This window comes from Crotalus tigris, unplaced genomic scaffold (assembly GCF_016545835.1).
Source record: "Crotalus tigris isolate CLP2741 ecotype Arizona unplaced genomic scaffold, ASM1654583v1 scf7180000024445.887990, whole genome shotgun sequence".
Classification (NCBI taxonomy): domain Eukaryota; kingdom Metazoa; phylum Chordata; class Lepidosauria; order Squamata; family Viperidae; genus Crotalus; species Crotalus tigris.
Genome location: NW_024100614.1, coordinates 484808 through 628986, shown reverse-complemented (window position 1 = coordinate 628986; position 144179 = coordinate 484808). Strand labels below are relative to the sequence as shown.

The window sequence follows — 144179 nt, the reverse complement described above, 5'->3', positions numbered from 1 at the left end:
GCATAGACTATGTTTTGGGAAAGGACAATTAGGGTAAGGGCAATTAGAAACATAATTGTTCTTCTTGTGCAGGAAGAATTGTTTTTAATTTGTGGAGCTCTGGAAACTGATTGCAGAGGACAGGTTCTAAATTCAGTGATTAGCAAGGGTTTTTTTTTCCCTCAAAGAGAAGTACTGATTGTTGGCATTCTCTGCACTCAGTTGGCTAACAGGTTGAACAATGTTTGGCTGAAGTTGTCCTTTGCAAGCTCCAGAGTTGCAAGAATATGGACATTATGCTCGGCCAATTTTTTTTAAGCTTCAGATGGTGGGGGGAAGAAGGAAGGAAATGCCACTTTTATTTATTTGATTGCATGTTTATTAGAAATTCTATCCCAACTTTGACTCAATAGCTCAAGGCTGTGTACATCCCTCCCATTTTCTCCAAACTGGATTAGCATCACTGTATGTAGAAGATGATTTAAAGCTATCATTTCTGCCAATTAAGTCTTAAGGTTTTGCCCTCAGATACATAGTCCATGTACAGTATTAACTTTTTAAAAAAGAAAAACAAGAAGGAGGCTGGTAAGCTTTTATCTTTTTTAAATTCCCTTGCAAAGAGGGGAAATTTTGTGACAGATGGAGTTCAGAAGAGAAACTGTAAACCTCCCTTCCTCTTCTCAACACAACACACATAACATACAAACAGTAATTCCAATCCAGATTGAGAACTGTTTACTAACCTAAAAGTTAAAAATGGAATCAGCTGAACATTGTCTAAAAGAATATATCATAAAGATTAATATTAAATATTTATGAACAGTTTTGAACAGTTAAACATTTTCACAGTATGTATATAACTTCTGCCTTTTAACTGTACATCTGATTTGCATGTGTTTTATTGTTGTTTTATATTTCAGTTTTTAAAGAAGGTAACTGTAAAAAAGATGTAAAGAAACAAAATTCTATGACAATTTAGTGACCTGTCATGTTATTTATACATTTAAAAATGTTATTTTGCATACAGAAAATTAGTTCTATGTGCTTAGATGATTTATGTATCTTACTCTATCAGTGACAACCCTCTGTTGGAAGGAGTATCTGTCCAAATACTATTTAAACTGAACCAATTTCATCCAAGTTTATCAGTGGATCCAAGGTTAGCTGGACAAGAGACATACATTTCTATTTAAATTATATGATTTTTTTTCTAAATGATATAGTAGCAATAGCACTTAGACTTATATACTGCTTCATAGTGCTTTACAGCCCTCTCTAAGTGGTTTACAGAGTTAGCAAATTGCCCCCAACAAACTGGCTCCTAATATTACAACCTCAGAAGGATAGAAGGCTAAGTCAACCTTGAACCAGTCAGGATTGAACTGCTGGCAGTCAGCAGAATTAGCCTGCAATACTGCATTCTACTCCACCACCACTGCACCATTATTACAAATAATCTTGATGCTTTTCATATATATTTGGCAGTGAATAAATGCCCACATGATTTCTAATAGTTTTTGAAGAAATTATATGTTTTGAGGATCCTAGTCTAGTTTCTAGCTCACTACTAAATTCTCTTCCTGACAAATAAGATAAACCTATTTTTATTTGTACCAAGCACTCAGAAATAATTTTTAAAAATCATTCTTTCTGCCAATAACAGTAAAAACTTCATCTTATTGTGTATGCAAAGGAAAGTAAAAGACATAGATTAAATGATACAATTTTGGAATAATCCTTGAATACCCAAGTGAAGTTTGGAAGTATTGTGATTCCTTGCTAAGTCAGATGGCCAAGATCCCTAGTCCTCACTTTGGTGTTCCTTTTTTATTATATAGCTAGAACATTTCTATTTCAAACATTTCAAAATACTCTCATGGGGTGACTACCATGTGACATGATATGTATTTTATGTATGTGTATTCTCTGTGACTACAAATGTTGAGCATTTGAAGAGAGCTGCTGGCTCATTTGCATGACATGCTTGGCTTTGGTTAACATAATATAGTTTATAGAATTGACCCATTTTCTGGGATTTATTCAACATATGCAATCATAAAGTTGCTATCCTGGATCAATTAGTCCAACACACTGGGCTAAAAGTTGTCTGGCTAGTTTATGGTTCAACTGAACCCAACTTCTTTTCAGAATTTCCTACAAACATCTGGCCACCATGTGACACAATATTGGGCTACATGGATGTTAGCTTGATCCAGCTGGATTCTTCTAACCACTCCATCTGTGAGAACTGGAGTGCCAATATTTTTGTAGGGCAGGGGGATGAGTTATGCTTCAGGAGGAGGGGGAACTGATGCTTTCCTTTCTCTTTGTATGTTTTCACTGCTTGGCAATCATAATACTCCTGGAAAAAATGTCTCTTTTTAACCATTCTGGCTGTAGGTTTACATGACCATTTAAAAGAGTAATGGGTAACAGGATAAATATTTTTCAAAATCACATTAGGTTTGCCACTATTTTAAGAATTTTGCTCCATTTTCTATAGTAAGTAATTGGTTATTTTTCACAATCTCTTAAGCATTAGTATAACATAAATCCATCATGGATAGAGAAATCTTATAGACATAGATTCATAGGAAGGGAACATTAAGGTCCACTAGTGTAATCCCTAACAATAGCCATTAGAGCATCTGTGACTAATGGACATCCAATCTCTCAATGAAGATCTCTAGTGAAGGAGAACTCACCATGCCATTTGTCAGCTTGCCCTTGCAGACAGCTTGTACAGTCAGGATGTTCCTCCTGTTGTCTAGCCTGAACCTCGCTCCTTATAGATTTAATCCTTGGCATTGACCCTGCACTCTGGGGCAATAGAAACTAAGTCCACTCTGACTTTTGTGTGACAACCTATTACATATCATAGACTGCTATCATATCGCCCCTCAACTGCCTTTTTGTAAATTAAACATACTCAGATCCTTTAACCTTAAACATGAACAGATCTTCATAGAGCCTGGTTTTTCAATTCTTCTCCATTTTGTTAGCCCTCTGAATTTGTTCCAGTTGGTCACTGTCCCTTTTGAACTGTAGTGCTCAGAACTGGACACAATATTTCAAATGAGGTTGGGCCATGCAGACCAGAGCAGATCAGTTCCTAAGATCTGTACCCTATATACTCACAAATGCCCTCTATGACAACATTTGCCTTTTTTAGCAATTGCATATTAAGCAACTATGGCTGCAATTGGGATTAGACAATTGGGCCATTTAGGGGAAGTACTATATAGTATATATATTTTGAAAACAGAATTTTATCTTCTTTTAAAGCAAGCTTTTAGTCTTGAGATCGATGATGCCAAGTCACAAATTTAAAACCAAATTAAAAAGCAAAATGACCTTTCCCCTTCCACTACCTTAGGTGAAACAAAAGACTACTCTTTGTGAGGGAGTGCATACATTGTTTTTCAAGTATTCCAAGTCAGTCTCTGCCATGACCATTAACACTAATGGACAATCACCTTACCTACTAGGAGATAGCTTCTTATGATCTATAAATTTCTGGCCCAGACAACTAGTGGGTATGAATGAAATGTTGCCTAGAAAATAATTTCATTACTAAGCACTGCAGTAACATTTTTGAATACACATGTTTTCTTTATAATTAGTAAAAACAATTACCATTACTGTTTTCATGGTTTGAAAATCTGCCCTATGGGAATTTGCTGTTAAGCTTTTAAATAAACTAGGTGGAGAAAACAATACTAATATTGAGTGTTCTTTGTTTATCAAATCCTTGGGGCACAAAGAGATTTTGTCTCATAAGATTTTATACTTCTGCAGTGATTACTATTTCAAGTATTCTATAAGCAGCAGCTGTACCAACATTTTGGCATAGTGGGTTGTTTTTTTTTTAAGAACTCCTTTGGCCACATGTTTTGCTATTCCCTACTGATAAGATTTGGTCTTACACTAATGTATTATTTTCAAATGGTATCAAACACAGGTGGTTCTCATAATAACCAGAAGATTTATGGGCTCTTACTTGCCCTACGAGGAATAACGGGTAGCCACTAAACAAGAATACCATATTTTTGTTTTCTAAAATGAATTTCTAGGAACTGTCAAGCAGCAAGTGATGTCAAGCAAGTTGTGTGGGCTTCATAGAGGAAGTATTGAGACCTGACCGTTTGTGCTGGGCAGAGCCAAGCTTCTAATTCAAAACACACTTCAGTATTGTGATCTTATTTCCAAAAGCAAATTTGAATCCAGATGAACAGCTGAGAAAATGCAGAGGATGGAAGAAAAAAGGCCGATTTAAAGGAATAGTTGCCAGAATCAGTCTAGGATGGGTTTTTTCAGGTCATGTGCCTTTGTAGACAAGAGAAGAATTGCAAATGTGGTTTCTCTTTGCTGTTATATAACTTTACAATTATTTAGATTTTAGTTTTATTGTGTTCTAAGGATGTGTATTAGATTCCACTGAATCACAAATCAGGACATGGTATAAGATAATCTGAAATAGATTTTTATTTATCCTGGGTGGAATCTAAAAATCTAAATCTGCTTCATTTCTATTTTAGGCTTCCGTAAAGTATTGTTCTATTTCAGTTTCTCTGGAGGAGTGATGTGTGATAAAGAGTAGTGGTGTGGCAGCTGTGCCTCAACACATTTTTTTAAAAGGTAAATTTATTTACTTCTTAGATTTTTATCCTGCCTTTAAATTGCTATGTGGCAAAGAGGAACATTGTGTTTTGAACTTGTCTCCATATCCGAAAGATCACTCATCAGACCAGCAAGGACAGATCTTATGAGATAAAATAATTCCTCCATTTGCTCTACCTTCTTGTCCATTCCCTTTTTTTTAGAGGGAAATATCTGTGAGTTAACCTTGGTTTTATATTGCAAGGTAGAATCTTTTTTTTTTCACTAATGCTCAGACAGAATTAATCAAAGGTGGGGTTTACCAAAGGTTCAATGAAGATGGCAATGATGAAGTGTTCTTTGATCACTTCTGCTGATGCTGCCTGGTAATATACAAAATACTTATCATTTGGGAGAATTACCCACCTTCAAACTCAAGTTTTGAATCAAAAAAATGTTAATGGAAGATGCTCCAGTTCTATTATAGTTGAAACTTTTCTACAGTAATTTCTAGACTGTGTACTATATTTCAAGAACTGCACCAGATGGTGGCAGATTTGCTTTGCATTTGTAATACAGACCAGTTATATGAAATCCTTACTAGACAATTGTCTAAGGCTCTGTCAATGGAGTGGCTATGTGAAATATTCCACAAATCCCTGGAGTCAAGCAAGAAGAAAAGAGGGCTGTATCCTAAATTCAGTTTTGAAATAAAAATATAGGGTAAATTATTAAAAGACAAATTATTATCTATTATCTTCTGATTATGCTATTATATTGAATATAGAAATAAAGATTAAGCCTTCTTAATTACTAATTACAAAAAAAAATCTCCTTTCAATGTTCTGAACTATGTAGGTAGCAAATCAAATGCTTAGCTGCAGAGGAGGAAATTTTCTCAGCACTGTAGCAGACAGAGAAAGGGTTAAATTACATCTCCATCTTTTGTGATGTTGATCATTAATATCATTACCAACTAATACTATATCATCTTTTAATAAATCATTTTAATTATGAAATACTGTCATATGGCTGATGAGTTCTAATTTTCTAAGATGTGTAACAGTGAAATTGCTTATTGTGATACAATATCTTGATAATTCTTAATAACCTTTTTCATTTCAACAATTTTCCCCTTCCAAAGCCCTAATTATATTTGGCTTTTCAACTGTTTTTGCTCTCTTACCCCACACATTAAACAGATAAGACCTCCATCCTGAAATTAATCCAGGCAATTGAACATCTGGATTCAGATTTGCTGAACTCAAAACTCTGGAAGCAAAACAATGAAAAGGTAAAACAAAGAGGAATAGAGCAAAGAGCACAGAACTGGAGATAATGCAAAATGTAGCTCTATTAATAATAATTGAAGAATTGTGCTGTCAAGTATATGATGGCTGTACATGTCACCTGAACTATACCAACTCATATAGAAGGCTTTTCTTTAACTAATAAATTAAATAGAAATAAGTTTAGCCTGACCTCACTGCAACCCATGGCACAGGCTCAGAATTTGATTTTTCTAGAGCTAGCATTAATTGCAAATGCTAATAAGCTCAACAACATGTAATTCTTCTCCACTGAATCAGTATGTTTGTGGTTAATCTTTGTAGGAAACATTTTGGCATCTAGTCTATATAGACTTGCCAAAAAATAGACAAAACATAAGATCATTGCTCTTTTACATGTTCCAACTGTAAACGTGACCAATGAAATCTGCCATTCAAAAGGAAGACAGCTGTACCAGAGCAAACAAGTGCACACCAATTATGTCTTAAAGCTCAGAACAAGTGCTTTCTTCTCTAATGTTAACTCTCTCCCGATCACAGTAATATGATTGTATACTAAAAGTGGTGATGGAATGGAGAGCCCTTGATAACTGTGACAATAGTTTTTTTCAACAGCATTGCTGCCATAAATTCATATCTTTAGATGAGAGTCAAAAGGCACCTTGCACCCACAGAAGTATCCCTGTATAGGGAATTACCCCAACTCCTTTGATCACACTGGGTGCAAAAGGATTTACCAAATATAAATTTTAGAGGAATTTCTGAAGTCTTTTAATGGTTACCAAATATGGCTATTAAAGAACAAAGTCCATTTAGACACCAGGAATTATCAGGTGCATTAACAGAGACATTTACCATATCTGGAAAGCTTTTAAAGTAAACCTGCACCTTTTTTCATGTATGGTGGACATGTAGAGAAGCACAGGTGTATTGGCGTATGGTCTGGGAATGGGCAATAGAAATGACTAGGCAAAACATTCTATACAAACCTGAGGTATTACTATTAGGAATACTAGAGAAAAATGTAAATAAAGAGGACACATATTTAATTATTCACGTGGCTACTGTGGCAAGGATACTATTTGCTCAAAAGTGGAAAGCAATGGAAGTACCAAGTAAGGAAGTACTAATAAAGAAAATTATGTATTGCGCAGAACTAGATAGGATGATTAAAAGATTAAAAAATCAGGAAGAACCAAAATTTTATCGAATATGGAATAAATTTTATAGCTGGAGGGAAGAAAAATGGAGGTCACAAATAAAGAGATAAGTTAAGATAGAGACCAGAAATGTATAGTTTGCATATAGATATTATATATGTAATTAATGTACAACATGGACTGAGATGTCAGTCAAAGACGATTTACCATATTCAATGTTTTTAATCCTTTTCTTCTTTGTACTCAATAAAAACTTTGTATTAAAAAAAAGCTAAATATCAGCTGGGTGTTTGCTTGGCTAAACAAAATTCTTAGGCGTAAAAGCTAAAGGTTTTCCCTCTTCTATGCATAGGGTTGATCTTGCACTATCTGGGGAAGAAACAGAGGCCATTGTGAGTTGCACTGTATAACAATTGAATAAAGGAATTAATGGGGGAAAAAACTAAACCTGCAATAGGATGTTTCCTAATCATGAGAAGGAATAGGAAAGGTGGCCTGGTTGCCCTTACTTCTGTTCACTTGGATTCAATATATCCTGCAAAATAAATCCTCAGTTGAGAAAGGTGATTGTACAAAATGTGTTCTCTGAACTGCTAATTTCTCATAGCTGGAAATTGAGGATTGGTTCTTGTTGAGTAAGCAGAGGCTGCAAAAGAATATATGATTGCCAGGTTCCAAGAAGAAAGCTCACTGAAAGGAACTTTATAGGGAATTTAAAGGAGAGATCTTTAACTCAAGAGTACTGTATGCATTTGAGCTTGAGAGCCTAAAAAAGTTATGAGAAATAAAAAGCCTTCTATTTGTATCTTGTAGATTCCATTTGAGCTGAATGGACTTGTTCTATCTGTGTCCCAATGGTTATTCATCAGATTGACCAAGCAAACTATGACAAGTTGAATGTAAGAGGTTTAGACAATGTATTTCATTTGGGATCCTTTGTAGCTAACCATTATCTCCAAAATCTTCCTGCAAAAGAAGATTGGAAGTTATCTAACATGCCTGAACTGAGAGATTCAGCAAAAAGCACATCAATGCTTTTTTCAATGTCCCCTCTCTCAAAGAGGCAGTAATCCTATTGAATCCAGCTGCACATATCCACTCCATAGCAAGGAAGTAGCAAGGAAAAGATACAATTGCAGCTTAAAAGAGAGGCAGATGGGTGCTAAATTTACACCTTCGAGTGCTTCTAAAGCTTTGCTGCTGCACCTCTAAAAGTTATACTTCCATTCAACACTGTATCTGAAATATTGTATCCTGTTTGGTCACCACACAATGCAGAAAGGATGCTGATAAATTGGAAAGAGTTCAGAGAAGAGCAACAAAGATGGTGAGATACTTGGAGGTTAATTCCTATTATGACTGGATATATTTAGTCATTAAACAAGAATAAAAAGAACTGACTATGTTTAGCTTAAAAAAGAAAGAAAGTTAAAGGGACTCTTCCAATATTTGAAGGATTGTTACAGGGAAGAGGATGTGGACATATTCTTCTTAATACCCAAAGGCAGAACAAGAAACAATGGGAGGAAGCTTTATATCCAAATTCAAAGAAGTAATAGCCTGACTATGAGAACTATTAAGTAGTCTTATTAAGTAGTCCTATGTACTCCTTCACTGGAGTTATCCAACAAAGGTCAGATTGCTTCTTTATGTATCATAATGAGAAGAAGGAATACCAATTTCACAAACATTCAAGTTTCTTTCGACCAACTTGTTCTTAGTTCCAGTATAATTTGCAGAACATTAAATCATTTGTGAAGAGATACATAGAAAGCTTTTTATTATTAGCCCTCAAACTATTTCTCTAAATTCCTTAGATTTCAAAAAGATAAAATGTTAAATTAATAGAGTACCTACAGTTTGTAAGTATATACATGAAAAAGACATGAACTTAGAAAATAGACTTATTATACTACTGCATTTGTTTGGTTAAATCAAATGAGTTAATTTTTGCTCACAGTATAAATCAATCTTGAAACCAATCAAACTTAAAAACCTTTATTTTTTCACCTTGAAAATAGGTTTTTGCACATGAGTATCCTCTTCCAGATGAAGGCTTGCACACAGTGCAAATATTATATATTCTGTTTAAACATTGTTAGACTATAATTCCTATCCGCCTTGACTTTGACTATATTGACTGAGACTAATAAAGCCAAACAGTATATAAAAGTTACAAATTTTCCTTCCCTTGAAAAGTCTAGGACTTCTTCAGCACAGAGACCAGTAGACATTTATACATCTACAAATATGACATGCTAGAGACAGCGCTATGTTGTTCCCAGCATCCTTTATTCAGAAGTACTGCATAGTACCTCCCATAATGGTGGTCAAGATAACAACTCTTATATATTACTCAAATATAATTATCTGTACTCACATTATAAAATCATCCATTATAAAATCATGAATGTTTGCAGCTGCCAAAAGTGAATTTTACCAGCCACATTCTGGGAAATCAGTGTACTGAATTAATGTATTACATACATTAAGCCCCATATCATCCTTCCATTCCTAACAGGAGAAAAGTTCTATTGTAGTAAATAAGTCTATTTGACAAGTGTGCATATGTATGAATGTATTACATTTATATCTCATATGATGTCTAGAGTTAAATGCTTTTTTAATTCCTGGGGGGGTGCATATTTCATGATACAAATGCTCAGTATGGTAGCATTCACAGTATATTTAAATAAAGCTAAAAGGCAGAAAGAAATCTGGTAAAGAGTTCAGACACATAAATAAAACATAATTTTATAATAATTCTTCACTATGGTCAGGACTGCTTATCTCTGTTTCTAAATTGTATGTTTTTCTAGACATCGCTGCTCTCTGTAACATTTTTCACTTTGAACTAGTTATACATTTTTTGCTAGAGGTTTATACCTCAAAACAAAAAGTCCTTACATTTCTGGAGGAACATGTCATCCTGCCCCTGGCTCTTATAATCCTTGGCTTTACAGCCTGTGCAATAAAACTCTTAATGAACAAGATGTCATCTTCTAATTGACTATCACTTAAAATATCCTTAAAGATAAAATTTCTGGTGACACAATTCAAGGAGGACAAAGGTCTTTCTAAAAGCAATATTTTAAGGTCTTGGAGTCTACAGCAAGATTGGCTATATATGACTGCATGACTTCATTGTATTTATTCATATATCATCAAAAATAATGGTTAACATGACTTATAAGTCTTGATCCCATTAATTCAACCATTTTCCAAATACATTGAACACATTGTCCTGTTCCTCACTAGGGCAGCTATCTACTCACAGTGAGTACATTTGTAGGACTAATATTTATCTTCTGTGACCTATCTAAATGCTAAGTTTGTATTTTTGTAAGCTGGTTTTTCACCATTAACACAGCATTATGTGTGAAGGGACCTTTAAGCTATGCCTTATACCATAATTCTTTAACATCAGGTTTAATGTTCAATTTACTTACTTGACTTATATAGCCACCAATATTATAAATCCTCAAAATTGGACAGCTCCCCAAACAGTATTATTATAGGTAAAGTAACACAACTCTACTAATTAATGCATTCGGTCCTGAGATTGAACTACAAATATCCTAGCTGGGGATATTCCCTATGCTGAATGGCGAATTCTGGGAATTGAAGTCTTCTTAATATGGCCAAGGTTGAGAAACATTGCTCTGCACTTAATCCATCATACCCACTTTAGGTCACTTGGATTTCAGTGAATATATTCCCCACTTGCCCCATTTTTATTTAAAGGTATTAAATTTCTGCAAAATTCAGATTTTTTCTACTTTGGCTTTTATTCATATAATTGTTTCTATAAGCAGTTTATTCTTCTCATATCTGGACTGAAGTTCTAGTATCATATTTCACAGTGGACTGGAATTAATAAACAATCAGCTACAGTTGGCTCTATGAAATACAAAACACTTGGAAGTCTTAATATACAAAAATATTAGAATAAACTATTCTCTTACAAGAAACCAAATAACAGTATTCAATATAGCATAATATACTAACTCTAAATTGATTCAAAATGGCATGATTTTACCAGGAAAGTTAATTAGCCACTATTTTAGGAGTCCTTTCTTTAAGGAAAAAACCTCATAAATTGCAAACATTTATATAAGAACAGATTTTAAAGGTTATTGCATGTACAGAACATTACTAGCCTCAAGTTTACTTGAGCATCTATTTATTTGCTTTATTACTATGCCACCCATTCCTGAGGCTCTGAGTAGCTAACAATCAGAAACATCATAAGAATTAACACCCCCACATCTCTACGCACACTGAAAATAAATTCAAAAGTATGGCATTCTCATATATGTGGAAGGTATGGACCAGATAGGCCAATGATGGTGAACCTTTTAGAAACCGAGTGCCCAAACTGCAACCCAAAGCCCACTTATGAATCGTCGAGTGCCAGGTATTCCAACTTTGCAAGATCTTTTTTTTCCCATGAGAAGTTGAAATTGACTGATTGATTGAACCTTTTTTTTTTTTGCACACAGCGGCGGAGGCCTAAAGCGAAAAGGTTTTATAAAACCCAGTTGAAGGCCTAGGACTGGGGCAACGGCACGCATGCCCACAGAGAGGGCTCTGAGTGCCACCTTTGGCACCCGTGCCATAGGTTTGCCACCACTGAGATAGACCGTTGAATATGGGAGAAAGTGGTCCCACAGATAAACGATGCAGAGTCATGTAGATCTTTAAAGGAACAACCGCTTCTTGAATTACTCCCAGGAATTGCCTGGCAGCCGGTGCATCTTCCAAAGTACTGGGTTTGTCCTATCATAGTAGGATACAGTGATCACTGTTTGGCATACCAGCTACAGTTTTTGAATTATTTTGAATTATTTTCAAGATTTTAGAATGACCCAAAAAGGAGGCACCTAGAGCAGGAGCATCTGTGAGCAGAGTTTCTCAACAGGTACCCAAGACATAACTGCATAAAGTTATTTCAGCTACATGTGCCACCTACTCCTCAAGCAGGAGCTGTTGGTCTAGAGCAGTGTTTCCCAAACTTGACAATTTTAAGGCATGTGGACTTCAACTCCCAGAATTCCACAGCCAGCGTTGCTGGCTGTGGAATTCTGGGAGTTGAAGTCCTCATGCCTTAAAATTGTCAAGTTTGGGAAACACTGGTCTAGAGTGACACCAAACTGCAGACCTCTCAGGGTAAGAGTGCAATTCCATTCAGAGCCAAAGTTGGTGCCATCATGGAATAAAAGCTATGAAGCAATGATATGTTTGACCACTATTGTGTGAAATATAAGATTGGTTTTCTCCAACTACTCCTGTTTGAAATTATTTTAAAATATCCTTCAGTTATTGTTCCAGAGAAAATAAAATGCTAAAGCCCAACATTGTTTTCAAAATGCAAGTACAACTAGACACTGTTAAAGGAATATATCCAGAGTTTATAAAGCAATGTATAACAGATCTTCCAATGGTATGAAATGTCCCAGTATCCTGCCAAGGGAAGCTTGTAACTAATTTCATAGCTTGGATAGATCCTCTGCAAAGACATTATTCGAAATACAGGATTACAGCCAAGATAAGATGATTGAATGATATTGAAAGTGTGAACCAATTTGAAATAAGGGAATTCCTTAGGGGTACAGACATATTTGTACCAAAACAGCATGGTTCATGTTTTTAAAAGAGCAAAGGCCATAAAAGCAAAGATTATAATCTTATTGTCATAAAAGAGTACACTTAGAAATATATCCAGTTAGCATTTTGGCTTTCTAACTGTGACATGAATTTTAAGCACAAATGATTAGAAACAAAATAGTACACTAAGAGAGACAGTAACATCTTCTTCCTCCTGTCTAGACAGGCAGCCAAGTTCAGAGATAGAATGTATGTCTAAACTACTGGGAAGTCAGCCTAACACTGACAGATAAATGGTAAGTGGGTAGTTCATAAAATATCTCTCTGAAATGTATATTTATTTTTCGTATCTACTGCACGTTGCTTTTCTGTTTTTTACAGGGTACCAATTCTTTGTCTTTTCTCCTTTTCTCTTCTTTTCAATTGTACTAAAATTCCATTTGACCATTTTTGACCATTATTTATGAATAATTTGAATTAAGAAGTGGGCTAGCTTCTCATACCCCCTTCTCCAAGATCATGCTAGGCAAATGTGATGTGTGAAATATCAAGAGTACCATCTCTTTTTCCCACCAACTGAACATTAGGAGGACTGCTTTCTTAGAGCAGAAATACTAAACAATTTTAACAGGATATTGAGAGAGAGGAGAATGCTGTATACTCATTGGCTTATTTTCCACTTAAGATTACAGCATCCTATTGCCAAAAGCAGCAGCCTTGAAATGGTTTAGGGCAAGCAGTCTTGTTGGGACAGAAGGGAAAGCAGTGGGTGATCTGGCACAGAATTGATGAAATGTGGGAAAATCAATGTCATCCTTTACCAGTAATCATGTTTTAAGATGGTTGCTAAGATGGGAGATGATGTACCCCAATATTCTGATTAATGCTTGTGCCAAACTTCTCTTTTGAAAATGGACTACTCTCAGACAAAGAAAAACAATCATACTGGAAGTAGATAGAAACAACATTTCCTAGAATGACTAATCTAGTTGAAATAATTCAACAGCAGTATTGTGAAAGAAAACAAAATGCTGGTTTTTTGTCAACTAACACATTATTCTTCTTTCTGTTGATGATTTGCCCATACAATCTGAGTGTTTATCCAGAAGGTAAACAGCTTAATGTAAAGCTGTGCTAAAACTTGACTTTGATATTGCATCTTATTGAAAGCCAATTTTTTCCCCTCCAAATTATAGAATAAAATAAAAGAACAATAAAAGCCTAATCACCCAGAACTATCCAGGTGACTATTATTTAATTATTCTTCTTTTGGTAACTGAGGTAAAAGATGTTACTTTCAAGGCATATCTTCCAAAAGTCCTCTTATTTATCTCTTCTCTTGTATGTCTTTGTGTTTTGGATGTTTTGCAAAAGTTGTTTTCACTCTATCCTGTTCTTTCAACAAATTTATTTCTTTTCTTATTTCTTTGAACAATCTCAGCCACTTTAGGATGAGATATTGAATATAATAATGTAATAACACCAAGCATATTTAGTTATGAGAAACAATAAGAGCAAGTTATAGCATTAATTTTTCCTTTCTCTTATATAGACAGAATGCCCAGCATATTCCTGAAGCAATAGGAATTTGATTCCCCCTTGTATCACCCTGTTTTGTGATCAGTAAGATTTAAAATACAGCTAGCAAAGACACTGTCACAATTTTCCTTTGGAAACCTGCCAGTATGTTTGGTTTGCTGCTTTTTCTTTCAGTGCAAACCATTCCAAATTGAAACATACACAAAACCTGCTTCCCAGTCTGTGTGCAACTTCATTGTTGATCTTATTTCTTCATACTGTTTGATTACACCGTGATGTTTTCATGAAATAAGGTGATGGGTTGTATTGATGACTGAAATGCAAGATAATTGTATTTATCTAGCATTTTTGCCATCAATTATCCTTCACATCTTCCTGTGCTAAATCCAATCTTGACAATCAACAAGACAAGACTTTGCATTTTCCATTCCAGCAGCCAAGTCTCAAGGACAAACCATATCGCCAAACACTCCAGACTACCAGTACTGGCAGGCCTCAAGAAATTTAACATCTACACAGAGCAAAAGGGAATTCATTTCTCCTTTGAGCCCTTGAATTCCAGCCAGTACAGTTTGTCAAATGTTATTATTTAAAAATAGTCTGTGGGAAAGCCCTGAGCACAAGAAATATATTTTAATTGTAATATTTGTTGTTTAGACCTGGGAGGAACACAGATAATACAGAAAATTATCTAAGAAAATCTGTTGCACATTTCAAAATTTAATAACAATAGAAATCTACAAATTATTAGCCAAATATGTAACATTATCCTTGTTTTCTCTTAGCAAATGTCTGTGTTTTTTACATGTAATTGTCAAATTGAAATTCAGTTATAATACTACTGACTTGTTTTCTTTCCTATTTACAGATATCTCTCTTTCATCAAAACAATAAATTGTGAATTAGTTAGACTAAAGTGTTGATTTTACATATTATTCATACATCAGACTTTTTTAATGCATCAGGACGGTTTTTTGCTTGCTTATCTTTATTTTAAAGAGGATAAATGATATTTTTTTCCAAATCAGAGAGACAGGTGCTGATATATTCTGAGGAAGGAATGACAAACAATTCCTACTGAAGGAAAAATAAGAAACTTCTAAAAAGTCTATTGTGAATAAACAGAGGTTTCTAAAATGCTGAAAAGAAAATGGGTCATGTATTAAAAATGGAAGAGAACAAATTCATATTTTATTTATATCTTCTCTCAACAGGGAAGGAAAACTGTAGCTGCCCATCATTTTGTCATTAGTAGAAGGAAGGAAGAGCAGTTTAGGATTAACAAAGAGAGAATTGAGGAACATTTATCTAATTTAAATGAATTCATACCTGCAGGGTCAGATGACTTATATGGTTATTATATGGTATATTATAGGAACTAATTGAGATGATGGAAGAACTGCTAATTATAATTAATAGCTTTAAAGATTGGGGAGAAATGCTATAGTATATCTTGATATCAGCAAGGAATATGACAAAGATTCCTATAATAGTCTAATTAATAAATGGTAAAATATGGGCAAGATGATACAACTACTAGGTAGATTTCTAATTGGCTGAATAACGACATCCAGAGAGTACTGATACATAATTGATTCCACATCAGATTAGAGAATAGCATCAACTACAGTATCACAGGGATTTGTACTGATCCCTGTTAACATTTTCATTAATCTGGTTGAAAGAGTTGAGAAAATGATGCTCAAATCTGCATATGACACAAAACCAAAAAAACCTGAACAGTTGCCCGTAATTGAAATCAACAGGAAAAACAAAGCCCCGCAACAGAGAGGAAAAACTGAAATCATAAATATAGACTGGGGACACTAGTATTGTAAAATACATATGAAAATATTTGAGTGCTCTAGTAGAGCATGTTGAACATGAGCCAACTGTATGATGCAGCTGCTGAAAGGTCAAATAATATTTCAGGATGTATTAACAAAAGAATAGAGTTCAGATCAAGGGAAATACTTGTTCTCTACGTCATCTTAGTCAAATCCCATCTGGGATACTGTGTGAAGCTTAAATACCACAGTCTAAAAAGAACACTGAGAAAATGGAACAAGCTTAGAGATGACCTACCAAGATGGTGAGGAAACTAGAAACCAATTAATGTGAAGACTCATTAAAGGAACTGAGTATTAGTCTATAGAAGAGAAATGCAGAAGAGGGCTGATAACAGACTTTAGATATATAAATATCTACCATACACAGAGAGAAAGAAACAGTCTAGGATAACTTACTGTAGCCAACTTGCTATGGTCAACTTGCCATAGGACAACTTGCCACAGCCAACTTGCCAAGGGGACAACTCATCGTGGGACACTGTATTAATCATTTCATTCAGTTACTTTTATGATTGGTGACCATGTTTTCATCAAAATTATTGTAACCCTTGTATTTCTGGATTGATTTTAGTATTATTGGCCAAGGTTCTGTTATAATTAAACTTTTGTATTTGAATTGTCCTGCAGTGAGTTATCCCATGGCAAGTTGGTCACAGCAAGTTGGCTGTGGCAATTTACTCACTGCAAGTTGTCCCTTTCCAAAAGATACAGATGTGTTTTCTCTTACCTCAGTGGGCAGAATTAGTGTGTATAACCATGGAAAAGATTAATTCCTTAATGATAAGAACTGTCAACCAATAGAATAAGCTGCTTTATGAAATGGTATGTTCCCCTTCACTAGAGGTCTGCAAACAAAGACCACAAGTACCATATTTTTCAGCAGAATCTGCCCTGAGCAGAACGTTTGGATTAGCTGACTTCTGAAATCCCTTTCAACACTTTGACTCTATGATAACCATATGTATATGCACATGTGCATACTCACAAATGTCCATACCCATATAAGAGCCAGATAACCAAAATAATTGTGTGGCTCAAAGCTGTTTTTGTTTAATTTCTTAATGAGGTTTATCTAGACAGAATTGACCCTGCACTTTACCAGTTAAAAAAAAAGTGTAGTTCTGTTCTTAAAAACTGAAAGTAAAGAAGAGCGCCAGGTCCAGTTTGATGGTCTGTTGCATGCTATCAGGGATGGCACTAAAAGCCTTATTTCAAGTCTTTAATCAATTTGCAAGATTGTCAAGTGTATACTGTATACAGGAAGTTCTTTTCATGTCCAATATGCACATAGTTCATTATTCATGTAATAATTTTGGGGTGTACCTCTAACGTGGGTATTATGGGATCTCTATTTAAAATTTATCTGTCCAAATAACATCCTGAAGAACTTCAAGCAGATATAAAAGTTCAGATGGCCTCCCATAAATTCTTTGTTTTTGATCAAAGACTCTAAATAACCAGGAAAAATGATAGTTAAAGCCCTCTTTTCCTACTACAAGTATTCTGTATAGAAACCTCTAATATAATAAAAGATTGAAGTAATACCAATCTTTGTAACAGTTTTAATTAAATGATATAATTTCTACTTTCTGGAACCAATGACTGTTGACTTATATAACTGAATCTGAAAGTTGTTTGACTTTCTTTCAAAGTTATAAGAAATCTTTTGATAAGTTGGAGCTACATTTATCAGATGATCAGTATTGCAGAAACAATGAATTACTCAATTTATTTTTTATACTGTCCCTTTTATATCATCACATTTTTTACTTTGCAAACCTTACATTTGTCCTCACCACCAACTTCAAAAAGAGCAGGTAGGATGGACAAGTAAATTAAGTGAAAGGCTTTAATTTACTGCACAAAATAAAGAATGGCTGCAGCACCATCTATGCTACTGTTGAATCAGAAATTAATCCATTCAACTTTGCAAAACATCAAACTGGTACAGAATTCTTGTGAGAGGTGGCCTCCATTAATTTAGAGTTTAAATTACTGTTGAAAAATATATCAAGCTCCATTTACTATAGATAAAATATATCTGGTCATGAAACAATACAAATATTATTTTTTCTGCCTTGGTTCCAAGACAAAGTAATTCTGTTTGGAATGATATCCTGAAAATGAGATAGATATAAATAAGATGAAGTATAAATAAACAAATAATGAACATCTGCTGGTTAAATCATTTTGCAGCTGTGGTGATTGAAGCCCACAAGAAATGACTCAGTCCACGATACCCTCTTATCCTCTTAGCCACTCTTTTTCTCTGAAATATTGATATTAAGCTTCTTGAAAATATAGTGACCAATTATGCCAAAGGCTGAATTTGTTTCTTCTTGGCATAAACTTTTCCAGAAAATACCCAGTACGGAATTTGTATTGTGTGCACAAATACAATTGTCCACTTTGCTTTTTTTTTTTTCTACCAACACAAAATTCCTTGAATTTTGCCTAAGGATCAAAAAAGCTATTTTTCCATGGCCATTTTTTAATCAATTTTTTTGAGCTGTTACAACAAAATTACGCAACATCAAATAATTTATGGTCATCTGTAAAATCTCTCCTTTTGACGTTTGTTTCAATCTCAATAAATGCTACATTCAAACAGACTTTTCTCTTGCCTATTTTTTTACTACATTCAGGCAGACTTTTCTCTTGTTTACTTTTCTCTGACCCTGAACTGCCAATAAATGGTTAGGAACTTTAATGAAGCCAGATTTTCTGTTTGTGTATAGCAAGATTCCTAATACAGCATGGGGCCAGTAACAAAATGCTTTAATCAGAAAATTCCTAGAAATAGATACATAATTTGTAGCCTATTCAATTCCAAGGATTTGGTACTGGCAGTAGAGTTACTTTGTGAAGATAAAGGAAGAACTTCTCACAAAGATTTCCAGTAATAGTAAAACTACCTTTTCGTTGTGTTACCTACCCAACTCTACCTGCCATGATAACCTACCCAATTCCTTCTAATCTCTAATGACATCACTGCTTTAATGATCAATCTTCCTGAAAACCTTGAAGACTATCAACCAACAGGAAAAAAACATGTTTGCTCATCCCTGATTTCTCCATCATGTTACCAGATTCCTGCATGGTGTTATAAAAGTATCATATTCACTATATGTAATGATATTCGAGAGTAACCTTGAGGGGTGTGGAAAAGGATACGCCTAAGTAAAAGAAAAGAGAAGGGGAGCCCCCATGGGCTTAATGGTCAGAGGCAGAAATTTAGGAAGGACTCTTTTTAATTGATTAGGTGATTAAAAGTGGCTGTGGAAGTTTTGTACCTTCTGACTTTCAAGATTCTGTTAATGTGATCTTAAATAAAGTAGAATTAGCTCATCTAGTCCTGTTTCCTAGTGCACCTGGAAGAGTTGACACTAACTTACAGTATAAAAACCTGCAAACCTGTCAGGCATGAAAGACCAGGACCATACATGAAGGTTTAATTAAACTGATTAATTGCTAAAAGCCTATATACAAGAATCTTTTCATCTAACAGACAGCACCTGCTTAGAGTTAAATAAGTATCAAAAGGATTGGACTCAGTTCTCTTGTGGCAATGTAGGGATTCTGGGCTGATCACCCTTTTCACTCCACCCCTAGGTTCTGCCATCTCTTCTCTTACAAGATTACAGGTAGCCCTTGGACGCTTTAATACCCATTTCTTTCAGTAGCTCATATTGTCCCCCCATTAAGAGAACCCCCATTTCCCCACCCATTAGACAACCACCCAATTATTATTAATTATCACTCAATTATCAAATATCATGAATTTGGAGAAGCAATTTGCTCTAGTGCTTAAGGTACCAGGCTAGAAAGTGGGAAACCATGAGTTGTAGTCCCACCTTAACCATAAAGGTAGCTGGGTGATCTTAGGCCAGTCACTCTATCTCAGCCAACTCACCTTACAGAGTTGTTGTTGTGGAGTAAACAGAAGGAGGAAGGTGTATTGGATATGTTTACTGCCTTGAGCTATTTGCAAAAAAAATTAACAAAGGCAAGGTACAAATAAATAAATTAGCTCAATAGGCCATGTAGGCTAAGTAGGATTAATTCAACCACATGAAACATCTGAAAGTTTAGACAAGGTGATCATGATTTCAGTTAACTTAATAAGCAGCTAAGTACTCTCTCTCTTGTTCTCTCCCTCCCTCCCTCCCTCCCCTTTTCTGTTTTAAAGCAGGAAAACTTTTGCTAATTTAAAAGGCCTAGTAGAAAAGAGTAAAGTATTGTTTCTAAAAATTAAGCAATTTGTAAGACTTTGTAAAATCTTTTTCCATTAATGAAGGTGATAGGACTCGGTCTAAGACCACCTTGAGACAATCAATTCCCACTCCTTGATCTCTCAAAACCCCTTTGAAGTGGCTTAAAATGTTGAATGTTAGAAATATTGAAAACCCAGAACAGCCATTCAGCTGACAAGTAGAAGAGTGCAAAGAATGGCACTTAATTAAGTCAGTGCCTCAATTTAAGCTGCCATTGTGGTGGTAGGTTGGTGACGCAGTGGTTAGACTGCAGTATTCTAGGCTACTTCTGCTGACTGCCGGCTGCCTGCAGTTTGATTTTTACCAGCTCAAGGTTGACTTCCATCCTTCCAAGGTCAATAAAATGAGGACCCAGACTGTTGGGGGCAATATGCTGACTCTGTAAAATGCTTAGAGAGGGCCTTAAAGCACAGTGAAGCAGTATATAAGTCTAAGTGCTATTACTATTGTTCCAAAAATTAAACATCCTACTGTTATTCCCCCAGCCACCCAGAATGAAAAGAAAACAATCTCTACCATCTTCCCAATCCTTGTAAACATTATTTTTAGATATATAGCAAGTGCATTTATTTGGTTGCTAAGCTATTAAGCCATCATTCCACTTTTGCATTGAAAAGAGCATATTTAAAAAATCTGATAGAGTATCAGTCAAGAATTTCTGCCAATAGGAAAATAAAGTATGTGATGCAAACAGAAAGACCCCTACTGCTGGGCTAGAGTTCAATCATTTTAGCTCCAAAGTACCCCTTCTGAAAGGGGATTGATTGAGTTGATTATGAACTCCCATTGATTTTATTAGAAAATTAAAAGATGACTTAGTGAAATCTTGTGTTTGAAACACTGCCCACTTGCTTAAAAATGTAACAAGCATAAAATAAGAGCATGATAAAAATCAGGAGGCTAGGCAGCATGAGACAGAATTGTCACAAGTTTTTCCTGTGCTAAATAGCTGTTTTTTGATTACTTATAACCATTATAACACAGCTATTTTGTGAAAACAGAAATAACGCTGCATCAAATTTTCAAATTTGCCATCGTTCATTTCTACTAGAAGCCAGGATATTATAATAATGTTGCTGTTTTTTAAAAAAAAAACCAAAAAAGAGAGAAAACTCTCTACATATTTACATGATCTTTTTGTTAAAGTGTTTTAAAATCTATTTTATGAGCATTGCAATTGTTTATTTCATTAGATCCCTCATCTGTAATGTACTCATTCACTATATAAATAACCTTATTAAGGCTGCAGATGTTTTTCCTCTGTCATAGCCAAAGCTCACTCATAGCTAGGCTAGAAGTTGTCTTCTGTCCTCAGTTTACTATCTAAAATTTCCTAAGTAATTGGTTATTTAGGGCTCAATCCAGCACAAAGTTCATAGAGATTTCAGAGCTGTGTTGCATTTTCTGTTTGCCCATCTTCCACCTACTCTATAAAGCTAAATGTAAAAAAAAGAATATTCCATTAATGATATTGAATGTATTTATGCCTACTTTTTGTGAATCAATTTAACATATTGCATATTTTTATTGAAGCCAGAGGGATTTCTTTATTAGAAGGAAGTTTTAACCCCTGCTTCTGAAATTAAATGTACATCTGAGATGTATAAATGGTGGAATAGGGAAATAGAGCAGGGTAGGGGTATTCGTAAGAAGCTGGAAATTACAATTAAGTAGGGTACATATTTGGACACAACTGCTTTCTCATGTATAATTAATGGAAGAAGGGGGAATTATTCATTCTCATGGCCCTCACATCTAGGTTGTACTGTGTATCCTCAGGCCAACTGATTTCCTCTGCTGCTTGCTTCCCACAGTCTCTTGCAAAGGTTTGCCCATTAGTGACACCCCAAATAAGACCATTAACCAGGTATTTCACTGTGAATGATTCTTAGATAAGCATCTAATCAGCAGGTCAAATGGAACCCCTCAACAAAAGCTGGCTTTTACTTCTCTGACACTGGGGGTTTCCCCAAGCATTTTAATCCTATAGCATTTAATTTCAAGGCATGATCCAATTCCAGGCATTACTAGGAATATTGAAGGTGTTACCACACTTCATGGGAAGGCAGAGGAAAAGGTATTAAGATTTGTAAATACTAGTTAGATAAGCCTGACTGTAGTTGTCCTGATCCTGCCATCCTTCCTTCATTCTGAATCTGAGTACCTAGAAAAGCAGCTTTGTCAAGAAATCTGAAATATAACTCACCTACTGACTCTGCAGACCAAGCCTCAAGTCAGCAGTACAGAATGTTGGTAATTTCTAATGGAGTTAAAAGCCAAGTCATAGTTGAAGCAAATGAAAAGATTTCAAAGTTTTCAATGCTTTTTATTAGTTTATAAGTTTACAATTTATAAAAAGACTTATGATATGGAGCAAAGAAACAAGAATTTGAAATGCAACTTTGTACAGATGATGAACATGTAATTGCTAAAATGTATGAAATTTTGTTGAAATTTAAAAAGAACAGGTTGAGGAATGTATGGTAAAGTGGGCTGAGAATTTTGCTTATAATATGTATATAGATGGATCAATGGGAAAGTATCTGGTCAAATGTTATGATCATAAAGATATTTTTTTATAAAATTGTCTATCATTGGTACATTACACCACAGAAATTATCAACATTGTATAAAGGCATTACAAATGTATGTTGGAAATGTGAACCACTTGAAGGAATATTCTACCATGCTTGGTGGAAAGTTAAAATAAAAAAGCTGAACTCAGGCATCTTGATTTTCTTAATACTTACTTCCAATGAAATATAGATAACACAATATTGTAGTCCTGATGGTTTTAGAACATCTCAATATTTAAGGCAATGAAATATCCTGATCCTATTTTGGGTCTTCAGTAGCAGTTCTAGCACACTTAATCGTCAAAGTTAACATCTCATTTTTTTCAGTTTCAATAAAAAAAAAATCAAGTGTGGTTTCCAGGTAGAAATTAAGTTAGGTGAAGTATTTTCTTTAATCAAAGTAGTTAATTTCTCCATTTCCACTAACTCCATTTAATTTCACCATCCATTGTTCCATTGTGGCTATACATGAGTCCTTCCATCTCTGTGTATACAGAAGCCTTACTCCTGTGCTTTTATATAAAAATAAAATTCCATGGTTTTTTTAAAAATATATGTTTATCCATCAAGACTAAAAGAAAAACTTCTGGCTTCAGTTGTGTGTTCAGTTTAAAAAATCTCTGAGTTAAAGGATAATGCAAACTTCTAATTTAATATGGTAAAGCTATGAGAAAACTAAGGGCATAATTGTACTAACATCACTTTACTATTTGTTTAGATGGTCAGGCCAATTTAAAAACAGATTAATACTACCACATTGCAAATAAATATCTGAATGAAATTATTGGCACCATAAATGAGGACTAAAATACTTAAAATAGTAGGATTTTGCTTCCAAATTTCAGGTTGATTATAGTATTATAAGACTTTGCTTCAATTGCAGAATCCATCCTTCAGTGATTCATTTGTATCAAATATCTGGAGGCTGTATCTAAGGAGGCCAAAAATGTCAATACAACAGTAGCAACAACATAATCAAAGCCTTACCTCTTACATGTGAATCATGGCAAGGCTTCAGTTATGCAACCATGGTCACCATCTTGCAAGTTTTTATCCATTTGATAGTTCAGTCCTTTGTTTAGATAGGTAATAAAGAGATCATATAGTCCAGGCCATGATTTTTCATGCCTAGTCTGCACCCATGGTTTATACAGCTTGTTCTCTAAGAGAGCTTAACAATGGTTAAGGCTTTAATTGTTACAAAAATAGCTGAAGATATTGGTCTTTTCTTCTTTTTTTAACATATAAATCTTGAATACCAAAAACCCATTAAATGTATCAAATAATGTTAGGTTCACACTTCATATTAAACACATTAAAAATTCATGGTTACGAAATAAAACTTGGTTTGACTTTGGTTTACTATGTGCATTTAGGGGGTGTATTTAATTCAAGCTGTCATTTGGATGAGTAAGGATCTGAAGGAAGGTTTTACAGCTCTCTCTCTCTCTCTCGCTCTCTCTGACATTTTCTCTCTGACATGTGACACCCTGATGTACACCATGAGAAACATACACCAATGAAGCCAGAACACCAACTCTCAAAAGCTTAATATTTTCAACTTCTGGTTTTAATTAAGCTCAACAGATGTTTCTCTCTTAAAGGACAGCTTTGAGCATCTATCTTTGCAAAATAATTCCTTTAAAAAAATCATATCAAGAAAAAAAGAGAGAAAGGGATCCCTTCATTATTACTCATGTCTTTTATTTTCCGATACTATGACCCTAGATAGCCTCTTTAACTTCATGGAGGCAAGGCAAACCACAGCCTTTGATCTCCATCCACTCACAGTTCAACTTTCCTTCCTCAACATCTGGCCTTTGTATGCACTCGCTCTTCCTGGCCCATTTCCTATGAAATACCAGTTTGTTTTGATGATGGACACTTAGCTTCAATTCTTGTATTACTGCAATGTTTGCTGGGTTTGTTCAAATAGATTCAATCTGCTACATGGACATAAAACAGGCACACAACTGAGCAGGACCAATTGTATCATAGATAGAAACTCTGAATCTTCAGCTTTTTGTAACATGACATAGGAAAAAAATTGTATGAAATGCAGATCTTAAAATATGTAAGAATTTCCTCAGGGGAGAATAAAAATGGCAGCTATACTCTTACCTGGCCAAAATCATATTTTTCCAAATCTTCATGACATACTGTTTCCCATTAAGTTTTGTTTTAACTAAATAACGAGATGTATCAGACTTTTCAAAACAAACCAATTTAGCTACAATTCCATCCCATGTTTTGACTGCAAAATGAAAAAACTACAAGAGATAGGAACATGTGAAATATCAGCCTGGCTGAAGAAGTGGGCTATTTACTATAAAGAATGTATCAATATACATTCCTTATAGTAAATAGCCCACTTAAGTCATAATATGCTTTACTTGATTTAAATATTGGTATTATTTAGATATTAGTATTATGGTTTTCAAACCATGATTTATGACTCAGCTGCTTTCTCAGACCCAGAGGTGGGGGTATCTAATAACTTTGGTTAAATGTCTATGGTTTATTATAATGAACAAACCCAGTCTAAAATTGTGCTGAAATCTATCACAATTTTCAGAAAGTTGTATGTTATATGTTGAGAATGAATGCAAGATGATGGATAGAATAAGGCACATATTCAACTATACTTTAGTTTGGGGAGTGTTAAATGTGAGTAGGCAACATCTTACTGCAAATTTTAGTTGTATGAAACTTCAATTTACTATCCAATAGAACAGAGGTGTCAAACTGCCAGCCCGCAGGCCAGTTGCATCATACATAGGCCGCGCCCACCCCAAGTCCAGCAATGCAAAAAAAGTTACAATACATCACAACACATCACGTGACACGGCGAGTTTGAAACCCGTGCCATAGAAGGAAATATAAGTGTTAGTGAGAAGTGCTAGTCATCGTGCAGATGGAATAAATTAGCATGTTATCACCATCAAGGATGAAAATATTTGGGTTTTTTTTCATCAATTATATGTTTTTCTTTACTTGACATTATGATTATGAGACACAATGTGCTGTAAAAATCAATATGCTATACAAATAGAAAATTGTTACTCTTGCATATTATAACTTACATACAGTATTATATCTTTCTTTTAATAACAGATAGCCCACAAATGCTTCCAGAGAAGGCTTTAACTAGCAATGGCCTTGATTGCTTCACTGTCTGTTATGGAGATCCATCTGGTATCATCAACTAATTTCAGTGTTTGGATATGTTGACAGTTCCAAGATGCAAAGTATGTCTACTGGCTGGGTCAACTGCCTGCCTATTAGGTGTTGAAAGTAATTTCAGCTCTCTGTTCTCCCATATTATGTGTTATCCTTAACTGGACAGAGCCATATTTTTTAAAAACAGAAGATTCATGGCATTGCATGTGATAACATATCCATGTTTTATGACTTGCCAGATAAATTAACAGAACTAAGAAAAATTAAGATCAAGGTGTTATACAATTAGTACAGTTCTCCCATGATCTTTCAAAGATTTTGTGGAACAATTTTTTTGGGGGGGGGAGCATGCTGCCCATGTTACTGGACATTTCTTGATGCACATATTCTTAAGAGAGTGGAGCAACACAATATTTTTTAATGCCAAAACCCTGAAAGTAAACTGATTGCCATTATAATAGTAGCTGAAATTGATCTCTGTATATAAAACAAATGCCATATACAGAGAATTAGTTTAGCTTGCATTATCTAGTGGAGGCAGGATTATAATCTTAAATCCTATGAATATAATACTGTTTTTGTTTCAGTAATCCAGAATTTTCTCCTTGCTGTAAAATTATTACACAAATGACAAGTTCAATCTCCCCCTATAGATCAGCTATTTTGGTGTATAAGTCATTTATAAAAATGATCTATTTTTTCCAAGCTTATAAAAATAGCGTCACTGGTTTCTTTGCAAATCTGGTTTCTTAATAAACAAATTTCAACTGCAGCTCTGCATTTCATCTTTCAAATCCACATTTGACATTTATGTCAAACTTAACAAACAACAGAAAGAGAAGCAAAGAGCAAGCCAACATCTTCGATGGATTGGTGGAGAAAGGCAACTTTATTATTGGGGGGTTTTTCATGAAAAGGAAATAATGAGAAAATAAAAGAGTGACCATTTAGTAAGTTTGGAGAATATCTGAGATCAAACTTGTATGTAGATTTGTTGGTCATAGTTTTGCTTTATAGTTAGTGTGCTGTAATTAAAAACAGGCTGATATTCAGAGCCGCAAAGTAAGTTTCTTTTATTAAACATAGCAATAGCTCTATAGACGGAAGTTCATAGTATGCTCTGGCAAATCAAGTCAGTTTTTATAATTTTTTGAGAACACTGATATGACAGGCAGAAGAAAAGTAGGTAAACAACTAAAAATCTGAATACCCATCAAGTAATTTTGTGCCTGAGTTTGGCACAAAATTGACTGGGTGATTTTGGGCCAGCTACTCTCTCTCAGCCCTAGGAAGCAAGCAGAGGAAAACCACTTCTGAAAATTCTTGTCAAGAAAATAATACTAGTATTCAAAGTACACATCTTGTTTGTCATGAACTAAGGTAAAGAAAACTTTGGTCATTTAAAACTTGGAAGTATAAATATTGAAAATTAAATTTGAATATTGATTTGTTTATAAAGGTGGAATGTAAAAGTAATTAAGATATATATATAAGCTAAAAATCTATTGATAAATGTAATAAACATGTTTTTACTTAGCTGATATAATAAGAACTGTACTAACTTAAATATGAGATAGCAGACATTAAGAGAAAAAGAGGGGAAGTATTTGATGTTGAAACAAGAGAAATTTTGGTTACTAAATTTAAAACATTTGGAAATTAATAGAAAATAAGAATTTATATTGTATTATCAATTAGATAATGTAAGATGGTGAGAAATAGAATATATTCAAATAGATAAGACGTGTATCCTGAATATTAGATTTTGTGACGAATAGTGATAAAGGGAACTTTGGTTACTTAAAACTTGAAAATTATAAATATTCAATGTTAAATTTAAATATTAATGGGAAACTAAAAATTGGGAAAAACTAATTAGGGCATTGATTGTCTATAAAGACTGAATGTTAAAATAATCTGGATATGTATAAGCTAAAAATTATTGATAAATGTAAGAATGTTATTTTTATTTAATTGATATAATAAGAATTGTATTAGTTTAAACATAAGACAGCAAATACTAAGGGGAAAAGAGAGGAAATATTTAAGGTGGTAGTTTGAGACTAGTACTAAAAGATACTTGTATGTCATTGAATTATCAATTAACTCAGCCGCCACATTGCTTTTTAAATACTTAAATGTAAAATTAGAAAATCAATAAAACATTAAAAAAGGAGTCAAAAAGCAGACTTGAAGGCACAAAAATAGAAAAGAAAACCATCTGAGCTAAATATATTAGCAATCAATAATGAAATATGTGATCTTCCATGTAAGTAATGCCTTGTTGTCCTCTATGGATATGGACAAACCTTGTGCATGGATATGTCCCAGTATTTTGATTAACTGGCTGCTTTGGTTAGATTCATCATGAAAAAAAATTATGCTAACATATGTCACAAGTTAGTTGGAATGCCACTCCCCAAAGATTTCATTTTGTTTCCTTTGGCTTACTCTTCAGAGTCTCTATTGGTTCTTTCTGGCACCTTGAAGGAGATGCTTTTTCCTATCAATGTTTTTGCCCTTTACAGAAGAGGATCTGCACTCCGCTTTTGCAATGCTGGTGGCTATTTATCTCTCCTTGCACTTTCACCATGTAAAGAGTGTTTCCCACTGCCACCACTTGGAGGAGCTAATATCTGCAGCTGCCCAGCCCTGTTAAATATTTGAAATAATCCTTTAGAGCAGATATGTCAAACTGCCAGCCCGTGGGCCAGATGCATCACACCGAAACCGCACCCACCCCATTGCCGGCAATGGGGGAAAAGTCCTGATATGTTGTGCAACGTCACATGACATTGCGAGTTTGACATGCCTGCTTTAGAGAGACAATGAAGTTTCGATGCATATTAGCATACATATTTCATATAATGTTGTAGGGCTGGCTATTGGGAAACATGAATTCTTCACTTACAAAGTATGGCTAAATGTAATAAGCGTATATAAAAAAAACCTTGAGGAAAGTAATAGAACTGATGGCCTCAATGGTGGCTACAGAATAAATGCTGTAGCATCAATTATTATCAAGTGTGAATCCAACCTTTGGCTTTCTTTGGTATGTCAAGGAAATGTACTAGCAAACATATCTATATTATTTTATTATATGTTTCCAAAAGCAAAAAGCATTTAATACAGAATGTAGAGTCAGACTGTAGAATGTAGAATCATAAAGGAGAAGAGTTCTCAAAGCCATCTGTCCAACTTCCTGCCATTCTAACTACTGTACATGCTATTTTAGCAAAATTCACAAGAGCTTCTTAATTCAGATACAAGACTCCATTTTAATCTGATAATCTGAGAACTAAAGTACCATATATGCTGGCATATAAGACGACTTCCAGAAGCCCTAAACTCGTCGCCAAAGACAGGGGTCATCTTATATGCTGAGTCGTCTTATATGCCGGAAATACTGGTAGTTTCCAGCATATAAGACAACGTTCTAGGAAGGCGACTCAGCGATAAAGACGGGGGTCGTCTTATATGCCGGGTTGCCTAATACACCGGCATATACGGTATGCCAAAAAGAAACTTCCAGGACTTTCATAATTTAATGATAATTTGAACCCATCTTTTTCTGGTTCCTGTGCAAATACAAAAAAAACATTATTTGCAATAATGGCGAATATCTGTAGCTCAAGCGTAGGATGAGAGTACTTCTCCGACTTCCTGGATTGATTTCTGAGCATTTCATTATCAGGCTAGGTGTGATCTTCAGCAGAAGTCTCATGTTTATAAGGGCAACTAGTGTGGGTATGTCAAGTGAAGGTCTGTGATGGGTCTTGTGATGGGTCAGGTGTGAGTCATCAGTGAGTCTTGTGACTGGTCTTGTGATTGATCTTGTGATGGGGAGGTTACATAAGGTTATTGGGAGGTGAATTGCTGGTGGGAGGGGGCCTTGCATGGGTTGGTTGAGAGTCGGTGCTCCTTCGCAAGCAACCACCACACTGCACACAAAAGAAGTTGTGTCCAGACCCTCTTCAGAAAGGCCAGGACACACTGCAGCACCACAAACCATGCAAAAACTAGCCCTACCATACACAAAAGGGGTGTCAGAAATGATAGTCAGAATTCTCCAACCCCTAGGAATAGCAATAGCACAAACCCATAGCCACACTCCACCAGGAATTATCCAGAACCAAAGATGCTGAAAGAAACAATGTAATCTACAAAATCAACTGTAACCATTGCAACTAATTTTACGTGGGACAAATATCACATCAGTTAAAAAACAGGATCCACGAACACCGGCTGGCAGTCAAAAGCCATGTACCCAAATCCTTAATCCCTACACACACCAACACCAAAGAGCACCAGTTTGACTGGAGCAACAAAAAAAAAAAAAATCGTCAGCCTTGGATACACTTAAGGAACAGAAGACTACTGGCATTAGAAGGCCATGACATGTCAATAGGGTGGCATGCTATAATGTGGGATGGGAAATATAAGGCTCATCAGTACTTTCAGAATCACATATTAGACGGGCACTATTAGACGTGTGGATAAAAAAATTTTTAAAAAATAATTATATAAAAATTCCTAATTGGCTATCCATATTAGAGATATTCATGCGCCCCAAATTCATAAATTTAGGAAGAGTAATTACATACAAAGATATTTTAGACAAGAATGGGGACCTGAAAACAAGGAAAAGATTATCAGAAGATAGTATAGAGTTGGAATGGTGGGCATACTTACAAATACAGTCGCAATACAGAAAAGACAAAAAAGAACCAGGGATAATATTAGAGCATACATAATTAGATAAAATTCTTCTAGGAACAGAAGATCAAATGATAAAAAAGATATATCAATATTTATTAGAACAAGATTTGTTAGAAGAACAGGTAAAAGAAACAATGTTAATCTGGAGTAAAAATTTTGGTTACAATATTGACCTAGATAATTGGCAATCATTATGGGACAGAAACAGGAGGTTAACACTAGCCACTTCCTACAAAGAAAATTTATATAAGATGTTTTATAGATGGCACCTTCCCCCTACAAGGTTAGCAAAAATAGATAAAAAAAAAAAACCTCACCAACATGCTGGAAATGTAGAAGGCTTCCAGGGACTTACTATCACATGTAGTGGGAATGTTCAAAGGTACAAAATTTTTGGAATCGGATAAAAAATTGGCTGGAAGAAATACTATTACAAAAAATTATTTAAAACCAGAAATCTTCTTATTAGGGATTATCAATGATAAATTTAGCAAAGCATCTTTTTACTTACTATTGCATATTTTAACCACAGCAAGATTACCATATGCCTAAAAATGGAAAGGAAAGGAAACCCCCACTGAGGAAGAAATAATAAATAAAATTTTATCCTGTGCCAAAATGGACAGGTTAACTCTAGAGATTAAAAATAAAACTGAAACAGTATTATGAAATTTGGAAAAAGTTGTATGATTGGTTAGAGATAAGGAGGATTGCTGAGACGATTATCGATTGACTAGTTGATATCATAAGGACTTCTTATTAGTACCTATATTAGGACACAACTGAAAGATATGTAAATACAACATTGACAATTGAAAGATGGTTTATCAAAAAATTTACAGATGTTATATGCACAGTTTGTTATACTCTGTCCTGTTATAGAATGTAGTTTAAGTTTCTGTTTTTCTTTCTGTAACATAAGGTAATACTAATAGCACTGTTGAAGCCAGGGAAGTTGAATCATGTCCATTTTTGTTTTTAAAATGTACATTTAATAAAATTTGTTTTAAAAAAAATCCTCAGCCATGCTACCACCTGCTGTACTTGTGAGTTCATTGAAGCCTGGCACTCCACAAGCAATTCCATCAACAGACATATTGATCTACAACCAGTTTATGAACCCCTCAGAATCCAAATCAACCACACAGCTAATGAGAGACAGCAACAACTATCAACCAACCCAGACAAGCCCTCCCTCCCACCAGCAGTTCACCTCCCAATGACCCTGACCTGATGTCACCTCCCCATCACAAGACCCATCACAAGACTCACTGATGACTCACACCTGACCCATCACAAGACCCATCACAGACCTTCACACCCACATTTGAAGCCCTTATAAACAGAAAAACATTGACAGCCCCTAAACTCCACGGAAGTTGTTATCTAGCCTGGTAATAAAATGTTCAGAAACCAACCCACAAGCTCAGAGAATGAACCTTCACCCTCAAAAAACATTATATTTGTGCAGGTCAAGAAAAATGTGATTGAGAGAAATCTGTCAGGAAATCTATCAAGGAATTGTCCCATTTGGGCTGTGGCAGATCTGAAAAATGCAACTGGATAAAAAACATTATTGAAAAATACAAGTGTAAGGACAAAGATGGAACATGGGTGGGCTGGATGAAGAATCCATATGAGATTTAGAAAATGTTTAATAGTAATTTTAAAAGAAGTTGGAGGTTAGGAATTAAAAAGGTATGAGCATTCCTTCCTAAAGCCTTGGGAATCAAAACCTGTGACTCTGACAGAACCATTATGGGAGACTGAAATTCTCACAACCCACACAAAAAATAAGGCTACCTCCTACACATGAGAATCCAATCAATTGGCTCTGCTTTCTGCTAATCTGCAGACTGCAATCTGTGTCATGATATAGGTTTTGTTATTATTTCCAAGGAATTTGAATGTCTGTAGAATTTAGGATTATTTTATCCAAATCAATCCTATAATGAATATCATATTTAAATTGTTAATCAGGGTGAAAAAAGCTTTATTCTACTAGGGATTGCTTGGTTCATTGGGAATATTCATTCACCAACACTCATTCTAGGTTTAAAATAAAATCCAGTTTTTGAAGTCACAATGGATGTATATTCTGTATATATGCAGATTCTTGGACTTATAATAATTTTGCAGAGCTTTAAAAGTTATAATAATTAGGGCAAGCCTTAAAGCATGGATTTACAATCTTAAAATCCATCCCTTCTTCTATAGTGCCACAAATTTGGGTAACTTTAAGTAAACTCAGTAGTTTGGGGGCTGGATAAAATGGAAGAAGACTGATGGAGAGAAATCAAACTATAGAAAAATGAGGATCATTTAACACAGTGTGGGAGGCATCATGGTACAGATCCTAGTTTTTGTCTTTAGGAATTGCCAATCTCCAGTTGTTTCTGCTCACACCATGTGATCAGGCAGGGTGGGCACAGTCCAGGTCCCATCATTTCAGCAGTGCAATATTATGAAACCTACAAAGCTGGTCCTATACTGCTATGCATATTTACTGTATATTGTGTAGAAAGCCATGTTATTCTTGTATTTACTTGCATTTCAATATCTTAGAAAGGGAACACAAGTTCAACTTCATCTCCAGTAGCTTCTTCTCCAGTAGCTTCTTCTCCAGTAGCATATTGAACTGTGGCCATTTGAAGCTTCAATAGTACTGCCCTTCTCTCATCCCATTTCTTTTTTAATAACCTCTGAAGTCATTGGCAGCTGCACATTACTTTTGGCTACACTTTCTTTGATTACCATGGACTGTCTGGCTACTGTGCTTTTTGATCTACAGCTATGTACAGAAGCCAACAATCACGCCTAAGAGACTTCTATTACCAGACAATGTTAAAATAAATGACAAAGATTTCTTGGGCCACATATAGTAGGATGACCTATAATATACACGTCTTAAGGCCAAACAGAGTTCATTTCTTTCATAAATTTAAAATAGTAAAACACATTAAACAAAAATCCTGGCATGCAAAGAGCAAACTATATGACAATCAACAATAAAGAAACCTTTGGTGGAATATACTTAGCATCTTTGCGTTTGATAATGCAGTTATACAAGATGTTGCCAAATCCATTAAAACAGTGCTTGTTAATTATGTTATTCTGTCCTGAGAACCATCACTGGAGCAATCAGCCAATCATAACAGAGGACTTGCTGGTTTTATTTCAAAGCTATTAAAAAATCAGCTTTCACTCCATGCATAGATATTATATGAAATAGATTTTCCCATCTGCTGCCTTTTGGGTGTGCTGGCTATGCTGTCTGCATATTGTCCTTCTTTGACCATAAAAATCCACCATTTCAGTAGGACACCAAATTGGAGACAGTTAGCTGGCCACATTTTTAAACACAAGTAAGCTTGGAATCTTATTATAAGAATAAAATAGATCAAGTTATACTCTTGATCATACTTCAAACTATTTTTATTCATGGGAGATGAGTATATTGTATCCATAGAACTTCAAACAAAAATTCTTAGAATTTAGAAAGTAAGTTCCAAATTGTGGCTGTACAGTTCAAAATCATATGTTTAAACTATTCTCCAAAATGGAATTGAATGATGTTAAACTAAGACTGAATGATAGTAAGTCAAGCATATCTTATGCAGTATCATTATTTTACATTTTCAGTATGATAAAATTGGGAGGCAACCCTTGAACATTTTCTGAAGTGTCTAATAAAATGATTATTGCATCAAAATGATTTTGTTATTATTCTTCAATTAGTCTCTTCACAATAGTGGAGAATATATGTATCTTGAAGTTGAATTATTGACTTTCCAGTGTTCTATGAGTTTCTTTTCTCTGACAGACATTTCATTACTAGGATAGTAATGCCTGTTCATTGATTAATAGGTACTTGATAAGGAAGGATATAATAAGGGCTGTTTGCCCCTTTCCTAGACCTTTGGAAGTTTCCTTTGGAATGGCTTGTGGATGAAGCTTATCTCAATGTATCGGTTAATAGCTAATTTGGCTAAGTGCCAAAGCTCTAGGAATTTTCTGTATTCAGATATGGCCTGGTCTAAAATGAAATGAAATAAACATTTTCTCAAATGAAATTGTGTTTGGACTTATCAGTATGTTCTGAAATTAAGCAGTTTTCATCATGTCTTCTGACCTATATCAACTGGCAATCAAAAGACATGATGAAAATCCTAAGCAATGGCAATGAAATGTGTATTAAAATTCCACAATTAATATTTTGTTATAACCATAAGAAACATAATTTAAGACTCTTACCCGTTAATTCAATTTCCAAAATTTTTACAAATAAAGGTAAATCATCGGGTAACGACGACTCATTCAGCAACTGTTTGAAGTTATGAAAGCATTGAATAACAGATCTCACAATTGTTCTTCGAAGTCTTGTCTTTGCAGCACTCCAGCAGCAAGCTGATTGCGATTCATGGATTTGGCAACGATTCACATTTATGACAGTTGCAGTATTCCACAGTAACCCAAGTGACATTTTCAATCTTCCTTTGTAATCTTCCTTGCTGGCTTGCCACAAGCAAACTCAATGGGCAAGCCAGTAGGTAAATTTGCACGTCACTCCTATAAGTCACTCCCACCACCTTTTCTCCTAAGGAGCCTGCTATGCAGTATGAGATCCCATAGCAACCCCCACCTGCACTCCATAGCACACACATGCATGCCCAACCGTGCTTGTGCAGTGCCAGAGCATCCCATCCCCAGCCTGGCTGTGGTTCACACAATGCCACAGTTCACCTTCTCCACCCACCATACTCACATTGTGCCACAATATTCCTTCTCCCCCATCCAGACTTGTGCAGTGCCACAGCACCCCATCCCCATAATCCATACTCACACAGCACCAAGGCATCCCACAAACACTGTTTATATTATTCACCACCACCCAACTCCCCAGCCTGCTTGTGAGCTACACAGGACATGCAACTTCTTGAAGCATTTTATTTGTCAGAATCCTACAGGAAGTCACAAACCATAGTTATATGAGTTTCTCGCTTAACAACCCACAATCCTTGCTTAATAACAGCAATGGAGACTGCTGGGATCAATATCACTAAGCGATGTGGTCCCGTGATCTTGCACTTTATCACCATACCACTTAGTGGTAGAAATTTCAATTGCCATAGTTAAGCAAGAATTACCTGTAATTGATATCCGCCTTAACAAATACTCTCTAGCTGCCTTTAAAAAACATATTACAAATAGATGTAGAGTAAGTCAAAATACATTTCTGTGTTGATAGCATTTGGATCAGACTGTGAAATAAAATATATTTGAATTGACTATACTTCCAGAAGAAGAAATCAAAATGTGTACCCAGTAAAAAAAAAAAAAGCTGCAAGTCAGGAAATAAATACATCATGGCTTGAAAGCTTCCAAGGAGTTAGTTCCAGATTACTCAACCATGTAAATCAAGACCATGTGGTATGGTAAATATGGTTTTGGTTTGGAATCTAACAGATCTGGCATAAAATTCTGTGATGAAATCTCCCTTTCAATTTGGGGGGAAATTTTATTTTTCGGGACCAAGAAACCCATTTCTGTTCTATCTTATTCTTAGGGGGCTTCACTATTTCACATTGTTTTTGGTATTTCTCAGCTTACTCTTGGGAATGGTAAAGGATGTAATAAAAATGTTGAATGTCTTTGTAAAACATTAGTAAAACAGATTTAGTAGAGCTTTAAGCTATTAAGAGAGGCAGTTTAGTGTAGTGGTTAAGGCATCAGGCCAGAAACCAACAGAATGTGCATTCTGATTAGGTCTTATGTATGAAGCCAGTTGGGTGACCTTGGGCCATCGTACCTTCTCTACAGTAAAGTAGAGGATCTAAAATTCTACCATATCACTGCATAAGTACAATAAATTAAAATAAAAAATTAAACTTTGTTTGGAGTTGTTTGCACTAAGATAACTTTGGATGAACATGCAAGCTGATTATCTGATGTAGTTTTTGGAATAATATACTAAAAACATCAGTTGGCTAAAATATGCAGCTTCATAATGTAAGTTAAACTGACATGAACAGGTTGTTCTTTGCATGATCATAGTGCTTTTATGTTCAAGATTTCCCAGCTGTAAGCAATGGCAAGCTATTGTTCTATTCTTTTTTAATAGAAAAAAGCCTAAAATGTTAACATTATTATATTGTGTGGAAACATGGAACCGTTGATGAAACAAGACAAATTTCATACTGTAAGAGACTCAATCATGCTTCCAAATGATATAAAGATATGCACAGTATAAATCAATGCTCTGTTAAAGAACAAATATATTTTAGTTAGTCCTGTTATTGCAAAGAGACAAAGCTGATTTCTTAAAAAAAATATTATGCTATTACACAGACTGACTCATTAACAGGCAGAGTCATATTCACTTAAAAGAAGTTGATGTGCAATAGTTGCTTAATAATCAAGTGTGGTTAGCAAATTGAGGTTTAAAAATTTGCTCTGCTCATAATAGAATATAGTATCCTCCCACACTGAAAATTATATACCGGTAGCAACTTTTCTGTCTTATCAACAGTAGTTGTAATTTGTTCTTACAAATAACACTAAAGAGGAGGAATCAGTGAGAGTCCAAAAATCTGTAACCAAGGAATCTATTAAATAGTTGTTTAGTTCAAAGAGTAGGTAGAAAAACTAACCTCTATTATAAGAACATATCAGAAACCTGAGGGTCTATATCTGGGGTTGATCACAATAGCTGAGTGTTTAAATGAACCTGTGTCATTCATTTTTTCAGACACTGTAAAGATCAATAGGAAGATCTCTGCTTCAATTGTTCATTATACAGTACTTCATTTCTTGCACTTTCATGTTTTAATATTCCTAAGCCCTGAGTGGGAAGAAGAGCTTAAATATTAGGCCTCATTAATTCCCTCATTTCTGAAAGTACTGATTGGTCCAATTTCAACCTGGACAAAATTTCTAAGCCCAGTCTAGCAATTGCTCAACCTTCATTTCACTGAAGATTTGTGAGGGGAAGAATGACTGCAATGTCCTTGGAAATCAGAGATCACCAATGGCAATTTAGGCATTTAAGTGTGCTCTAAAGAGGTTCATTTCCCCACAGGCAGTAGGCAAGTCAACAACTTAACAGCATAATTGTCCCCTAATGAATAGTGTCAGTGTTATCTAAGGGATAATATAGCTGAAGCAAGTGAAGCAGCTTTTTGGAATCAACACAAATGGGCATCCCCATAAATAAATAGCCTTCATATGCTGAAATTTCATATTCAATTTATAAACATTCAGGAACAGAAAGCAAAAAAACTGGCATAAGTTTCAAGTTTCTGGAAATCATCTTCTTGATAAGTTCTACAGAGTTCTACAGAGCTAGTATAACTCACCAAAAAGGGAAGGGCAGCCAAAGTATAAAAGCCAGAAGAGGTTCCTAAGTCAATGCCTCTTTCAATTGTTTAAAAGGTAAGTTGATATCCAAAGACCTGTTCCAGGAGTCATCTTTTCAAGTCAGGAACTAAAATGATTAGGAGATCTGCATAATTAGAAATAAGTGACCAAAAAGAAAAAGAAAACAGCTGTGTAAAGTTTAGAAGTCCTGGGACTTTCACATTAGCCTCTCCCTTCTTAGTTAGAAGCAACTAAATAGCTACATTTTTAATCAGGGGTGTCAAACTGCCGGCCTATGGGCTAGTTTCATCATACCAAAACCACGCCCACCCCATTGCCACCAATGCAAAAAGAGTTGCAATACGTCACGACACATCATGTGACATGGTGAGTTTGACACCTGTGTTTTAAATGAATGTTGTGATAGTTTGGTAGTTCCTTTTTCTGAAGTCTTTCAAAAACTGCCAATGTTTCAAAGTTCATCAACAATTTCAGCAAATACAATATAATCATTCGAAACCAAATATCCTGCTCTAGGAAATGAGGTAGGACCAGATTCAAGGGCTACATTCACAGAAGATGTTCAACCAATGGCTGCAATTGCCTTTGACTCCTGGCAATTATTGTTCAAAGCCCTTTAGTTTCCTTGGCAAGATTTTGGAAGTAGTCTCCTATTGCTTGCTTTCTAAGGGTGACTGGCCCTAGTTCATTCCACTGGGTTCATGACTAAGACAGGACACAAAACCACAGTTTCCTGATTTCTAACTTGGTGGCCCAAGCATGACACCAAACTGGTCGTGCTAATTATAGATGAAGATTTTAAAAGGCATACAAGGCATTGCCCTTCATGTGCATCTTCCTCCAATGAGTAGCATCTGAATATTTAATATTGTAGTACTTCTGAATGTATTTGCACTGAAATCATAGAAAGCCTTAATATACAGCCCAAAGACCAAATTGTCTTGCCCAGAAATGTTTATATCAGAAAAATGAGTTTGTGTTTGAGGTTCTACAGAACTCTTCATTCTCATTGCAGTCCAAAGAATATATCTATTCAGAAATAATCCCACTTAGTTCAATTTTGCTTTCTTCTAGTTGAGTATAAACAGAGATTCTGCTCTTTACTGCAACTGATTAGCTGAACTAGATCTTTGAAAAGAAATTCTATATGAAGTGAGGGTGAAGGTTCATTCTTCAAGCTTGTGGGTTGGTGTCTGAACATTTTGTTACCAGGCTAGGTAACATCTTTACTTTAGGGGATGTCAGTGTCAGTGTTCTTCTGTTTATAAGGGCTTCAGGTGTGGGTGTGTCAAGTGAGGGTCTGTGATGGGTCAGGTGCAAGTCATCGGTGAGTCTTGTGATGTGTCTTGTGATGGGGAGGTTACATTGGGTCAGGGTCATTGGGAGGTGAACTGGTGGGGAAGCTTGTGTGGGTTGGTTGAGGGTCGGTGCTGTCTCTCATTAGCTATGTGGTTGATTTGGGTTCTGAGGGGTTCGTAGGCTGGTTATAGGTCAATGTGTCTGTGATGGAATTGCTTGTGGAGTGCCAGTCAACAGCATTTGTGGAGTGTGGCAGATGGTAGCTTGGCCAATGATTTTTTTATTGCTCAAATTGAACTGGTGCTGTTTGGTGTCGGTATGGGTAGAGATTAAGGATTTGGGATCATTGAATTTGACTGCCAGTCGGTGTTTGTGGATCCTGGGTTTTAACTGACATTATGTTTGTCCCAGGTAGAATTGGTAAAGTGTAATATATAATAATGATTAATAAATAAATAGCATTTTCAATTGCCAGTTGATTTGGTGGCAGGCTGAATAAAAAGCTATTGTATGTTATTAATATATATATTAGAAGTATTTAACTTGATGGCTATATTTGAATTTGATGTTTGATTTGTTGTCATCTCTTATCACTTAAATAGGGCACATGAAAGATTATTCTTGTTGGAGAAAAAAAAAAGACATGTCCCTTTAAATATTGCCCTGAGTTTTATTGTGTGACCAACTGATCTGTTTAGGGAAAATCTTTATGTAATATCCACAAACTTTTACACAACCTTGTCAATGTTTCATCATAGTAAAGAAATCTTCTTGAAAAATGGTTGATTGCATAAAATGAAACTGAATAGCTTACTGTTTCACCATTTTTGTTTTGTTTAAATGTGCTCTTTCAGCATTAAGAGCATAGAAAAATACACTGGAAAGGCTTAATGCCATTGCTTCATTCTGAGACCTTGATGCTCAGAAACAGCCAAGGCTGAACTAGCTCACCCTTTCTTTCTCTTTTCTTTTGGCAGTAGTTTTAAGTTATGATTCAATTGCAGATGGATTTTTTACAGCAGACTTCATGAGAGCTGTTGGCTGATGATTTGATTCTTCCAAGATCTCTAAAATTACCTACAACTCCATTTGTTAAGACAGAAAACATTTTGAAAGCTGAATCATACCTTTCTTGGCTATAAGAGAAAGAAAAGGGAAAGAAAAAAAAGGAAGGCCAAGATTGGAAAGAAGAGAGTAGCATGACCTGGCAAATGAGCACTTTTCTAACAAATTAATCTTGAGACTCTTCTCTGTGGGTTTAGAAATGGCAGTCAATAATAGTCTTTAGAATATTGTTTTTAGCTATATAAATAGTTTATTGTAGTGTCTTATCACAAAATTTTCTTAGATAAATGGTTTGCCTAAGTCAAGGAAAAATAAACACATACTGGATTTCCTGGATATTACAGCCATGGAGCATATTGAGCAACAAAAGATGTCCTATCCACAAATAGGAAAGTACAATCTTTTGAAATCTATGCACACATATCTAAATGAGTTGTCGCATCAGATCATCATTTCTTTACATTGTTCGTAATCTAATGATGCAACTGAATGTGCATGTCTTTTTTGCAAAGAATTTTAAAGATCAAACAACAAAAAATTGCTTCAAATCATTGTATAATCAAAAAACTCACAGATTGGCCAGTGGAAGTACCTTAACAACTATACCTTAGCGCCTTTATTTATTGCTAATTTATCACAATAATTTATTATAGTCTTTCCAAAATCAAAGGTGCATGTGGGGAAAAAATTAAATATCCACTAAACTCAGAAAAAGTACCAGTAAAAAAAGAAATCAAATTAACAAAGTAAATCAAAGCCAACCAACAAATAATATATGTGAAAATCCAATAAAAAGTAGGCATTAAACATCTGGTGATGGATACATGTCCTATATTCTTCAGAGGAGTTTCTTCACAAAGCTTTCTTCAGTTTTGTTTGGTGTTGATCTTTAAGATAGGAACAGGAAGATATGAAGGCTTTGTATAATTGGCATAAGTGATCTATTCTTTGTAGAGGTATGTGAAAGAAGAGAGAAAGAAAAAGGGTATAAGAATTCAAAAGGAGGCCTCACCCTTTATGATCTCTGATCCCATACACCATTTTTCTGGACCCAGCCCCCAGCTGATCACATCAGTGGCACTCAACAGAAATAGTGTTTCACCTTGGTGGAAAGAGAGGTATTGCTTAAGAAAATGGGCCCCAGTGCTGAATCCTCACTTTGATCCAGTTGCATTTAATATAAGGAATGGAATAGCACTTTCATCCATATAGGAGATAATTGTATGCTTGGAATGCAATCTATAATAGCAGCCACAATGATGTCAAAATAGCCTTTAACAGATTAAAGGCTGTTTGAGAATCACAAGAGTCAGCTGAAATTGAATTTTGCCACCTTCAGATTTAATAAAAAGGCAGTTTTGGCTATTCCTCTAAAATCATTACCAGATATCTGTGTACTGTAGTCCAATACAGGAATAGTTTGACTAATTGATGTTTTCCATGCATTCACAAAATGCTGTAATGTCAAATCACATTTGAGGAGATGGGAAATTTGGCAATTATATAAAAATACATGCACTTAAAGCTTATCTGGTATTTACTGTATCCAAAAAACTACTAAAGGGGAGGTTTAAAAAAGACTCTGCAAATTTTATGCATAAACTGAAAAAAAGTTATTGATCATGTATCAGGAAACATGCAGTTCATCAGTATCATAGAAGGAAAAAGTTAGCTTCCTCCCTTAGTTTACAGCAGACATGTTAAACTCGCGACATCATGTGACGTTGCGCAACATATCGGAGCTTTTTCCCCATTGCCGGCAATGGGCGCAGTTTTGTTGTGATGCATCCGGACCGCTGGCTGGCAGTTTGACACCCCTGGTTTACAGCACTGATTCTGATAATTATATATATATATATATATATATATATATATATACACATTGCTAATCAACATAATTGCATTTGATTGATTGCAGATATAGTCTAGCAGGAGAAATACATAACTAATAATTCAATGGTTACCTATTCATAAATCCTGATTTGATTCCTGCCAGCTGACAATTGTGCTTCAAAGAGACAGAAAATCTTTGAAATTCACCATGCATTCAAGCCCCAACTTAGCCATGAAAGCCAGTTGAGTGACCTTGGGCCAGTCCCCTCTCTCATCCCAGCTCACTTCACAGGGTTGTTGCTGTGGGGAAAATAGGAAGAGGAAGGTGTGTTGGATATGTTCACCACCTTGAGTTATTTGTAAAACAAACAAACAAACAAATGAAGCAATAGCAGTTATATTTATATATTGCTTCATACTGCTTTTCAGCAATCTCTAAGCAATTTACAGAGTCAGCATATTGCCCCTAACAATCTGGGTCCTCATTTTACTGACCTAGGAAGGATGGAAGGCTGAATCAACCTTCTCGCCACTCAGGTCAAACTGCTGGCAGTGTGCAGAGTTAGCCTGCAATACTGCATTCTAACCACTGTGCAACCATGGCTCTTAATAAATAAATCAGGAATGGATAGATAGATGGATGGATGGACAAACAAAAACAAAAACAATTAAACAGTTAATTGGCCTTTTGATACAAATGCAAATAAAAAATTACTCTGATTTAGAATTAATATCTGACAATTCATGAGAAAGGTATGAAAATTCATCAACAAAATTTTATAGCTTTATAGGCATGTCATTTCCTGATTCACTGTCTTGTATTTGTTTTTCTTTTGGGTTTTTAAAGTATACAAGTATTTTGTCAATATATTGAGATTGTAGAAGAATAAAAAAAAGATAGCATAGTTTTGCCAAACAGTTTATTACTGGTACATGATTAAGATATGAAATCAATACTGTAAATCATACATTTGCTCTCATGTTAATGCTACTTTTTATTAGTTGTGGTAAAATGTTCTGATTGAAGGATACGGAGTATACATTTTTTTCTGATGCCAAATGTATCATTTACTGTAGGATCTAAGTTTGAAAAAGGCCTTTAGTAACCTCATATTTAAAGCATTTATTTTGGAAGAAATTCTACAGCTTTAAAGTATATGTTGGAGAGATAGGACTTTAAACTTAAACTTCATGGTTTATGCATAATCACTGAAATCAAAATAGCCCAACAAAAAAATTTTGGTTCATGGTTCAAAAATAGCTGTAGAACCCTGCTATTTACTGTGATTTATTATTGCTTATATAACCTGTATACCAGAGGTCAGAAATTTTCAAATGTTCTTTGAAGAAGAGGTATGGTTTGTTGAGGACATAGCAATCAGCTCTAACCAGAAGTATAGAAAACATCCTATATACTGTACTTCCTATAATCTATAGTGCTCTAATATGTCTGTTCAGGATAATGATATAATTTTAGAAAAGTCAATTGAATAGAAGAGTTTTCCCAACTTACTTTGCCAGGGTTGGAATTATTCTACCATCTCTGATGCAGTCTGCATTACTCAACATAGGAAAACTAAAGGAAATATATCTGCTAGTGCCAAGCCATGGGCTTTTAGAGACAGAAATCATCCATAGCCTGGAAAAAGCTATGCACATTCCATTCGCCTGTATCCAAATACTAGACACAACAGAAAGGCAAGCAGGTAAGAGAGTAGATGTATCACAGTGTTTTGCTTTGCTTCTATAAAAGAGAAATGCCTACACAGAGCATGCTACAGTATTAGAAAGATTGTCTTGTTCTATATGTAGACTCATCGGTTAGGATTCACTGAAAAATGCCACACGGAGGGTTGTATTTAAAACACACATTTTTGGTTAGTAATATTCTGGTTGGAGAACTTCCTTCTCCTACTCCTCACTCAAATTCTTTGAGACCATAACACAATGTAAATTTTAACCCTTTTAACCACATAGTTACCCATTGATCTATCAGTATAGTATAACTGAAATTATTAGCCTACTTTATCATATATTCTTTAACCTGTTCTTCCTGTGTTTTTAATTGCAATAAAAGTTTGTAAATTTTAGCAATTTCAAGTTCCTCATCAGTACACGACTGTATTTCAAATCCTGACTTACTTTGCTCCATACCATAAATCTTTTTATCCATAAGTCTTTTATGCTTTTTAAATCTTTCAGATAACTGTGAATACAATAACTATTGATAAACAAAAAAGCTTTTTTAAAAAAAGAGATACAATCCCAGCCTTAACTACAAAGAGACAGCTGCCCCATTTTGCACTGAAATAAAAAGAATTTTACAAAAGAATTTTAATTTTCAATGTCCATCTCTTGCAACATTAGTTATACATGAACGTGCATGAAAATTATCTGATTATTTTTGTTTTAGTTTTACATATTTATGCAATATTTAATTGGCAATAACACTCCAGAGTCCTTTGGGATTGGGGTGGACTCTAAATCTTGTTAAGTAAATAAATTTACATCTTTACTGCAAAAAAATACCCAAGTTTAACATATTTTATCTTTTGTGCAATTGTTAGAATTATATTTCATTTTATCAGCAATAACTCTGATACTTCATGGGCATACTGCAGCTGTTTTATAATGAATTTGTTCACTATTTTTTATGGTAGATTATACACAGCCTTTCCAGCAGCAACCACCAGAGGGAACCCTGAGACAATCTGATTATAAAATTTCACTCCAGGCAAAAAGCAAAGAAAATATTATGACTGCTATGGAAAGAAGAAAATATATGGAGGGTCATATCAGATTTGGAATCTACTAGTTTCAGTACTTGCCAAAAGACACCAGAGAAACCATCATGAAGGGTGTGTCTTGTTAGACCACAGCTGTTTATTCAGTTGTATTTGCTTTGGTTCTGACAATCGGAAATCTGATAGCATCTTTTGAACCTAATTTAAAATTAATTATACTTCAGAATAAAATATGTGCTACAGGTCTTTTCATCAAATGCTGCTTTGATATGTATATTGTCAATGCTGTGACAAATCGAACTGAAGCCATTTTCATTTTGTCTTGTTGCCACATATTTAGTTTAGAAGAAGGAGGGGGGTATAGTTCTCAGTTAGCCAAAACAATTCAAATATATGGGAACCAAGGTCATTGCTAATAACATTTTGGCGGGCTGGAGAGCTGGGAGGAGTGCCCATGTTTTCTAACAATTGGTGAATGTGATTTATAATAGCAAGTTGGGGTGGGAATTGCAACTTTCAACTTTGTAACCAAGGCAAGGGGAATTTAGTCTTGGGTTCACCTTTGTATGTGTTATTATTTTCTAACCAAATAAAAAATGTTCTTTGAAGAATTCCTTGCCTTGAAGTTCTTTTAATTGGTCTCATCTATCAGAACCATGACATTAACCCAAGACTCAAAACTATTTTAATACCACAGGGTCCTAAGCTCCAGTTGCCTACCCAAAGCCTTGGGAGGACAACAAAGACTCAGGGAAGATTCCATGAGGAAGAAAAAGGAAGAGCCTTTTACTAGCCTTGAAGTTACAGCTACCACATCAGCGGATGGGGTGCAAGGTTCCTTTTGAAGTATGGACTGATCACAAAAACTTAGAAGCATTGAAGACTCCCTATAAACTATCTCCCAAACGCTGGGTGCAATATTTTAATCATTTTAATTTTATCGTAAATTACATACTGGGTGGAAAAAAATTCTTAGTTGATGCCCTCTCTAGACTGCCTCAATATAAAAGCCAATGTGAATAAGTCATAGATTCTATTATGCCACCACCTCAAGTTATTTCTCAAATAACCCCTGGGAGACAACAACACGTGAAGTCCCCTAACCCAGATGACCCATTGACAAAGAAATTAAAGCAAGAACTGAAAAATGACAAATGGCTCAAGGAAAATCAAACTATTCAGTACTGCAGGCCACTTTAGCTGACTGTTCAGCAGGTCAGCGGTTCAAATCTCACCAGCTCAAGGTTGACTCAGCCTTCCATCCTTCCGGGGTAGGTAAAATGAGGACCCAGATTGTTGGGGGCAATGTAAATATATATATACATTGCTTACTGGTGTACACCGCTTAGAGAGTGCTCGCACTTAAAGCGGTATATAAGTCTCATAAATAATAATAAAATAATAAATAATATTCTAACCCATAGGGATGGGTTAGCTTGGAAAGAGGGGAAATTATATTTGCCTGAATCACTCAGACTCCAAGTGCTCCAATGCAGTCACGACGTTAAACAAGCTGGCCACTTTGGATATTTAAAGACACTACACTTAGTTTGGAGGCAATTTTGGTGGCCAGGCATAAAGAAAGATGTGAAGAGCTATGTAAAAAGCTGTGCAGTCTGTGCTACCCTGAAGAGGATTCCAGGAAAAAAACCCTGGCCTGTTACAGCCTGTCATGGATCCTTCTCAACCATGGAAAATCACTATGGACTTTATTGTTGAATTACTGAAGAGTAAGAGAAATACAGTAATATGGACTGTGATTGACCTTTTTTCAAAGCAAGCTCACTTTATAGCATGCTCAGGTCTCCCGTCTGCCCAGAAACTAGCCAAATTGTTTCTCAAGCATATTTACCGATCGCATGGTGCACCAAAACAATTAATTTCTGACAGGGGAGTTCAATTTACGGCCAGATTTTGGAGGGATTTCCTCAAGATGATTGGATCTACACAAGGACTGTATCAGCTTTTCATCCCTCTATAGATGGAGTGGCTGAAAAAGCAAATGCAATGGTGGAGCAGTATCTTAGATGCTATGTAGATTACCAACAGACTGATCTTCTCCCTTTTGCTGAAGTGGATTACAACAACACAGTACACAGCAGCACAGGATAGATGCCGTTCAAGTAGGCTACTGGAAGAGATTTTATTCTGATGTCTGAATACCTCCAGGACTCCCATACCTCTCAAACATTAGATCAGTGGGTGTCTGCTTGGACAGGTGTTTGGGACAAAACAAAGAAAGCTTTAACAAAAACCTCAGAGGTTTACAAAAGCAAGCTGATAAGAAAAGAGCACCTCAGAAGTCATTCTGTGGGGGGAAAAGGTTTATCTTTCTACAACGTATCTAAGACTTAAGTTACTTAGCAAAAAATTGGGACCAAAATACCTGGGACCATTTCCCATGGTGCAGATCTTAAACCCAGTCACTGTAGAATTAAAACTCCCTCATCTTTTAGGAAATATCCACCCAGTGTTTCACTGTGGTCTGTTAAAGCCTTTCAGAGAATCAACTCTGAGACCCCCTCCTAAGAAAGCACTTGGCCCACTTGTGGTGGCTGGAGAGACTCATTACGAAGTAAAACATATTCTTGATGCTAGATTATAAAGGGGTAAATTGCAATATTTAGTGCAGTGGAAGGGATATCTGTTATCAGAAGCCACCTGGGTGAAGAGTACTGATGTGAAAGCTGATAGACTTATATGCAAATTCTATATAAACATCCAAGTAAACTGAGAGGGGATTCTTAACTTTTATTCTTGTTTAATTTGCAAGATTTCTTCTTTCTTTTAAGGAGAGCTGAATGTCAACATTGTGACAAACCGAACTGAAGCCATTTTCATTTTGTCTTCGTTGCCACATATTTAGTTTAAAAGAAGGAGGGGGATGTAGTTCTCAATTAGCCAAAACAATTCAAATGTATGGGAACCGAGGTCATTGCTAATAACATTTTGGCAGGCTGGAGAGCTGGGAGGGGTGCCCACGTTTTCTAACAATTGGTGGATTGATTTATGACAACAAATTGGGGTGAAAATTGCAACTTGCAACTTTGTAACCAAAGGGAGGGGAATTTAGTCTTGAGTTTACCTTTGTATGTGCCGTTATTTTATAGCCAAATAAAAAATGTTCTTTGAGTAAGAATTCCTTGCCTTGAAGTTCTTTTAATTGGTCTCATCTATCGGAACTATGACATATATCTTGTCTTTCCTTCTAGAAGCTCAAGGGAGCAAACAGACTTTTCATGTCATCTACAAATCATTCTGATTTTTGCTACCCAGGTGTGATATCCCTAGCAGATAGCAAGGGATGAAACTTGCTGCAGCTTTTAACTGAGCAAAGCACTCTTTCATTGCGGAAGAGCAACATGACCATTCATATGTTCTGGGGGTCACAGTGTTATCTGAGCATATTTGGGTTGCATCTTTCATTTTAGCTAGCCATTATAAGAATTCAAAAGTGACACTGAAATTGTCTTGTTTCTCTTTGGCCATATGTTTCAATATCCAATGGTAGTTCTAATCTGCATTTTCCCATACATTCCTGTTGTTAGCTCTTATGATTTATTAAATATGATTCAAATCCTTGATGTACAGATTTCAATCAACAGAGCCAATTAGCAGGTGCAAAGAAGGACAGCCAAGCAAAGGGTTCCCTTTTTCAGATTAAATGAGCAGATTGCCAATTGCCTTGTTCCTTTTTGAAATGCAATAGTTTCCCTTGAAACAGAGTTTCAGGGACTTCAGTTAAAATGAAGACATTCTGGGTCACCAAATGAGTTGGCAACAGTTGGAATTTAAAGCAAGGTTGCATATCTAAAATTTATTTTAACTAAGCTTTCTAGCAAGATTTGACAAAGATGGGCCTTTGTTCTGGTGTAGTAGAAGGGGAGAAGATTTTAATTGCTGAATTGAGGCATTAATATATCACAGAGGTAAAGCAAGAGTTAAATTAGCTTTCCCTCTCCAAGAGGCACCCACAGAAAAGAACAGTCAGTTTTCAGAGCTTGGGCCATAAGCCACATAATTTGGAAACTCCCCAAAGATGAGAGGCTGCCATTGCATTATGCTATTTTTAAAAGATTTGGTCATTTTAATTTCTGTGATGACTAAGTGCCTAGATATAAGTGAAAAACAATGTTTCCAAGAACAATCCACATAGGCCTTTGGATTATATCCATTTATTAAGAAAGAGAAACGAACCCTCAAGATCCAAAGTTCTCTGCCAAGATGAATTAGAGAGCATTGGCATGGAAAGGAATAATTGTGTGTGTGCTTTGTGATTATCCTAGATCCTATTATAATCAGGCTATAAACTACTGTCACCAAAGAAGTGTGGTCTTGCTGCAGTATTTATTAGAGGAAAATTATAGGCCCAGCAGTTTGATTTCTTCTGGCTACTAACAAGAGTAATGAGTTCAGTTGTTTTTCCTGCTGACTCATACAGCTGTTATGAATTAAACAGTAAATACAGTTTATCAGAATCAATTAATATTATAAAAGATGATCATAAATGCAAATGAAATTGGCTAATGTTGTAAAAGTAAAAAGGCCATGATTCATTTTAAGACTTCTACAGACCATCAAGCAAGTATATTTTAAAATATATTTTAAGTGTTATGTGTTGAGATGTCTTCTGAAGATGTGGTTTAAAGTGGTACCTTAAATCTCAGTCCTCTTGTATGAAACAATAATAAATATTATGTAAACTGACTTAAAAGTATTGAATAGCAATCATCATAAATATATTTTATCAGGTGTTCTGAGTGTTTGATGCCCAGATTTTGGAACAGTTATTCAGGAGCTGACACTTGTAGTAGTCTTCTGAGTGCCTTCAATTGGTACGAAATTGGCCCACATGTAATTGTGTGCTCCCCCTAAAGGATTTAAATCAAATAGATAAGAAAATTCAATCACAGAGATCTCAAAAAAATCTAAGCTTAGTATTTAGGAGATAGATCATCAGGAGATCTCTGAGCTGATTAACAAGGCAATAGCAAACTGATTTCATGGGGTTATTTTTCCTCTGGAAAACACCTTTCCAAATACATCCTCAACAAGTTGTAAGTAGAAACATAATAGGGACAAATGTTTTCAGTTTCCTATTCTATTCAAGGAGATATGGACAATTGAAGATGATAAAGTAGATCCTTTTACATCAACTCATGTTCTATTACTTCCAAATAGATTGCTTTAAGTTCTCCAATAGTCTCTTCATTTTTGCTGATATCTGCAACATGCTGTTCTTTCATCTTGATTCTAAAACTGTATTGCATACAAACATCATTCCTTTATTCCAGTAACCTACATTTCCTAAGGCATTCTCCCTGCCATGTCTAGCATACTTCAGAAAAGGATCTCCTTTTACAAAGATAGGGATTTGTAATCCAGTCAATTGAATTAGGAATCTGAATCAGTAGTGGACTTTGTAGGATACTATCCAGGATTGTGTCCTTATGCTCATCAGCCAAAAGAGAATCGTGATGGCACTATTTTTTCCTAAAATTACCAACCAGTATGAGCCTCTGGACCACACACAATTGGTTTAAATAATGGGATGCAATCTTACTCTGAAATATAAATCATCTCCTCCTTCTTCTTGAGCAGGTCTTTTTTTTTGTCCATTTAATGTTCTCTTAATTGACTTATTTCTTATGGAACTGATGCAAATAAGTTAACTTCCCTAATAAGACATCCAAAGCTGGAATGAATCCAGGAGTCACAATGGCTCCAACTAATGTAATCAGCTCAAAGAAATGCAAGGGAAAAAATGAAGGCAGCAATGAGACTCAACATGTAGACTGACCCAAACTGCTTGTAGCCAACTTATTTACTGATGAAGAATTTAATAGGGATAGTTGCAATAGCTGTGTTAATGACTAGAATCACACTATGGGTACCTGGGTAAGGAGATGCCATTTCATGTGTATTGTTCTGAGCAATAACTAAAGTATAATTAAACTAAACTAATTCATATTCTGAATTGAGAAGTTAGTAATGTTGCTCATTTTATCACTATACTGGAAATTTTAAATTTGCCTTCATATAATTATAACAGGTTTAGCTGATGAGAGGAATACTGTATAACCATACTCTTCAGTTACCTAAAAAAATGTCCCACTGATGATAAATTCTTCATTGGTCTGGTATGTAAGGCAGAAAATAATACATTTAAGTTACAGAAAAACAGATTCTAGCTGAATGATGTGGGGGGGGAAAATGTCTAACAATAAGAAGAGCTCAACTGTGGAACCAATTAACTAGAAAGGTAGTAGGGTCCCCTTCACTGTGTTGGAGGGTAGACAGGCATCTGTTATGGATACTTTAATTTGGATTCTTGCACAGAGCATGGAGCTGAGTCTCTTCCAAATCTATGATTCTATTACTTTCAAGTCAGACAGTGTTAGTTTAACAATTACTTGTGGTATGGATACCAATTTCAGTTATTCTACTGAGTTCGCCCTTAACCATGAGACCATTATGTATTAATATTCCTGCTGAGGTAAATGGTATTCTATATTTACATCTCCAGATTAGAAATCTTAAATAAATGCTGCTGTAGTACAGAGGATGTAGTTGCTTTTTCTACGTGCTGTTCTAAAGATATGTTTGGATTACAATCCCCATAATATCAGCAAAACACCATGTTTGTGAAGTCTGGAGTAGCCAGGAATGTATGAAACTACTTTAATTTCTCTGTCTATAAGCTTTATTGACAAGACCATAAAGCTAGATGAAATTCTGGATATTGCTTTATATTTTGACTAAATGGCAATACACACATGTGCTTCTATAAATCACAATCGGGTTTTTGTACAAATCTGATCTGCATTCCAAAAGGGTACAACTTAACTCAAATACAAAATGTATTAACCAAAGTGATTAACATGACAAAAATCTAAACCTAGAAGAAAAAAGATTCAATTCCCTTCTTTGTAGTTGTTCAAAAGCAAAACAGGGTTGTCAATGGAAGGATTGGGATTCATTATATTTTGCTTTTATGCGAAGTTTGGATGCTAACGTCTTCTACTGCTTCACATTGGGGCTAATGGAATGAAAATGGTAGAATTAATGGACCTTAAAAGAGCATGTTAACTGTCAGCTTTCAGCCAAAAGTCTTCAAGGGCAAACTCTGGACAGAGATAGCAAAAGAATAGGAAAAGGACATCACTATAGTACCCATGCAGATCAGCAGAACTCAAAATTGTTCTGACACATAAAATATTCTACAATAATTTCAGATAAAAACATTCAGATTTAGCTTTAAAAATAGGTTCTTGCTTTTCAATTTGTTTTTCTGGAATGCCAGAACTCTAATCTGTTGCTGAATAATCAATATTGTCTGGTCCTTATAGAATGGAGTGTTTTGCTGCCTCAGATTATTGGGTTTTCTATAATATCATGAGAGATGGCATAGTTGGTTGATGGTTTAGCCTTCAAGGAAGGACCCATTCATTATTGGCAGAATGTAGTTGTATTAGTGTTGTGGTTGCGGCAATACTTTGGGTTAGTAGAAGCAGTAAGAGTGGCACAATAAGATACAATGCAAGAGAAATAGTCAGAAGTGGCAGGCACAAAAAAAGTAGGATTTGTGGATTTGCCGCCCTCTATTCTTAAAAAACAATAAATGGTTATAACCAGCACAGTTCATCTTGGGCCACCACCTATCTACTCATTGTTGACAGACTTAAATTTATCCTGGTCAGGCAGAATTGAAAAGTAAATTTTGTTCCAAGAGTGTGTTCTGGTTTAGTCACTCCTGAGCCCATATTAGGAATGCTGAATTTCCAGTCATGCTGGCAAGAATACCAAAACAATGTTGCTATCCTGAAGAACTCCCAATAGACAGACAGCTTTAAAAAGTGATAAAATAAAGTATATTGGACAGTTATTCATATTAATGTTAGAAAGCCCAACATGCTAGTCATCATACCCCTCTACCCCCACTGTTTCTCATAAATGGAAATGAAATTGTAATCTTACATGTTGCCTGTAGGAACTCCAGAAATGACAGAAAAACCACTGAATAGGTTAAGCACATAACAAACTACAACACATTTTGAAGCCACTTGATTCAATTAATTGTTTTAAAGCAAGTCCCCCCATTTCAATTTGCTAAGATATTTCAATAAATAAATTTCAATCAAAGTTTTGTTGAATTAAAATACTTCTTCCACTCCTCCTTTGTTCATCCTAACCACAAATCCCATGAAAAATTTAGATTTGCTGAGGTGTAACCTAAACAATCCCTTAGTAATCAATTACATAAGGTATCAGAGTTTTCATGATTTCAATTTTGTTGATGTGTTTAAAATTTTGAAAACTTTTGCCTATAAACTTAGCATTCTCTTCCAGCTGGTCTGTTTAATCTTCTCCATGTTAACTAGCCACAGCTGTTGGCTCACCAGTTATTGTTTCTGAACTTTGTGGTCCTCTTACAATGAGCTGAGCTATCCTGGAAGATGGTTAGCAAATCACCATTTATCATTTCTCATTCCAAGAGAGTGTAGCCGTTGATAAGTATCAGAGAAGTTGACTGCTTTTCAAGTAGCACATGATTTTGCTCTATGCTCTGGCGTTTTTCCATCCATGAAGTAAGGGGGCAGGAGGGGAAACCTGTATTTTAACACAAATGTGATCTGATCAACCCAAAATGTATGGAAAATGAACAATGATTAAACCTATAATTTGGCACTTCAACGCACCCAAACCGACTGGCATTGATAAGAATATAGCTTATGAAACCCTCAAAGGAAGAGAGCTGGTCTCCCTTTAATAATGTTCGGTTTTAAGTTCTTTAAGATTCATTTAACAATTGCCAGTCTTCTGAATCACATCCTTTTTTTCAGAACTCTTCACCCTGATAAAAGGCTATCAAGGGTGACTTTTGCTCTCATAGGTCTTTAATCTACTGTATATATACACGTCTGAATTACAGCATTTACCACCTCAAAATTACTGTTTTTTTACTTTGTCAGCAATTCTATATTGATGACTTTAACAGGTCAGAATCTGATTTGATTTGTCATTTGCAACCTTTTATTGAATGCAATGAAAGGGAAGATCTGGTACCCAACTGCATGAATATTTACTGTAAGTAGTGGTATTTCCAGCTCTTGTAGAAATAGGAGGGCCAGGAAATAAAAGATATGTGGATGTTTAAATACAGTATATATAGATCACATTTGCACAGTCTAATATCTGGTCATAGATGTGTAAAAGTAACTTTTTTTATTTGGAAAAACCCACAAATATATTTTATATAACTGATATGATTAAGTTTGCCATTTGATAGCTCCAGCTTTAGAAGAACTCTGTAATTAGTTTTTGGTACTCAAACCAGGGTAGAAGAAGAACTGAATCTCTAGCAGTAAACCAAGATAGATTTTTAGTAGGCTCCAACTATTGATGCCTGATTTCTGTACAGATTGGGCGAGACCTGGCTCAAAAACAGTAACTGTGAGAGGGACCTTGGAGTCCTAGCGGACGATCACTTGACTATGAACCAGCAGTGTGCAGCAGCAACCAAAAAAGCTAATACAATCCTGGGTTGTATAAATAGAGGCATAGAATCAAGATCATGCAAAGTATTAGTACCGCTTTATAAAACCCTAGTAGGACCACACCTGGAATACTGCAGACAATTTTGGTCACTCTACCACAAAAAAGATGCTGAGAGTTTGGGAAAAATTCAGAGAATAGCAGCTAAGATGATCAAAGGCCAGGAGACTAAAACATACATAGAATAGCTGCAGGACTTGGGTTTGGCTAGTCTAAAGAAAAGAAGAAATAGGGGAAACATGATAGCGGTATTTTAGTATTTGAGAGGCCACCACAAAGAAGAAGGGGTCACGTTATTCACCAAAGCACCAGAGGTCAGGACAAGAAACAATGGTTGGAAACTGATCAAGGAGAGAAGCAACCTGGAATTAAGGAGAAACTTCCTGACAGTGAGGACAGTGGAATAGCTTGCCCCCAGAAACTGTGGAGATTTTTAAAAAGAGGCTAGACAGTCACTTGTCTGAGATGGTATAAGTTCTCCTGCTTGATCAGGTAGCTGGACTAGAAAACTTCCAAGGTCCTTTCCAGCTCTATTCTATTCTATTCTATTCTATTCTATTCTATTCTATTCTATTCTATTCTATTCTATTCTATTCTGTTGTTCTGTTCTGCTCTGCTCTGCTCTATTCTGCTCTATTTTAATTAGTGATTTGATTGGTGCTGATATGCAAATGGTGCTCTGTTATTGGAAATAATTGTTTCCAAAGATTGTCTGGGCATTTAGGGAGAAAATGTTCCATCAAGGTTGACTAGTTTTATTACTTCTTTAGTTAGGCTTGTTGAAAGTATACTTTAAAACTCTGGGGAGAAAGGTCACCCCAAATAGATATTGGAGGAAAAATGTGTCTTTAATAACTGTTCAAGGTTTTAAGAAATAAGAGACAGTGCCACCCAGTCCCTCTTTTCCAAAGTAAGACCTGAAATTGAACTTGATGAGAAAGGTTGATACTTTCCATTCAAGACTGTAAAACCAATCAGTTAAAATAAAAACCCAAGAGTCATTACTTAGGGATATTTTAAAAAGATCTGTTTATTAGATTATGGATTTAAAAATGTACCTACAGAATATATTGAAAAAAAAGAAAAAGATCTAATGAAAATCCTGCTCAGATTTATCACTATCTTGGAAAGCTTTGATTTTGCTGTGTCGGCATCTATTTAAAATCATTGGATTTGTAAATCAAGAACTGTACAATTTTCTACATTTCTATGAAGATTTTTTTCAGTATAAGAGTGGTTACTCCTAGGTAATGGCTACAGAATGGCAGCTTACTCCATTTAATCATTACCAATCAATTATGCTTTGCAATGAAGAATGGGTGTTATTTTATGGCTTCTGACGTTATGTTCCACTGTAGTCAAACAACAGATGAGCTCAGTTTTGGCATCCTTTTGAAAAAGACTCTGAAAAGGAAATCACATCTGCCAGGTTTATCTACACATAGAGCATATATCATGAACATTCATTTAGCTTTGATTTTTAACCCTCTTTCTGTTACTAGTATTATATTAATTCCACATTTTTCTAATGAGCAATTCTATTTCAGAGCAGTCTGTTTTGTGCGCATGGTGTGAGCTTTTCCCACTATGTAAATGACTTGGCATTGCACAGAGTTTAGTTTTCTAGTTAAATTCTCAATATCCCATGGGATCATAATTTTAAATCAGAATCCCTGGAACTGTCCATATGTTCATATGGAAGCATCCAAAACAAATAATAACAGACATTAAATAAACAGTATCAGATAATCTTTCTTTCTTCATTACTGCTAGTAAAAAATTCATTTGGCAACTTACATTGAAGCAGATTTTGGATTCAAGTTGAATTTCATATGTAAGCATTTTGCTTACATTGTTGTCTTCCTATAAATCCAGCTCTTAACACTTGCTATGTCCTTTTCCATAACAATAAACATATCACTTACAAATCTGTGGCATTAGTCAAAGAGGAGTAAGCAGAGCTTTCCCATATGGGAATACATGTTTTAGTCAGTTGATTATAAACTCTATCATGTCAACAATGACTGAAGTTGGAGGGAATTTTCCCATTAACCCAAGAATTTCACCCATCTGGTTAAGTTCTCAGTAGGGTCTCAGAAATGCAATTTTACTTCAGGATTTCCAACACCATAGGCTAATTCAGTACTATTTAAAACCTGACACCGCATATTGTGCAATTCTTCAAATGCCTTTTGAAATAAATGGGCAGATCACTCAAGGGTCTAGCAAGTTGCACCATATGATATGGTGGGAGGGTACTGTAGGCAGATGCTATGGAGTGTGGGCAGGTCGATGATGTTCATGGGAGCATGGGGAGGGAGAGAAGCAAGCTCCTCAGGAAAAAGGGTATAGGGAGCAACTTACTGGAGTGACGTGTAACCTTCCCTGCCGGCTTCTTCATTAACTTTGCTTTGGAAAGTCTGGCAGGAAAGGTCACAAAGAGCAATCATGTGGTATGGCACATTGCAACATTATAATCGCAAGCTAGGCACCTAAGCACCCATATCACACTTATGTGACTGTGGGGATGCTGTGACTGCCAGAACTTCAAGGACTGGTCATAAGTCCACTTTTTTCAGCATTGCATTGACAGTTGCCAAAGACATGAACATACATTAAGGACTACATGTACATGCATTTTCTCATTCATAGTCTGTTTGACTTCATCCTTCTGAGGAAATATTCACCAGTGCCCATTCTCATTCATCCTTAGTTCTCTTAATGACTCCATCATTATCTATATTCTTATTCTCACCCATCTGTTTATTTTATTTTCCTCTATATTACATTCATTCAGAACATTGCCCAATTTTTCCCAAAGTTCATCTCTGGTTTATTCCATTATCATCTCCACTGGAACATAACATGCAGTTATCACTAACCTATGGATTTCTGCTTTCACATATGCCCACAATAAAGTAAATGACATCAGTTCATGTTTATTGACATACAATTTATCTCTTTAATTCAAAATTAAATCTACACCTTTACATATTTATATGCAGTGCGTTTTTTTGTAAAAAAAAAAAAAAAAAAGGTGCCAGAACTCACACGTCGTACAACTTGCCTTGCCTACCCTACAAGGTTCCATCCAAAAAAGATGCTGGAACTCTGTTCTGGGCGTTCTATGACAAAAAAAAGCCTGCTTATATGTATTACATAATTCCATAAGATCAGATGACCTTCATTCAGAGCCATAGTATCTTTCCCCTTTGTCATTCACAGACTTCCAATATATTTGGATAGCTGAGAGATTGCTTGTCTCCAAATATTTCTGCCTGCCCAGTAGGTTCTAACAGAGTGGATGTGCTCCAAGTCTCCTCCATTAAATGTTGCCATCTTGGTGGAACAAAGGAAGCCTGCCTTCTCTGTTGTGGCCCCCACACCTGGGACAGAATTCCCCCAGGAATGAGGATGGTACTCTCTCTGCTAGGGTTCTAGAAAGCTCTGAAAACCTGGTTTTGGTCCAAGGCCTGGAGATGATGATTCTTATTTTTTAATATTCCTTTTTGTTTTGTTTTATGGATTTTATTACTAGAGCATAGTCTGGATTGTTTAGTTTTAGCTGTTTTATCTCTCTTTTAGTCTGTGTGCTACCTAGAGTCTACTGGAAATAGGAGACCAATACATTTAAATAAATAAATATAATAGTTTACTTTCCCTCCTTTTATTTTAATTCATGCTGATTATCATTTACTCTTCTTACATTCCAAATATAAAACTTATGTATGACATGACCATCACCAGATAATTGTTGACCTCTACTGGCTACCATGGCTTTGATCTATTGAGGTTTTCACTTAAAGCTTTCTAGTAAGATAGAAAAAGTGTGGGTGGATTACTCAGTTTTAGTCATCCCAAGCCAAATGCATTCTCTGCTGACAATAGGGATAGTATATCAGTTATAGCATATATGGGCAGTAAGCCACTTGCACAATATAACCAGGTATATGCCTAACACAGTCACACTAGGTAAGCTTGGGTCTCTAATCTTGTAATCAAAATATTATTGCTAGTATTCCACAGTTTGGGAGTACATGAGATTTACTGAAAAGTACTGGAAATATCTACAAGAAGTCATATTATAAAATATTCCTAAGACCTATGATGTATGGCCATGTGTTTTATGTAGCAATTAAAACATGTAAAACACCTTGAGTGTTGGTGCCTAAAGCTTATCAGGGGAAGTTTGAGCTATTGAGATACAATTTATCAAGCCTTAATATTACAGAAGAATTGGTCATAAACATTTTGCTTGTTTAGGCCAAAACTTGAGAAAAACATTTATTTCCAGCAAATCATGTAGTGCTCATACTTATATATATAAAATCCTCTGGAATTTGGATATATTTTGAATGCATTTCCTTCATATGTGATTATCACAGTGGAAGGAAGGGAGGGAGGGAGGGAGGGAGGGAGGGAGAAAGGAAGGAAGGAAGGAAGGAAGGAAGGAAGGAAGGAAGGAAGGAAGGAAGGAAGGAAGGAAGGAAATCAGATTGCTTTTTACCCAGTTTATGGATAAGATCCTGGATATGCAAATAAAAAAGTACTCATGATCAAATATATGGAACTTCAGATGGACAAATTAACATTGTCCTTAATATTGTTTTAACTGGACACAGTGAAGAGTGGAGATGAGAAAAAGGGAGCTCATCTAACATATGTACCAACAAAAATGATTGATTTAAACAAAGTTTCCTATAAAGTTGCATGCTATTATAGAACATCTAGGCTATATATTGCAATAGCAAATATTACAATGAAAGCAAACAAAACAGTAAATATTAGTATGGTTGCTTTAGACAGTCTCCTCATGCCCTTTCATGTTTATCTTCTGACAAAGAGTAGAATAAAATGTCCATCAAAGAAAGAACTCAACAAGCCATTCTATTTCTTTTGATGAAAAGGGAAAAGCACATTTCATTTAAAAAGTCATATTCTTGCCAAGCTGATCTCAGATTGACTATGAATGATAAAATAAATGGAATTAGCCAATCCTTATTCCATTGGTTTGAATGGAACATGTAGTCTGTGTATGAAGTGCACAGAAATTCGTTCTTCTGAATCCAAATCACAGCTTAATCATGGCATTTATGCTGGACTATGTCATGTTTCATTTGACCTTATCTCTGCACCACAATACTGAGCCAAATAGAAATATTGATGAATTTTCCTCAATCTTTTTCATTGTTGTAAATAATAAATACATTGGACATATTTCCAGCATTTGTAACATATAAAAAGCTCTAAAATGCAAACATGGATGAATCACAAAGTATCAGAATCATAGCTTCGGCCACTTAGGTACTAGCTACTCAATACAATAATCAAAATTAGAATCTGCTTAGTAAATGGAAATGCAGTGCCATTGATGTTAAACTGGAAGGTTAATTAGAGAACTTTCAACTGTTCTTCTATAACTATGAAGCTAAGAAGTGACGGGATAAGTTACAAAGCTTCTCTGGTATAAACAACATTACCATGGCTTTAATGGATATAAAACTAAGTGCTGAAGTAACATTAAAGTTACCCCCTTGGAAGCACACCTCAGTTTTTAAGAATTAATAGCAGTCAGAGTCAAGTCTGTTTAGACAGCTGAAAATATTGCACGTTGAAAATGGTACTATAACTTTATTAGTATTTGATGTTTTTTGGCAATAATTTTCTGGAAGTTTTCAATGATATGAAGTAACTAGCGCCTTTATTCCAGTACATTACTGTAATAAATTCACATTTTCCCTGGGCAGCTGAAATCTCCCATTTACAGAGATTAGAGATTGAGAAGAAAACTATTAAATTTTATTATTCTTTTGTTGTGTTAAACATACACATGTATTTTTATGATGCTATCCTGGAAACAATCCTAATCATACTCACGAATTGTTTTTAAATGGACTTTTTCCGAAAAAAAACAACTTCATGTTCCAAAGTTCAGAGGATTATGCCCATATTCAAAGCTTAAACAAGCTAACCCATTGCATTTCAACAGTTACCATGCAATCCCTCTTTTAAAGAGGAATATTGTGAGGCTCTTGATTAATCAGAACCAATTGGGCTGTTTTTAAAGGATACTTTTTCATGCAAAGAACAGTGTTTGGTGATTGATGCATAAATAACCACACTGGCTTGTTGTAAGAACATTCACAATGAATTTGTGAGATGAAAAGTAAAAAAAAATAACTACATTCCAAAACAATTCTTTTTTTAAGAATATACTACAAGTTTTGTCCTCTGTGAAATTTGACTTTTCAGGTTATTTTCATTTTGACAGCTCCCTCAATGCACCATGTACTTCGTTTTTCCCATGACAAAATAATGTGTCTTCTTAATTTGTTTTACCGAAAAAGGAGAATAATGGAGGAAAAGAAGGCATATATTTCCTTCCAAAATTTGATATTATTTCAGAAATGGAAACTGGCTGAAACAGCTTCAAATTCTACTTCTAACATACTATTGGCAGCAGAATAGATTGCTTTTTCCACAGCTTTTACCATTTAAATATCTCATGAACTGTAATCCAGTTCTGTAAACCAGCAAAAAGTTAGCCATGACTTAAGTACACTTAATTAAAAACAATTTAACTTAAGTTAGGCATGACTAACTTGTTTCATAGAGGACCATCAATGAGACTTGGAAGCAATTCTATACTTCTATGTACCCTGGGAATCCCTAACAATTGAGCAGGCAGAGCTAGGTCATGCACAGGGCTAGCATAACTGCTTAATAAGTTTAGCTTTTTTTTCTTGTTGTGCCTTCAAACCAGTCTTCATTCTTGGCAAGTGCATGGACAATTCCTCCAGTTTTCTTGGTAGGGTTTCAGAAGTGGATCGCCACTGCATCCTTCCTAGGGTTGAGATAGAGTGACTGGCTTAAGGTCATCCATCCGGCTTTTTGCCTAAGCAGAGACTAGACCTTACTGTCTCCTGGCTTGTAAGATGGTTTCTTAACCACTATACCAAGCTGGCTCTCTTGATCTTTTCTTAGAAGGGCCTATTTAATACTCTCAGGATTTGCTATATCAGTGTTATCCTCTCTTATAATATCTTAAGTTTATTAGCAAGAGTACCAGAAGCTGGCTAGTAAATATACATACTATGTCACAGATAAACTGGTCACATAGAATTGGAATGTCATGGAAAATTTGCATTCTTACAGCTCCCTCCCACCCCAGTCCCCATTGTTATAAGTAGTAAATGTTTAAATCAGCACTTATCAATGTAAAGTTGGAACATAGTCACTCGTTGTAAGGCAAACATACTTCAACCTGCCCCAATGATGAGAATGTGGAAGTAGGATTGATCATTTAGATAGTTAGTTGAACTTATTCACACCCAATTTCCAATGAATCTGTGACTGTGTTACACTGGACTGGCCACTTGAGTCCACATTTAGAATTTTGAGAGCTGAGTAGACTTCAGTTGTGTTGGCAGAACCAGAGTGAAAATAGAACATTCAATTAGAACAAGAGAACGAAAGAAAAAATAAAGCCTGTAGCTAGCCACATTAAAGAAGTTGAAACTACTCATAGCAGTGTCAGAGAACTAATCACATCACTTAGCACCTCCGTTCCTGCATTCTCTATATGAAGAATTTAAGCTGTAATGTTATGAACTGACAGAGTCTTAGAATCAACAGAAAAGCCACTGATTCTTTGATGAACTTCTGAAAGCTCCAAAGCTGTTTTGAAGCTGTCAGGTTCCATTCATTCTTTCAAAGCAAATCACCCCTTCAATTTACAAATCTGTTTCACAGGGTAATTCCAGTGGAGCTTTCTCAGACTAACTAAGCCACCTGAAGCTGTACAATGCTAATGTTTATTCTTCATTGGAATGTATTTTTGTCATCTTAGTTCTTTGCTCTTTTTTATGTGGATTGTTTTAAAAAAAAAACACAGCCTCTGAGGGATTCAGGAGGTGGCATATCTCTAGGGGGAGGAGCATAGATGAAAAGGTTCAGCACTTGGAAGCATTTCACTAATGTACCTAGCTTGTCCTGTTATAGGGCAGATACCCATACACACCACCCACCATCAGTATAACAGAAAATCATGCCACAAAATATGGTATTGCTGTCAAAATTCAGAAATCTGGAGTTACTCCTGAGATTGAAATAAAAGTGGCTGGAGAAGTCCAATACAATCCAGAAATTGCCCTGCCTTACCGTATTCCTTTCCTCTTTCCACAAATGCCCTTTTGTTCAAAGAGAAAAGGGAACAAAAAATATGCTTCTAAGTAAAACATTAGCAACTATTCAGAAATTGTAATATGGAGTTCCTGCTGCTCCCATAAATTTGGTTGTTTCTTTGCAAACATTTCATTACCCAATTAAGTGTAATGATCAGTAGGAATAACTTTTTTCATTCTAATTATAATAAATCATAAACATATTGCTTCAATAGAAGGATATTTGTACAGTAGTAACTAAAATTATTGACATTCTATTGCTTAGATAATTTAAAGTGTTGGAAATAGAAACAAAGATGGATAAATGAATGCAAACTGAAAGCATGTTGCACCAGAGACAAATTCCTTGTGTGTCCAATAGCACTTGGTCAATATTCTAGGCTAGGCTAGTCCAATTTTGAGAAACTGGAGGAACAACCGCAACTAAGGCAACAGTCAGATAAAAGTAATTAGAGTCCAAGGCACAAATGTAATTTGAGAACGTATCTCAGAGTTGATTCTTCATAGTTTTCTTAAAGATAAAGTGTAGCAGAAGAGGTACATTCAGACTGACAAGCTTCTGTTACTGTAACCTTATAATAAAAGTAATATTAGCTTTCATAACTTTAATTTCCGAGTGCAGTCTACCTCAAAGGACTGATACTAGGCAATATCAGTGTAACTCTGAGCTATATATATTCCATTCTATAGGATATTGTAATGCATTGATTTCTATTGTGACCTGAATTCACAATACAAATCCATTCAGTGAACAATATATGGATTTGGCATAATGCTCATGAGCTTGCATGGTAGGAAGAAGAACCACTTGAATTCAGATGAAATTAATCAATTCCACTTTCCACTGCTCCCCTCCCTTCCCCATTCTTTGCAATGCAGAGAATTGTAAAGACTATGAGTCAAAAAGAAACAAGTTTGCAATCTGTATTAGTACAGCAGGTATTACAGAAGCATTGTGTTGTCCTATCAAGTGTTACTTATGTAATACAATCAATCCTTTGTCTTTCTGTTTCTGCCATTTGGGATTTTTCATGAAACTCTGCTAAACTGATTTAATTGTTCTGTGTTTCTGATCAATAAATGTACCCAATAATGGTAGCACAGTGGTTAGAATGCAATATTGCAGGCTAATTCTGCTGACTTCCAACTGGTCGATTCTCATTGGTTCAAAGTTGATTCAGCCTTCCATCCTTCCAAGGTCGGTAAAATGAAGACCCAGATTACTGGGGGCCCTTTGCTGACTCTGTAAACTGCTGAGAAGGCTGTAAAGCACTATGAAGTTGTATATAAATCTAAGTGCTGTTGCTATTGCTACCTTTTAATGTCACTATTCTATCAGATTATTCAAGTGGCTGTAGGCGTGCAATGGATATGCTTGGACAGTTTTATTTGACCTTCAAACATAAGCAGGTTCAGCCTGGTAAGAACTTGTATGGGAGATTACCTAAGAAATTCAGAGCTGTAAGTTATACCACAAAGCTAAAAAGTTCCCCAGAGAAGGTAATGCCAGACCCCTCTCACACAATTGTCATCAAACCAGCATACGAATGTTGAGTAGACAGTAGGAATCAAGCTCAGTCAGGAGTAACTTTGCCTTCTTCGTGCACGCATGAAATGCATTTCTTGGATGCTCCACTTTTCCCATATGCATTTTCATACTGTAGGTGGAAAATATGATAATGCCAACGGGTAATATTTAAAATAAAATAAAAACAATCTGGAAAACTAGAGTTGTTGCTTTTTCCCCTCCAACATGTAGTCTTTGGAAAACACTGCCATCTGGTGGTCATTTGGTAGACAATTTCCTATACAGTGTTCCATAGAATAACTGTTGTATCCTAGTAAATCAAATGGCATCATATGTCTGAAGAAATTTTCATTGTAGGTCATACTATTCGAGAAAGCATGAACTTTAATTAAAAAAGTGGTGCTGTACATTTTTAAAAAGCAGTTCAGACAAAGAGTGGCATGCCTGTTTTTTTTCCCTGAACTATCAGTTAATAATATATTCCAGTTTTACCGTGGTTACAGCAGATTATGTTTTAATACTAGTAAATTACAGAATCCCTAATCAAGAAGATGCATCACTGCAGCTATCCAGTTTCAGAATTTGTGAATATTAATGTTTTTTTAAAAAAATATGATATTTTATTATAAATGACCGTTTTACATTATTTAAGCTGATAACAAAAAATAGTTTAGATATATAAAAATTAAATGCTGACTCAAAGCAAAAAGCAAAAAATAAATATCAAAATATATTTATAAAATATAAAAAACAAGGAAGGAAAAAACTTTTGATCACACATTCCCTTCGTTGTCCCTTGTCACTACTTAAATATTTCCCCTTTTCTTGAAATATTGGAGACGGTTGCTTATATTTATTTAAAATCATTTTATCTGATATTTTTTAATCTCGTTTCTTAAAAACCCTGTTGCCCACATAGGCCTGCCTTGCTGTGTGATGCATTGAATATAGATAAACTTCTGTTATGAATCTATACAGTCAGTTTTTTCATTGCTACATATTCTCCAATTTTGGTTTCCCATTCTTGAATATTAAATACTGACTAAAGCAGATGAACAACAATGGCAAAGCAAAGTTCTAATTTTACTCTTACCTGGAAGTAACCTTTGTTGAGAACATTGGGCTTTCTACCATGTAAAGCTGTTTAGTACTGGAGAATAAAGAAGTGCCAGTACATAATCAGTATTGTTTGGTTAAATTAAAATCTGTGGTAAACAGAGCATGTCCAAATCGTTAGTATTGCCAGAATATCTGAGTCATGAAGTTAAATTATTTTCATCTGTTTTCTACCACCTACTAAACTCAAAAAGCATTGTTTTCTAAGTTTTAAAAATATGTTTCTTATTACAGTTTAAGCAGAGAATCAGAGTAACGTTCTGTTAAAAAATTAGAAGTAACACACACTAATTTGCCATTTTTGCAAGTAAATTATCATGTTGGCTTCAATACATATTTTCCATTGGTAAGAAAATCCATCTAAAACCTTGTGAATGGATGGCCAGCCTTCAATAGGAGCTGTTACAGAGGTAAGTCTATTTGTTTCTCAGCTTTCTTCTGTCATCAAATTAAAGGTAATGTATGTTTCATATCTAAGCATTGGCCAAATTTTGTCTACTTAATTTTTTCAGAAATGTTAGCTCATTCTCTATCAAGCCATATCTCTTCAAACATTTGAGCTCCATGAAAAATCAATAAAGATTCAGGAATTTAATATTTCTAGTTTTATATAACAATGGTACCCTTCCTTAAGTCTTATTTTTTATATATAAACTTATATATAACTTAATCCCACCAGAAGATCTGGTCCCAGAAAAACTAATAGAATGCATTTTAATTTATTGTATTTAGTATAACTTTATATCAGGTGTGATTGATAACAACATTCAAAAATGGAATGCATGAAAAATATTGTATTTAATTGAAAAATGTGTCAGTATAAGAGAAATGTAAATTTTTTGCAGTGACCAAGAAGAGTCCTTTGGGAATCCAGACTAATTGTGTATTATGGTGTTTCAGCTGATTTACATGTACTACAGTTAGAAGTGCATACCAGTGTTTTAATAAGATTTAGCTCTCTCATTTCTGAAGCAACATATATGGTTGTGCCTTGAGCCACTGGCCACAATAAATATATTCACCTGAAAATATCAGACCTGGCTCCAGGTATCCAAACTGTCTTTGATATTAGAATGATACTGAAGATTCAAAAGAGCCATGGTGGCGCAGTGGTTAGAATGTAGTATTGCAAGTTAATTCTGCCTGCTGCCAGCAGTTCGATCCTGACCAGCTCAAGGTTGATTCAACCCTTCATCCTTCCGAGGTCAGTAAAATGAGGACCCAGACTGTTGAGGGTAATATGCTGACTCTGTAAACCACTTAGAGGAGACTGTAAAACACTATGAAGCAGTATATAAGTGCTATTGCTACTTTTTAGCCAATATTCCATGGTGATTATACTGAGAACCAACATGATATGGTAGAGAGCAGTTATTCCCAAATACTATATAAGACTGTTTCTTTCTTCAGTGACATGAATAATCTTCAGGGGTTCATGAAATAGTTTTTACTCATCAATAGCCAAAAACTGATAAGCAATTTTAACTGAATGATAAATTTGGAAAGCAAAATCCCAGCCTTTCCAAATGGATAAAAATCAAAAAAAGAACATGATGTCTTGCCTATCCCAAATGTTCTACCTCAAGCATCAGAACAAGATTTAAAACACTGGTGAACAAATATGAGTCATGTCTATTCATCCTTCCTGCTGCCATTATTACGTACAGTGGAAAGATTCATAACATTTGCAACAGATTTGTCTAAATAAATAAATATCTGGGACCTTATCAGAAGGTTTTGTCAAAGATGATGTTGTCTGGCTATGTGATCCAACACAAAAAACAACAACCAGGTCATAATCCCTTTTCTGATGAGCCTAAAATAACTGAAAATTTGAGAATCTGGGGATAAGAGCTTATGTTTATGAAAAAGCATTGAAACATTTGTATGACTGCTCTGTGATTTCTCAAGTTTTGCTACTTTAAATTGTTTCTATAAATGGGGAGTCAGGGGAATCCCCAAATATAAATGAAACAGAGTTCAGAAAGATTGAGAAATATTCATATTGGGACATACAGTAAGAGCTAACTTAGATGTGGAAATACTTAATTCAAATCCTTCATCACCTACGAAATTCCTTGGTCTCATATCCATAGTGGCATAATGGTTAGAATGCAGTATTTCAAGCTAATTCTGCTTATTGCCAGCAGTTCAGTCCTGACTGGCTCAAGATTGATTCAGCCTTCCAGCCTTCCAAATGAGTCAAATGAGGAGCCAGACTGTTGGGGGCAATATGCTGACTCTGTAAACAGCTTAGAGAGGGCTGTGAAGCATTATGAAGCGGTTTATAAGTCTACGTACTATTGCTATCTGCTAAGATTGTTATGAAGGTAAAACTATGCTCTAACTTGAGGCTTAGTCTCATTGACTTCAGAGGGCTTGTTCCTTCTTCTCAGAAGAATTGGTATTGTCAAAATTAATAAATAGACTGGTGCCATGGAAATGGTAATGGTTAGGTTAAAACTAGCACAACTAGGCTTGCAGGACTGGATAAAACAGGGGTCCCCGATCTGTAGGCTCTGGCCCACTACCGGGCTGTGGCCTGTTGGCACAGGGTCACATGAGTGGCTGGCTAGAGCACGCACATGTATGCACACACTCACCCCCCACACTCGCACTAACATCGTGAGTGCTGCATGGGCACGAGCATCGCCGTGAGCATTGCATGGACGCTCACGGCCCCGTTTGCTCGTAGCTCTGTTCCTGTGTGCACCTGCCCCTTTTCCTCTGGGCCAACCCACAAAGGTTGAGGACCTCTGAGATAAAGGGAAAGGTAGATGGGAAGCCTCATTCTTGACTTTTGAGCAAAATGTCTGACACTGCAATATACTGATAGTCCTCAACTGCTGACTAGTTGCTTAGAGACCACTCAAAGTTATGAGGGACCCCCTCCAAACAAAAGGTACTTAGGACACAGATTTAAAGTTCTGATGACCACTACCGCTCCGCTGTCAAATTTTGGATGTTCAGCAACTAGCATACATTAATAGCCATTTGCAATATCCTGTGGTCATAGGACTGCAATATTTTGCTGGAAATCAGCATTTACTTCTGGTCTCTGGCAAAAAATGTCAGCTACAGAGAATGGATTTGCTTTACAACTGCAGCACTCATTTTACAACTGCTGCATTCACTTAATGACTGACACACACACAAAATGCCGCAACTTACAATCATCATGACATATGATGGAAATTCAAGATTCCATTATAGTCATGTTTAGCTATTAAGCCAGTGTCTGGTTAACCAATTTTAATTATTTTTAAAAAGGCATGAAAGAATTAGTCAAACACTATGTTCACGTTTCATCTGAACAAGCTGTATTTGTGGAACAGATATTTTTTGAAGTATAGCATAGACTGCATTAATATACTAAAACGAAACATATTTTTACATTAAGAAAAAAGCAGTTACCTGTATATTATCTGCACAAAATCCAGTATAAAATGAGGATTGCTTCTAAATGAATAGAATACAGATCATTAATGTGCAAGGGCATAAAACATTTCCAAATCACACAAACATTCAAGAGAGCCTGATAGTATAACTTTTAAAATGTGCCTTGGAGACCTACCTGGTATGTATGAAATATCTATCTAGTCATACTTTTTTAAGCCTGTAATTGAAGCATGTGCCACTGTGTCAGCCAAAATTTAACAATCTGCCTTATGAGCCAATCACAGTACAACAATCTATTAAAACAACAAGTATAAACTTCCAATGTTTACAGAGACCCAAACAGATTCACTGGTAAAATATAATTAACTTATAATTATGACTTTTATAAATGCATAATTATCAAATGACATAACTTTTTGTAACTTTCTAAATTGTAATTGTTTCTATATTTATCTTTTTTATCATTTGTAAGTCATCTAGAGTTGGCTTATTGGTAAGATGGGCAGCATATAAATGTAAATAAATAAATAAATACTAACATTTAGGAAAAATGAAGGGTTAGGGACTCACCTTAATATAATGAGATAATATGCAGAGTGATGTGATGGGGAAGAAGTTAATCAAAACTATATGAAGGGCTCTGCACAGAATTAAATTTAAGAAAACTCCATTTATCCAATTTCGGATAAATCCAGCTTTAACCCACAATTCTGTATCCTTCATTCCATCCTGCTCAGAGAACCAGCCTTGTTTTCCGTATAAATGCTTCTGTGCGTAAACAAAGGCAGCATGATTTGACTAAATTTCTTTTGACCTGGAGACCATTGTTAGATTTCTTATAAGATAAGGAGAAAAAAAATCAATTTTTCACTTTGAGATCTGAAGATTAGACTGGATTTGACTAGAGAAATATTGCAGCTTTTTAAACATAGAGATTTGTATTTAATAATTTATTACTTCTTAGAGAAGAATATTTATGCATATTGGGGATTTTAGTATGTTGATTATTAGTATTTTAAGGTGTTTTGTATATTGGTGCTATTTGTTTAAACTAAGAAAGAGGTGATTGTATTGTTATTATCACTGTACCAAAAGAAAGACATGGGTCATTTTTGTTACAAATTTGTTTGATATATATTTGTCACTTTTAATTTTAATTTAACTCCATTTCCCTTTTCTGTTAATTTGCATTTTAAAGTTTGATGTTGAAAATTAATAAAGATCTTTTTAAAGAAAAGAAAAAATAGAGCAAGAGGGAACAAAAATAAGCTCCCACAGTTCCACAAACAAGGTACTCTGTTTCACACATTGAACTAACCATGGGTTGTTTTACCCATAGGTTTACTGAAGCATTATTTACAACAGGGAACCCACCAACAATAGTTTATGATCCATAATGCCTTATGGATATGTTACATTAAATTAAAATCATATTGAACATATAATAGCTAAGCAAGATGTTTGAAATTAATCAGTGTTCTTTTTCCTCCAATTTGCAAGATTCCTTTACATTACTAATGTATTTCTACAGTCAGAAAAAGGCCTAATAATAGAAGACGATATTTTGGACTATTGTGCCTTAAGTCAGCCTCTTTGGAGAATAAAGTACTCTGATCACAATCTGGCAAGGAGGCATCTACAGAAAACTCTGCCTTCCTCTTATTGATAATAGCAAGTGAGAAAGCCTCTTCCGAGCACACATAAATGCAAAATATGCTATTCCTGCTAAAAAGCCAGCCAAAAGAGTTGTGCCAAAAACTTTGGGTGCCCTCTTTTTCGCTACTCGAAATGCTGTTGGAAGAACTGCTGAGATTAGTATGTTGTTGACATGTCCCAAAACCTTATGAAATGTTTGTCTCTTCAAGACACGCTCGTAATAGGCTTCCAAGTTAGGTCGCTTTCCATTTCCCCAACTTCTCCTTGCCAGTCCAATGAACTTCAGCCGATGGAGTGTTACAGCAAGGGATACGTCAGCCAAGCTAAAAAATTCTCCACAGAGCCAAGGCTGATGTCCATTTTCTGATATCAAAAATAAAGGCATAAATAATTAGAGACTAATAAAATGCAATATGATGCAAAGATTCCTCTGACTATTGCATGCAATTAATATTCTTATTAACTGTGTATAACCATTTAGTTCCAGATTACGTGTTGCAATGGTTTGGCTAATATGAGCATTATTTGACTTAAAACAGCCTAGGGGTTACTGATGAAGATATCATTCAACACTGCAGAATCAGAAGAAAATAAGATAGAAATGACTGCAAATTATTTTCTACCTGGTGTTTCTTCATTTCTTCTTTGCAACTCAGTTTCAACCTGATCCAAAACTTTTTCCAACTCATCTAGTATTTTCTGTAAGTACTTTATGTTATCATGGTCCATCAATTTAGACTAGAGGAAAAAAATATTATATATTAGCTTGCAAAAAATGATGAGAAGTTCTCTTGAATATTGTGAATCTCAGCAAGCAATTGTAAGACTACTGAATGACACCAAATGACATGTATATAATCCATTTTAAAATGGAATTATTCCAAGCAGAAAAGCATGCAATAACAATATTTGTTATTTCACATTAATATCATACTCCAAGCAATCCTAGGATCTATTTTGGCTAATTATACATGTTCTGTTCTTACTTTGAGTCGTTTCTGTTTTGCTATATATGCCTCTTGCAGATCTGGGTTTTCTTCAGCGAGTTTCTTTAATTCAGATTCAGTATTACCTATTTGGCCTTGCAAAACAGCAATAAGTCAGTTAAGGTTATTAATCATCAAACTTTCCAGTAAATTAAGTAAAGTTTATCATTTTAAAATGTTTTACTTCCTAACCAAATGTATGGATTTACAATATTTTGTGTGAACAGTTGAGTAAACCTTCATCTGCAATACAGAATTAATCCTGAAAGTCAACTAATTATAGTTGACAAAACAATTTGACAAATGGGTTTTTTAAAATACCATATGCTGCTTATTTCAGCAGGATGATAAGTTGATTTTTAATAAATATAAAGGTGGTAAAATCATTTAAATAAGAAAATTAAAATGAATTTGAACACCACAGATAATAGGGCACATAAACTTCTTGTACATACTACGAATTCTTGTCGTGGCATATGCAGGAATCATGGAGTCGACTGCTAATTCAGGATGTAAAATGCAGCCGTGTGTATATGCATCCATAGGCAAGGAATCTAGAAGTTCTCTGTAGTGTTGAACCCTGGGATAATACATACTTCCTTCTTCTGGCATTAATCTTGGAGTCTTTTCTATAGAGAAAGACATCCATAGATGAAAGTTAACAAAAAGTAAAAAATAAAAGAAGGCTGGTTTAGATATTTATAACCTCTTGAAAGTGAAAAATAAAAGAGATTTCTGTTTGTGGATGAAAAGCTGAATTGCTGAAGTTATTTTTTTTCAATAATTATTTTATTTTATTCTATTCTATTCACAACATTAAAACATAAACTCAACAAGTAAGAAAAAATATAAGAACAAAGCAAAACTAAACAAGACATTAAGAAAAAAGTAAAACTAACACCAGTTAAACTTTAAAGCTCTCAATTAGAAATCTGTAATTGTATTTAACTCACAGAAAGATTTCTGATCTACCATAAACCACTACAATCATTATCTCTGGTCCTTCTGGAATCAAATATCCTTGATAGATGCTTAATGATAAAAGTTTTCCTTAAAATTTTAACTGAGATCTCTCCCAAAGTTTGCATCTTATTCCCCAAAATCATAAATACCTGTTGTAAATATCTCTGCAGCATTTGTTATTCTAAGAATATTCTTATTAGTTGGAATGCAGTGCCTCTTAAACTATAAGAGAGTTGAGATAGGGTTAGTCTTTCTTTGCTTGGTCATGAGAAATAGCAACCTTGAGCCTCCTTTATGATAATAGTAACAGTGAAAAAAACCCAATGTCCTCTTCCACAACTGCACTTTCTTAATACACGTAGTCCTCAATGTATGATCTCAATTGAGTCAAAATTTCTGTTGCTAAGTGAGACATTTGTTAAGTGAGTTTTGCCCCATTTTATGATCTTTCTTGCCACAGTTGTTAAGTGAATCACTGCAGTTGTTAAGTTAGTAACATGGTTGTTAAGTGAATCTGGCTTCCCCATTGACTTTGTCAGGTCACAAAAGGGGATCACATGACCTCAGAACACTGCAACCATCAGAAATATGAGTCAATTGCCAAGCATTTGATTTTTGATCATTTGAACATGAGTATGATGCAATGGTCATAAGTGTAAAAAATTGTCATAAGTCACTTTTTTCTGTACCGTTATAACTTTGAACAATCACTAAATGAACTGTTGTAAGTCTAGAACTACCTATAGTGAAAAGCATCTTCATTAGTCTAGGGTCTTTAAGTTCTTTCTCAGTAGAAATGAAATAAATTTGTCAGGAGCTTACTAAGCACCATATTTTAAAGACTGCATATAGAAAACTAGGGGAAGTTTCCTTGTTAATTTTTAAAGCTGTAGAATGTGAATAAAAGATTTGTTAAGCATCTTTTATTTCCTTCATCCTTGCTTTCACACTGAGCTGAGTCCAAGAAGTTACAAGGTGTATTAAGCCAACCTCTGTTAAAGAAAGCAATTATCAATCTTAACTCCTGGGGGAAAAAATTAATACTGGCTCTAGATCTGAGAAAGTGCAGAAGCTGATAAGTTCTACCCAATTTTGAATGAAACAGATTTTCAAGATCTTTTTTCATCAGGATTTAGTACTGATGCTATTCTGAATATGTTCCACCAGGTTGCAGCGTCAAGGCTGACTTTATCTGAACTTGGAAATTAAACAATATTGCTTCTGGTTAGTACTTGGATATGAGTCAAAAGACAGCCATTTATTTATTTGTTTGTTTAAAATTTGTTATAGATGCCATTCTATTCAACTAATATTAATATTTATGGTATTCTTTCAAGAGACTGTCTGAAAATTTTGTTTGCTTGTACTTAGATGTGCTGGTAGATTTCTGCTCAGGTGCATGGAATATAATTTGTAGGATTCCATACTATTCTATGTTATCATTTAGCTCCACCCTGTTGAATACATGTATATAGAGTGACATATTCTTGATATAACTTTAGTTAACAGGATCATATAAGAAATAAAGAAATCCTCTAGCTTCCTAAATAGCCATTGTCAATTAAAGTAGATAATACTGGTTAAGGCAGATTCCTGTTTCTCTACAGAAGAGTTGTTGATAAAAAGATTTATATGTGTCTAAATCCCACTCAAAAGATGTTTTCCTTTCAAAATATCTTTTCTATGTCTTGCAAGAATAAAGTTTAAAATTATGTATCCCTCCTGACAACTTTCTCAAACTGCAATTTATTTATTACATCTAGAAACCACTCATCTCCCTCACAGAAGGACTCTGGGTAGTATACAAATAAGACATAAAATATATACTATAAATAATGATTTAATAAATAAATAAATGTCTATGAAATAAGATACACACATTAAGGCATTTTTTTAAAAAAACAGCACATAAATACTCTTATTACCATTCATAAAAGTATCTTCAAGGTAGTCAATAATCTGAGTTGCATCACAAATTATATTCTCTTTGTGAATCAGCACAGGGACTTCTCCTGATGCATTTAAACGCATAAACCAAGGCTCATTATGTTCACTCAATGGAAGGCTTACATCATGCTCTTCACATTTCAACCCCTTTTCAGCAATCACCAGTCGTACCTGAAACAAATGGATGCACTTCCCTGTTAAAGATTACGAGTGCCCCAATTAAAAAAAATATACATATTATATGGATTTAAAGCCAAACCTGACAATGGAGTCTGCAGGGTGCCATATCGAATTTGGTCCTGGGATATTTGCTAGGAACATTGGGAGATTATGGTAATAAATAGCTAAATAAAACATGCTGCTATTCCAGAGAAACAATAAGAAAATCTGCAGGAACCTCATTTAATGCGAATATTAAATATCAGCTCTTCATATGACACTTTTTTCTTGTAAGATAAATTGATCTCACTTGGTTGGTTTGTTATTGCCTGTATTTCATTCCTTTATCTTGGATTAGCCAATTCTTAATACACAAAATTTAACAATAATAGGAAAGGGTCTGGGCCTGTTTGTAAAGCTTCCTGGCTTGAGTATGCATTTCTCTCATTATTTTTTATTCTTTCTTCTCTCAGGAACCCACTCAGAGCTGCCTTTAATACAATGCTTTGTCCCAGAGGGCAAATCGGCAGTCTTAAGGTGGGCTACATGGGCGGAGGGAGCTATCCAGGTTCTGAAATACAACATTCCTTTTAGCAGATGAGACACTCACCTTTTGGGAAGTGAAGGACTGTGTCCAGTGATAGAGGATGAGTTTAGCCTCTGACTTGACCTCCATTTCAGGTGGGGGTGTTTTGTTGGCCATCTGGTCCTCCTTTCCTTCTGCCATTTCGTGTTTTTGTTCCTGCTTAATTCACTGCTCTGAGATTCTGCCCATGAGATTTGATTTTTTTTTTCTCTTTCTCCCCTCTCTGTTACTGAGTCTGCTCCATGAACTGAGCATGCTCGTTATTAACAGATGAAGCTGCCTTCCTGATTTTGCCCTCACTCTCCGACAGGATTTCTTGAAATGAAGAAGCTGTTGAAAATCTTGGGTATTCAGGATTAACACAAAGATAACTAAGCTACCTACCTAGATTCAAGAAAAAGGATTCTTTTTCCTGAATTTCTTCTCTAATTTATAAGAAAAAATATTCTAGATACATTTAATTAATGCAGGATAATGGAGTCAAATGGATACATTTCAATAGTATATTAATATCTGCCTCAAAATGTTTATGAGGTGCATGAATGTTATGTATTTGCCATGTTTTTCTTTTAATAATTTTATTAACCTCCTTGACATTTCAGTGGCTCATAACTGTGCTCCATTGTAATTAATTTTGTCTTTGTTTCATAATGATAGATGTAATACCATTTAAAATGTATTTTAAAATGTATATTCTAGGTTTTCTTCATGTTAGATTAAAGATGTTTACTCGAGATATTCTTTCACTTCTATTCCCTTATGGCTGAAGTCATAAAATACCTTAAACGTATTTTAGCATGAGTATATATTTAATCGGTTTAAAAAAAAATACAGACTGCTAATAGTATCATGAAAATCACAAATATACTTTTGGAATCAAAGTTAAGATTTGGAATGCATAAACTGCAGTTTCCCAAAAGTAAAAATTAATCATGCAATCCTCCAAATGAAGTTTGATATTTCATGCTAGAACTACCAATCTTCCTTAAGATAATTTATAACAAAGATTGAAAGGTGTGATTAACATAGGCAGCATTGTTTAGAAAGTCACTTAGAAGTAAGAGGATTTTGTCAATAGATGTGCACAGCAAAACAAATGTTTCTGGGAAAGCATTATTAATTCACACCACTGAAAAATTCTTAACAAATTAAAATACTTAACTCTGAATGACCACAAGAGGTCTCCATAGTTCTAGAAATAGTGGGGATACACTTCTTTAAATAAAAGATTATATTGAGTTTATATTTTCTCATTATTATTATTATAGCTGGTTGCACAGTCAGCCAGATGTTTAGACTGGATTTAGCATTTTTGTCCACCTACGGCAGTGGTGGCAAACCTATGGCACGGGCGCCAGAGATGGCATTCAGAGCTTTCTCTGTGGGCACGTACGCCGTCGCCCCAGTGTGCAAAAAAAAAAAAAAGGTTCAATCAGTCAATTTCAACTTCTTGGGGAAAAAAAAGATCTTGCAAAGTTGGAATTGATTGATTGAACTTTTTAGTCCCACCCAGTCTGCCGTTACCACCACAGCCACACCCACCCAATGGGCCACACCCACCCAATAGGCCACACCCACCTGGCACTCGCGATGCATAAGTGGATTTTGGGTTGCAGTTTGGGCACTCGGTCTCTAAAAGGTTCACCATCACTGACCTACGGTATCCTTCCTAAGGACCTGGGATAGGTAGATGATGTTGTTTAATGGTGTTAAAGCAGGAGGTAAGCTGTTCAGAGTAAAACTGCCTTTTGCAATTGACCAACGGTGATTTTGTTAATATCAATAGTGTTCAAGTGAAGACTATTGATATTGATAGTGGCGCTTCAATTGCTTTGGGATTACACCAAAGTCATCTATCACGATTGCTGCTACTTTACTTTTTTTTTTGCTGCAGTCATTCTATTTCTATTTGCAAGTCTTCCTATTTAGTTATCTTCCATTTCTATTCTGCTATTTCCAGGTATTGCCACACCCACTATCCAAACTTTTTTGTCTTTTTTATTGACACCCAGTGCAGATGCAACATACAGTAAGTGTTCACTCAGACATATTTTTTAAAATATTTTTAAAACTCTTCAGAGAAAGACTATTGAGGATAAATGTATAAAAACAAACTGCACCTCAAACTTAACTATTTTTTTCTACATGATATCAATCAGGAATATCCCAGAGGGAGAAAAAGTTACCATTTGGGAATATACTTCTGGTATTCACAGCAGTTTGTTACAGTATAAAGAAAAAAAATATAGAGGTGAGCAATCTATATTTTTGACACTGAACTGAAAACCACCATCAGAACCAAAAAAAGGGCAATGCTTATGTAGGGCAAGCCCCAGACATTTTTTCATGGTTTCTAGATAAGGCCATCAAGGAATCTCAGGACTGTAGTCTAGAAGCTGAACATACTGGAGGTCCAAATATAATACTGATTCTTGACCATGTCAGATCAACTGACTACAGGAAGGCAGTAATTGGTATAATAAATAGTTAAAGGTTAAACTCTGTGTCTCCTGTCTTTCACTTTGCCTGTTTGTCTAAGAGACTGCTAATTTGAGATCAGTCTTCTGCCTTCCTCTCTGACTATTTGCTCTTGGGCTTTCCTGGTCGCATGTAGCCAGCTTAGATTTTGGGCTTTGCCTATGACTATAATGGATAGGGTGTGTATTTTTTCTAAATAAATCTCCCTTCTGTTACAAAGCATGCTTCACTAGAAAATGGCAAGCCACTTGCATATTAGAGTCAGTTTGGTCCAGTGATCAAGGCACCAAACTGGAAACCAAGAGACTGTGAGTTCTAGTCCTGCCTTAAACATGAAAGCCAGCTGGATGATTTTGAGCTAATCACTTTCTCTCTCTCTTCCCAACACATCTCATAGGGTTGTTGGGGGGAAAATAGCAGGAGGAAGGAGCCTTAGGTATTTTGCTGCCTTATTAATAAAATTAAATTATTTTCATGAAGTCCATCATAGATCAACGACTATTTTTCTTTACTGTAAGAAAGTAAAGACAACCTGGTTGCTGAATTCAACCAGTAAAAGTGAAAAGGGAATACTGGGGTTCATTCACTTACTTTTTCGTGGCCTTTCTCTCAAACCCCAAAAAGTCACCACTGCAAGTAATCCAAATGAACATATCCATTGCATTCCATGATAATTAGTCATGGGTTCACAAGTTTTATGACTAGAACTAGGCAACGTTTCAACATTGTTACAAAGCCTTTATTCATTTGCTTTGTAATCTGTATAAGTCACATAAGGTTTTGTTATGTCGGCAATTTGAGAGAGAGATGTTAAACTGGAACATCTCAAATTCTGATCTGTTGCCTCTGTGGGCCGAGACTCATATCTGATTGCTACTACAAAATGTTGGTCATTTTTTTTTTAATTAAAAAAGGAGAGAGAGAAATAGAGGCAGATTTTTTTTCAAACCTACTGTTGGAATACTTGGAATACAAATAGTTAAGTAAATAATATGGAATACTTTCAGTAGATATAATGTCTTAATTTTGTTTCCAATTCATTTCACCCTAACATTGATTATAAAACATGGTTTCAGATTCTGGCTGAATTTCATTCTAGATATGTTGTTGAAGGAAACAAAAATAAAACTAATCTGACATAAATGTAAATCCCACCAATGTTAAACTGCTGTTTTTCCTTGTACACATGATTGTAAACTATGGAAACTGAATGTAAATTAACCTACATAGAAGTCTAGGAAGAACATAGAGGGATTTTTCTACCACTTCTGATAACTTTAACAACAGCAGCAAGAGCCACAAAAACTTTTACCAACTGTATATCATACCGTTATTTTGTTTGCTTCCTTGTCATGCATGGGTGATATTGGTTTGGCTATAAAATCAATAGCAGTCAATCATGAATATGGCAACTAGAGGGAACTGGAGGACAAGCAATCCAACCAAAACTAATTTTCAATAAATTGCATTGATTTTTCTGGAAAGAGAGTTAAGCCAACAGGAATACTTAGCATGTTTCCAAAAATGAGGCCAACTTTTAGTTACTTTCTTGATGTAACCTCACCCTACCTTTACACTTCACAAAACCTGATTTACATGATGATACAAAATTCATGTACTCCAGCTATGACTGCATACTCTGCCAAACTATTTGGAACATCCGCCAAATTTACTTTTTTCTCTCTTGTTCTCTTTAATAACATTGCATAATGAAAAATGATGGGCACTTATAAACTTCCCATAACAAAAACCCATAATTGGGTTTATAAAGAAATTGCCTCAGTATGAATTCTGTGGTGGAGTAAAGTAGCCTCCTCACATTAACAGCTTGTATTTTATCTCATAAATCTATCTATCATGTGTGTGTTTTAGCTACTTTAATGATATTTGTGGTCATGGATGATTTTTAGTTGTGTATCCAAATTACAAAACAACATTCTCCCCAAATTAGACATAGTAATGCATAAAATAAAAATGTTCCCTTTCTCCTTAAGATCAGGTTTTATTATAAATATTCCTCTTCCCAAACCTGTATATCATTATATAACACAGAAACAAACTTTCACAGCAAGGCAATAGTTCTTCCATAAGAAATGCACTTAATATGCTAAAGCTTCAAAATTTAAAAGCAAAATTGCTGAACATGTGCATCAGTATACATGTGTGACATTATAGATGTGGTGGGACAGCAAAGAATTTTTTAAAAAAAAATTAAAGATCATTCTACCCAGGAATTGGGAGAAATATTTTTCACATGCCATGCTTCAGCCCACAGATGACTAATGCAGATTATCATTTTACCAAGTGTTCTGAGGTAAGTCAAACTTGGTTTTAAGTTGCAGAGAAATTTAAAAACTGTTTCTTTAGTCCCAAGATTGTCGAAAGCTTTTAAGAGAGGCTCAATTTACCACCACTGTCCTGCAAAAGAATTGAATAGACTTTTAAACCCAGGCCATCCCACAATGCGATCCTAATATGTTTTAAGAAAGGTGAAAAAACACCTCTGATCCTTGTGCTCTCATTTTTCAATTGGGAAAAAATAAAAGTTTGCCCAGACATTATCCAATGTATTAGTATCCAGTCCAAAAATAGCACCTCTTAAATGAAAAAGTCAGAGCATGGGAGGAAAGGGCCCTGCTCTCAGAAGGCTCTGAAATCACTCTCCTCTACCTACCCTAAATATCTCCCCTGGCAGCAATTAAGCCAGAGTATTTGGAGTGCCTTCCAAAACTTTTGGACTTGAACAATGCCAGCTCTAAACAGGCCTGGAGCAGGGCTAAAATAGGCGGAGTCAGAACCTGGGAATGCCTCCTCCTACCATCCAAGAGCCTCTCTGAAAATCCTGCAGGGAAAAAAGAATGCATTTCTCTGGCTAAAAAGATGATTCCCACTTCTGCTTATGAGAAAATGTCTTTTTAAATGAAAATTCAAAAGTCAGTGTAATTATTCTATTCTGATTGATTCATTCTGAGTAGTATAGATTCAACTTTAATTAAGTAAGAAATAGCTTACTTAAGGTATGTATATATGTATGCATGTATGTTATGTATTACGCTTCTTAGAATTTGTGAATGGGCAATCGGATACCATGGCCAAAATATGGGCACCTGATATTACCTTTTTCTTAAAAGAAAAGTTTAAATTAATTAGAAAGACAATTACAATGCCTGCAGTAGAATTTTAACTCATCCATTACAGACTAGCAGATCAATACTGCTGCATATTGGCTGAAAAAAAATCTAGACAATCCCTAGGTAGCAGCAAAACAATAACTACTGCTCACCCGGATTTTTGTAGTATGGTATGGAAGCGTTCCCCTTCCCCACAAAGACCATTTTAGATAATCTTGAAAGGAACTCTAACTCAGAAATACCATGGTTTTGCTCTTTCATTTGCATTATGCAAGGGGATGAATGCTGCTGTCAAGATCATAAATAACAGCAACCTCTCATGGCAAAAATACTCTGTCCTCGAACCCGAGTCAGCTGCTCCCATAATACCTAGCATCAAACAGCCCATGGCACATTGTGCTCCAGAGGCATCAGCCTCATGTTTTGCTTGATGTCAGCTTGACTGGGAGGGCAGTTAAGCTTCTCTTAACCACAGTTCCATTTGCAACTGTTTTTAATCAAAGCATTCGCATGCCTGGCAGCCAATGGCCCCATTGGGTACCGGGAATGTGATCTGGATCTCCAAGTGGAGAAGTAGCATGACCATATATTTATGGCTGTTGCTATTCTGGGGCAGCAGTTTGCTGCCTCTGCTCTCTTGGCAGCAGAAGCACATTGCCTGCCCCTTCATCTTTCAACACTCACAGCCAACAGGAGAGAATGAAATAAAATGTACAGTTTACTCAAAGAAATAACAGCTTGCATGCATCAACCTTTTTTAAAAAAAAAAAAGATCTTAATTATAATGTATTTCAACCTCATGTGGCAATAACTGTACATATCTAGGCATGTTAAATCTCTCTACCTATTCCTCTCCCAGCCAGTTCCTATAAAATACAGTTAATCTCATGTATTGGTTCATACAAGTTCAAAGCTGGGTTGGCTTATCATCACCTACCATATCTTGGCTGGCTAACAAATGTAACAGATTGTATAAAGCAAGCATCAGCACGCTAGTTACACGCATAATGCAAGTTCACAAGATGCTCCAAATATGGCAAAATATCTGCATCCGTCTGTATCCTTATCAGAATTTGGATGGATGGATGGATGGATGGATGGATGGATAGATAGATAGATAGATAGATAGATAGATAGATAGATAGATAGATAGATAGATAGATAGATAGATATAGACAGACAGACAGACCACAGGCAATCCATTCTATACAAAAAAGCTACAGTGGATTATAGTTTATAGTAGATTAATGTGGGAATGTGTGGGATTGCTATATTTGGTTATAAGCAACATATTAATTTCTAAGTTTCGGGGCTTTCCATGTTCAAGCCTTATGATGAGGAAACAATAGTCATCCCGTGCTTTTGTTTTCACACAAAATGTATAAAGCAATTTACCTTAACAGAAGCACGTTATTTAGACTATGAAAGATAATAATTTTCCAGTACTCAGCAAAAAATAATATCACACTTGGAATACTATGCTCGCCTCTGAATATTATACAGGAAGTCTTTCTTTAGTGACACAATTGGGACCAGCAACTTGGTCATTACGAAAAGTGGTTGCTAAATGAAGTTGCAACTGTATTTATGATCTTACTTCAGTTTTCCTTTGCTTTACAGACTTGCAAAAATCATAAATGTGAGGATTTCTTGTAGAGATATTTTTTCATCATTGTCATAACTATGAACAGTTGCTAAATGAGGCAGTCACTAAATGAGGACTACCTGTATTTTAAAAGGAACATGAGGAAAGAGGAATGGACTCAGAAAACTATCAGGATGCGGAAAGGTCTGAAAACCAGGATCTGCAATAAACAATTAAAAAGTTGGTTATGTTTAGTTTTCAGAAGGAAAGACTGCAGGATGACATGACACTTTGAAGGTTGTGTGTGTGTGTGTGTGTGTGTTTACACTTTAATTGGAGAAATAAATCATACCAAAAAATAACCATAATGAATGCATGTAATGTATTGCTAGTTATAACAAGAATAGAAAACTGCTGATACACCAGATGTTGCTGAATTATACTCCCAGCATTCCTAAAAAAAGGTGGCTAATGGCAAGAATGCTGGGAGCTATCTTTCAGCAATATCCCAGGAGACTGGGGTTGTTAATCGTATCCCTATACCAATTAAATTGTAGTATTTCGTGAATAATTTTGAATCAGTTCCTATCACTCACTCTCATTCAGCTCAAAGAATTCTTGTGAGAATAAAAGAACCAAAGTCATTGCTTGAGCTTCAAAAGAAGAACGTGGGCATTCGTATAATACACCCACTGGAACACAGAGCTGATAAAAATAACCACTGAAAAACATGCATAGGCAAGTTAATGTAAATAAGCATGAGGTAAAATTAAATATCAGCACTGTGAGAATAGTTGCATTGGACTTTATATATATTCTTATGCATCTGAAAAATGTAGTAATTTTTCCTACCAATCAATTCCTTCTTTTTAAAGGTTTTTATAAATGAATTACCATTAGCCCACTACTATAACCTCTGAATCTGAATGGTGAATTTGAAGTCTTCTATCATGGGTATCTCATTTCAGCCTGCTCTAGTAAGTTATTCATATTATTTATTGTCAGCTGTGGAAAGCTATGATATACATCAATTAATTGATAAATACATATATCAGAATTTGCCCAATATCCACCTGCAAGAAAACCAAGAATTTTACTGCTGTTTGGATATATTTTCCCAGTTTAACTTCTGTGTCATTATTCAGAAAATTCCAGTGAATATTATGCCTATCAGAAATATAGGCAGTCCTTGACTTACAATGGTTCATTTAATGACCGTTCAAAGTTATGATGGCATTGAGAAAAGTGACTTATAACTGTTTTTCATACTTATGACCATTGCAGCATCCCCATGATCACATGATTAAAATTCAGAGACTTGGCAATTGACTCACATTTATGACCGTTGCACTGTCCTGGGATCATGTCACCTTTTGAGAGCTTCTGACAAGCAAAGTCAATGGGGAAGCCAGATTCATTTAACAACCATGTTATTAACTTAACAACTGTAATAATTCACTTAACAACTGTGGCAAGAAAGATAGAATGGGATAGACTCATTTAACAAATGTCTCACTTAGCAACAGAAATTTTGGGTTCAGTTGTGGTTGTAGGTCAAGGACTACATGTTTATGCTTATAGAGGACATTTTCAGAGTTCAAAATTGTTGCATATATATAATCTGGCTTCTTTGTTCTAAGAAAAGTATCTCCAGGATAAAGCAAATTATGTGCCTACTGGGAGTATAGCATTTTTATTCCTCTATAAAAGTAATCAGAACTAATGTAAATAAATCTTATAGAGTTATCTTTAACTTCACAAATGAGCTAAGATTGGAATGGAGGATTTACTCACATCTCACACTGCTGGCAAGACAAGCATCAGCTCTCATTGTTGTTCTTCAGTATCTGCCTGAACACATACAGCTGCTATTTCATTCTACATGCTGTAGTTTCACCTTGGACCCCATGATTTCTCCTTGGGGATGGCAGATGGACATTCCATCTGATTGTGGTTCCATTTATGGATCTGTCATGTATTTGCCATCCCTTTTCCAAATGCTCAATCCTGCTGGTTCCTATGACAACCTACATATCTTTCTATTGTTTCTCCAAGGCCCCCTTCCTGTAGTTTTTATTTCTATTTTTCTCCTAGCCTGTCAAACTTATTTCCTACTTTTCCTTCCAGCATGCCGCTGCTTCCACCACATTCTTCTATTGTTCTATGTAATCCATTGCTCTAACTTGGCAACCCTCATCTGCAGATATTCCACTTCAAAGCTATGTTTTCTCTGACTTCTGTAGAAAATCTTACACCCCAGAAAGGAAGTACCCATTGGAGTTAAGGCCTTGTGCATATATAATTCTGTTCTCCCTGTTTATTTCTATTGCCTTTTAGATTTGGAAGAAGCCATCCTGTTGCGATTTTTTTACAGCCCTTTTTGCGCTGAAAGTAGATTTGGACTGAGACATGCTCACAGCTTTATTTCTTATAGCTACATGAGGCTTTTCTTGCAAGATGTTGAGGCAACTTATGAGTTCTTCAGATTTTATTGTCACTGAAATATTATAAAGGTAGGCTAGATAGAAATAGATTCTGGCCCAAGGATGCTGAAATGATTGTCAAAACTAAGCAAAGATTTCAAGCAAGTATCATAATAGTTCAGCATTCAACAGGTGCAGATGTCCTTAACACTTTACTTTCAGGATGGACCTGAATAGTTTCTGCCTGTACAAGGAACAAAGATAGTAATTCTGCCTTCCTGAAACAAATCCGCTGTAATCTCCACATACAGCAAAATGAAGTAAGAATGAGCTACATAACTATGTTTGTAGAATCTGCAGTGGGTTTTTTTATATAACAAAAAAGGTGCTGGAACTCACACATGTCATACCACCCACCTTGCCTACCCTACAAGGTTCTATCCAAAAAAGGTACCGGAACTCCGTTCTGGGCGTTCTATGACAAAAAAAGCCCTGAGAATCTGTATGTATGTTTGTGTGTGAGAGAGATTCTTAATGCCACAGTATAAGAATATATATCTAATTCTATAAGATATAACTGAAAGTACCTAGCAAGGTTCCAGCAATAGCCAACCTTGTTGGCTTTGTAGTCATCAGCTCACAAAGGCATATTTTGCCACTGTTTTACACCCAGAGAATTAAAATTGTCTTATCTCATTCAGTCTGAAGCAATTCACTCTTATAAATTGTAATTTCGGAAATCAATAACTAAGCAACATCCCCAAGGAAGACTTGTTCAAAAACAAATGCAGAGAAAGGAAGGAGCTCTGTTCATGCTCAGAGACAGAAGCCTAAAAGAGCTGCCAATTTTTCCTAGCGCACACGCACAGAGCTTCGCCCTGCCTAAGGCCAGATGGCAACTCTTGGGGCTGGCGAGCTTTTGCTTTCGAGTTCCCGGAACCAGCCTTTTCTCACGCGCCTCCGGAGACACCTGCCCCTGCGGGCTCTGCCTCGTTTGCCGCGCCTCCTGTTCGTTTCCTTCGCCCGGGGTAGAGCCGGGCGGCGAGGGCCGAGGACGGAAGGAGGGGACGGGCAAGGAGGGGAGGAGCAGAGCCGAGGGCGGGAGTCAGTGTCGAGCCGAAGATCGCTGAGTGGGACGGAGCCGCGGCATTTGTCGCGGGCACCTTGGCAGGGAACGTAGCGCGGCGGCGGCGGCGGCGCGAGGTGGCGAAGGAGTAATCTCGGCCCGGGCGCGCCCCGCTCCCCCTGAATGACGGGCGGCAGGTTCGACTTCGACGATGGCGGCACCTATTGCGGCGGCTGGGAGGACGGCAAAGCCCACGGGCACGGCATTTGCACCGGGCCCAAAGGGCAGGGCGAGTACGCGGGTTCGTGGGCGCACGGCTTCGAGGTGGTGGGCACTTACACCTGGCCCAGCGGCAACACCTACCACGGGTATTGGGCGCAGGGCAAACGCCACGGGCTGGGCGTGGAGACGAAGGGCAAATGGATGTACCGGGGCGAGTGGTCTCATGGCTTCAAGGGCCGCTACGGCGTGCGCCAGAGCCTCACCAGCCCTGCCCGCTACGAGGGCACCTGGAGCAACGGGCTGCAGGACGGTTACGGCGTCGAGACCTACGGGGACGGAGGTGAGTGGGTGAGCTGAGGAGCGGCCGCTGGGGGGCGCCCGGGGCCGGCGCACATTGGGGCGTGCAAAGCGCTGCTCTTCCACACGGGCGTGTGCAACCGCGGGGCTCAAGAGTGCGAAGGTGCGCTCAGCAGGTAATGCGTTTGGTTTCTCTTGCTTTCAGTTTTATTTTATTTTTTAGGGGGAAAAAGTCTTATCTACTAGGAATAAACGCATTCAGATGAATTCTTGGAGACCTGTAGCTCGCAAAGAAATATTTATAGAGTCCTCGCTGGAATAAACTTGTAAATCGATAAAGCAATTACGAAGAAATACAAATGGGCTCAAATTATAGCAAACCCGGGAATTTAATAACAGTTCTGAGCATCATTCACAGATATTTTACACTTTGGTAGAGGTATTTTGGCATCATTTTACTTTTTTCCATCATTAAACTATTGAGAGTCAAAAATATTCGCTTGACATCAACTAGAAATTTACCAGGAATTCCCAAGGTACTTTATCCCACTTTCTCCCTGGGCTGTATTTCCATTAGTAGAACTAAATATGGCTACTCTGATTTCAGTTTGGAATTTCACTTAAGTCATCCTTAGGAACACTTGCCAAAGAATTTCTGAGTTATTAAGATGCACTGTAAGTGCAAATTTTGCTCACAGTTAATTACAAAAGTTTTTATCTTTGCTCTTAATTTGCCAGTTTTAAATGAAACACCATTAGTACTCAGAATTTTTTCTTTGCTTACTATTTGTTAGAAATTTATTGCTCTGGCTAATATTGATCAAATTTAGAAATGTATTGCTCTAGCTAATATTGATAAAATATTGATAGCACAAAACATACTTTGACACTCATATAGTAGAGAGCATACCATCAATAATACCATTTCAATAAAAATATAAAAATAAGAGTAAAAGGAATGGAAACCATGAAGCCCAACCAGAGATAAAATAAATTATAAAAAGGAATTTAATGTCTGATGTTTCTAGCCAGTATCAACATAATGACTATCTTATTGGAGTTCAGCTTGCCTTAAAATATGGTATAATTACAATACTCTGAAACATTGATTCACTGTTTCTGTTATGCTGAAATAGGTAATATGGGTTTTATAAGCATGTTGATGGCGCCTGATTAAAAGTTCAGCTGATCCCACTGAATGGTTCGATGTAGATACTGAAGATCCAGAAATATAAGTTAGGCTACAGTTCTTTCCTCACTACACCTCAGCGTGTGCAAGGTCTTGTTATTCAGGTCTGAAATCAAATGAGTTCAGAATATTTTTTTCATACAGATATGAAGTTGCAAATGCATGACATTCTTCTAGGGATCTAGCTGTAGTAGGAGATAATTGAAATCAGTCAATATAGTTAACCATCCGGAATTAAGAAGGGTTTAATTAGGAATCTTTAGGACTATCTCTTGTTTTTTCCCCTTTTTTCTATTAAATGATATTTAACAGGGAGAATAGAAATATATCTGCAATATTCTCTGTCTTTTGTTATTTATCAATAGTTTTAATAGTATTTTCTTTTTTTTAATATCAGGACATCATTTTATATGGAATTAATTAATTAGGAATCTTAATAAAAAAAGAGTGCAATTTTCTGGCAATTTGTATCCCTATCCCAGAACAGCACTGTATTGTGAGCTTTCCCCTCCAGAGTCAGAGATAAGGCTATATCTAGATAGAAAGGTAAAAATGTTATGTTCAGTTCTGTCTCTTTATGGTTTAAAAGGAGCAGTTAACTGAAGAAGCTAACAACACAGAAAGTTGTACATACTTTCAATAGTGTACTTGCCCTAAACCTGCTGAAAATTTGAAATAATAGGAAGACTGGGGGAGCACAGAACATGATCAGAACACACAGTGTATCAATTCCTTTCCCATGATAGTTTTCATCCAGCAGGACATAGACAATATTAGTGAAAAGGATTACAATTCTCATCTTCATTTACACATATAGAATTTAGATATAGGATTGTGCTTTGATATTCCCTGGGAAATCATGAATTCTTTGTTAAAATTTAATATAAGTTATGAAAAGGTTAGATAAGAAATTGTCATATTTTTTCTCCTGTTAAGAGTTGAGGATAATTTTAGCATATCTGTAGTTGATGTAAAATGTTTCTGTATAAGCTTACTTGTAGTGAATTTTGCATATTTCTATTGAAAAAACATTTTAAAATAATCTATTTTATATTAGGTATATGACAAAAAGCATAATGATATCCAGTCCTAATCCTATGACATTATTCTAGAAGAAAAAATGTTTGCCATTAATATTTCAATTTCTTCTGGCTTCAAAGTGAACATTGCAAGGATATCAAACAAGCATCTTCAGGAGACAGTACATCTTGTTCAGATAACTCTTTCAGTGGCATCCTCTATTTGTGTCTTTTGAACACTAGTTATTGTTTGGCTTATTTCCAGTGACAACATTTATGGAAGGCTATAGAACCATTCTGGATGTATTCTAACCTAAAGATATTTTACTAAAGTTGTGCATTATGAGTATTAATCTCATAACCATCCCATACCTAAGGAAAGACAAAATAAATATACATATGTAAATAAAAAGGAATGTTTCTTTTGTGTGGGCAATTAATATTGCATAAATACTATAAAAAATATGTATTTTGCAGATTATTTCACAATACTTTATATCCAAATCTGTTTAGAGAAAAAAAATGTATTTTTAAAGATATCTTATTCTGTCTTAGCACTCTCTGCACAGAATTGTGTGATGACCAATTGCTATGCAACTTTTACTTAGATGAAAGACCCATTTATAGCATAACAGCTCAGTTCGCTGAGGTTTGCTGGTACATAACTGTCCAGATGGTACTTTTTGTAATGTGTACATACGTAGGGAGCCATTGCAGCCCATTCTTTTATTTCATTCATATCCAAGGATCAATGCTTCTGATTTGGAAGACCCAGAAAATATAGATATATATACATATTTTTCAGCCATGATCCCAGTGATTATAGCTATGTGCCTTGTGATAAACATGATTTCAAATTAAGTCATATTCAGTAATTGATAAGCTTTCCTTTAAAATGTTTTAAAATATTTAAGATTTTTAAAAATCTTTTGAATCTTTATATCTCACAGCCATACTTTAGTTTCTTAAGACATTATTAATATATTTCATAAAGCTTATTTCAAGTAACTGGGCAGAGAATTATAGCTTCTAAATTCTTTTCAAAAGGTCACTTTCTAGTTCAATATTGATTTATTGATTATATGTCATCAAGTTGGTTTTAACTCTTAATGGCCACATATATTTTGTCCACAACACTCTCTCCCCAGCCTGGTCCTTCAGGTTTTCCAATGGTACATCCAGTGCCACTGTAATCATATCCATCTACTTTATTGCTAGTAGTGCCTTTTTCCTTCCAACTTTCACAGCATTGTAGACTTTTTGAGAGCACTAAGTCTTCACAATCTTATATATTGCTTTATACAAAATCTTACAAAGCAATATAATTTACAGTATTGAGTCACCAAGTATTTTATATAAGTGTTTTTTAATTGTTGTGTGCTGTTAAATATGAAATTATTCTGTGGGAAATGTTTAGTAAAAAGTATAAATTATTATTTTCAGAGTTACCTAGGGATAATAACTTTATCTAAGTCATTCATCAAAAAGTACAATGAACGACATTTCAACGATGTCAGTATTAACTGTGAAAACTAAAAAAAATCCATTATATACAATGAAAGTTCAAATCCTTTTGTAGGTTGCCACTGTTGAGGAAAATCTTGCTTTCATATTTACTGTGTTTTTAAAGTATATGGATGGTAAAATGTATGCTTGAATTCCTTAAAATTATTTCTGTAGATTCATGCTTATCATTGTCTACAGGTACTGTCTTCAGTGGTGGGATTCAGGCAGTTTGCATAGTTCGGCAGAACCGGTAACTAATCTTTTGTTGCCCAGGCCCAGAACGGACTTCCGGAAGCAGCATCCACACAGAGAACCGGTTGTTCACCTATTTGAATCCCACCATTGGCTGTCTTAAAATACTTGTGTTAAAAAATATAAAAGTTGAATCATGTGGACTGATGATAAATAAATTTGAATAAAAAATTCAAATATTTATTTATTTCATTCATTATTTTTCTTTGACAAGGTACATACCAGGGACAATGGACAGGAGGGATGAGACATGGCTATGGTATGCGGCAAAGTGTTCCTTATGGCATGGCGACTGTGATCCGTTCACCCCTCCGAACATCTCTAGCTTCACTCCGTAGCGAACAGAGCAATGGCACAGTTCTACATGATATTGCTGCAGACAGTCCTGCTGGAACTAGAGGAGGATTTGTGTTGAATTTTCATAGTGACCCCGATAGTGTCGGTAGTAAGAAAAAAGGAGGCCTGTTCAGAAGAGGATCTCTTCTTGGTAGTATAAAACTTAGAAAATCTGAATCAAAATCATCCATTTCTAGCAAACGCAGCTCTGTCAGGAGTGATGCTGCCATGAGCAGGATTAGTTCTAGTGATGCCAATTCTACCATTAGTTTTGGAGATATGGACTGTGATTATTCTCCAGTAGAAGACCATGTTGATGCTACCACCACAGAAACCTATATGGGTGAATGGAAGAATGATAAGCGTAATGGCTTTGGTATTAGTGAGCGTTCAAATGGTATGAAATATGAAGGCGAGTGGCTAAACAATAAGAGACATGGATATGGATGTACTATGTTTCCAGATGGCACAAAGGAAGAGGGAAAGTATAAAAACAATGTTTTGGTCCGTGGAATAAGGAAGCAGCTTATACCAATAAGGAACACAAAAACTAAAGAAAAGGTGGAACGAGCACTTGAAGGTGCCCAGCGTGCAGCTGCCATGGCTAGAACTAAAGTGGAAATTGCAACTTCCAGGTAGGTCCATTCTTGGCTTTAATGACATAGACTAGAAAGCTCTTGATAACTAGGAATTATAGCTTATGCTTTTTTGCATGGAACCTGTTTGGTTGAATCAAATTGGATATCAAAGTAAGAAGGAAAGGGGGTCAAAACGTTTGAGCTGTACAATCATGCTGAAATGAGGTTGTACAATATTGACAGCATTGATTGTTGACACGCTAGAATGTATACTGTAAATCTATTTAGAAACTAAATCATGTGTATTTTCCCCCTGCACTGGTTCTTAACATGATTTCTTTTTCTGATTAAATCTGCAATTGAGACTGAAGATAAAAGGGCGTATCTGCTAAATTGATTAAAGGCTTTTTCTCTTGAGCATTCCCTTAAGCTTCCTAGCTTGTGTTCTCTGAAGGATTCTGGAGATTGATGTGAATTAAACTGCTTTTAGGAATTATGTGAGATGTACTGGTTATGCTGAAATCAAAAAATATAATTTTTTGACAACCATGTAATTTGTCATGTGAGCATCTTAGATGCTTAAGTGAAGCATGACATTTATTTTTAATCTTATATTTTTGTTAGCAGCTTTGGCAATAATTGTGTTGAAAGTAGGATACAAAGGCAAATGCAAAGATTTAAATTCAGATTTAATCATATTTAGGCCCCTCTAAATTTAATGGAATGGCCTAGTCTTTTATTTAAAGCCTCTTGGGTATTTTCAGGTATCTCATATTAGTCAATTCACAATTTTTGAATAATTGCTACTTTGATGTGGTAAATGTGTTTTTTCCTCAATATCTTCTCTTGCAGGATAACGTTTGCATTATGGGAAGATAAACCTTTCAGATAGATTTAGGAAACTGTGAATTGTTGTTCAGATGTAAAATAATTATTTGAGGAGTTGTACAGAAAATTCAGGAAAATCAGTATTGACACTTGTAATCTTGGCAAAAAAAACATTCTGCAGTTATAAATTGTAAGGATATGTTTATAGTACCTATGTAAAATGATTTTGTGCAACTTATCCCTGACATTTAGATTAAATAAATTTCGTAGGTTATACTTTTTAAGTGTTGCTTCACTATACATGTAGCAGGTTTGAGTTAGGAAGCTCCCTAAACAGGATTTAGCACAAGTATAAGTAAATTTGTAAAAAATCAGCTTTAAATTTGTATCTAGAGATTGAATGTACGTGATTATATAAATACTGTTGCACAATAGTTTGAATTTATAAAGAAATGCTTGGTAACATTACTTGCTAGCACAGTATTGCATAGATGGAGGGCCTTCACACAGTTTCATGTTGTATACCTTTCCCAGATTAGAAGGCTCTTCACTCAGTCACGCATGCTTCAGTCATCTCCTGAGTAGGTTACTGTAATGCATTCTACATGGGGCTGTCCTTGAAGAACATCAAAAAGCTTCAGTTGGTCCACAGCATTGGCAATTTTGAGTGTGTTTCGCTTTGACCGTGTTAAATCTTTTGTTTCATTAATAAGTTCCACTGGCTTCAAGTTTGCTTCCAGATGCAATTCAAGGTGCTAGTTATTACTTGTATGGTATGGGATCAGGGTATTTGAGGAATTGCCTTAATCCAATTTTTTCTACCTGTATCATTACATTGAGCAGGAGGGACAGACTCCAGGTTAGGGATTGTCATAGTGGGCCCAAGAAGCATTCTTTTTCATAGCTGTGCCTGACTTCTAGAACACTACACTGCCTGAGGTTTGACTGCCCCTGATCTGCTCACCTTTTGGGAAGTCTTGAAGTCTTTGCTGTTTTCACAGACATGGGGGCCGACATCAAGCCTATGCTATGGATGAATGGTGTGTTCAGGAGCCCCTTGTATTACTCAGCTAGGAATGATGTTTCTTGATTTGGTTAATTTAGCCATGTATTTATGCTGTATTTTAATTCTTGTTAGCCACCCAGAATTGCATCAGCGGCCATATAAATTGATATATAAAATAAAGTTAAAATTAATTAAATAAACTAGCCTAAAATGTGTTCAAGAATCATCTTATCTTTATTAGATGGCAGATAAATTGTGCACTCTTTTTTCCTCACCAAATGTAATGTATGTACACTATGGACTTGTATTTAGAAATTTGTATTTTTAAAAAATACACTTATTTTGTTAATTTTTAAAATATTCTTAATTATCAGTTGATATGTGATAGTCAGTTTCGTATGCAATTTGCTGGACCATTTCTAACCTAGCACTATGTTCAAAACCTAATCTTTTTCAGCCTTACTTCCTGGCATCTTTAAAAAAACCAACCAAAAGGTGTCAGAATGAAACCAGTAGTTTTTCCTCTGAAAAGCATGTTTTCATCATATGAATGATAGTTTGTAGTCAGAGAGGTAAGTTTAATTCATGTGTTATATATGATCCTCAGCCACCAAAAAATGTGATCCTAGAGACACTCTACTCCTCTCTATCTTTTGGCCAGTTAAACAGTATGATCAAATAGTCTTTGAGAATTTGGTTGCTGGATGAAGGGCAGTAAGTTTGATGCCATTAATAGCATGAAATCAAGCACTATATGATCACTTGGCTGGTGGGGATCATATTACTGGTTTCCTGCCATTAATGGCATCAGGATGGCAGTACTCTACAGTAGACATTGGAAAGAAAAGAATTGAATTAGATATCTGTGGAAGAAGTGTTATGTCTGAGATGGGATGTATATGAACACTTACAACTCCTGATAACCAACCTGGTATCTATATGGCTCTCAGAACTGAAAATATGCCTCCTCACCTTCCAAATGAAAAGATCCTAAGAAATTCCATTTTAAGAAAAGGAAACAGGTAATCCCCAACTTATAACAATTCATTTAGTGACCATTCAAAATTGCAACCCTGTGGTCAGCATCCCTATGGTCACATGATCAAAATTCAGAAACTGGGCAACTGGTTCATATTTATGACGGTTGCAGTATCCTGGGCTCATGTGATCAGCTTTTGCAAACTTGTGACAAGTAAAGTCAATAGGAAAGCGAAATTCACTTAACAACCATGTTACTAATTTAACAAATACAATGATTCACCTAGCAACTGTGGCAAGAAAAATTGTAAAATGGGGCAAACTCACTTCTCACTGTTTCACTTAGTAACATAAATTTTGGGCTCAATTGTGGTCATACACCCACGTTACACCTATCCTCCGTGAGCTGCACTGGTTGCCTATTGGTCTCCGAGTCCAATTCAAGGTGTTGGTTATTACCTTTAAAGCCCTATATGGCTCAGGGCCAGGCTATTTGCGAGACCGCCTACTACCACATAGTTCCCTTCGTCCGGTTAGATCCCACAGGCTGGGCCTCCTTCAGGTCCCATCGGCCAAGCAGTGCCATTTGGCAGGGCCGCGGAGGAGGGCTTTCTCTGTGATGGCGCCCACCTCTTGGAACCAGCTCCCCCCGGAGATTAGGACCGCTCCCACCCTGTTGGTTTTCCGTAAGCTGCTTAAGACCTGGCTTTTCCGGCAGGCCTGGGGTTTATAAAATCTGACCCCTGGATGACTGTTCTTGTACTGTTTGTTTTGTTATGTTTTATGTGTTTTTATTGTTAGCCGTCCAGAGTCCTTCGGGAGTGGGGCGGCTTATAAATTTTAAAAATAAATAAAAATAAATAAATAACTCAAGGATTATCTATATTGAGAAACATTGCAAGAAGTAATAAATATTAACAAATTGATGCTGCTGAGTGAGAACCAACAAAAGCTTAGTAGAGTATGGGAACATTTTGGTTGATCTAGGAAAATATGCAGGATTGGCCTGATTTGAATGTGGATGTTAACTTTATCAGAAAACCAGTTTGATTGCCTAGACAGGGAAGTCAATACATTCTGGAAGAAGACTGCAATATACCATTTCCATATCATTCTTAAAATGTGCGTGTAGGGATTATACTCAACATGTAGGCAAATACAATAGGTTAAACAGAAATAGAATGGATAAAAATGACTAAACTCAGTGCAGATTAAACATTGTTGTGTATGCCCATTGTGAATCTCAGTTTTTTTTATAATTTTTAAATGAGAAATAAGGAGGGGGTAAAATAGAAATCATTTTCCCCCACTGGATTCTGAACTTGATTTTTAAATGGGCAAACTTAAAGCAGATACATGAATAAGCTCTCCGTTTTCTGACTCCCAGATCAATTTGAATCATTCTTAATCTGGAATATAAAGACAAAAAAAATAAATAAATAAATCAACCAGTGAATTTAAAAAGCAGAAATTACAAGAGTTGATCTAAAATTAATTAGGAGACCGTATGAAATTAATTCAGAGGCCACAGTGTGACAGTTAAAAAAAAGATTAAAACAACATAAGAATTTCACAGCCCTTTGTCTAGTATCAAAGGAGCAATAAAATAAACACAAGATGAAATTTGCTTAGGAGCAGATTTTAAAACTGGGATGTCATATCCTTTAAGTTTTGGGCTTTTATTTTAAAATCAATCAAAAAGAGACAGGGACTTTTAAATGTAGCACATCTACGGCACACTTTGGAATTGCCTGTTGAAAGAAGCAAAGTTAATTAATTATCTTCTAACACAGTGGATTGTACCGTATATGGAAGAAACATTTTTCTTTTGTGTCCTGATCACAATGAATTAATAACTAAGCAGTACAGAAGCTGCTAGTTATGGAGGCCATTTACTAAGACATTTGTTGATTTCAACATTTCATGCCAAGTCCTTTTCTCAAGGAATTTTGGGTGGTCAGCTCTTCATGTACATCTGCTTGCCACACAGATCAGCCCCCACATGCCTGCCTTTAAAGTGGATGTTGCAAGTGCTTGCTTAAATTACTGGCACTGTATTAATAGTGCTACTGCATATAGATAGCAAGCCCAGATTTTCTTAAAACAAAAGTTATCTGAAGTAAAACATATGAAGAAAAAAGGAAAGGTGTGGAAAGGGTTTCTTAATTTTTGTCTGCCAGTTTTTCACTTTAATTTGGCCCACTTTAGCTTCCCAATAAATTGTGTATTTGCTGGATAATACCGTATGCACATTTGCCTGGTGGGAACAACACACTCATTCAGTGATAATCTGGCTTCACTAGATAAAGACACACCAGACTAACATATATGGTGTGACTAGATATCAATGTTTGGATGTAGGTTAAAGTAGGACTAATGTTTATACTGGCTAGAGAAAGAAGACATGACTGAGAAAACCCAGTCATGATCATAAATTCAATGGCAATTAGAGATTTGCAGAAATTAGCTTTGTGAGAACAGAAGGAGGAGTTTTATATATATGTCCCTCAAGCCTGGTTTATGTAGATTGTGCAGTTTCAGTGGAATAGAGGAAGATATAGGTCTTAAAGCAGCTTGGGAAACAATATTTTTATATGCCTCCTATATAAGTCAGGTGATACAATATGTTATACCACTGAAATACTTAGAGTAAATTGAAGTTACGATGGATCATATAACTGGCTTAAGTGAAGATGCCCACACTTTTAAAGAAGCATTCACAAAAATAAAATGAGTCACAGCCATTCCTGTTCTTGTTAGTAAAAAATATACATTTCTTAATTAGCCTTTTTAGCATGTCTCCACAAAGCTAGATCTTTCTCAAACTGTAGCACTGAATACGTAGTAGACAAAAGAGACAGTATAAGAAGAGTATTATTTCCAAGCATTGGACATGCAAGTTAATAATATCTCATATTCTTGAACAGAGTACTCAGATTAAAACTCATAAGGGATGCATGCCAATTGCTATATTTTATTAGCCCAAAGGCTGCAATACTGAATAAGAAAGTGTACACTAATGCACTAATAAGAAAATCCCTAATCTCTTTTAATACTTATCGGAAAAAATACTGCTTACAATTTAGAATAGAATAGAATAGAACAGAACAGAACAGAAGCTGGAAGAGACCTTGGAAGTCTTCTAGTCCAGCCCCCTGCTCAAGCAGGTGAACCTATACCAGTGGTGGCGAACCTATGGCACGCGTGCCAGAGGCGGCACTTAGAGTCCTCTCTGTGGGGAAAAGTGCTGTTGCCCCAGCCTCGCCTCCCCCCATGACCCCCTCACCAGCAGCCCCCCCAAGAGGAGAGTCGCCCCCAAGCGTTGCCCACATGGAGCAGCACAGCCAAGGACATGGCAGCCAGGCGGGGCACAGCCAGAGGGCGTGGCCACCATGGCGCTGCTGGGCTGCCTGGGTGATCTGCGGCAGGCCCTGGAGGCGGTGAGTAACCCTGTGGACAGGCGGGGTGGGGGCGGGGCAGGGGCAAGGGGTGGAGTGGGGGTGGGGCCAGTTTTTGGGCACTCATGCTCTAAAAGGTTCGCCATCACTGACCTATACCATCTCAGACAAGTGACTGTCTAGGCTTTTTTAAAAAATCTCCAGTGATAGTAATAGTAGTAAAGTTGGAAGGGACCTTGGAGGTCATCTAGTCCAACCCCCTTGCCTACAATTTCTGGGGGCAAGCTATTCCACTGATTAATTGTCCTCACTCTCAGGAAGTTTCTCCTTAATTCCAGGTTGCTTCTCTCTTTGATCAGTTTCCAACATTGTTTCTTGTCTTGCCCTCGGGTGCTTTGGTGAGTAACGTGACCCCCTCTTCTTTGTGGTGGCCCCTCAAATACTGGAATACTGTTTCATGTCTCCCGTATTTCTTCTTTTCTTTAGATTAGCCAAGCCCAAGTCCTGTAGCTGTTCTTCGTATGTGTTATTCTCCAGGCCTTTGATCATCTTAGTTGCTATTCTCTGAATTGTTTCCAAACTCTCAATATCTTTTTTGTGATACAGTGACCAAAACTGGCTGCAGTATTCCAGGTGTGGTCTTACTAGGGTTTTATAAAGCAGTACTAATACTTTGCATGATCTTGATTCTATGCCTCTGTTTATACAACCCAGAATTGTATTAGCTTTTTTGGCTGCTGCTGCACACTGCTGGTTCATGGTTAAGTGATCGTCCACTAGGACTCCAAGCCCTCTCACAGTTATTGTTTTTAAGCCAGGTCTTGCCCAATCTGTACTTATGACTTTGATTTTTCCTATCTAAATGTAAAACTTTGCTTTCCTCCACATTGAAACTCATTTTGTTGAATAGGACCCATTGTTCAAGTTTGTCAAGATCTTTTTGGATCCTGAGTTTGTCTTCTGGGGTGTTGGCTACTCCTCCAGTTTGGTGTCATCTGCAGATTTGATGAGTTCCCCTTCAATTCCCTCATCTAAGTCATTGATGAAGATATTGAAGAGTACTGGGCCTAAGACGGAATCTTGTAGTACCCCAGTGCTTACTTCTCTCCATGTGGATGTAGTGTCATCGAGGACTACTCACTGAGTACGGTTTGCCAGCCAGCTACAAATCCATCTGGTGGTGATGTTATTTTTCCCCCTTTTTCTAGCTTACCAAGGAGTAGGTTGTGGTCTATTTTATCAAATGCCTTACTGAAGTCTAAGTATACTACATCCACAGTATTTCGCTGGTCTATTACTTTAGTCACTTTGTCGAAGAATGAAATAAGATTGGTTTGGCATGATCTGTTTTTAACAAACCTATGCTGGCTACTAGTTATAACTTTGTTTGCTTCTAGTTATTCGCAGATCTGTTTTTTGATTATGTTTTCTAGGATCTTCCCAGGTATTGATGTTAAACTGATTGGTCTGTAGTTTCCTGGGTCTGTTTTTTTTTCCCTTTCTTGAAGATGGGAAACACATCAGCCCTTTTCCAATCCTCAGGTACTTCCCCGGTGCTCCAGGATTTTTGAAAGATGTGGTGCAATGGTTCTGAGATAACATCTGCCAGTTCCTTCAGAAGTTTGGGATGTAATCTGTCAGGCCCCGGTGATTTATATTCGTCAAGGTCAGATAGGTTTTCTCTTACCATTTTCGTGCTTATTTTAATTTTTGTTTCTAATTTGTCTTTTGCAGTGGTTTTTTTGGTATGTTGGGCATAGTTTTTTTTTGTGTGAAGACTGATGCAAAGTATGAATTAAGCAGCTCTGCTTTCTCCCTGTTGCCTGTTATTTCTTTGCCATCTTCTCTCTTTAGTGGACCTACAGTTTCCTTGACTTTTTTCTTGTTGTTAATATGTTGGAAGAAACTTTTTTTATTATCCATGATTTCTGTTACAAGTCTTTGTTGGTTCTGAGCCTTTCCTTTCCTGACTGCATCTTTGCATGTTCTGGCTGTCTGCTGATAATCGGCCTTAGTTATGTGATCCTCTTTCCATTTTTTGTATTTGTCCTTTTTGTCTTTCAGTTTGTCAGAGAGATCTTTGTGCAGCCATGCTGGTTTCCTCTTGAATTTCTTGTTTTTCTTTTTCAGTGGTATTGTGCTGCTCTGGGCTTTTATGATCAGAGGGTTTTTTTTTTTTTTTCAGTGTTTCCCACGCTTCTTGGGTTGTTTTCTGCTTTAGGATTTTTATCCATGGGATCTTTACTAGGTTCTCCCTGAGTTTGTTAAAGTCAGCTCTTTTGAAGTTCAAGACGATGGTTGGGTTGTTTTCTGTTTCTAGTGTTTGCGTTATATTAAATTCCAGTATGATGTGGTCACTTTCACCCAAGGTTCTGGCAACTTCACCTCCCTCTATCACTTCTTCTCTGTTAGTTAGAATTAAGTCCAGTATGGCTTTACATCTAGTTCCCTCCTCTACCTTTTGGATGACAAAGTTGTCAGCTAGATTGGTTAGGAATCTGTTTGATCTCCTGCTCGCTCAGAGTTTGTCTCCCAGTTGATATCTGGATAGTTGTAGTCTCCCATTACTATTGTGGCATGCTTCCTACATACATTTGTTAGCTGGTTGACAAAGAGTTCATCTATTTCTTCTGATTGGTTGGGTAATATACACCTAAGGTAATGTTACTTTTTTCTCTTTTATATTGACCCATATACATTCTGGAGAGATTTTATCTTGGATCATGTTCATTTCTGTAGATATGTGGTGTTCTCTTACATAGTGCAATTCCCCCTTCTCTTTTTGTAGGCCTGTTTCTTTTGAACAATTTGTATCCATCCATCAGTCCATTCCATCCTGCCAGGTTTCCGTAATGCCAAATACCCTCCCTCGTGTACTATTGCTTCTAGTTCGCCCTGTTTGTTCTCCAAGCTTGGAGCATTTGTATATAAGCATTTAAGACTTTTGTGCCTGTTCGTGGGCATGATTCCTGCATCTCCTGATTGTTGTTAGGGTTTTTCTTTTGTCTTGGGATTTATGATTGGTTTTGGGTTCTAGAGATTCTAAAGATTGGTCACCTTCCCCCCTCAATTTTAATTTAAAGCCCTCCTGATGAGTTGGGCCAGTCTTTTTCCAAGTACATTTTCCCCTGTTTTCGTGAGGTGTAGCCCATCCCTTATCAGGAATCCTTTGCGTAGGGAATGCAGTCCATGATCCAGGAAACCAATAATAGCTATCTATATATATTTATTTTAGTGATTTCTGCAGAGGAAAATATCACTTGCTGTTCTTTTAGGGATTTAAAGAGTTTTGGATTACTTATAGGACATTTCAGTATTCTCCACCATTTTGTTTGAGATTTTCAAGTCTATTTCATACACTTCCTTCAATGTATGTTAGTAGTTCACTCTACCAAATGATGTGAATTTATGTGCAGAGCAGAGCAAACAACTTTCCACTATGGATTAAGCTGCAGTTTTATTTGATGCAAGAAATTAAACTGGTCACTTTTTGAAGGGTAATGCCAAACAAATTATTAAAATGTTTTAGTTATTATAGTTACAGTATGAACATCATGCAGAGGAGTAGCATTCAACTAGTGGTGATGTTATTAATACAACTTTGTTTGCTTTTGAAAACCATGCTAACATATTTAATACAGTGCATCTAGGACATTACAATGTCAAGAACAAGCAAAACAAAAAATTCAGTTCTTGAATGGTCTATAAACAAAGTCATGAGAGATTTGTCGATTTTTACCCATGGATTTGTAGAATTAAATAGTTAAAATAGTAAAATTTTATTCAAATCCTAGCATTGTTACAGTACAATTAGTTGACATTTTTTTGTTTTTAATGTGAACAGTAGTCACATATCTCAGAAATGTGACTCTATACTATTACATTTTAGCAATAGGGCAGACTATACATTTGAATAATGTTATTCAAGAACTCTCAGCTATGCTTTTTATTCTTAATTCATGCCAAATTAACATTACAGAGTATTAATGGTTTAAGGATTTTAATGCTTTTTCCATTAATATCTTTATACAAACAGAACTCAATATTTATTATTTGCTTTCTTTTTGCTTCCAGTTACATACATTTCAGAGATATAATGGGATTATTATACTTACATGTGGTAAACGGTTCTTAATCTCCACTCTGAAAGTCAGTTTAAAAAATTTGAAATTTTAGGATTATGTTGAGGGTTAGCCATATGCATATTGGTGTCTTATTAACACTTTTGATGGTGTAAAAGTTTATTTTCTTTCTGGTGTCTCTTCCATCCAAAGCTACAACATGGTGTGTCAAAATATTTGCAAGGATTTGCAGCAGCTGAAATTCAGTTCCAAAAATGCTGCAGAGCAAAGTGGGGCACATATTAATACCTGTCTTTAAGTCTTTTAAAGTGCTAGGTCTTTTCATAGGATCCACAATCACAAAAGGGTTAAAATTACACAGTATTTGTTTTAAGAAGGTACAAAGATTGGAGAAGGAATGGAATGGATTATTTTAAGAAGAAATGTAACTGCATGGAACCATAAACAGGAACATATATTGCAGCATTTGATGGCAAGTCCCTGCTGCTTTTGAGTCACACAAATTATTTTTATGCAGGTATGATCAAATTTAAATAATCAAAATGAAAGACAGCTTTTCACTCATAAACAGGGAGTTAATTAGCATATTACTCTACACTTCTTTATTCAACCTTCTGGGGGTTTAATATTATATTTTTTTTGTATTGAAAATTTTTATTTTTTTTCCATTTAAACATTATAAAAATACAATACAATTTTAATTTTAAATAAGATAAATTCATAACCATTTGTGCGACCCGCCCATTCCCCCCAGGCTGCATCCACCCTTTCTTAAAACATTCCCTACTTCCCTCCTCTTTCTCTCCTCCCCATCTACTCTTTTCACCTCCCCCTCTCCTCTCACTGCCCTACTTCCTCTCTACACCTTCTCTCCTCCCATCCCTATCAAACCCATGAACGCAGCATAAGGGGAGTGCCCGGGCCGCACCTATAAACAACCATTATCTATACTACACTTACCCCCCCTTACCCTCCCTCTCACCCCCAACCCCCCTCCCTCACTTCCCAGAGCAGAATACAGGGTTAATAATAACAAAATTTATAATAATGAAAAAGAAAAGAAAAGAAAAAAAAAGAAAAAAGAAAATATCATAATTAACCTTTAACTCCATAACCTATAAGACAATTCTTTATAATATTTATTCATAAAATAAATGAAACTTTTTAATTCCATACTTTTTCTGAATATAATCTATCCATCTTCTCCATACAGAGATATATCTTTCTTGTGTATGATCCTTTAAATAAGCAGAAATTTTTGCCATTTCTGCAAAACTAGATACTTTAAATGTCCATTCTTCTAAAGTAGGCAAAGAATCTTTCTTCCAATATGAACCTACTAATAACCTTGCTGCAGTTACTAAATTCAACATCAAGATAGTTTCTTTTTCATTTAAATCAACGAAAATACCCAGTAAAAATAGTTGAGGAGTAAACTTTATCTTCCTTCTAAAAATCTTTTGGGAATCTTTGCCTACCTTGCAAGAATGGTTTTTTAAAGTCTCTTATTTGGCGGAAATGGCAAAGATTTCGGCTTTTTTAAAGGATCAATCGCAAGAGAAGTTTTTTGCGGTATGGGAAAAATGGATAGATTTTATACAACATAAGTTGGATATAAAAAATATTACTTAGTTTTTCAATAACCTATATATAAATCTTAATATTTTATAGATTGTATTTTTTTTCTTCTCTTTCCTTATATTTCTTATTTTTATTTTATCTTATTTTACTTCTTTTTTATATATACATCTTTTCTTCTTTCTTTTCTCTTTTATTCTTTTTCTTTTTAAGCATTTTTCTTTTTTAATATTTATGCTTTTTTTTACATATATATTATTGTTAATTATCTTATAAGCTTATGTAATGTATTTAGATATATTTATGGTTTATATTTTTTTAATCTCTTTTTAAGATTTTTAGAAATTTTAATTAAGCCTATATTCAGCTCTGGGAAGGTTGGGGGGATGGAGTGGGTGGGGTGGTTGGGTAGGGTTGTTTTTTGTTTTTTATCTTTTCTTTTCCCTATTTGTAAAAATTTTAAAAATTTTCAATAAAAAAAAAATCTTTTGAATGTTCCACCAAATCATAATCCAAAAAGCCTTTACTTTTTTACAATTCCACCAAATATGAAAATATGTCGCATCATTATTACCACATCTCCAACATTTGGGCTGTATATTAGGATACATACAAGATAATTTTTTAGGATCTAAATGCCATCTATAAAACATTTTATAAAAATTTTCTCTCAAATTTTGAGCTTGTGTAAATTTAACATTTCTAGTCCAAATTGTCTCCCATAAGTCCAATGAGATCGGTTCCTGTATATTCTGAGCCCATTTAATCATACAATCTTTAACCAGTTCTGTTTCCGAGTCTAACTCTAATAACACATTGTAAATTCTTTTTATATGAGCCTGAGGGGTTTAATATTATATTATATGAAAGTTTTCCATGTGATTAATTTGTGGTGACTCACTTATAAATGAAATTCAGCACTGCAGTAAAAAGAATTAAACATGCATGGATTTGATGGGGAAGTGATGAAAACAATTCTTCAATATAGTAATATTTTGGTTTTCCAAGAATTATTTAGATTCTAGTCACAAGCTTTCTGAATTTTTGTAAACCATCCTTTAAGGTGCAGACTCTCTGAATGCCATAACCAGGTAGAACACAGGGAAAATATTGGGTGTCACAATCCCTATTTAATGTTAAGAGGTGAATTAATTGTTATGAAATAACTTAAGTTATAAACAACATCCTTTGATACTGTGGATTTAACTATTGTATATTCTGCCAGTACTTGTCTTCCTACCTCTAAATATATTGACAACCTGTTTATCTCCCATTTTCCTAGCTTGGAATTCTGAACTCTTATCTGTTTTCACAAAACCATCTCTCCTCAATTCCTTCTTCATTCTGGAGTATAGACTGAAAGGGGGTCCCCTGCCTTGCCATGCTTTGATTGGCAATCCCCACACCCAGTTGGTTTAGGACCCAATCTGAACTATGTCTAGATTTACTGATTTGATTTAATAACCCATCTTCCTTTCCTAAGCACTCATGATGGCTAACAAAAATTAAAACATAAAAAGAATTTTAAAAATTTAAAGTACAGATTAAAGTTAATTTAAAAAAATAAAGCCTAAATTGTTTAACAATTAAAGGACAAAAAGGATATAATCTTAAATATTTTTTAAACTTTCAGGCCAAATGCAGTTCCTGAGGAATTGTCTCTGTATGAATTTACCATGAAGAACTTTCACCTTGATTTCATAAACTGCAGATTCAGGGATTGAAGCAATATGAAACAATAAAGTACCAATAGGAGAGAGAATATATGTAGCTCAGAGTTGAACACTGGAGTCCTTGGTGTTCTTTGAGCTTGGTTTTTTGCAGACATTTTATTACCCAACCAAGTGGTATCTTCAGTGCTAGAAGGGAGTAGTGTTTGGTCTGTATTTATTTACAGAAATTTGTTGTCAACAGGCACATAGAGATAAACAATATTTACAAACCATTCAAAAGAGTCAATAAAAAGTTAAAAAAGAAACAAGAAGGCCAGAATATATCCTTACCAGTAATCAGTACCCAGATAAGAAGGGATTAACACCTGTATTAAAACTAGACAGTAAACAAGCAGTAAACAACAGCCTAATCAAGGAACCAAGGTGAAAAAAACATGAAATAAATGCAAACAAATAGCCAAACTCAGAGAGCACCAAGGATTCTTTGGAAACAATATAGGTATATATAAGTACAACACTTCGTGACAACACATTTCTACCATTTTCCAGGTCTACTTTCATTTCATTCCTTTGTAGGCCTGGTCTCAGAAAAAGAAGGAAATGAGTATTTCAACTATTATAACATTAGCAGTTACATTGATTTTGATGTAATTATGCAGCATATCACTATACTATAGATCAAACAGAATTAGCAATGGGATGTTCTCATTTGACATATACTTAACATCCTGGTTTATTACAAGAGAAATTGTGCTGTATTAGAAAAAGCTAGTTGTACATAAATGTGTGTAGAGAATGATGGTATTTAGTCATTAACTTGTACCTTGCTTTTTACTGTTTTGATTAATGATTTGTTTGCATTCTGTTGTACTACTATAATTTATAAGCATTTATTGCTTTAGGGAAATAATAAAAAATTTAAGAAGACAAAATGTAAGTAGTTACAAAAAAGTATATTCAAAACCCCGTTATCGGGCCTACTTATAAATAAAATTAAGTAAAAATAGAAATATTGCTTCATTGTTTTACTGTAGGTTTTCTCTTTTTCTCTCTTATACCGGTATTTCTCTTTTTTACACAGAGTTGGTAAATTCCCTGTGGATAAAAGGAGGAAATGAATGCCAAACAAAGTTCTGATATGTGTGAAAAATAAACACATCATATTTCACATGCGTTTGTAAATTTACATTTGTTCCAGTGTAGAACTTAGAAATCCCTTTGATAAACAGAGCAGGGCCATTTGTATTATAAGATTAATTTTCCTCGGCATTTTTTTTCTGGAAAGTAAAGTTATTTGCTACATGATTATAATTCCTAATTTAGGAAGAGAAAGAAAATAATGTTCCAACTTTTACTAAATTCAAAATATGAAAGTGAGGCAATTAAAGTATTTTTTTAAAGAAATAACCCAGGATAGGTGTTTGAGAGACCTTGAATTTATGCATTTCAAGGATGATTGAAGTGAAAAGCCATAATTTGGGCTTTTTTAATCAACACATCAAGTACATTTTCAGGCTTTGTCCTACCAGTTGAAGGCTTTTTGTTTTTCTTAATGTATTTATCTATAAACTGAAACTTAAACAGAACCTGTGGTTTGTTTGTTTGTTTCTCTAGCATTGAAAAAGTATACTGGCTATGGGTCATAGAGAAGCCTTATTAAACAGCCGATTTCATTCATTTCCCTATCAGCCTGTGACAGGAATATAAAGTATTAGTTGATAACAATAACCCATCATTTATCAAGAGTACCATGTTAAGAATATTGCTTGCTATACCTAAAATGTACTTTGCATTTTTAAAATAAGCAAAAAATGCTGCATTTTAAAAATACAATAATCTTGTAGAATTTTTTTTTCCAATTAAAATGGTTTTATTTTGTTTTTATTCAGTTGTAAATTCAATTTTAAAAGTTTCTTTTTCAACAAACAAATCTTGTTGCCAGACTGAAAAACCTATAGGAATTCTGTGTATATGTTTATCCTGCAGATGCCATGAAATAACTAGAGCATATATTTTAACAGTAAAATTCTCAGTAATGATTAAATCAGAATACACAGAGTTCTCTTATTCATTGTATCCACCACTGTAATACAAAGGAAATCTCACACAGGGCCATCTGATGCTGTTACTTCATTTCTGGGAATCTGATGCTGTAGTCTGCGGCTTGTACTGAAAATACTGACAGTCTTTGTAAGAATGTCTTTGTTCAATAATGAAGAACCTTTTTGTTGTAGATGGTTGTATACCATCACAATTTTATTATATGTTCTCAACAGGCAAAGGTGAATCTTCTTTTTTTATGATGACTAAACAACTGGTCTTTCCCCTGTTAAAAATCAGTATTTCACAAGTAAATGAGGCAGTACAGTCTATACTGAAATTAGAATATTCTTGATAATAGATCACTTTGGTCTAATGCAGGGGTAGGCAACCTTGGCTCTTTTATGACTCATGGACTTCAACTCCCAGAATTGCTCAGGAATTCTGGGAGTTGAAGTCTATGAGTCATAAAAGAGCCAAGGTTGCCTACCCCTGGTCTAATGGTTACAGCTCCAACAGGGGACTAGGAGTTCTAGAGCTGCTTTAGGCATGAAAGCCAGCTGGGATGTGACTGGACCATTCACTCTCTCTCAATCCAACGCAAACCCACAGGGTTGTTGTGGGGAAAATAGGAGGTGGAAGGAGAACTACTTTTGTTCAGTGCCTTGAGTTATATATAAAAACAATAAAGGCAGGTCAAAGAATAAATATAAATAATTATTTCAGAAGTTTAAGATTTTAAGACAGTATAAATTATCAGTTGTTGGCTGAGCAGAAGAGATCAGTTGGAAAGATACCTATGGGAAACACATTCAAACCTTGTATCTTGATAGTGACTTCATTTAAAAAATACCTGGGAAGACAATGATAATTTCTTGAATGTAGTTGAGAAAAGGTTTTCTGATATAGCTTCCCTCTATGAACTTTGAAATTTCATTTTAGATTAAAACAACATTCCACAATCTCAGTTATAATCTTTTAATGTTATAACTATTCACAAACTAATGTCAAATTCCACTAGTTTCCACTGGGTTTGAGCTCCCGCCCCAATATAATGTCTTTCCAGGGCATATATTATTTTCTAATATATTTAGAAAATATTGTAGCTTTATAATTTACAGTTTAGGACTGTTTCTCTGTGTAATTTTGAAGCCTGGGTTTTTAGATTGAAACTCTTTGGTTTCATTAGCTGCCTTGACCATCTTTTCACAAGAATGTCCAAAGCTTACCTTAAGTAACATTTTGCAATCATATATTCTGATTGCTTTACTGTATTATTTTATTATCACAGCAATAAACATTTCAACACTTATCTTATTGAGGTTAAAATTGGCAAGGTTAGGAGTACAGATTGCATACAGTATATACTTCTATGTAGAACTTCAGTTGTGAACAATATTAGATAGAGAAATGTTGAATAATGCCTTTGAATTTCTCAGATGTGAAAACTTTAGAATATAAATAATTGAGACAGGCATAAGGATCGCTTTAAAAAAAAACAAAAAAAACCCCTGACCTTAAAATACCAGTACTATAAACTAGCTTTCTGTTCTCCGGTAGCAGGATGTTGTAAACATTGCCATTCTGCTAATGGCAGCACAAAAAAAATGAAAGCTTATGAAAGGTTGCTTTATTCAAAATGTGCACAATTACAATGAGAGTATTGATTCTGTGGGTATTACTTAACATCTTTTTCTGAACGTATGCGATCAGTTTTCAACATCGCACTGAAATGCTTACTTTGAGTTGTTCTGACAAATAATCTATGAATATTTGTAAAGGGGATGCTTATTAATAATTTATGAATAGTCACAGTTTCCAAAATGAAGCCAGAACCTAAGTTGTATATATAATCATAAAACATATTCAGAAGCCTCTTAATATTGATCTTGTCTAACATTTTTACTATTTTTTGATTAGTTATATAAAGCGGTGGTCAACAGCCTTTCCAACTGTGTGGACCAGCGGGGGCGGCAGCAGGGGGAGAAGGGATGGTTGTGTGTAAGCAGTAGGCCTCTAAATGTAAAGAATGTTAAACCTTGGAAGTTAGTTAAAAGTACTTTCATTTCATATATTTGCCACCTAATACTCACTTTGTAATAATGCTCAAAAGTTGTGTATTTATTGTTTTAAATCTATTAGAGATCCATAGAACAACATGTTAGAAAAGCCACATGGCAAGTTTACCATTCTTTTTGAACAAAACAAAAATTAACTATAAATTTAATAGGTTAAAGAATTGGAAATAAATAGCAAAAAGCCAAATAAGATTTTAACCTAAGAAAGTTATAAATGGATTAAGGGTCCAACTAAATTTGGAATATTGACTTTTATTACAAGAATTTGGAAATAATTAAATAAAATAAATAGTATTTTGTGGGAACCAGAATGTTTTGTCTGTCTTGAATTAAAATAGTAATAAGACTTTATGATTATCAAAATCCGGCAGGCCTGGGATTTATAAAATCTGACCCCTGGATGACTGTTCTTGTACTGTTTGTTTTGTTATGTTTTATGTGTTTTTATTGTTAGTCGCCCAGAGTCCTCCGGGAGTGGGGTGGCTTATAAATTTTAAAAATAAAATGTTGGACATTAGAGTGGACTAACGATTTCAGATGGAAAAGGGGAAAAATGACGCCATATGCTACAATATTAGAAATACTACAAGAGAATTTTGAAGAACGGGGTCAGATATTAGTAGCTATAATACCAGAAATGTCAGTATTGTTGTTTGCTTCTGTAGATAGACTGTGCCTGTAATATATTAAATCGGATGCAGAAATATAAAAAAAGAAATACTGGATAATAAAAAAAATGTGGATTACAAAATAGAGATTTTTTTCATCTTACATTTTTTCTTTTTCTTCTTTCTTTGCACTTTTTATTCATTCTATTTTCTGAGTTTCATTTGTGTTCGCTTTTACTGCTGTAATTAAAATCTTTAATAAAAGTTATGCTAAAACAGTATGTACTGATTAAGGACAACAGACTCAAGGAAAAATATATTATTTTAAAGATGAATGTGAAGAATTAAGTCTTGGAAGTTAGTTTTTTACTATGAAGCTTTTTTTCCTCTTTTGTTTATACGGCTTCTTTAAAAATAAATAAATCGAAATGCAGTTTTGGAAAATTATCAAGCTGTTGAGTAATTAAATCAGTTTGAAATATACCTTGCTAGGTAATTCTTGTGTAATTAAGTGGCCCATACATTGGAATGAATTGCCTATATTTGCATACACCATGTTAATACATGTTAAAAGAATTTTCATTTTTTCTATAGCTTTACATATATATATAGCAGATACTAGCTTTCCATACATACTGAAAGGCAATTGCCTCATTTAATCAGTATAACAGCATTTACTTCTATAAATTAGCAAGTATATATTTGAATACTTATGAGCAATGCTTATTTTGTTTAGCAAAGCAGACTAAAATGTAGAGAATATTTTCATAGCATGATAATAGGACTCTACCTTCTCCATATGTATAGGAGCAGAAAAATAAGAGGCATGATGATAATGCATCTTAATAATCTGGTATATAAATAGATCCTTTGCTGTGAATTGTTCCTTTGTTCTTCCTTTTGACACAAAATCAAACCTGGAAATGTTCAATTAATTATAGCTGCTGCATTTCATCTAAATGGCAAAACTATGATTGCTAGTCTAGGGACTTGCCGGGATATTATTTCATGTGCAATTTAAGATCTAAACCTGGTAATTGTAGGTTCCCAATTTGGATAAAATGGGAAACCATAATTAATTAGAGGCTTCCTTGTTAGTTTCTTAATATTGTAAAAGGGCCACGTGTTGATAAAGGTATAATTTAAATTATGTTTCATTACATCAAGCTATGATTATCAAAACATGGCCAAAGAAAACTACATTTCTTGCTGCTTGCTGGCCACCATCCACTAATAAAATCCCTGTATGAGTCTGTAGCAGAAAAAAATTGCAAAATAATAAAATTTCCACACTTAATGCTCCAATGTCTTCTCTTCATTTAGATCTGTGTTTCTCAACCTTGGCAATTTTTAAGATATGTGGACCAATCCCCTGGCTGGTTGGGAAATTCGGAATGTTGAAGTCCATACATCTTAAAGTTAGCAAGATGAAGAAATATTGCTTTAATAATTGTTTCTAGTTATTTCAAAGGTTGCCTAGATACATTTTCATCCATATAAGGTCTTCAAGTTCCATTCAGCTGTGTTACTCAGTGGGTGCTTTGGGATCAATTATTCATACAAACTATCTGTCCTGACTATTATTTGGGAATAAAACATGATGAATTCAATAAAATGTATTTAAGTTCAAAATGTATGTGAGTTCACATAGAATGTGGTGAGTTCCAAGATCATCGTCTTGAGACTTCAGAAGCCAAACAAGGTGCAAATATAATGGCAATATTTTTGCATCTTCACAGATAGTCACTGTGTGTACTATAGATTTGCTGATTGTGTGATAATTTATTCATCAATTAAAATTCAGGTAGTCCTCAACTTACAACAGTTTGTTTATTCTGGTTCTTATTTATGACCGTTGCTGTGTCCAAGGTCATATGATCACTTTTTGCGACCTTCTGACAAACAAAGTTAATGAAGAAGCCAGATTCACTTAACAAGTGGGTTACTAATTTATCAACTGCAATGATTCACAACTGTGACAATAAAGATGTAAAATGGGGCAAAACTAACTTAACAAATGTCTCACTTAGCAACAGAAATGTTGGGCTCAATTGTGATAGTAAATCAAGGACTTCCTGTATTACAGTACAATTAATTTCCTGCATTAAATGCAAGTTATGTGATTCAGGTGGAGCCTGATTATCTCAAGATCATCATCAGCACTAGATACTACCATAAAATCTAACAGACTCCCTCTATTGTCTTTTAAGTTGATTCCTGGTGAACAATCTTACCCTCTTGTCCTGTTTGCTTCTATTAAGTGTTTAAAAATCCATTGGTAAAAATCATATAAATAAGAATTTCTTCATTATATTGTTTAACTGTAATTATTTATAAGTCTCCAACAAAGTATATCAGTACTCTGCCTATGAGAATAAGATAATTGGATGCAAAAAAAGGAAATGCTCCTTTTTCTTACATGTTGTTACATGTTATGTACAAGTTGATATCTTCTTGCTTATATATTCATATTTTACTTGATATTAGAAACTTTGAAATTTTATGACCTGTCCAGTTCAATTGTAACAGGAATTCAAACTTCGTTGAGCTAAAAGCTCTGAAAAATCAATATGTAAACCCAACCCACAAGTCTGCTAAAAGAAATTTATCTTTCATGAATACCTTATGTCATAGGAATCCATAATACAATATGTTATTTTAAAAAATAGAGATGTATCTTGAATTGCTGATCACATTTTTATTAACTTTTGCAAAGAACAAATTCAGAATACGTTTCTACTATTAACCCCACTTTTTGGCTTGAGGCTGAATAATAAATAGTGATGCTTTCCAATCAAATATTGTAAGAGCCAGCCTGGGGTCATCAGGTTAGTTTAGCCCAAAGCAGACAGTCCCTGGTCTTCTCCTTAGGAATAAAAATGCAAATAAAGAAGGTCATTTTTCAGGTATTCAGAATTAGTAAAGCCAAGTGAGATAATATTAAGCACTTCTGATGAAATGATTAATGTATTACACTGTAATAAACATTCATCCTTAAGTACAAAAACATAGAGTGAGCTAATAATAGAACCTCACAGGTCGAGCAGCAGGGTTCCAGGAGAAAGGAACAAGCTTTCTTCTTGAATCTATTTTTCAACTAATTCTGATTTAGAATCTCCCTCAAATTTTAAATGCATCTTATCTGGATTATAGAAGATTGATTTTGATTCACACTAAACTAAAATTGCTGTGTTATTATTTTTTTTCTTATGCTGCTATGTACTGCTTGTTAATTGTGTGGGCTTACAAATTTAAAATGACAAATTGAGATGCTCATTTTCTTACATTTGTAAAATATATAACTTATTAACATTTCTTACATTCTACATGACATGGTGTGTTTGATGCTTTATTTTTATTATGATTGGTGACACAATCAGCCAGACATTTTGATTGGATCTAATATTTTTTTCCACTAATCAAGTCCTTCCCAAAAACCTGGGATAGGCAAATGTTGTTTGATGGCATTAGAGATATCATCAATGGATATAAGATTCTTATCCACGCCCAAAAGGCCTAAATAATACATGTGAGAAAATGCTTTCAGGCCTATTGGGAGTTGTCAGATATGATGAAATATATAGAAACATTATCAAGGACTTATTCTGTAATACCATAGAATTAAAAATATAGAAGATTCTATTTACAAATACAACTATTGAGACAAGCATTTTTTAAATTTTATTTTAAACAGTCTCCCAACTGCTTGTTTTATATTAATAAAATTACAGGTAGTCCTCATTTAGTGACCATAGTTGAGACTAACTATGTTGTGGTCGCTAAGCAAAACCATAATTGTGCTTGTAAACTTGTTTCAGTTTTCCTTTACTTTATACAGTTACTCTAATTCATTCTGTCTTGGATAAGGATAAATCCAATTTACAATTCTGCAATGATCTCTGCTATGGTCATATTCAATCTTCAAGTAAAACATATTCAAAACTTAAGAAACTCTGATATTGACGCAGCTGCTCAATTCATTGTTTCTTCTCAGTTCAAGATCTGTATTAATGTATTATAGTCAGAAATCACAGTATGTTATGTCATGTGTTCCTCTAATGTGGTTGTGATCTTGTTTTAATATCATACTCAGGTTATATAATTATTAGAGTGAAACTATTAAATGGGAAAGGAGAAATGGCTATAATGCTCTTCTTTATCCTTTCTGTCTTAAAAGATGGATAGTTGCTATGGTGATTGCTGTTTCCATCTCATCAAATCTAATCTGGTTTTCCACATCAACTAAATCGCTGCAAGCAGAACATTGTACTTATTTATTGGAGACATAATGTGACACTCAGCATTATGAAGTGGAATTTCCTCCAAACAACAAAAGCCAACACAAAGACTGTCAACAAAACTTTGCGAACTATTCAGGGCTTTGGAATGGCAAACAACCTACCTGAAGCTTTGTTTTGCTTTGCTTCCCATATATTAAAAATTCTGGAAAAAGAGCAGTTGACTGAATGATAAACTTATCATCTAATCACAGGCAATTGTTTATCAGAACTGTTCAATCTCAGTGGCCTGGGAGAAGAAACATTATTTGATTATAATACTATCTTCCTAGTTTTGTGAAAGTTTTTTCTCCACTGACCACAATTGATGGAGTTGGTTTGGATTCACACGGTACTAGTGGTAAACACAGAGGCAGAATTGTAACTACACACATCCATTTCCTTTCAAATTACTGGAAAAGGAACTGGACTGGAAAAGAGCTGATGTAGTTCCCATCTTCAAAAAAGGGGAAAAAAAGGACCCAAGAAATTACAGTCCTATCAGCCTGACCTCAATACCTGGGAAGATTCTGGAAAAGATAATCAAACAACAAATCAATGAACACCTACAGGCAAACAAAGTCATTACTAAAAGCCAACACGGGTTTGTCAAAAACAGATCATGCCACACAAATCTTATTGCATTCTTTGACCAAGTGACAAAATTAGTGGACCAGAGGAATGCTGTGGATATAATTTACTTGAACTTCAGTAAGGCATTTGACAAAGTAGATCACAACCTACTACTTGATAAGATAGAAAAATGTGGGTTAGACAGCATCACCACCAGATGGATCCGTAGCTGGCTGACCGGCCGTACTCAGCGTGTGGTCTTCAATGAAACTGCATCTACAAAGTGCAAAGTTTAAACCTTATCTGAAAGGAAAACACAAGTCACAAAGCTTACAGTCCCCTTTTACAAAAGGTTGAAAATTGCTTCATTGGCATTGGATGGGATCTGTTAGTGAAATGGAGCAGTTGTAAAAGAAAGAAAATGTACCTTGTGTAGGAATATAATTCATATATATGTATATGAGTGAATATATTTGTATCCAAGGATGGTTTGCATGTGTGATATGTGCAGAATTCTATGTATGTGTGTGGGAGTTATACGTGGAAGAAAGTTTGTATTTGTATGCTCATATAAATATGCCTGCATGTGCCCTGAAAGTTTGCCCAGACACTTAATTTTCAAGCTCCAAATGGTTGTCTTCTCTTCATGACTTTACACTAGATCCTTTCAGGCAAAAAGATTCAAGGCATGCTTTCATGTCATAACATAAATAAAAGAAATGTAATAGATGCCAAACTTTGAATCAGGATCCTCAGTCAAAGTAAAATTAGAATTGTTTTTTAAATCCAATTTTTCAAAATAATAAAATATTCCTAACAGATCATACTGTAATTCCTCCTTTGTCATAACTTCACCTTTCTAAATTCTATTAGGATATTTTCCTCTTCATCATCCTTAGTTGATACTTGATGTGATGTCCAAGAAATTTCAAAGGCTATTTAAAGAACTGGCAAAGAAACTACACTGACAGCAATAATTTCTACACCTGACAAATATTTCTTGAAGAAAAAGTTAAAGAAGTCAAAGATCTATAAGATGTAGAAAAGAAAGTCCTAAATATTGTTGAAATATATCAGAAAATGAAGAAATTGTGTAATATTATAACACAGAAATTATTGTTAAAATGGAAATACAAATGATGAAGTCCTTGGTGCTCTCAAAACTTACTGTTATCTAATTTAGTAATGAAACATCTGCAAGAAAACAACCAAACCAAGGACCCCACAGTTCCAACCCATGCTGCAAATATTATCTTCTGTTGGTTCAATGACAGTTCAAGAGATAGAAAATAACCTGGACAAGAACTTACTATTGGATTTACAAAAGGTTTCTAAAGCTTGAAGAAACCTTTGTGATGGAAAAAATATCATTTGAATGGAAATTCAATCCTATGACACCAACTTGATAAAATAAATATTAAGACAGAAGCAAAGGGAAGGAATATAAAGTTGATCTATTTCATCCAGATTAAAATACAAGCTATCTAAAAATTAAATATCTTAAGAATAGCATTTATATTTTTTCTTAAGTTTATCAAAGATTCTGAATGATCCTCTAAATATTATTTCAAAAATCAAACATAGAAGTGGTAGTGGGAATGCTTTGCTGTCTCAGAACCTAGGTGACTTGCCAAAATTGAAGAAAATATGAATTCTGATTTGTATGAGAGAATTCAATAGCAGTATATCATGCTCTGTAGGCTTTCTATTAGTCAGTTTTGAGCTTCTAGTGTCCATGGTCTAAACCAGTGGTTCTTAACCTGGGCGATATTGCCCCCCAGGGGGCGATTTTGTTTTTCAGGGGGGTGATGGAACGAAAAGGGGGCAATGGAGCGAGAATTTTTGGGGACACTTTTGAGACTTTTTCGTACAGTGAATCACTGTATATCTGTCGTACAAAAACATCAGATCGCTCGCTATTAGTGGATTGAATTTTGTTTTCAGTAGTCATTACATTTAAGTGTCTTGAATAAATAAGATAATAATGAAATACATGCATCACGAAGTTTGGGAATAAAGTAACGGGTGGCAACAAAATTTTTCACACAGTTGAGATATGGGAAAAAGACTGGAAATAAATTACTTGCATCGATATGTCCTGATGACAATTTTAAAGAAAACAAAAAAAGTGTTTGCATAAACTGAAGAATTATTTCCTATGTTGTGATTGAGAAGTTATGTTGGGGGAGGGGGACGATGACAACGTCCTCATTGGTTCAAGGGGGCGATTCCTTCAAAAAGGTTAAGAACCACTTAACAACAGATTTTTCTCAGTCTTCACCGGTAGCTATGGCTATCATCTTCAGAGGCAAAATAACCTACTAGGCAGACTGCAGGCTACTGAGTAGGGACTGATTGGCCCCTATCTTTCTAGCCATGTGATCTGATTTTTGATTGTCTTTAGCTGAGCTGATTTCTGATTTTGGTGCAGGTTGTCGAAAGCTGATCCTGATTGGTCATTTGGGGGGCATTTGTTCTTAAATTGGTCCTTCATTTGTGCCAGCTTCTGGTTGGTTATTTTTCCCGATTAGTTCTTTGTTTATCTACAGTTACTAATCAACCACAACCCAAACTAGTATGAACCTTTTTTTTTTTGTTGACTGGAATATTGACCTAATTTTTCCATTACATTTTAGTCTATTGTGCAATTTTTTTAGAAATAAATAATTATAAATAAATACAAGTCATACTGCTTTCTGTGATATAAATGGAGGACACTGAAAACTAATTAGGAGAAAGGATAGGTATGGATCAGGGTAAGAACTAAATTTAAATTTAATTTTATTATAATTGCATTACATTAAATACATTTAACAAGATTGTTCATCTGTCCTTTTATCTTAATCACCACATTTTACATTCTTTTAATGGCAACTTTAGACTTGGGAGTAGGGTAGGGCATATGTAGCTTATTCTAAACAGTTTATTACCTCCTTGACTTAAGTATTTTGAAGAGATTAACTTTAGACCCAATTGTACTGTATTCAATTATTCAATCCTAACTGTTAAAAAACAGTGTTCTACAATATAACTATTGTTACCTTCCAGTTTTTCCTCTGTTAATGATATGTACCAAATAATTCAACATACTGAAAAGAATTTCAGTAGTTTTGAATGCCAGCTCTATTTTAAAAAGTGAACATTGGAGAGGTTCTTTTTATAAAAAGTATAGTTAGATTCATAACTGTGATGACAGAAACAGCACATTCTTATTCCATCTGTTAGTCACTTTCTCTACAAAGATGTGACACACAAGGATCTGAAAAATGTCCCCGTGTGTAGGAGTTTGCTATTAGCAGAAGGATAAATCAGGCATAGGAACACAGTTCCAGTAATTTCCTCTTTGGTACTGTTAGGATTGGAAAGCAAGCATTGTATCTTGCACCATTATGCTATATTATAGTACTTACCCTCTCACCCATTTCTCAAGTGCTTGTTTGGTCCAAGAAGAGACAGTTACATCCTGTTAGCAATATTGTACATGGAAAGCAAGGATCAAATTATCCAAAACATTTTGGCATGGAGGCTAACTTTTTCATACAAATAATCGTCAACTTTACTACCATAATGATGTAACAATAATTCAGTCACAACAGTGCTTAACAATGGGACTTACAACCTATGCCTGAAGTTACAGCCGTTGCAGCACTCCACAGTCATGTAATCAGATTTTGAGTGCTTGGCAGTCCACCTACACTTATACCTGCAGGTGCGTTTCAACTCCCCATTACTTACCTATCTTCCCTCTCTACGCCCTTTTGACTTCTTGCCACTCTGTGCTCCACCACCCCAGCTGACCTTCTCCACCATTTTCTTTCTTTCAGTGCTGATGAGACATGCCCAGACTAGCTTCTGGGCCACGTTTGGAGCTGGGTTTTATGCTGCCAAAAAAAAAAAAAGTAAAAAACCACCCCAGAGCTGATGCATGCCAAAAAAAACCCTTTGCAAAGAGCTCATAGGTGAGGCGGGGTTTTGCACTCCACAAAAGAGGAGAAGGATTTGACATTTTTTTGTTTTGCCACAGAGCAAAGCCCAGCATGACCAAGGACATTTGGTAAATGTTAGCATACCATGGCTCTGGGACTCCTTTTGAATTAATTTTTTCACAGTCAAAGCCCAGCCCAGTCTGACCCAGCATCCGGGCCAGGCTGGGTACACCTCATCAACAGCAGGAGCAAGAAGATGATGGTCAGCTACGGCAAAAAAGCACAAAGTGGCAGGAGTCTCAGGATGTAGGATTGGAAGGGTGACTCCAGATGGGACTAAGCTAGAGTGACTGCAGTTTCCCATGGCTTTCCAAGAAGACCCAGAGCTACATGGTTCAGGGTGGCCAAAAGGGCAGAGATGGAGGGCACATGCACACACATACAATGCACATTTGTTGATCTGAAGTATGCTGAGCAATTAGAATCTTTTGGGAGGCACAGATGTGCTTATGCACAGATCAGGCTTAAAATGGAGAGATATGTAGTATATTATGTAAAATTGTTAATAGAAATTGCTTGTAAATTGCTTGTAAAGCATTTAAAACAGCAGGTCTATTTCAATTTAAGTTCATATTATGGAAGTTGTATAAGAAAATATAAATTAACTGGCAATTATGATAATTCATTATGATGAATGTTTTTCAAGATTAACTTTTATCTGAATTTATCAAAGAACAAAATGAAATGCCTAGGTCAGGGGTAGGCAACCTTGGCTCTTTTGTGACTCATGGACTTCAACTCCCAAAATTCCTGAGCCAGCATAGTTGAAGTCCACAGTCATAAAAGAGCCAAGGTTGCCTACCCCTGGCCTAGGTGGAAGTTAAAGGTGTTCTTGTCAGTATGAAAAACTAAAGGCCTTTTGCTTTTCTGTATACAGGCTTGGGAATTTTCTGCTTAGGAAGATTTGTCTGCTTCTGCATGTTAACTTACAAATGCAGCATTAAGACAAAGTCTCCTTTAAGTCAGGTTTGCTCTGGGGATCATCTTGATAGCAATCCTCAAGTAGTATTAGAATGAGTCCTCATCTTCCTCTTGCTGCCTGTTTTTCTCATCATCATCATCATTATTTATTTACCAATCTGTTCCCTGGAGGTTTTCCATCTGAATACTAACCAGGCTTAACTTAAGTTGCTTTCAAATCAGAAAATATAGGCAGCGTTACAATTTTCTGTTTAGTAATGACTTACTACAGGCTGGGGTTTTTTTTCCCCTCAATGTTTCCTGATTAAAACAGAGTAAGAATAGCGGTAAAGAAATGTTCAGATGAAGTAATTGAAGAAATTGTGGCATACAGTAATTCGTAGAAACTAGAACTGTATATTTAAAAAAAACTGGAATAAGACTTGTCTTATCATGCATGAATGAAAATAGATTAACTACTGGGTAGTCCTGGTAAAAGCTAATTATTTTTACATGTCTTTTTCACATCCATATCCATGGATGTGCTCTGTGGTAAATTGTGCTGTGAAATATACACATTTTGTTTGTTATTTTCCTTTGATATTACCTGCTCTTATCTTTATCTTTATTTCTGAGAGTTATTACTCCCACATCAGTATATTTCTTGTCTTAATTGCTCATGTTTTAAGCAATGGTAAAGAATATCAGAGTGACTGAGATAATAGTAATTGCTACAAGGTTGAATAAGTTTCTGAAATTCATTCATCTTTTTGGTGTGCTAGCTGTTTTGCTTCATTTGTTTTTTTAAACAGACATGCAAGTATTAATAACAAAGATTAATTTAGTCCCTAGTCTTAATGTTTTATGTAAAATATTTTGATAAAAGGATTGTGTCAATAGACTTTATATTACCTTTTTTAAAAATAACAATGAACCTTACTTAATTTATGGTTTGCCTTTAGAAATCAGATGCTGATAGTATCCATATTAATTAGATAAATCAATAAGCTTTGTGGTTCTTTTGTTTTCCGGAAATGGTTTTCAGAAGAATTAGAGATCCCTGTGTGATGCTGAAAAATCCTCAACATGTGACTTGTTGTTTTCCATTGGGCTGCACCATCATGGCAACAGGTTTGTGAATGGATGGCAACAAGTTTGCAAATGGATAGATCCTTTGATGAGATCCACAAGATCCATAACTATCAAAGTAGCTGAAAGTGTTGGCAAGTTCTATACTACCAGAGATCTGTTGCTTTATTCTTTCATTTAAATACTTCACTAGTAAAAATGTTAATTTTATTCATTTTTAGCACTACTGCTAGATATAACTTCTACATCATGCATATATCACATGAACCAACAAGCTGAGTTTCTTTTAAGTGCAGAAGGCTTATGCAAAATGTATTAATGGGATTGTCTGATTGTGCTAATGTGTGACCTATGCCAAGAAAGGGACAGAAATAGTTTAGTCTGTTGCTCTTGTTTGATCTCATAGCAACTTTTAATATCATCATTGTCATCCAGAAGCTGCACCCACCCCATTGCCGGCAGTGGCAAAACCGCCCCGATACGTTGCGCGATGTCATGTGACATCACGAGTTTGATATGTTTGCTCTAATATGTGGTGGACTGGATAGAGACTACTAATCTAAAATGAATTTGATAAGGCAGAAAAGCTGATATCGAGATACATAAACTAGGAGACTTACCTGCTGTGGCTGGAGTTGCATTGCTCCTAGACAGTAACTATCAATTGAGTCCAGGTGACACCTGTGGTTGAGCACCTGATTCCTATTTCTATTGGTATCTGCACCATTCCAAATGAGATAGCTAGACTATGATGATTCATCCATCCATTGGGAACTTCAAGATTGGATTACTATAATTATTTCAGGGTTAAAGATTAGTTGAGACAGGTTCAGAAGTTACAGTTGGTACACAGTACAATGACTGGGATGCTAATAAGTATACCATAGTTTACCTATAATTTATTCATCTAAAAATATGTTTGGGTGACAGTCTCTTACCAAACCCAATTTGATATAAAGGAATTAATTCGTATACAAAGCCCTGAACATCTTGAGACAAAGTTTCATGGCAAAGTTTCCAGTTATATCAACTCACAGACAAGGATCTACAGCAGGTATGTTAAAATCGCGACGTCACATGATGTTGCGCGACATATCAGGACTTTTTCCCCATTGCCGGCAATGGGATGGGCACGGTTTTGGTGTGATGTATCTGGCCCGTGGGCCGGCAGTTTGACATGCCTGATCTACAGTCTTAAGAAGAATACCCACTCTCATATTGTGGCCTAAGAGTTGTTGCTTGCCTTCAATGCAGAGATGGTTATTTTAAAAGGTCCTCCCCTCTGCAGGAAATCAGTCCTCAATGAAAGTTTAAGATTATCTCTAAGGTCGTAAGAGCAATATTGCTGTAAAAAATTTTAATCTGCAAAATGCTACTTTTTAATTTTCTGGGTTTGCTATTTAATACACTGTATAATCTTTTTCCAGGAAAAATATGTATAATAGGACTTGAAGACCCTTCCTTGTTAGTTTTATTTTAACTGCTGTATAGAAATAGACCAGAAGACATTTGTTGGGCTATGTGAAGAATTTGCAGAACATCTAGACAATAAAATGGCTCAGAATTGGACATCAGTTGAGCTGGACTAGCAAGATGATGGGGGAAGCACCTCTTGCAGTTATCATGGATGAGAACTGAATCTGTCAGTTCTGAAGAAATGGGCAAAGTTCTCTGCTAACTTGAAGCTTAGACCCCTGTTCTTCATGATTATTGAAAGCCTTTAGGAACATGACAGGAGGCTAAGTTTGGGTGGTGGTAAATGGATCTCTGAAGATGTACTTTTGTCTGTCTGAATTTGACCACTTCGAGTGTTCTGTATCAGAGGAAAAGAAATGCTGTACTAACTGCATACCACAGGGGTTCCCAACCAGGAGTGCTCGTACCCCCTGGGAGTGAGAGTCGATATTCCAAGGGGTGCAAAAACTTGGATTTTCAAAATTATAGTGTATACGCATAATTCGTTGCCATTATTTCAAACTTTTGTAAGGGGTGCGAGAATATATAAGAAGCGTTCTAGGAGTGCGGGGTATAGAAAAGGCCGCTGGCATACCAGGACAGATTTCTAAACCTCTGTCATTTCCCTCTAACTTTTTTTTTTTTTTTTTGCAAAACTAAAACCTCCAAAGATCTGTAGCCTGTGGTCTTCCAAATATTGCTAAAGTAGATTTCCCATCACTCTCCTTGTTACTGATTATTTGAATCTGAAAGTTGTCACTCAACTACATTTGGAAGGTCATAGGTACCTTATGTTTAAAATATTCAATTTACTTATGTCAAAATTCTTCAGACATCAAATTGTTTTAGTATAACTATATATTCTGTTATAAAAACAGTAAGAAATGTGTTGATGTACATTATGCAAGAGTTTCAAAATTATTTAACACTAGTAGCCTTTATAGTATGCCTAAATATACATACGTATATGTATAATCTCTTTTCCAGAAGTAGGGATGTTCTTGTATCAGAACTCTTATGCTCAGGAACATTTCTGTGTCCCCTACAGAACTGCACATGCAAGAGCTAAAGCAGATGCTGCAGAACAAGCCTCTCAGTCTGCACGTCAGGAATGTGATGTTGCTAGAGCAGTTGCCAGAGAACTATCTCCGGGTTTCTATCAACCAGGTGACAGAAGGAATCTTTGCTTTATTTACATAATACAATGCATTATATTGCTTTTAAAAATTCATGAATTAATAGCTTTGAGATAGTGTGGATTGTCTCGTAAGAATGCATGTCCTGGGAAGGAAGGCAAGATACCTAATGTCATCTTTTTATTACAGAAAGTTATGGTAACTTTTATATCTTTTGTGAATTTGCAAATTATTTGTGAGAGAAAATACTTAACATTTTAGTATATTGCTAATGCACTAGCCATCCTTGTGTAAATAAAATCCTGGCCACCAATGAAACCAAAGTGTTGTGAATTTAACATCTGCTTTAACTGCAATCTTGAATCTTCAAAGAGGCAATAACTCAAATCAATAAAAATTGTGGAAGTTTATAGTGTGTGTGTGCGTACGTGTGTGTGTGTGTGTGTGTGTGTGTGCGTATTTCAGCTCAGAGAAAGTTCGGAGAAGTTTCAGTTCTTTGCAACAGCTCACCCCTACAACCAGCAGCTTTGAGAGCACATTGTATGTTAGTAAGATCTGGTAGTTCCTTTTCTGGATCCTGGCAGTTCCTTACGTTTCCTAATTGTAGCTAAGCAACACCCTCTTAGGCCAAAATGTCCTGAAAGTCAGTATTATAGGAAAATATAATTTTACACTATTCTAATCAAAAAGAGCTTAACGTGTAAAGCAAGGCTTCTGACATTTAATGGCCAATCACAGGATAAATCTACAGAACTAAAAATAAAAAAAGTGACCTATAAAGCCTAGCTCTGTCTGGAGAAAAAAAAATCCAGTAAGAGAAGACATAGCTGTCCTCAGTTCGGTATTATATGAGTTATTCTTCCCCTCTTTAATGCAGCATTGGTCTACTTCTGGACTGGAGTCTCGGCATCAATTTTCTCCAGTCTGAGGCCTTTCTGAGCTGTCCTGCTAAATTCCCATCTGTCCAGCACGAGTAGGGAATATCAGGTTAGGAACAACTGTTGTATGCACTGCAAGACTCATGGTCTTTGTAAAATACTGTTTAGTTTTAAAACTTTTTATTTATTTATTTTTAATTGAAGTGCGGGATTCAGTTACCCTTTGAATCAAATATACTGTATCCTTTGCTAAGGCTGAAATTGTGAGCTTTCTGTCACACTAAGGATTCTCTCACAATTTAAGGAACCTGGTGGTGCAGCATTAGAATGCAGTACTGCAGGCTATTTTTGCTGACTCCTGGCTGCCAGCAGTTAGTAGTTCAAGTCTCATTGGCTCAAGGTTGTTTCAGCCTTGCATTCTTCCGAGGTCGGTAAAATGAGGACGCAGATCATTAGGGGCAATATGCTGACACTGTAAACTGCTTAGAGAGGACTGTAAAGCACTGTGAAGTAGTATATAAGTCTAAGTGCTATTGCTATTAGTTACTTTAAACCAGGGCTTTTTTTGTCATAGAACGCCCAGAATGGAGTTCCGGCACATTTTTTGGATGGAACATTGTAGGGTAGGCAGGTTGTATGACGTGTGTGAGTTCCGGCACCTTTTTTTTTTTTTTTTACAAAAAAAGTACTGCTTTAAACCTTTTCAGATAAAACCATATTTACTTCTTGCCATTTTCAGAATGATTTAGCATCTTTTACTGTTTGTATTGGGATATATATTTGTGCAAAATATCCTGAGAATTTCAGTTGAATGTGCTATAACAGAAAAAAAATGTGTAACTGAAATGAGAGAACATAACATATTTTTGCTTACAGTTATGTACATGTGCATTTTGTCTATAAATGGTAATAAATTCCAATTTAAGAGAACGTATGTATGTATGTATGTGTATATCAGTGTTAAACTATGGAGTCATTATTGTGCTCTGCACTTGGTTGTTTGCTTACAGGCATTTCATTACTTGACTGGATGACATAGCTCTGATAATCAGGTAAAGGCAGTTCTCAACTGACCATCATTTGTTTAGTGACCATTAAAAGTTACAACAGAACTGAAAAAGTGACTTACAATTGATCCTTGCACTTACAACCGTTACAATAGGATCAAAATTCAGACATTTGGCAACTGGGATATATTTATGATAGTTTTGCAACATCCTGGAATCATGTGATCACCATTTGTGACCTTCCCAGCTGACCTCTGACAAGCAAAGTCAATGGGGGAAGCCAGAATCACTAATAACTGCATGATTCACTTAACAACTGCACTGACTCACTTAACAACAAAAAGATCATTAAATTGGGCATGAATCATTTAAGAACTACCTTACTTAACAACAGAAATTCTGATCCCAGTTGTGGCTATAAGTTGAGAAGTACATATAATGAAATGTCTGCAAGCAAACAACCAAACTCAGATCACCAATCAATCAATCAGAGGTCTTGGAGGTCTTCTATTCTAACCTCCTGCTCAAGTGGGAGACCCTATGCCATATCAGATAGGTGGCTGTCCAGTCTTTTCTTATAAACCTCTAGTGATGAAACATCTACAACTTCTGAAGATAAGCTGTTCCACTGATTAATTGTCTTCACTGTCAGGAAGTTTCTCCTTAATTCCAGGTTGCTTCTCTCCTTGATTAGTTTCAATCCATTGTTTCTTGTCCTGCCCTCTGGTACTTTGGTGAATAAATTAACCCCCTCTTCTTTGTGGTGGCCCCTCAAATACTGGAATACTGCTATCATGTCATCAATAGTTCTTCTTTTCTCTAGACTTGCCAATTCCTGCAACTATTCTTCATATGTTTTAGTCTCCAGGCCCTTAATCATCTTAGTTGCTCTTCTCTGCACTCTTTCCAAAGTCTCAACATTTTTTTTGTAATGTGGTGACCAAAACTGGATGCAGTATTCCAGGTGTAGTCTTATAAGGATTTATAAAACAGTATTAATACTTCACATCATTTTTATTCTATGCCTCTGTTTAAACAACTAAGGATTGTATTAGCTTTTTTTGGCTGCTGCCGCGTACTACTTGCTTATATTTAAGTGATCATCCACTGACAGAAATAATTCATAAACATTGGATTTTCAGCCAGTGCAACTCCCCAGATGTTCTGTAGTTTAACAGGAACAACAAAAGAAGCAACCATTCTTTAAAACCCATTTTGATTTAAGTTTCAGTTAAATTGAGTCTCAAAATATTCATAACCTAACTTTTAAAAACATGGTAGGTCAAAAGACTTTTTTAATATGTGTTTTTCCAGCCTGAGTCAACAGAAAAGATATCATTGTATGATTTGTATGGTCCAACGGTCAGGCTCTAATCTGCTACCATACAGTAAAGATATTTGCAAGTGGTTTTCTCCTTACAGCTTTATTGTAGATCAGTTTAAGCTTAGGTGAATTTTCCCAAGTTCATTTTTCTCTCCCAGTCAGCATCACCACCCAGTGAGAAAAACCATCACTAATCACTCTCCTTAGTTTGTGATGGGGGCAGGCCTGGGCAAGAACAGGTGATTGCTTGGAATTGAGATTTAGCTATCTACCAAGTTACCCAATAGGTAGAAAAAAGCAAAGGTGCTCTGGAAGATTTGCAAGGTAAATCCAGGTCAAAATCTAGCCACCTGATGCATAATTGAAATGGGAGGAAGCTCTCACATCAAGATGAGCTGTCAACCATAATTTTATTGACATTGGAAGATTACCAATAATCCATCTTAAAACTATACATTTTAGAGTGTATAATTAGGAAAGAATCGTATAATGCACCTGATTTGCTAGTTCTCCAGAACAGACTTTAAATGTAGGAGAAAGGGCAATTCCATCAACAGAATGACTTAGCTGGATTCATTCCAGTAATTTCTAATAATTAACTAAAAGCTAACCTTTTAATCTCTTTGTCACATGCTACATTTTAATGAATTTCAAAGGTTTGTATCTTTTTAAATAAAATTTTACTCTTTATTTCTGAAAATTGCAAAAAATAAACAGAATATAAAATAATATCCAAATTAAAACTAAATCAGAAAAGAAGTACAGTCCCTTAAAATCCCTTTAAATGGAATTTGACAGATTGCAATATTGAAAATCTAACATATATATATATTCAAATTTCTCTCCCAGTCAGCATCACCAGCCAGGTGATAAAAAAAATATATCTCAGGTTTGGCTATATTCTGTGGCTATAGATAAAGACAGTATGAACTATAATGATTCCTAATCAGCTTACAACACTCAGTTAAGACAGAGATAAAAACAAAACCACTCTTCCACATCTGGCACCACATCTAACAGCCTCTCAGCTCAACCCACATCTTAGGCCGATGCCTGGGAGAAAACCCAGCTCTGTACAGCAGGGGTCCTCAACCTTGGCAACTTTAAGACTTGTGGACTTCAACTCCCAGAATTCCTCAGCCAGCAAAGCTTTTTTATGCAAAGCTGGCTGAGGAATTTTGGGAGTTGAAGTCCACAAATCTTAAAGTTGCCAAGGTTGAGGACTCTTGCTTTACAGGATTTCTTCTGTCTTCTGCCACATATAGTGTGCATTTTTTTCTACTTAGGGTCTTCCAGGACAGTGTTAGACTTTTTAGGCTATAGTGATGGTTTCTCTGGAACTGGCAGCCCAGCATATCTGGAGAACACCTGGAAACATTATATTTCAATATAATAATACTGCACTTTTTTAAACTTGCTGTTGTATTGATACTAACAGATTCAGGAACAGAGAGAATTGCTCTGAAAATATGCACTTTAGTTTGATGTATGAATGCTGAACATTTTTTGCCACCTGTATTTGTATATCATAGTTAGCACTACACAGTATATTTGCATTTTTAGAACAAACTTGTCCAGTTTTAAATTAGCCACTTACAGGACAATCCTTACTATGCAGTGCATAGTGTGTATACAGATCATGATATACAAACTGGGTAAATAGCTCAGCACTAATTATTCAATAAAGACATGAACTCAAGATAAAGGAATGCTGCTTACTAATCTGAGAATGTATACACACACACACACACACCATTGCAGAAATACATAGCAAAGGGTTTAATTAGAAGTGAATTATGATTAAATGCCAGTGAAATTCACAAAACCTCCAAAGACCACAGAGACAGATTGTTAGTATTACCAAAATAATATCACCTGTATTGCTTTTATTATACAAAGGTAGGTGAAACTGGGAATTGTAATGCTTTTAATAAACAAGAAAAAGAAAAAATAGAAAGAAATAGCAATTGAGTGAAAGGAAGAAGCTTAAATTAATCAAAATTAATGCTGTGAAACTAATTTAGAGGTGATAGGAGTCAGCACATTAGATGAGAAATCTGATCCTGCACCTATCAAAGTTAACTGCCAAACACTGCAGGTTCAGCCCATGTAATTGAAATGTGATACAAGTGCAAAAGCGCTAATGCTATTTTAGGCTGTGTATGGAAAAGCAGAATGTCATGGAGAAGCAAAGTGATAGTCCCTTCTTTGCATATGTCTGCATTGGATATTGGCAATTGCAATACTGAAAAGATGGAGACAAGGTGAAAGGAATTAAAAGAAATTGTAATGGTATAAGTGAGATTTCATTCTGGAAGCTGCTTTGGAAAAATGATCTTGCAGCCTGCGTTGCTTTGCAGAAGTTACATCAGGGGTAGTCAACCTTGGCTCTTTTATGACTCGTGGACTTCAACTCCCAGAATTCCTGAGCCATGTTTACATGTTTCAAATAGTGGAAAATTTAAATTTCCACTGATAATGTTACAACAATTCTGATTGTTCACAGTTAATTATTTTTAAAGTTAACTTTTATTTCTGATATAATAATTGACATACATGGGCTTACTTGTTAAATAGTATCAGTATGAATTTTATTTATTTTTTATCTTATTTAGAAACCACTCATCTCCTTACAAAGTGAATGTAATTTACTCACATGGGAGTGACAGTTCTTTGAGTTCAGAAAGACATGTGATATAAACTTCCAAATACTGTATATTTTGCTGACACAGGTCAGGAAACCAATAATTTTGAAAGTGTATTTCACTGTCAGTAGCTGTCTTTATTGAAAGAAAAGCACAAATATAAAAATACTTTATAACGAAGTTTTTCTTTTCTTACAATAAGAAAATGTGGACATCTTTAATTCTTAAGGAAAATAATTCATAATTACAAAACAAACTAAAAATAACAATTTCAAAGTATTACTAGGATATTATTCCTTTTATGGATTTTTGCATTTTTTTATTATGGGCATTATGAGTATTTTTTGTGACATGAACAAAAAGAGGATTTCCAGTAAGAAATCTAATAGAGTTCCTTATTGTTGCTTCAATAACATAGTATTTCAATCAAGTTATGGTTGGTTTGTTTTTAATTTCAGGTCCTGATTATATTAAGCAGCGATTTCAAGAAGGAGGGGAAATTAAGGAAATACCGGAAGAAAAAGCTCAGGAAAATCCTCCTATACCAAGAGAATCTCCTCATTTCTATCGAAAGGGCACGACACCTCCTGGGAGTCCAGAAGAAAGCCATAAGCATAGCTCAGCCTCCTCTGCCAAGCCCTCTCCTGCAGAACAAGGAAGAAAACAGAATTCCACCCCAGAAAACAGACTTATTCATGAAAAAAAGAATTTAATAAGTGAAAACATTGTACAAGTAGTCCACAAACCTGTATTTTCTAAAGCACCTGCTGTGAAAGAGGAAATGATGGCCAAACACCATCAAAAGTTTTCACCTCGCAACAATCCCAAGAGCAAAGAGAATGGAGAGTTGCACGATCATTACCATGGGTATTATGTGAAAACTAATCCAACACTGTATCCGTATGAGCTTGGGGAAGACAAGGACCACAGCAACCCATCATCTTCAGCAGCTAAACCAGCAGCATCAGCTCAGAAGCCAAGTCCCACCAGAGCTGGGAATCAGTTAGATGCCAAAGAATCATTAAAGAAATTGGAATCTTCTGCACCAAAGAATCCAGCTAATAGTGACTTCTCTTCAGTGGAAAATGAAATCAGTTTGGTAGGTATGGTAGATTGAAAGCACTGTAAGGAATGATTAAAGGATGTTTAGTCTATAAGCAAAAGTTGCCATAGCCAGCTTGCTGCACGACAACTCACCGCTGGATAATTCAGTGCTGTATTAATTGATTAAGTCATTTTTATTATTGGTGACCACATTTTATCTAAATTAATTTAACTTTTGTATTTGTTGAGTTATCCTGCAGTGAGTTGGCCGCAGTGAGTTGGCCATGGCAAGTTGTAGGTTGTAACTTTCAAATATTTGTAGGGCTGTTATATAGAAAAGGAAGTGGGCTTGTTCTCTGTTGTACAAAGACCAGAACCAGTGAGTTAAAACTTCAAGGAATATTAAAATTTCAGGTATGTATCAGGAAATTCCTGATTATATGATGGAAAAAGTTGCCACATGAACTTAGAATTAAAGTAACATCTCCTTACTTGGAGGTCTTCAAACAGGCTGGATAATCAACTGTCAGAGTTACTCTACTGTAATACATTCTGCCCTGAATTTCCCACTGCCTTTTCCTATACCAAAGAGAATCAGTGCAGTCCTGAATTTCTTTCTCGTTTCCTCTTCCTTTCCTGGGCTAAATTAATCTTCATTTAACCACTATTGCATTCCTTCTTCAAGGTTAGCTGCATACTCATCTATACTGATAGAGTTGCAATAAGAAAATCTTACCAGAAACATAATCATTATCTAAAATAAGGGAAATAAAGTCTTAGTAAATGTGAAATGTTTGGGAATAAAGTATTTTGAATTATTAAAAAAATGAACTGTTTGGGCTCAGTCACCCAAAATATATTTGGAGAAAAATCAATGAAGCATTTGAAAGAAAGAATACCTTGCCAGCCATTAAGCTTGAGGGTAGCTTTATTATTCTTTTATGGTTTGTGACAGCAAATGGCCGAGGAACTATTGTGTAGATGGAAAATGGATTCAATTAAGTATCAAAATATTCTAAGTTGTCAGTGAAGAAATTGAAAGAGAAAATGTTTAGAAATTTCAGAAAGACTATGATATAGCCATAAATTACTACCAGGAAAAAAAGGCTTTCAAGTAGGTTTCACAGTTCTCAGACTTAAATATTATTTAAAAAATCTGTGGGCAGACTTCAGACATAAACCTATGAATATTTTTGGACTCCCTTGCAGAAATGAGAGATTGGAGAAAAAGGGATTACTATATAATAAGCAGGTGCACAGTGGGGAACGTAATGAAGTGCTTGAGTGTTTTGAAATTTTAAAGGTATAAAATAAACCTTTATAGAGATGGTCTTCGACTTACAACCATTTATTTAGCAACTATTTAAAGTTATAATAGTGCTGAAAAAAGTTACTTACGACTGGTTCTCATACTTACAACTGTTGCAGTGGTTCCATGATCTGGACACTGGAACACCAGCTCACATTTACCTTGGTTGTGGCATCTCAGGATCACGTTATCACTATTGGTGATCATCTCCTAGATTCTGACAAGCAACATCAATGGAGAAACCAGCAAGAAAGGTCACAAATCACAATTACGTGATGTCTTGTTTAATGACTTCAGCAAAAAGGGTTGTAAAATCAAGTGTGGTCACATGATGCCTCATTTAACAACTGTGCCTCTTAATGATGAATCTTCTTGTCGCAGAAATGGTCATAAGTCAAGAACTATCTGTAAAACATAACAAAAATCACCTGCAGTTTAATAAGAGAGAAAGATACATACATATGCATATATTACCAAAGATTACTCTCAGAACTTTTTCATAGAGAAACAGCATTGTGAAAAACATATTTATGCACATATCTGATAAATAAGCTTTTCTAAATACAAGATACCAACTTAGTAGAATAATTGAATTTCCGTATGTACTTTGTGCTGGGAACCTGAATGTAATGATTTTACTAAAAAGAGTGAAAAAAAACAAGAATTTTGAACTAGCTGTCAAACAGACATACGATTTGCTGAATAGGTAATCTAGAGCAGTGCTTTTTAACTGGTGGTACGTGTACCACCTGTGGTACTTTGGAATGTGGCATGTGGTACACAACCATCCTAGAGAAGTGTAGCAGGGGAGGGGAATGAGCCGAAGCGACCCAAGCCTAAGGGAGAGGCAGCCGGAGCTGTAGGACTATCAGGGTTCAATAGAAGCCCCAGGAGTGCCGGCACGGCTCCAGCTATTTGGCCATTCCGGAAGCAGCGCGGAGCTAGAGGTAAACTGAAGGAGAGGAGAGGATATAAATGGAGGTGGCTTTGGTGGGAAAGGGAAAAAAAGAGAAGGGGATGGAGAAGAAGCTATGGAAGGAAAGCTCGGCAGGCAGGGAGGAAAAAGAGACAGGGAAGAAGCAGCTGTTGCTGGATGAAAAGGTCCCCTGGTTCATTTTCTCCAACCAGGAGAATGCAATCAGCGCTGATGAAATGAAAAGCCGGGAGACGAGCATGTCGGAAAGGAAGTGGGTTTATTTCGGAAGCCAGTGGGTTCCTGTTCAGCTGGCAGCTTGAATGGATTACCATAAGGATTTTTATACAGTTTTTACAGCGTTTTGTAATTCAGAGGCTCAGTTTGTGTGCTTTGGTTATTGGAATATTTTAGTCTTTTTTACAAAGGCTAGCAAAATGTTGGCTTCCATAGGTTTAATTCCTTTAAACAAATGTAATTAGTTTTACCCCCTTATCTTGAGTCTGTCTATGGCTTTTAGCAAGGTTTCTTTGTAGGTAAACAGGCTTAATTTAAAGTTATCGCTTTTTGCAATGGCTGAGCCTTTGCTACATTGTTTAAACTGAGACATGCCAGAGGCAGCTTAAAGAAAAAAAACACCAGAGTTTAGTGTTTCTTTATTCTGGGAGGCTTTTGTGAGTCTTTCTTGCTTTGCACTTGATTCCTGTGTCTTTAAGAGTACAGGGAAGGGACTGGGGGGGTGCATTCTTACTACACAGTTGAAGGAGAGCTCAGAAGGCAGGGAGGAAGAAGAGGAGAGGGAAAGAGGAAGAAGGGCCGACCAGCAAGCTCAAGGGTCTACAAACTTAGCAACTTTAAGACCTGTGGACTTCAACTCTCAGAATTCCTCAACCAGCTATGATGGCTGAGGAATTCTGGGAGTCGAAGTCCACAAATCTTAAAGGTGCCAAGTTTGAAGACCCCTGAGCTAGCTGGTAGTGGTGCATATTAATAAACATGGATAAATTCATCATACATTTGTCAGTGCAAAGGGAAAGTGATTCAGCAAAGGAACAGCCACCGAAGAAATTAAAACTGGTACTTTTTTACTTTTTTTGACAGTTTATAATATTTTATTAGATTATAGAATAAAATACAAAAATGAAAAACAAATAGTAGGATGCAGTGGGGAGGAAAAGGGGGGGAAAGGTGAGGGGGAGAAGGGAAAAAGAACAGACTTTCTCTGTTGCAGTAGAAGGAAGCGTTAACATTGAACCTCAACTTTTTACTTTTCCATAATATTATAAACTAGTCATTTCTATAACAACAAATGACTCTAATCAGTAGTCATCAAGTCATCAAGTTTTTGACACTTTGCTAAGCACTGGTGGTAAAGCCCTGATCTTAGAGAGAGCTGTATATTTGTGTTTGCCTGCTTGCCTCCTTTTTAAAAACTAAAAGATCATAAGTGTTATAGCTTTGCCTATTCCAAACAACAGAGAATTTTAGTCTTTAGCACCTAATGGGCATATTTGTCATACAAACACCAATTACATTATTTTCAACAATTCATACCCACTCAGTATTTCCTTGATGCAATTTTTTTACAATTTTTTTACACCCCATTGTCGACAATGGAAAAAAAATTGTGATACATCATGACACGTCACATGACGTTGCGAGTTTGACACCCCTGTCCTAGACCATTTCAGTAAAGTCTATCATATGTGCCATTCCTCAGCAGAAAGAATGCCAAAAAAACACCTATTGGAGATAAAATCCAATGATAAAATATGAAAGACAATAGCTTGAATAAGTTCTGTCTCTCTTCTCTCTTCTCTCTCTCTCTCTCTCTCTCTCTCTGTGTGTGTGTGTGTGTGTGTGTGTGTGTTTGTGTATGTGTGTGTGAATAAAATTAATTAGACTTGAAATGAAGAGAACTGTGTAATAAGTTACACAACTAATCCTTCCAGCCCACAATTTCACTAGAAGAGATCTTTCCAAGGCTAATTCCTTATTTGGATTACTAATGCAGATCATTTGAGAAATTTATTAATGTAATAAAATGTGTTTGCTGATTTAGAGAATCCACATAATATTGAAAATTATGTGCATATGTGGAGTGGAAAACTGATTAATGAATATAGAAAAAACAGTAAATAATGAAAGGTAAATGAAGTGTTTAGCAAATAGTTCAACAATGAGCAATCACTGATAAAAGTATCTGTGATGCCCTCTTAGTTATCTGAAATATTTGTTGATAAATGCATAAAGAATGCTTCTGATCATTTTAGAGGTGCATCACTAGAGAATATGATAGACATGTACTCTTATATGCAGATGATTACAGCTTGTGGATTAAGAATCTGAATGATTTTCAGCAAATATTAGATAGTATGGTGGAACAAGAGTATGGCTCTGAAATTCATGTATCCAAAACAAGGGTAATTATTTTTGAGAGGGAAAATGATGTGAATAATTCCAACTTATATATACATGGTAAAAAAAAGGAGGGCAGAGAGATGGGCAGCATATAAATTTAATAAATAATAATAATAATAAAGTTGGAAGGGACCTTGGAGGTCATCTGGTCCAACCCCCTGCTCAGGCAGGAAACCCTATACCATTTCAGACAAATGGCTGTCCAATCTCTTCTTAAAAACTTCCAGTGTTGGAGCATTCACCACTTCTGGAGGCAGGTTGTTCCACTGATTAATTGTTCTAACTGTTTACATTTATAATGATGTTTAATAAAGATGAACAAATGAGGTATTACTATTCCCTAAAAAAATTAAATTGGCTGTATATAAGAATAAATTCTTTTCTGTATAGAAGTGAAAGATGTGTACATAAAAGCTACAGTTGAATGCAGTAGGAATCTGATACTTGAGGGTACAGTAACAGAAAAGATAGGATCAAGAACAAATGGGTGCTGAATTAATGCGATTTGAATACAAAAATGAATGACCAGTATGAAACAGCATGCTGAGATGATTTGGTCATATCAAGAGAATGGATGAGGATCTGATTGCATAACGGAAGATGAGAAGGAAGACAATTGAAATAATAGGTAGCATTGATAAAAAGACAGAAGTGAAAGGTGGAAAAGGCTCCATCTGAAGCAGTTTATGAATGTCATGGAAATTATGTTTACATAGAATGAATGATGTTAGTATAGACTAATTTTACCTACGTTTTTTCCCTTGTCTCTCATGCCTTTAATTTATTTGTCTTAACTAGTTCTTACTTCTTTTTTGCATTCTGCATAATGGTACTTTTCTTGAAAGAGGACAGCATGATATACATATTTCAAAGACCAGATAGATGATGATCAATAAAGATGAGCTGAGTATAGTCCTTCATAAATAGTGAGATTCTGTTCATAAAATGCACCTGTAACTAAAATCAGCAAGAAAATTCTTTCTTAATTGACCCTCTTTTAATATGTACAATAGTTCCTTCCAGCTAACATATCATAATATGTGTTAGAAAAAAAGAGTTAAATGTTGCATTTTTCTCTTTTGTACACCTTAAGTTTACTGTTATACAAGGACAATTCTCCAGGCATGAATAAATCTTTTCTGTTATAGCTTCCTTATAAACACCTGTTCCAATCGGTCAGTGAAAGCAGAGACTAATTTTGGCTTTTTCTATTTTAAGCCATGGCTGATCACTAAGCCCTTATTTATAGTGCTTCACCCTAAAGCATTCTGGAGTCATACTGTTAGATGTTTTAAAAGACACAAGTTGATCTGCACTTCGAATTTTATTATAGAGCACTTTGTTTGCAGTTTTTTTATTGTTTAAAGCACTTCCAATATTTTAAACAATTATATGGGTGTCTTTTTCTGTTCTTCCTGATGTGTGAAGCATTCCTTTTATTTTTCTTCTTGATTTATATAGTTATATTTCTATTTCAGCTGAATCAAAGGCTCTCAAACTTTTCTGAAGTAAGTGTCATACTTGAATGATTCACCACAGGCCATATTTTGAAATATAGGAAGAGTAAAACAGAGAAGGAAACAACCAGGAAATTACTAAATTTGAAGTTGCTCTAGCAAGGCCAGAGCTTAATTAAATGTAATTAAATTATAATTAAATTTATTAAAGCCTGTATGGTATTGCTCCCTGTGTTTTTAATTTTCTTTTAATAATGTAGTTCTGAGTTTTAAACGAGCCTCACCCAAGACTTTCAGGAGCCTCATATCAATCTTTTACTATCATCAGCAGTACTGTCATTATGTACTAGGAATCTGACAAAAAATGCTATTAGAAGAGAATGTCTAGTGCTCAGGGTTGAATCCTGGTGCTCTGTGAGCTTGGTTGTTTGCTTGTTGATGTTTCATTACCCAACCAAGTAACATCAACAAACAACAAAATTCAGAGAGCATCAAAAAAATAACTATATTTGCAAATTATCTATTGATTTTTTATTCCCTTGAGAGGGGTCAGGGGTAATGCTAAATTGAGGGTGAAGCATGTATTACAGATATCATGGCCAATGCTATAGAGAATGTTTTTTTTATTTTGCAAAATCCAGTTAGACCTATGGCAGCTTATAAAACATATTTAAATACCTATAGTGTAATGTAGAAATAACAATAAACTATCCGCAGTAAAATATACCAATAAAATATTTATAATAACATAAGGTAAGTTCTCAGTGTACAACCACAATTGAGCCCAACATTTCTGTTGCTAAATGAGATAGTTGTTAAGTGTGTTTGCCCTATTTTGTGACCTTTTTTGTCACAGTTGTTAAATGAATCATTGCAATTATTAAGTTAGTAAATAATAGTAAAGTAAGTGAATCTGGCTTCCCCATTGACTTTGCTTGTCAGAAGGTCACAAAAGATGGCATGACACTGGGACACTGCAACCATCATAAATATGAGCCAATTGCCCAGAATCTGAATTTTGATCACTTGACTATGGAGATGCTACAATAGTCATAAATGTGAAAAACTGTCATAAGTCACTTTTTTCAATGCCTGTGTAACATTGAATGGTCACTAAATGAGCTGTTGTAAGTTGAGGACTACCTGTAACACTAAAATCTCCATAACCAAATAACAGTAATCAACAACAAGTAATCTAAATGAACCATATTATGAAATATCATTCTTCAAAGAAGTTTGGTACTTGATATGGAGATGTTCGTGCCAGTATCAGCTACCTTTATGAATAGCATGGGAGTATTTCATAACAATGAAATGGTTAACATGAATAAGATCTGGAAAAGCAGAGATATAAATACAAAAAGCAGGCTAGTTAGAGCAATAGTCTTCCCTAAAATGATGTATGGGTATGAGAGATAGACACCAAGAATGGCTGATCAAAGAACTGACGCCTTTGAACTGTGGTGCTGGCGTAGATTATTGTATATATCATGGACAGCCAGACTAACTAATAGAGTGGTCTTAAATCGTATAAAACCACACACATCACTAGAAACTAAATTCATAATACTATGTCTGATTTACTTTGGCCATGTCATGTGTGCAAATTTGTTGGAGAAGGCAATGATGCCAGGAATAGTTAGTGGAACAAGAAGAAGGGCAAGCAAAGAACATTCTGGATTGATAACATAAAATCTGATACAAAGTTGAACATCAAGAATTGAAAGAAGCTGTGCTTGACAGGGTAGCATGGAGAGCATTTGCCTATAAAATCTCCAAGAATCAGACACAACTAAATGGTTAAAACAACAACAATTTCCTAACAAATACCAGAATAACAGAAATGAAAGTTAGATGATACTTAGTCCTTTGAAGCTATTTCTGTTAATTGTAATGAAACTACATTGTATTTGTAACATAAGCTCTTCAGAATAACATGATCTCAGAACCACTGAACTATATCTTTCAAAGATATAGCACTGGGTAACTACCAGAGGACTGGAAAAGAGCTCATGTAGTTCCCATCTTCAAACAAAAGGGGGGGAGAGCTAGATCTATCAGCCTGACTGACTTCAATACCTGGGAAGATTCTGGAAAAAATAAGCAATGAACCAGCGAATACCTAGAGGCAAATAAAGTCATAACCAAAAGCCAACATGGATTTATCAAGAACAGATCATGCCAGACAAAACGTATTGCATTTTTGACAAAGTGACAAAATTAGTGGACCAGAGGAATGATGTGGATATAATTTACTTGGACTTCAGTAAGGCTTTGATAAAGTAGATCACAACCTACTACTCAGTAAGATAGAAAAATGTGGGTTAGACAGCATCACCACCAGATAGATTCATAGCTGGCTGACCGGCCATACTCAATGAGTACTTCTCGATAGAACTGCATCTACATGAGGGGAAGTATGCAGAGGGGTGCCCCAAGGCTGTTTTAGGCCCAGTAATCTTTAACATCTTCATCAATGATTTGGATGAGCGGATAGATGGGGAAATCATCAAATTTGCAGATGACATTAAGCTGGCAGTTATAGCCAACACTTCAGAAGATAGACTTATGATACAGAAGGATCTTGACAGATTTCAACACTGGGCGCTATCTAACAAAATGAAATTCAGTGGTGAAAAAAGTAACGTTCCACATTTAGGCAAAAAAAACCAAATGCACAGGTATAGTATAAGTGGTACCTGGCTCAATAGTAATAACTGTGAGAGGGATCTTGGAGTCCTAGTGGACAATCACTTAAATATAAGCCAGCAGTGTGCTGCAGCTACCCAAAAAGCTAACAGTTCTAGGCTGCATTAACAGGGATAGAATCAAGATCACGTGAAGTGTTAATGCCACTTTATAATGCCTTGGTAAGTCCACACTTAGAATACTGCATCCAGTTTTGGTCACCACGATGTAATAAGATGTTGAGACTGTAGAAAGTGTGCAGAGAAGAGCAACAAAGATAATCAGGAGACTGGAGACTAAAACATAAAGAACGGTTGGAATTGGGTAAGTATAGTTTAATGAAAAGAATGACTAGCGGTGACATGATAGCAGTGTTCCAATATATCAGGGGTTGCCACAAAGAAGAGGGAGTCAAGCTATTTTCCAAAGCACCTGAGGGCAGAACATGAAGCAATGGATGGAAACTAATCAAAAAGAATAGCAACCTATAACTAAGGCGAAATTTCCTGACAGAATAATTAATCAGTGGAAGAACTTGCCTCCAAAAGTTGTGAACGCTCCAACACTGGAATTTTTAAAGAAGAGATTGGACAACCATTTGTCTGAAATGGTATAGAGTTTCCTACCTGAGTAGGGGGTTGGACTAGAACAGGGGTAGGCAACCCAAAACACTCAAAGAGCCTCTTGGACCCGTTTCCCACCAAAAACAAAACACCGGGAGCCGCAAAATCCTTTTGATATCTAAAATGAAGATAACACTGCATATATCCTTTTTTACCTTTATTATAGGTGTGTGTGTGTTTGTGTGCGTGTGTTTGTGTGTGTATATATGTGTGTGTGTATATATGTATACACACACACACACACATATATATATACACATACATACACATACACATACAGGTTAAAAAAAGGATATATGCAGTGTTATCTTCATTTTAGATGTCAAAAGGGTCTCTCTCTCTCTCTCTCTCTCTCTCTCTCTCTCTCTCTCTCTCTCTCTGTCTCTCTCTCCCTCCCTATCTGCCCTTGGTCTGCCTGCCACTCCTCTTCCCCCACTCTCTTTCTCTCTCTTTCTTTCTCTCTCTCTCTTTCCTCTCTCTCTCTCTCCCTCCCTCCCTCCCTCCCTCTCTCTCTCTCTTTCTCTCTCTCTCTCTCTCCTATCTGCTGCTCACCTGGCAAGCTTCAAGCTGTTGTCCAACAAGCTCAGGGTAAGCAACCTCGTCTCTTTTATGACTCATGGACTTCAACTCCCAGAATTCCTGAGTCAGCCTAGCTGGGCTAGTTAGCTCTCTCCTGCCCTTCCTGCTTCCTGCTTCCTGCAGAGACGCAGCAAAGGGAGAAGCTCCATCCAGAAAGCTTTTCAGCTCCTCGGGGAACACTGTGAGTGCAATCTTTTACACACACACAGAGAGAGAGAGAGAGAGAGAGAGAGAGAGAGGGAGAGAGAGAGAGGGGAGGGAGAGGGAGAGAGAGAGAGAAGGAAGCAGGGAAGCGGAATTGCCTCTCTCTGTCTCTGTCTCTCTCTGCAAAGGCAGAGGAGGCTGGGAGCCACCGGGGAAGGCTCAAAGAGCCGCATGCGGCTCCGGAGCCGCAGGTTGCCGACTTGTGGACTAGAAGATCTCCAAGGTCCTTTCCAACTCTGTTACTCTGTTCTGTTCTGAATACAAATCTATATTAAAGTAAATGTCAGTATTGTGAAGGAATTCAGGCCCTTCAGATAACACCTGAATTTTCTTTCTTTTCAGAGGGATGTAAGTTACTTTTTTTGTGTCTGTCCATTCACAAAATTGCAGAATGTTAAAATGTGATAAGTATATAAGTATGGTAAGCTTTTTGCCCCTTTTCTTTCTTTTTAGGCTCTCATTAACATCACAGTTTGTTGGATACAGGTGCCTTCCCTATCTGATGCCATCCAAATGTGTTGCTGAGTAAGGATTATAAAGATGAAGTTTAACACGTTTGGTTGGGAACAGACTGGGGAAAATTGGACTACTTTATTAAGAGCTACCAGTTGAGAAGGGCAGCATTTAGCTATTATACGTGCCTTCTCCAAAATCTTTTGTTTTAATATTTGTAGTTAATAGTTTGATGTTAATAGACATAAAAGCATTGGAAACCATACCTTTATTACATCTACAATTTAAACTATTTGAAGGTATAGAGCTATTGATTCTTTTCACGGCGTTTCCTGATTTCTCAAAGAAAAAAATTAATCCAGATGACAGTATCGTAGTTATTTACTTTATTTCCATTTAACAAAGAGATTATAGCTATTTGGACATCTCAGAAAGTAAATATAATGTGAATTTTTAAACAGAAGCAAAATCTTTTGATTTCAAAATATTTCATTTTTCAAAGGTTTAGTAAGGTCCACAACGAGTGCTTTAATTCTGTTATCATGAGATAATTTGAAGCAATTTACTTTGCAAATATAATCACATCTAATTTTTTTTCATTTTTAGGGTCCTAATTCAATCATGATTGTCATGGTAATGCTCTTGAATATTGGCTTAGCCATTCTTTTTGTCCATTTCCTAACTTGATTGGAATTAAGAAAGGTAAGAATGTTCTTGTAGTTCCCATACAGAAATTCTTCCCTTCCCCAATATTTTTCCATTTTAAAATGATAAAATAATTTGTACACTTTCGTGTCTCCCCAATTTAATTTTGGCTATGCTTGAATGTGATTTAACATAGTTACTTAATGATATAACTGTTTTGATCCTTCAGTGAAGTCATGACAACTAGTGGCGTAATCCCACAGTTCTCAGCAGTTGTGTCATCAGCCTTTTTAATGGCACGAATCATGTTCAGACACAGGGAAGGAGGCATGGAATTAGGATGGGACACGAGAAATGTGGAAACTTGGAAAATTCAGCCCAAGGGCTTTTGAGATCCTCTGAAAGCTGAAGCAAGCAGCCACTGTTGGGGAAAAAAATCATCATCATACACACCAGCTTTCTGAAGCACTCCAATAAATAAAGTGTGTTGGTTACTCCATCTGTTTGAACAGAGAGTGTAACTAAACTGGAAATGTATGGAGCTGCACTTTTATTGATGGAACCGAACAGCTGCCTTACTATTTTGCTGTCTGATGTTTTTGGTGGGGGAGATGGGAAAGTGACTGCCAGAGGAATGTGGTCAGAGGATTCTGTTGCTGTGGAAGAGATTCCAATCTTCACTCCTATCTCATTAGAAGAAATAGTTAGCAGCATCACTCACCAGTCTTATTCCATTACCTGCTGCTTTTAAAATCTCTGCCATTTTCTGGGAGATTGCATTTCATTTGCTTATGCATGATTTCTGCTCACTTGCTATTTATTTAAAGCCTTTGTACAGCAGTAATATAATAATGTTGATCAGCCTGGAAAACTTCACTGGTTTTTAATCTGTATTGGAGAAAACAAATAAGCCTGTGCTATAAGTACAGTGTGAATATTTTCTGGCAAGATCTATTTCGATATAATATTTATTTTAAAATGTAAGATAGAAAAGTCATTTTTTCAAGATTAGCAGGCAATACACTATGATGAACTTTAAGCCATAGTTTATATCTTCCCAGTGATACCAGCAAGTAGAATTATTTAAAATGCTGTAGAGTTTATCAAGCTATAGCAGCATGCTGAATGAGCAAAGCTGAAAACCGTTTTGCCAGTCAGTCAGCAATGTGAGACTGCCCAGTTGAGTTCAAATTCTACTAGGATTAAAGCCTTGCCTGATTATACAATGAAACGTGTTAATTCAACTTATCATACATAACATTTTTATGTTGAATACATTCAGGTACAGCATTTAAATATTTAACAATGACTATCAGCTTGATGCCTTTAATGTTGCTAAACGAAGTCTGTCGTCTTACCTCAGCCACTCAAAACTTAAGCCTCAAATTTTAATTTGATTCTTTGTGTCAATTCGATGTACAGTCCTTTGTTTAGATGATGTGATCCATGTTTTACGCTCCCCACTGAAATAAATATAGTAAAGGAGCATGCTTATTGATTTATCAGAAAATTGTACACAGTGTGATCATTTGGAAAGTCAGCATTTTAATTTGAAATAAAGGGTATAGAACTTGAGTTTTCTTTTATTTTAAAGCTCTTAGAAATTATGCTTTTCAATAGATATTTAATCTTACTGTATATTATTATTAATGATTATTATTACTAATACTATTATTTGCATGGTTTAGTAGAAAGGTTTCTCATAATTACATTTGTTATCACAAAAGGCATCCCATTCTAACTGAAATGGTTTGGAATAATTCTCAGAAATTGGAGCTGCTTAGTGCAAGAAAATAGTATAGTGGCATTTTTTGTAGGAATAGGTTGACAGAACTGAATTTTAACCAGTATGAAAATGAGAAGAACACAAAAAGGCAGCAATGAAATGTAACAGCTATATTGTTTTTTTAAAGAAGCAAAAGATAGTTTACTTTAGAAAAATATTTCTTAATTGAGAATCGGGACATTAAATTTTAACAAGCCTTATGTAAACATGCTTATCTACAACAAGTCCCAATTAAGTTGTTGATTATGTTAATTTTATAACACAATATTACATGTGTATTTAAAAACCCAAAAAGTATGGCTTTTTAAAATTTATAAATTAAACATGTTGTTTCTGTTTATAAATATGATTTATAAGCTTTTTTAAGAGTAAAGCTCCAATAAAAAATGTTAGTATTTTTCTAAAATGTGCATTGCTGTATTTTACATAAAAGGTAATTTATAGTTGGTTGTAATACTGTACACTACATTTTGGACAGCTTATAATCCTGCCGATGTATTTAAATGATATGTCACTTTGTCTATTTAAAATTTCTTGCTGTGAATGAACTCTTTTATCTAATGAGCTGCTTTATTTATAATTTCTGGAAACCAAAATGGATAATGTACAGTTTTCATAACTGTATTTGCTCTAATTAAACAAAATAGTATTGGTTACAAATGTATAGATGTCCTTTATTTCTCTCTCTCCCTCCCTCCCTCCCTCCCTCTCTCTCTCTCTCTCTCTCTCTCCAGTTAATGTTTTCTGCACTTTCCTTGCTTTTTTAAAAAGAAAACATATGAATAGTTTACAAATAAAACACGCCTATCTTACAAGTTCAGTTTCATTTTGGTTATATAAACAATATATCATATTAGGTTCTCTTAGAAATCAATATACAAAGGGACCAAATACAGGCTTTTATAATGCTACTTTCCAAAATATAATGCTTTCTTTCTTCATTGTATTCAGTAAAGCAAAGCATTGATTCACTGAGTGAATGTTATACTTGCTCTAAATATCTTCACTCTTTGTGCCGATGTAAGAAAACAGAATCTATGTGTAGCCTTTCAAATTCTGTCTACAAAAGATGTTTCGAGTGTATAAGAGCATGAAGACCTGTAACATTTTAAGGCAGCCACATCTTTTCTTGGGAGTGGTTGACAGAATTGGTGCTTCATACAAATAGACACCTTGGTCAATTATATAGTATATTACACATTCATTTTATATGGCACTATCCCATTGTTTTATAATAGGATAGGGCCATATAAAATCTCTTCCTCCTT

At 35.5% G+C, this 144179-nt stretch overlaps 2 protein-coding genes across 4 annotated transcripts; one reads left to right on the top strand and one right to left on the bottom strand.

Annotated features, from left to right (window-relative positions):
* Window positions 1-68769: 68769 nt before the first annotated feature.
* GDAP1 (ganglioside induced differentiation associated protein 1) lies at window positions 68770-75407 on the bottom strand. The gene is made up of 6 exons (XM_039332085.1): window positions 75193-75407; window positions 74402-74594; window positions 71969-72142; window positions 71514-71608; window positions 71151-71265; window positions 68770-70890 (listed from the first exon to the last, which is right to left on the bottom strand). The coding sequence occupies exons 1-6, from the start codon at window positions 75307-75309 to the stop codon at window positions 70508-70510; spliced, it is 1077 nt and encodes a 358-aa protein (XP_039188019.1). The 5' UTR covers window positions 75310-75407; the 3' UTR covers window positions 68770-70507.
* A 10407-nt stretch (window positions 75408-85814) lies between these two features.
* JPH1 (junctophilin 1) lies at window positions 85815-143567 on the top strand. 3 transcript variants are annotated; one of them, XM_039332053.1, is made up of 6 exons: window positions 85821-86413; window positions 90551-91307; window positions 122848-122966; window positions 129248-129888; window positions 141087-141182; window positions 141355-143567. In XM_039332053.1, the coding sequence occupies exons 1-5, from the start codon at window positions 86035-86037 to the stop codon at window positions 141165-141167; spliced, it is 1977 nt and encodes a 658-aa protein (XP_039187987.1). In that variant the 5' UTR covers window positions 85821-86034; the 3' UTR covers window positions 141168-141182; window positions 141355-143567. The 3 variants fall into 3 exon arrangements, with proteins under 3 accessions (XP_039187988.1, XP_039187986.1, XP_039187987.1); XM_039332052.1 differs by lacking the exons at window positions 141087-141182; window positions 141355-143567 and adding an exon at window positions 131262-132777 and having other exon boundaries at window positions 85818-86413; XM_039332054.1 differs by lacking the exons at window positions 122848-122966; window positions 129248-129888; window positions 141087-141182; window positions 141355-143567 and adding an exon at window positions 93542-94219 and having other exon boundaries at window positions 85815-86413.
* Window positions 143568-144179: the final 612 nt, after the last annotated feature.

What these genes read in the sequence shown, in the direction of transcription:
- GDAP1 (XM_039332085.1), bottom strand. Translation starts at nt 75,309, where the DNA reads ATGGCAGAAGGAAAGGAGGACCAGATGGCCAACAAAACACCCCCACCT. An exon ending in CAAAACAGAAACGACTCAAA is followed by an intron (nt 71,266 to 71,513) that starts GTAAGAACAGAA and finishes TTTTTCCTCTAG; the next exon opens with TCTAAATTGATGGACCATGA. An exon ending in AAGAAATGAAGAAACACCAG is followed by an intron (nt 70,891 to 71,150) that starts GTAGAAAATAAT and finishes TTTTGATATCAG; the next exon opens with AAAATGGACATCAGCCTTGG.
- JPH1 (XM_039332052.1), top strand. Translation starts at nt 86,035, where the DNA reads ATGACGGGCGGCAGGTTCGACTTCGACGATGGCGGCACCTATTGCGGC. An exon ending in CGAGACCTACGGGGACGGAG is followed by an intron (nt 86,414 to 90,550) that starts GTGAGTGGGTGA and finishes TTCTTTGACAAG; the next exon opens with GTACATACCAGGGACAATGG. An exon ending in TCCGGGTTTCTATCAACCAG is followed by an intron (nt 122,967 to 129,247) that starts GTGACAGAAGGA and finishes TTTTAATTTCAG; the next exon opens with GTCCTGATTATATTAAGCAG.